Genomic DNA, 132,955 nt, shown 5'->3' with positions numbered 1-132,955 from the left:
TTTCACCCCTCGGCCATTACACTTGTGTCATGCGCTGTTCATCGTGCTGCCCTGCAGCTTGTGGAAGGAACGTCTGACGCTGCTCCTGTGACCAAACGGTTTCACACCCTCGACGTCTGTGGGATGTGGTCCACTGATGACACTGTTCTGTTTCGAGGAAAATCCAAGTCTGAATCAAGAGCTGTTGTTTCCTGCATGCTAGACTGTGCCGAGTACCGTAACTGCCTCAGTTTCTCTTTGAGTCACTGTGGTGACGATGACCTCACTCAAAGCCCTCTGCATGTTTTTGCATGACTTTAAAAGGCGATATTGTTCTTATCATAAGTAGGTCTAATATTGCTAATTACAACATTTTCTTTTTCTGAGCTACGTGTGCCTAACATTAATAATTCAAAACAACCAAAGCTTGTGGGGGGGGGGGGGGGGGGGGGGGGGGAGAGGAAGAATGTGAAAACAGGAGCACCCATTTCCCCAGGCGTTGGCAGTATTGAAGGAAGGCCTGAGGCTGTGTTCATCTTGTTGAGTTTATGAAGACAGTGGAAAAACCAAAGATTTAAATTGAAAAATAGAGATGACAACGATCCAACCGGATCTAGTTCCCACATGACAGGATATCATTATCTATGCTAGCGGTGTAGCTCTACAGATGGCTATATCGGTATGTCGGTCGGTCCGCCGCTTAATTCCAGAAATATCTCGCCATCTATTAGATGGGTTGCCATGGGATTTTTATCAGGCGTTCGTGATGCCCAGAGGGTGAAACTTCTGACTTTGTTGGAGATTACCAGCATGTTGACATTTTTTTTTTTTTTCGTGAAATGTCCTGACAACTGATATTCCAGATGCCAAGAAGATGAATCCTAATGACTTTCCATCCAGCGCCACCACCCCAGTGAAACATCTCTAAACCTTCCCGAAGTTTGTGCCGTTATTCATGGTTCTCAGATGATGCATTCGAATGACTTTTGGTGATCCCACGACTTTCCCTTTGGCACCGACATGGGGGTTTGAAGCTTTAGTTTAAGTAGCTCTTAGTCTTGTTGGAATTAAAAGGCATCAGCTCTTCCTGCGGAAATGGCTTCATTAACTACACATAAAGAAGCTGTAATGTTTTGGAGAATGGCATTTTATCACAGTACTAAGTAAACTAGTAACTACTAGTAAGTAGTATCATACTCTATTTCATTATTATTTTTTCAAATATTTGCCATCAATTAGATACCTTGGTAGGAGAATATGCAGTTTTCTATCAGTATTACTGTATTGTTTTTATGTATTCTGGTTTGGAGGACAGAGTAGAACTGTTGACGTGCACAGTGAGAATCATTCCAACAAGTCAGATCATCTGCGCGAGGAGAGTGTGTTATCTCCAATAAGCACTGGTCTGCATCTTGGTTATCTCGGTTGGAGGTGGTGGAGATGACAGCTAATGAAAAAAGAAACTCACCCAGCTATTTTTTTTTACCTTTTCCTGTTGACTACGTGTTCACTGTCATATGCTCCGGCACTTCTAACAGCGGCCAGATGTCCCAGATGACCGGCCGGGCTCACACTCTGTCAGCAGATCTGCCGACAGAGCGTGAGCTTAGCATGAAACACTGACACGGCACACCCCGGTCCTCCAGGGACGCTGCCAAGGAAACCTGCAGAGTCGCTCACTTCATAAATTCTGTAGTGTGAGTGTCTGAGGCACCTTGAAGGACCGTTAAAAGGCAAACAAACCTGTCAGCGCGTACATTTTAATATGTTGTTCGCTGGATTCGGGCTCATGAGGTATCACATATTTTTAAGTCCATCACAAAACACACAGGACCAAGCCAACAGCTTTCTGTGAAGGAGGAATTTATTTTCTCTGCGTCTATATAGATATTTTCATGATGCAACCAACATCATGAAGGTTAAAAAAAACAAACAGCAGTGCTGTCTAGAAGTGTGCCATTAAAAAGACTGCATTGTTATAACAGCCTGCCTCTGAAACACTATCCCAAAACCTAAGCCTAAAAAGACACAGCCCTCATACAAAGCACAGTACTCTTTTTATTTTTATTTCTTCTAAGCCTGCAAAACATGTAGCTTTGTAAATACAAACAGAATATATTTCTACATTTACAGTATATAAAGCTTTTTAGTAACTAGTAAAAACACAAATGACCGGAGTGGCATAATCAGAAGGCACAGCGAGACAGTGGTGACGGTGTCGGCTCCGCGGGGGGGGGGGGGGGGGGGGGGATGATTGTAAACATTTGGTCCCTGTTTGTCCACGGAGAGAGATACCAGGAAGGGCTGGAGTGTTTTTCCAGTTGCCCACTGGAGCAAGCGCTACTCCTGGAGTAAGTTCAAAGAAACAACCAAAACAGTGTTGTAAGGCTGTTAAAAACGCAGATACAAGGCTCTTAACATTGACTGGATTTAATTCCCCAAACCCGCCAGACCAAGCGGCGCACCATCATCACCATTGGTTCTCATTACATCTGTTTTTTGTGTTACAAGTTGGCCTGAATTACACGTCTTCTCTGAAACAAGAACATCCAGTGCCCTCCCACCCAAAATAATGTGAACAAACAAACAACCTGGATTTGGGTTGGAATGTCAATATTACCGGAACGTCATCCCCTTGAATGTCTCTCCCTGCGGCTGGTTTGAACGGCGTTCACCAGTATGTGGTACTGGCGGTTGTTAGCCAAAAACTCCACTGGCCGCCAGAGGGGCGGGTGCACGGCCATCCATCGATCGCCGAGGTCTAAGGAGGGCGAAAGAAGCGCTCCCTGTTACGCGTCGTCGTATTTCTGCAGGGCCTCCTCTAGCTTGCCGGTGATTTTCTGGAAGAAGGCGATCTGCTGCTGCAAGTAGTGCTGCATCTGTGCCTTGAAGTCGCGCACGCGGATCTGGTGGAAGTGCTGGATCTCGGCCAGCGTGGCGCAGGAGATGATGTTGCAGCGCTCGTCGATGCCGTCCGCCTGCGCCCGGTCCATCTTTCCCTCCTCCACGTGCTTCTGGCTCTCTTTCACCTTCGTCAGGGCTCCTGTTTTTTGGGGGGGGGGGAGAGAGGCAAAAACTATACTCAGGATTTATTTTGTTGTCGTAAGTGCTTCATGAGAGTGCATGTTCCGTTAACGGAAATGTTCAATCACATAGATACTATTCTATCGATAAAAGTCAGCCCACAAGTAGGCTACATTTAAAAAGAAACATTTAACTCGTCAAACAGACCGTCTGACTTTTTTTTAACAGGAAAGCAAATGAATCATCTCAAGATAATTTGCTATTAAGATGCAAGAGCACAGCCTGACAGTGAATGTTTAACTTCAGGGAGGCGGCTGAAAATAGTTTGATGAACAGTTTGTTCCAAACTCCCTGAGAACCGGAGCCGCATCTGTAGTTAGGGAATGTGAGGGGGCCCAACTCTTAAAAATATCTATTGCATTATGTCACTTCATAGGCCTTTTCTAAATAACCATTTATGGGAATTGTGCTGGCAGTTTGATGCATCTACAGATGATTGTTGGCAATTTCAAGGCCGTAATATGAATATGGCTAACTGCCAACTAAATGTGAGCAGGTCTAATTCTTAAGACTTAGCTCTTCTCCAATACTGATGTCACAGTAAAGCAATCCACAGATTGCTTGGAATAAAATAAGAGCCTGATCTTACATGTTTTATACTGCTATACAAGAACAATGTTGTTTCTTTATTTCCATGTCTTCTACATGACTCTTTGCCTGGAACATGCAGCTTTTGCCTCAGTCGTTTACCACGATACCATGGACGTAGCCACCAAAACAAGTCAGATGGAAACATTAAAAAGTCAGTCAGAGACGATGTTTCTATGAAGCTTAAAGGGACAGTTCACCCCAAAATGAAAACTACATATTTTTTCCCCTTACCTGTAGCGCTATTTATCAATCTAGATTGTTTTGGTGTGAGTTGCCTAGTTTTGGTGATATCGGCCTTCTCTGCAATATAATGGACTAGATCAGGGGTTCTTAACCTTTTTGACCTCGGTACAAGTACAAAGTGTCCCGGGGCCCATTCAAATATTAGCACTATTAGTTTAACTTATTGATCTCACTCTTGGTTTCATTTGTATTCAATAACTATATTAAATCCACTTACAGTTTAACAAGCAAAACCCTTGTCAAATAAATGAGATGATACAATGTGATGATCAAAAAGACATTTATTTATCATGTGTATGTAAACCTGCATACACAACAAGAAGCCCAACAGGCTTTCCCACGAGCTTTGGATGTTTTGTCACTAAGTGTCGCTTTATTTTTGAAGGCTTCAAATAAAACCAAAAAAATGTGTCTGGAGCTGCAAAAGCTATTTGATATCACAGCTTATAAAGTGTTATATATAGTTATATTATACATACAAAAACTATAGTTTGTTGTATTTATGAAAATATAGAACAAGAATAAAGACAATTCTTGACATTTTATTGCAATTTTACCTGATATAACAATATCAAACTCTTATGAAGAGGAGTTTTCTGCAGCAGCTGAGAAATCGCTCTTTTTCGCTCATCTCCAGCGTGATACTTTTCAGCACATGCTGTGTGCTTGTTGTGTAAGCATACAGGTAAGCCAGCATCGTTGGCAGTGAAAGCAAATGAAGACGTCCACGCAGAGTTAAACTCTCTATTTTCCTCCGTGACTTTTCTTTTTTTGGATTTACCCATTGATAGTTTACAGAGGGCGGGGGTCTGAAAATCATGATTAGTCACCTGCAGGGAAAAGCGCTTGACAGGTGTAGAGGATTTAACTGCTTGTGGGAACAACATATACGATTCTGTTCATTCATGCTTATAAATTATATTCTCTCTGAACACGTTTCTCTTTTTGGAGAACGTCATGCGAGATAACTTCTTCGATCGGCGCAATTTCCCTGCTCTTCTTTCTATTTCCTCGTCTCTCCGTGTGTCACGGTGTGTGTAAACCTTGCTCGAGTCAGGAAACTTGTCAGAATACTCACATTGAGCTGCATTAGCTGATGTGATTTACAAAGCATTGGTCGGTGTGTTTCCTGCATCGCCGAACAAGTGCCGTAACGGCTGGATAAGAGGCGCCGGTTAAAGTATAAACTCAGTACCTAATATGTATAATTCCAAATTATCAATTGGATTTAGGGCCTGGGTCCGGATCCGGTCCGCCTGTTGGGGACCCCTGATGTAGACTCAGGGAGCCGCAACAGACGGGCTGAAGAGCCGCAGGTTGCCGACCCCTGGGCTAGCGGCTAGCTGAGTGTCTTCTTCTGCATATTGTAGCTTGTTAAACAACTGACTGACGCATTACCGCCACCAGGTGGTGGGAAGCTACATTGTAACTGAGCGGCTCACAGTGATTTCTCTGGTGTCTTCAATTGATAACCTATGCGGTCCTGCTGCCCACAGGTGCAAAACTGAAAGTTTTTTGCGGCCCTCTAGGTGGTCAGTGGTTAAGAATCACTGGACTAGATGACACTCAGCTTGCGGTGCTCAAAGCGTCAAAAAATACATTAGAAAAACTCAACCGCAATGTCTTTTTCCAAATATATTGACCCGGTTTCTAAAGATAATTCACCTTGTGAGCAGTTATATTTTGGAACTATGGTTTTCGAGAAAATATGCCTCTTTAAGTTAGCTTAGCTTTAGCTAGCTACATTAGCTAAGGCTGACAAAACCTACAGGTGACACTTGTTATTTGTAGAAATTCAGGCTTTTGTCTTTTTGTGTCAAACTCAAATGATTAAATCTGAAAACGGCGATCAAAAATTTACACTCTTTAAATTTCCACTACTTGATATTTCCCATCACAGTCATTTGGTGGTTACTGATTTGGTTACTAATTTTAAATGTACCGTGGCGAGGTTTTAGTGAGAAAGTATAACTTGCAAGACAAGTAATTCCAGCACATCACTACTCTACCAAGAAGAAGAGCTACTTGCTGTCGTCACTGTGGTCACATTGAGGATGAAGTCGTGATGGTTTACAAACCTTTTTCACAAGCTTTTTGGCCATAATGGTGCCAAAACTAAACATTAGTCTACCAATTTGCAGACAGAAGCTTCGACGGGAGCAGAAGGCAGGGTTTAAAACACCAGGAGCAGATGACGGATGGCTCAAACTGCTGAAATTTTCTGACCCGACTCAGGGAAGAAATGTCACGAGTAATGAGTTTTGAGCTGAAAGGAAAGGGAAACGAACCGGTTGTGACCTTCTGTCTGATCTAACTACTTAGCAATATTTACATGTCACAGCTGGAATCAAAGAAAGAAACGATCCTCAGGGCTGTGACATCAATGCCGACGTATGTGTGCTTATACAGTTCCCAACCCAGCCTGCTTCTAAGCAGAAGCAGGTGGTAAAGCCAGAAGTCGCATTAGTAAAGTTGTGATTTTCGACATTTGAGAGCTACAGCCCTGAGATGTTATTTTTGCATGAAACTTGTTCTGTCCTTGTCGCCTTTATCAATGTGGCAGAAACATTGGTTTACCCGACACTTTTCACACACAGGAACTAACTCCGATTTACCGTATGCAGGTGTGATGTTACAGATTGGTAACACTGACATTGTTGTAATTGTTAAAAATGCCACTGAAAACATTTGGCACTGAATAAATGTCGTCTCCGAGCGTTTAGGGCTTCAGGGCAGCGGGTGAAGGTGCGATTTGTGCCCTTAAGGCATACAGCAGAACTTCCTGTATTGACCTATCATGGGATTTTCTCGTCATTATGTGAGGAGCTAACCCTGCACTCTTTTGGCTTCTGTCGACCCTGAAGAGTTCACAACGGCTTTCTTTCTCACACTGTGTGTGTGTGTGTGTGTGTGTGTGTGTGTGTGTGTGTGTGTGTGTGTAGGGAGTAAGGCTTTACTGTATATTACAGCACAAAGAGTAAAAACAATTGCCCCATCCCCCACAAAGTCTGCCCAGTTTGCCTTCTGGCTATAGCTCCCTCAGCTGCAGAGAGAGAGTGAGAGACAAACACAGCTGTCCAAAGACTTACATGCCAATCCCAAAGGTGTTTACCTTACAGGTCTCTGGCTTCCTGCCTTTTAAAAGCCCGCTAATGGACTAAGGAGGAATGGCTGTTACCATGGAGACTTTATGAAAAAGCTTTGCAAACCGTTACAGACACACAGCCACATCATTTTCACAGCTGCAGCGAGTCATCTTTGTAGGCCTGCTGTGAAGACAGAACCGCCAATAAGACACTGAGTCTGTGGAGCAGGGCTGCAAATGGGCCTACACATGACTTTTTCATTATCAAACAATTTCCTGAATAATCTCTTAATTAAAGAGTAACCACACATTACATTACAGTCATTTAGCAGACGCTTTTATCCAAAGCGACTTATGCTGCGTTCACACCAAACACGGCGCGAATTTGCGGTGCGAGTAGATTACATACAAAGTCTATGCACAGACGCGATGAGAGTGGCGCGGCGCGAATTTGCGATGGCGCGGGATATCTGTGACTTCCACAACACGTACTAAGCAGAAATAGGTTCTTTTTTCCATGGTTAATGGCGGACAGTTGAACGGCTTCCAGGTCGATAAACCACGCCCCTCTCCGGCGCGAATCGCGCCGCGTTTGGTGTGAACACGGCAAAATGGTCCCCGGCGAGACCAGCGGCGCGTTGGACGCGAATTTATGGCGCGTTGAATTCGCACAGCGTTTGGTGTGAACACGCCATTACAATTCAGATTATATCACATTTCTACACCATACGGGGTTAAGTGTCTTGCTCAAGGACACATCGTGGATACATGGACACATAGTGGAGCCGGAGCCAGGGATCGAACCGCCGATCCTCTGATTGAAGGACGGCCCTGCTAGCCGCAGCCTTAAACCCTTAAGCCCTAATGCCGTGTTCACACCGGTCGCGTTGATTTTTTGACGCGCGTCGAGATTACATACAAAGTCTATGCACAGACGCGATGAGACTGGCGCGCCGCGATTTTGCGATGGCGCGGCGCGTTGGACGCGTTATTGCAGTGCGGTGGATGCGGTGGACGCGTTGGACGCCGCAAAATCGCCAACGCGCGAGTTGAAATTTTTCAACTTCAGCGACATGATCGCGTGACGCTGTGGCGCGATAGCCTATCAGCGTTGAGTTGCTCCACCTGTCATCACTGGCTTTCTGCCGTTGTTGAATCAGGAAATAAATCCTGTAGCCGTCTGTGTTCACCCAGAGCTCTACGATACCTCATATCAACAGAGACCGGACCAAACTATGTGTATGCATGTGTGTGTGTAAACCATACGGTACAAACAATGAATAGACGCTGCCGGATTTACGTCTACGTGACGTTATTGAGTGCTGCTGGAGCTGCTACGATGTTAGCATAGCCTAGCACCGATCCATCAGAGCTCCATTGAGAAGACCAGTAACCTACAAATCGGTATTATTACGTAGTTATTTCGGAGTCCCTTTTTGTCGGAGAAGACAAGTACAAATCGGCATCATTACGTAGTTATTTCGGAGTCCCTTTTTGTCGGTTTATTGCCGTTGAATCACAGCCAAATCAGTTTATTTTGTGTTCCTACAGCTGTAGTAAACAGCGACCGGTGGCTTGCTAGACACAGTGAATACAGCTCGATACAATCCACGGAGCTCCTCTGAACAATATTATGAACCAGACATGACGGCGTTTGGCATTCCGATGTTTGAGGGACTTCCACACCACGTACAAAGCAGCAATTGTCCTTATTCCTTTCACGGTTGACAGCGGAAAGAAATGGCGGCCGGTGAACGGCTTCCAGGACGATAAACCACGCCCCCTCTCCGGCGCTACGAGATTTTGCGGCGTTTGGTGTGAACACGACCGGCGGCGCGTTGGACGCGATTGTGCAGTGCGTTGGACGCGATTGTGCAGTGCGTCAAAAAATCAACGCGACCGGTGTGAACGCAGCATTAGGCTTAAACTAAATGATATGACGATACTTCGATGAAGCACATCAGTGCTGGTGTTAATATTGACATTTCATGGTTGAAAATGGCTCAAAAAAGCCGTCTACTGTTTAAAATCTGCCATAATCTGTTCAAGGCCAATTCTGAGATAGAGTCGACCGTTTAGGACTAATCTAATTTATGAAATTAAAATATTTGAACGCGCTCTTATCAGACCCTCCACCTCGTGTCTCTCCACAGCATCTATTCATTTAACCTTTTCAGTAACCACTGTGTAGCATTACAATCACAGCACTTGTTCTCTCCTTTCTGTGGATTTTAAATTAAGCTCTGAGCTCATTACAAGATCTGGTAAATCACTGTTAATGCCAAGAGTGTGTGGATAAAGCATCAAGTTAGATAGATATATATATATATTTTATTCATCCGCAGGGGGAAATTTGTAAAAGTTGTTTTATCTTTCTCATTTAGCTGCTGACTAGTTAGCTAGCTAACGTTAGCTTGTTAACTCCACCATGCTTTCTTGCTAACGTTACACTGGTGGTTGGCGGCAGAGCTGGGTCTCTGCTCCCCGTCACACGGTGAAACGTAAGCAGCATTAGCTTTCATACATTTTTACTTTATGTAGTGTTTGTGTTCTGTAACGTAATGTAACAATGCTACATTTCCATTTCGTTGATTTGTGCTCGACGCAGAGCACGGTAGGCTACAAGACTGACTGTTACTCCCGCAGTCTCTTTTAAACGGTTACGGCAAATCATTTAAATGTCTTAAATTAGATTTTCAGATTTGAAGGTCATAGCTTTTCTAAAAAGTTGTTTTAAATTCTTTCATGGCGCTGTGGTTATTGATGTAGGTCTTCTGTTGAGGCTTGTGACGCTCAGTGATTTGCCAGTCAGTTTGCTGCGGGTGTCCAGCCAAAGTTACACATTAATCAACTGTTCAGTCAGTTTTTAAAAATTCAGAGTTTACGAATTAACACTCCTGTCTGTATGATGTTCTGAAGTGCCGGGACTTTGTAGTAAAAAGTGTGAAAACCACATTTCATCACAACAGCTGCAATATTGTGTTGCGTCTTGACGTCTTCCTGCACACGTCACAGCCATATTTGCGGTCCTGGGTTACTGCCACCGAAAGACTGAGCAGAAAAACACTGGACACCGCCAGTATTTGAGACACATAATGTTTCTGTGTTAATATATATTGGAGATACTACAGATCCCAGCATTACCCACGGCCCTCCTGGACTCCATTGGTAGGCAGCGGCTTCAGCTCTTATGTAATCCCCGGTTACACAACACCGAGCTACCGCAACGCCTGTGACCTGAACAGCTGGAGGCAACCCCCCCGGAGGACATTTAAATGGCCTGTGACAACACATCAGACAGACCCTGCAGCGTTTGCACAGGAGAGTCGGGCTGAGGCGGCCGACTCAGCAGGAAATCACGAGGTCTTTTGTGAATCGGTCCTTTCGCTAACTCCCCGGCCATTGTTTTATCTGATCGAACTGTGATGGGATCAGACGAAACACAGCTCACGGTGACGTTTCCTCTTTACAGTTTGATCGATGCATGCTCCTCCTTGGAAAGACTTAATCAGGCCGACGAATACTTGATATCAGAGGGTTTTTATCGACTGAACTAAACCATTGTTTGCAAGTGGGTGCGCTCTATTATTTCAGCTAAACTGATAACATGCCCTTGTCTAAAGTCAACTACATGTTTTTTTTCTATTAAGAAACACTGCAGGCAACATCAATATTATCGCTCTGAGTAAATGTTTGAACAAGAACTGGTTGCATTTCAATATTCGTTCGACAAATAGAGCCCAAAATGTATTTCCCCTCTACAGGAGGACCTCTTTTCAGAGCGCAATGTATCCGTTCGAATGCTTAAAATCTCCAGGGGCCCCCTCCTGAGCTTCAATGACCCTAAATAAGTCATGTTTAAAAGAAGAAGTACAGCTCCGCTGGTAATCGGCCAAAGTGAACTCTAACTTTGGATTGTAAACAGCAAGCTTTTACGAAACCCCCTGTCCTCCCTTCCTCTTTCTCAAGAGCCTGGACTGAGCAGAAACAACAAAACCCTGTCCTGGTCTGACAGCTGCAGCGTCACATTAGGACAACAATAAAAAAAATGTACAAACCTAAAAGACGTGAAGCTCGATAAGTTTCTAAAAAAGCAACACCAGATATGATGTCGATATCATGGGCCCCGTGCTAATGGCTAATGGTGGTCCCCGAGGAGGTGGTGATCGATGCGGTGATGTCCGGCGTCCCTCTGTGGGACGGCTCCCGTTTCACTGGTCATTTCCAATGGGAAGAATAAAGCCTTGTCTGCGGCCCTAACGAGACAGACATCGGGGGGCTAAAAATGGAATTGTTGTTGAGAAGGCCGACGAGCCATACTTTGACAGGCTCCTTCCTATAGAGAGCAACTGTGATATGACCACAAGAGATAACCTCTTTAATAGGGAGGAGACCACGCTCACGAGCCGGCACTTCTAAAGCCGCTACGGTCGCCATCGGACCTTCCCACTGACCTCAAATGTTGATTATCGCTCCAGAATATGGCACCGGTGAGTCCCGGCTGACCCACGGGGCCCGACAAGTTTCCGTGCGACCACTTCTGTGACTGTCTCTGGTCTACGACAGAGGATGTAGCCTAGCCTCCCTTCAGGTGTCAAACCGGGAGAAAAATGTCACGAGGTTCACCTCATAACAGAAGAATAATAGCACTCGTGCACGTTTCCTCCACACGGTTCAGCAGGAAAGACGTACTCGAGTGCGAGCGACGGGCGGGACAGGAAGTGCTTTATTAAATATACGAGAGATAGAAAGGAAAAAAGGGCAGACAAAGGGCCAGACAGAAGTATTGTCTTCACACAATGATACCCAAGAGAAATTCAGTGATTATGAAAAAAAACACACAAAAAAATCCCCCACTCTTACTAATTACAGTCATTTTGCATGCTGTGTTAACAGTTGTCAAGTGCCGGGTGATTCCAGATGAGACTGGAGAGTGAATGTCAAGTACCTTCTCCAACGCTCCCTGGAAACACAGAGGCAGTTTGAGTAGCAAGCAGCCACTCAGCTGTCCAGAACCACGGAACTTCAAAAAGTAATATTGAATGTGCACTTCAACTGTTCAGGGGTATCTTGCCGATACTGGCAGGTAGCAGGTTACACAAAGATTCTGCTTGTGGTTTTCATCCGTATTTTATCTCTTACTTTTCCTTAATAGAAATTGATGAAGAAGTCAGTCTTCACTCGCTAAATGATTAAGGGGAAAAAGGGGATGCACACAAAAAAAAGAAACTAAACCGGACCGGAGGAACTAAACATCCTCAGTCCACTAAAAAAAAACAAGACTAGATAAATGTTTCCACGCGGCTCCTTCAGACCTTCTTATCTGTGGCATCAGGGCTGGGGTTGTCACACCGGACTGTTTTTGCGTGTACGCCTTATTTGGGCTATGTGTGTGGTTGGGGGGCCTGACGTGTGAAACTTGATTCGAGCTGACTGGGAACTTTTTGTGTCCCAACTGCAGCCTAAATACAGTTGGTCCTGTTTCCCCGGTGTTGTCATGATGTGGACTGAATGGTCCCAGTGTTTGTAAAAGCGGGGGGGCCAAAGCGATAAACAGATGTCGACAGCAGACACATGTACCTGGTAATATACAGGTCATTGCATATCTCCATATCTATGACAGTATTCAATAAAGAAATAGTCTACAAGAAAAAAAATCACATGCTGAAAGCCTATTTATTGGAGTATTTTCTCCTTGACGTAACTATTTAAAGTATTTCCAGCGATACACTGACACAAGCACAGAGTACCGTACTCTGATTAAGATGATATATTTACTATAATGTAAAGTGAGATGTAAAAACAAAATCATACCCCCCCCCCTCAAAAAACAGTGTTACACATGAGATTTTCTGAGAAATTAGGAGTTAGTATGTGCTTGTTATTATAAATTTAGACGCCTTAAATGTGTATCACAACATATGATTCATATGTGATCATATTGAATATCGCCCAGTTTGTTTTAAATACAAGTCAGAGCATAATGTGAACATAAGGCATGGAATGAGAGGGATTAGATCACATCATCCTCTGTGCATATTGAGCCCCGTCTCCTGTACGGTGTCCCACGTGTCACAGATTCAGAAAGGCTTCTCAATTTCCAATTGGCAGTGATGGTAAAGATGTAGGTTTCATGCAATTGTAAAGAGATGTGATCTACCAAACGGAAGCACTAAGCCCCATGTAACTGTTCACAAAGTGGGGCAGGTCGACCCTACACATTGGGGAGGAGCAAGTTTCCTTTACATTATCCCGTTCTCTTTTCCCATCAGAAGATTTCCCACGCATGGTAAGAGCGCTTCCCTCCAAACACAAACACAACTACAATGCCGTGCCTCAACATTTTGCCGCACACAGTGAGCACAATCGCCGTGGTGAGGGTCATGTAGGAGGACGGCCTATATTGACAACAAAACACGAGGACAATCTTATATGAGGGATTTGATTGCAAATGAGTGTGACACTCCGTGACGTCTCCGGGGCACTAATGCCGTGTATGTGACACCCTGTAATGGAAAAGCAAACACATGGCTGAACAAACCGAGGCAGCAGCAGCATGCAATCACGGCCTATTTGTTTTGCAAAGTGCCACAAGCTTCACCTGTAACCTGACAGCTTCTTTTGCTGTTGACAACAATTAAAAACCGACTGACTCAAAAGCCTTTTCCAGGCCAGCAAACACACTTAAAAAAAAACACTGAACCTCAGCCAAACCTGTGGTGGAAAGTGAGGTTTTATAATCCCCCTTGTACTCTTTTTGTTATCATTGTGTGCACTGTGTTGTTTTGGATTTGAGTTGTATTTATCCTTTACACCTTTGGGATGTTACAGGTTTATAATGACCTTGTCTTTCGTGTAATGTTTCAACAATATTAGTCTTTAATTATATTCTAGGAAAATAATTGAACTAAACATAGAAGTGTCCTGATGTCAGTGAAGTCAAGTACACACAAAGTAATAAACCGGTGAGTCAGAGGTGTGTATGGCGGTGTTGCCGATATACCTTTCTGCACGTGGATGATGTCAGGATAGTTCGCCAGGTGTCCTTGATAGAGAGCTAACAAATCCATGATGGGGTCGAGGTCCTTGCTCGGCTGCTCGGCGAAATACTCCCCGATGGCCTCGTACGCGTCGCCGGTGAACGAGATGGCCTGGTTGAGCCCGGCGGAGTACGCCTGCTGGTCCATCTCGAAGGCTTGGCCGAGAACCTTGAACGACAGGCCCACCTTCTGGTACTCCTTCCTGAAGCCGGTGATCTGCTTGCGGGCGAACTCGTTGGCGGTGGCGCTAAGCTGCAGCGCGCTGTCGTCCATCCGCTTGGTGAAGCTCTTGAACCCATCGATCTTGCTCTCGACCTCCTGGAAGTCGAGCGGCGCCGCGGGGGTGCTGATGGTGAGGAAGAAGTTGGCCCCGACCATCTCGTCCTTCTCCGCCTTCCTCTTGCCCTGCTTCCAGGCCTTCTCGTCCACGCTGTTGCAGCTGAGGAAGTGCTGGAAGACATCGCACCGTGCCAGCACCGGGTGGCTCGTCATGTGGTTCATCCACCACGTGAGGCCCTTCCTGCGCTTGGAGATGAAGTCCTCCTCGAAGCGGCCCGTGGCCTGCTTCTCCGGGATGTGTGGCACCGAGATGACGGGGAACTTCTCCACCAGCCGCGCGTACAGCCAGTCGAAGTGCTTGTACCTCCGGTTCACCTGGGTCTGCGTGTGCGTGGGCGTCAGCTTGTAGGAGATGTAGCTCTTCATGCCCTTGAACTTGGTCTGCTTGGTGGGGTCGTCGATCGTGCATGCGAACGGGTACGGGTTCTCCTGCCACTCGGGGCCATGCTGGCCCAGCACCACGCAGATCTTGTCCCCGTCCTTCACGAAGCCAGAAGCCTCCCCGAGAACGAACGCCTCCCCTCCGGACTTCACGAAGGTCGAGAACCGGTTCAGGTTCCTGCTGACCGTGGCGGAGCTTTTCGCTTGCTGTGCGTTACCTCTCGACATGGAGGATGTTGACACCCTGTAAGTGGACGGCCCGTTGCCCTCAAAGTCATGATACCTTCCTCCCACAGTCCCCGGCTCGTCTGCAACAATCGAGCTGTCGTCCCAGTCATCGTCCCAGTCATCGTCGCTCCCTTGGCTGGGCTGCTGGTAAGTGGGCTGCTGCTGCTGCGTGGGGGCCGAGAAAGTGGCAATACTGGGCGCAGGCGGTTTGGAAAAGTTCTCGACTTTATTCTCAGGCTTGTTGGAGCTGTCAAAACCTCCCGACGGGACGTTCGCGTACCGGGAGTCCCCAGATGTGCCGCCGCCGGGGCTGCTGTTGTTGTTGAGCGCGGAGGCGACGTCGTTCCGCAGGACCTCCACGTAGGACGCGGGGAACAGCCCCCTCTCTCCTCGGCTGTTCGACCCCTCGAACCAGCCGTCGATGTCCTGCTCGCTGTACAGAGTCAGGACCTCGTTCTCCCTCACCGACACCTCCCCGGGGTTCTCCGAGTTGAAGTCGTACAACGCCCGGGCTTTGAGCGCCATAACTCCGGCCGCTGCTGGAGGAAGAGCAGGACAGCGGCGGGTAGCTTTCGGCTGGGCGGCCGGGGGCAGGAGGGAAGCGCAGCGGGCAGCTCGGTCAGCCCAGCCGAAAACTACTCTTCACAACTCCGCGTTCAAAACTTCTCGCAGTGAGAGAACACACGTACACAAACCCTGTTTATATCCCTCCTTCCTCTCGGTCAAACATGAGAGGAAACCGCGGTGGGCTTTTAAATCCAGAGGTCGCAGCGTGTGAAACTGCAGCGAAGGTATTTTATTTTCCGCTACAACAACACTAATCTGAGCTCCTCCGCTGCTCTCCCTCCGAGCCGAGTCGGACGCTTCTGCTCTCACGCGCTGCGCAGCAACCCGCACGTCGACCAGGCTGAATAATCGAGGGCGGAGCTACAATATGCTGCAATCCACCCAGACAACACAAATCAAGCGGCGGAGAGTGCTGCCAGTTTTCCAGTCCTGTTGAGTGCTTCAACACCCCCCCCCCCCCCACACACACACACACCAACAAAAAAAAACATACCACACGAGCCTTGCCACCCTGTGAGGAGCATTTGCCGCATTTTAATAAGAATTGTTCTGTGAGCAGGGAGATAACAGGGGGGCAATGCCTCATTACATTTCACGCTTCTAATGCTAACAACTTGTAACCAGGATTTAAACATGCTGTGGTCATGAGTCTTGCATGTGGAGCACAGTGCAGGATGCCTCTGCTACAAGTGAAAGTACAACAGCATGAGAATCAAAATACACTAAAAGTGCCAAAAGTAGACGGACCTATCATGCAGAATGGCCCAATTTAGAGTAATATATAGGTATTCTATAATTGGATTATAATTATTGATGCATTAATGTGTACATCACTTTAATGCTGCAGATTGTGAAGGTGGAGCTACTTTGACTGTATTTAAATAGGTCTGCTAATGGGTAGTTTAACCTATAATTATAATAATAATAATAAATAATTGATTTATATTTTGTATAAATTCTGCTAGTAACTAAAGCGATCAACAATCAAATAAATAAAGCGCAGTAAAAAAGTACATTATTGCCTCCAACATGCACCTCAAGTACTTCGAAACTGTACTTAAAGGTGCTTTGTTTGAGATTGGGAGCATTTCTGTTGTCTCTCAGCGGCTCTCAACATTGCGATGTCGCTAGAAAACTACAGAAAAAGTGCTGGCAGATCTAACAGTATTTACCTGAGGGGGTAACCGGAGGGTGGGCACTACGCTGTTGGTTGGTATGGCGTTATCAACTGAAGTTAACCATGTTATGCATGTTCCCATCCACTGACATGTTCCCATCCACCAACACGTTCCCATCCACTGACATGTTCCCATCCACTAACATGTTCCCATCCCCTGACATGTTGCCATCCACTAACCTGTTTGCATCCACTAACATGTTCCCATCCACTGACATGTTCCCATCCACTAACATGTTCCCATCCACTAACATGTTCCAATCCCCTGACATGTTCCCATCCCCTGACATGTTCCCATCCACTGACATGTTCCCATCCACTAACATGTTCCCATCCCCTGACATGTTCCCATCCCCTGACATGTTGCCATCCACTAACCTGTTTGCATCCACTAACATGTTCCCATCCACTGACATGTTCCCATCCCCTGACATGTTCCCATCCACTAACATGTTCCCATCCCCTGACATGTTCCCATCCACTAACATGTTCCCATCCACTGACATGTTCCCATCCACTAACATGTTCCCATCCACTAACATGTTCCCATCCCCTGACATGTTCCCATCCACTGACATGTTCCCATCCACTAACATGTTCCCATCCCCTGACATGTTCCCATCCCCTGACATGTTGCCATCCACTAACCTGTTTGCATCCACTAACATGTTCCCATCCACTGACATGTTCCCATCCCCTGACATGTTCCCATCCACTAACATGTTCCCATCCACTGACATGTTCCCATCCACTAACATGTTCCCATCCACTAACATGTTCCAATCCCCTGACATGTTCCCATCCACTGACATGTTCCCATCCCCTGACATTTTTCCATCCACTAACCTGTTTGCATCCACTGACATGTTCGCATCCACTGACATGTTCCCATCCACTGACATGTTCCCATCCACTAACATGTTCCCATCCCCTGACATGTTCCCATTCACTAACATGTTCCCATCCACTAACATGTTCCCATCCCCTGACATGTTCCCATTCACTAACATGTTCCCATCCACTAACATGTTCCCATCCACTAACATGTTCCCATTCACTAACATGTTCCCATCCCCTGACATGTTCCCATTCACTAACATGTTCCCATCCACTAACATGTTCGCATCCACTAACGTGTTCTCATCCACTAACATGTTCCCATCCACTAACATGTTCCCATTCACTAACATGTTCCCATCCCCTGACATGTTCCCATCCACTAACATGTTCCCATTCACTAACATGTTCCCATCCACTAACATGTTCCCATCCACTAACATGTTCCCATTCACTAACATGTTCCCATCCCCTGACATGTTCCCATCCACTAACATGTTCGCATCCACTAACGTGTTCTCATCCACTAACATGTTCGCGCTAACACTTTCAGATTTCTCAAAATATTGAAACATCTTGTGAGTGTTCTCAATGACAACTACAGCCCTGAACTTACTAGAATTAAACGAATGTGGTCACACAGGGCCACAGCAATTTTTAGATAAAAAAAAATACTGAGGCCCCTGTATGGATTTTTCATTATCCATTTCATTACATTTCCTTTAAATTATACCAATTTTCCTCCCACACAATGTCTAAATGCTATTTCTGTGGAACAAATTTTTGGCCAGGAAAATAATTAATTCCATTTATTCTGATGGAATCAGCATATGAAACCCCACCATGTCCAGGATTTTGTATGTAACTGCCCATTAAGCTGCTAAAACAACCAAAATTCCAAGAAAAGATAGAGAGGACATGACCCCAAGTGTCCTCAGTGGTGGCTCCATTCTGGTTGGGAACCACTGATCCATGCCCACTTTCGTGGCTCAAATGTGTACTGACGTATGAAAAAGCAGTCAGCTATGCTGCTGTTGTTTAACTGGCATCATATAGTGTTATTCACAAACTGAGCAGCCAATCCTAAATTCTTCTAGAAAACATATCCTTCTAGAATCTAGAAGAATGCAAAAAAGAAATTAAAAAAAGCTTTACATAAAGCTCTGTGGAATTGTACCATATTATAAAGTTGAGGCCAGTATGAAGCCCCATCTGGTTCAGCAATTAAAGATAAGAATGCAACTGATGCAGACGGTCGGTTGGATGTTAGGTTAACCCGGGATCTTCCACCAAGCTTTGTCATCTTTCTTCATCTGAAAGGAATGTCATCTAAAAAAAATAAACCACTGCCATCACTCTGACTGGCTCCCAGCACTATTAGACCAAGGCACTCACTTAAATGACTCTATTTCAGTCCACCGTTAAGTAATGAATGATATATAAATCATCAACCTGAAAATATACATACATCTATTGATCATTGAAGCCGGCAGTTACTCTGTCTGGGACGAGAACGTCTCCCCGTCTCCTTAATGACTCAACAAAGAAATACGTGTAGCTGCAAAGAACACACACACACATCAATAATCCGTGTTTGTGTGTGTGTGTTGGATGTGAGTTTGTTACACAAATACTGTTGAGATATTTATGACACTGAAGGACATTCATTATGCAGCAAGGCAGCATAGAAACATATACAAGAACAGACAGAAAACAACACAATGACAGGAGAACTCTAAACATAAAAAATATAAAATAAATTCCAGTGGGAGAGTTTATTTTGGGAGGAATGGTTTATTGATGACATGCACTCAGGTAGCCATTTGATAATCAAATCTTTAACGGTTACCAGCAACCAGGAAGTAACATAAACGTGGAAGAGGCATTTCCCTAAACCCCGCTGTTCACGTTGTATTGGTTCATTCTCTTTAAATAAGATATTGGTCCGTCCCATCAACTAACATGTGATGCCACCCAAATGCACAGCTTCAAAGAACAAAAACTGGTGATGAAGGTGACTCCGGAATTGGCTGAGATTCCTTTTAAAGGTGATTAAAGCATATTTTTATACTGAAACTAAAATAAACTGAACGTTGTTTTCTTTTAATACAGGGTGATAAAATCCAAAATGAATGACATGTTCCGCTGACATGTTCGCATCCACTAACAAAAACTGGTGATGAAGGTGACTCTGGAATTGGCTGGGATTCCTTTTAAAGGTGATTAAAGCATATTTTTATACTGAAACTAAAATAACGTGAACGTTGTTTTCTTTTAATAACGGCTGATAAAATCTGAGATACACATTCACTGAGTTTGCCCTTGTATATTATGACTAATTTTGTATTTACTGTCTCAGAGACAGACATGCACAACCTAAACCACCAGTCATTTGTCTATGTTGACATCGTGCAGCATGAACAGACCATTTCCTCTGGGAAAGCTGTATGCTGGACAACATGACCAAGGACGATGATGTTGTGTCCTTTACTCTGGTAGATACTGCCCCCTTCTGGTTGATTTCTGGAATTTCTTTTTTTGGAGGAGGAGGAGGAAAATAACATATGAATGGTAACAATAAAAATCTGTTTCTCTCAAATAATTATTGAAAATGCCAATCTAATGTTTCTGAAAGTGCTCAAAGCTTTCAAAAATGCAACCATATTGATGTCACATTCTGAAGGAGACAACACTGCTTTATTACACAAGCACACTTGGATATTGTGCACATCAGAGCAAACGTCTTCTCGCGTCTGCATCTCCACATCCTCCACACCTGTGCAGAGGACATCCAGTTACCCTTCCACTTCAGCTCATGAAATATTGAAGACAAGTGCGGCGGTCTCCGAGGAACAGGAATTACTTAAGTATGCAGCTCGCATCACATTAGCAGACTTGTGATTCATACTGTTCCTCTAATCAGGTTGATACGACATAATTGTGTTTTTTTGTGTGCCTGGGCTGCGTGTCTGCTTCCCACCTTGATAATTTGTATCCTGGTAATTTGGCTCTATCTAGTGTGTCCAAAGAGGGGTTGGTGCAGACTGTTAATGAGGTTATACCTTTTTTTCTCTTCTTTTTTTTAGTGTAAGTTCTTTTATGTGGCTCTTTTAAGAGAAAAAAAGAGCACAACACTTGCTGTTTGTATAGAGAAAGCAAATCTAGGGTGACACAAATGCCGCTCTGGCACATCACAAGGTTTTGTATTCATCCTCCCTCTATCCAGTGTCTTCTGTCTGTAACGTCTGTGCTCAGGTCTACGTGCCTCCAGAGGGACCAGCCTTTGTCTTTGAACTGTGGTTGTACGTACTGTGTCACCCCCCCCCCCCCCCCCATTCATTATGTATTGTATCATGTATTATGTCACAGGCTGTTACTTTTTGTGCAGCTTCAAACTTAACAATACTCTTGGGAAATTGCAACCGCATGGATGTGCAGGCACATGGATGGAGTCTTTAGTTTGGTGTTGGTTTACTCGATCAAAATAGAAAATAGAATAAATTGTGATTGAATACAGAGCCACCTGGTGGTGAAATACATTGTGGGATATATCCCAAATGCTGGAAATGTGATTGTTTTTTTGTGGAAATGAGGTGATATTATTTTGTAGTACCTTCTGTAAATTATTTTAGGGAACAACCTTTTAAATATGTGTTTGAAGTAGATTTGCTTTTATTCAGTGTTGCCGAAAGTTTATTTATTTTGTTAGATTATTCAAATATTTTTTAGTACTGCCCTGTTTTATTGCATTTTTACGTCTGTGCTTTTCTGAATTTTAATTTGTTTGTCCAATTTGATGTAAAGCACATTGAATGTCATTGTATGTGTGCTGTAAGTGCTATACAAATAAAGTATATTTATATGCATATATTATACACATATAAGGTGCCGAAGTTACATTATGCGAATTAACGTATGTATTCAAAAAAATATATACACATATTAAAGATGTTGCCAGTTTATCAGTCTGTCTAATTCACCTGTGAAATGTTTTATGGTTTTACCCTGTAGATCTATCGTTCACTGATAAAGGGACGTAAAAAAAGTCATCGTGATTATGTAAACATAAATCACAATAAACATATTAGACCCACCACGTGCTACTGAAATCGAAATAAAGAAATAGAAGCCCGCTGATCCCTACTCAAAATGCAGAAAAGTAGACTCCAACAGAGTGTAATGCTTTTTAGCAGCAGTTCCTCAGAATGAAAATAGCCACCATGTGTTCGGTCACGTGACCACGCTACGTGCGAAACAGAAACGACGTGCGTGACGTCGCGGCGTGGGGCTTCACTGGTTTCCTCAACCAAACCACTCTACTGATATTGTGGTGATAAAAGAAACACTGGAAGTCGACCGGCTGACGAGGGGGCTGTTTAGTGAGGAGAAAGGCACACGGACCAAGGGACCCTCGTCGCCAGAAGCAGACTCGGTCGTTTGTGCTGAAAACGTGTCTTTTTTTTAGCGAAGAAGACGGCGAGAATCCTCACTTTGAAACCCACCCAAGTCTGTTTTTTTCGGTTTTGTCTGTCTGTCGAAAGGCGGGGAATACAAAGCGACGTGTGGTAAAAACCCATTACATTTTGGACTCACTGAAGCACAAAAAACAAAAAACGGGATTAACTACAACTTCAGTTCGTGCTGCTGTGACTGGTCAGCGATAGTACATGGATTATTTGGTAAGTAAATGCCGTGTGGTTCGCGTATTTTAATCCAACACTGACCGATTTTGTTTCCTGGCCAGAGTTGGGCTCCCCTAATCAAGGGGGTGACGTCACTCAGGTGGTGTGTGTGCCCCCCCCCCCCCCCCCACAGAGAGGGGGGGGGGGGGGGCAGTAGCGGTACCGGCTGCTGTGTTATGCTAATGTATCAGGTCTAGCCTGTAGCTTGTAGGTGCTGTGTGGACGAGGTCTAACAGGTCGACCCGCAGCTCCGCTCTGTTTACATGTGAAACACGTAAACTAGCCGACCAGCTAGCTGCACCCTTAAAGTGCAGTTTAGTTTAAATTACCTAACGTTTACGTATCTGTTGTGGCACCAAGCTGCTACTTTCCACCAAACTTACGAGGACAAAAGCTGCTGCTGTTTGTTGGATTTTGGCTACTTGTGAGTCAAGAGGTCAGAGGAAGTGAGACAGCCAGTCCGTACCTTCACTGGTTTGACACCCTGCATATTTGTAATACCTGTGACTAAATAATGATTACAGTCCAGACCACTGTGCCAGCTTGAGCTAGCCTGGAGAGCCTTTATTTTTTGTGTGTGTGGGGTGGGGGGGGGGGGGGGGGGGCGAGAAGTACAACAATGGAGAGGAAGCTGTAAACTGAAGGCTTTCCCTGGGACAGAGGGACGGTGTGAAATGAACTCTCCCACTCAGTGTTATCAACTTGTTTATAAACGGGGCCTCCCAAGATGTGGGACCTGGAAGGAACTTTGAACTCCACCGGGCCACTTCTTGAGTCTATATTACAAAGTCCTACCAGCACAGCTATGCTGTAGTTAATATAAATGGACTCACGTCTAGCTCGTCATCCCGTCTTGGAGTAACAAATCTCGTTGGGCACCAAAAGTGGCTCATTCACATCTTACATGAGTTATTCCGTAATCTCGGTTCCATGCTCATGGGAAGTTGTTTGCAACAAAAGCAAACACACAGGCGTTGTGGTACAAAGGGTTCACACTCGTGACATGAAATGATCCGCTCTCTTCTTTTTCTCTTTGCAAAATACAATAAGCTACGGCCGTTAACATTGCATTTTCAAGTTTTTGAGGATCAAATATGTTCTGTGACAAACAAAGTTTTCTGTGGAAAGCACAGCTGTAACTCTGGACCGCTGGAACCGAGTGCTTGGCTGTCTTCGGAGGTCAGGCGCAGGGCCTCCTTTCCTGCTGTGCATCACTGGAGACCTGGCACAAAAACCCAGAGGCCAAAACGATGTCCCTCTCTTCCTATGAATCAATTGAAATGTATCCCTAAACCCTTTAAGGGATGCAGGACTTATGCCACGTTTATCATTCTTTATTTATTTTTATATTTTTGTAACTGGACCACAGGGCCGTACTCCTGCACGGTGTTAAACAGGACCACACAAAACGGCAGCACAGACTGAGGAATTCGGTGCTAGCCGTTGCTATGACACCGCCTCAGAAGTCACGGCGTGGTCAACACTGGGATCCTTACTTCACCAGACGGGACACGTCGAATGTGTTGTGTGTGAGGAAACCAAACGATTGGCTGTATTATCGATTTCTACAAAACCCAAGAAACATGCAGCCTTATTCTCCTGAGGCTTTACTTTGCCTCTTGCTATTATTGCTTATTACACTGTTACGCATGCTCATATTCATGATAAAGGCGATTCAATTACATTGAATGTGCTCAGCATTAGCTGGAGGCAAACGGAGTGCTGCAGGGAAGAGCTAACTGTAGGCTATGAACAAAGTACACCAGGGTGGCATCAGTGCGAGTATGACGACACGGAGGCTGTCGGTGGTGATGACATTCTGTAGTCTCATTTAGCCACTTGTTAGCAACAGCCTTTTTTTAAAGACATGTAAAAGCTTCAAAATTCATGTTGGGGTATTAATTTACATATTTCATACTGTCGTACAAAATGCTAAAATCTCTTTAGCTTGTGTTAACCACAGACCTTATTTCGAACATCTAACCAAAAGAACCGTTCAGAATACCCTCACTCATTCCTGCAGTGCTCTCTTCACCGCCTGTGGGTCATGTCTTCAATCTTACACAACATGTACAGATTACCAGCTATTTATTTCCACTACACATGAGGCACTAAACCCTCGGGTGGACTGGCATCCAGCTCATTTTTGGAGTGCCGGCCTTAAGGAAGACAGATCTGCAAAAACAAACTGTGAAAGCATTTATTACGTCTGGTGTAGAGGCAACCAGGACGCTCTTTTTTTTATGTGGAATTTATATAATGCCAGAGATTCAGTGACAGCCACTAGCAGGCATTGGCCTCAAACCATATGGTAATAATGGGTGTGACAGATAACTGAGCAGAGCCTCGTTCACTGATAGAACTGGCCCACACCTCCACTCATCCGGCCTGTGTTCAGAATAAACAGGAGGGGACTCTAGGGGAAAAGAGCTAAAGAGAAAGTGAATATTACTGTCTCTTGATTTCAAGTCGGCAATTTCTCTTGATTGACTCTGATGCATTTTTGTAGGAGTGGACCTATATTGGCGTTATACTTCAGAATGATGTCAAAAACACTAACCCATTTGGTTTTCTGTTGTGAACACATGCAAGTGACTGAATGTAGGCTGATAAAGCTTTTTCTTTTCTACGGATGATGTTTAACTTTATGATGTTTAACTTTATTTATGGTAACATTATGCTAAGACTAGACACTGCAGTTCGGCTTCCTTTTGGAAAAAGCTGATTTGACGTGCGCATTGTCAGGGGGCTCCATTTTTTTGGCGTGATGGTGAACTTTATATATACTGCTTCCCTATTTCTGAAAACATCTGGTACGTGAGATTTACCACAGGCATCAACCGAGGTGGCAGTTATTCAGCTGTCATTACTATTAATAGTGTTGTCACCTGTTTTTTAGTTGTTTTGACCCCGTTTGCTCTGTCCCTTATTTCTGCTTTGGTGGATTCGGTGTAGATTGGAGCAGCATTAAAAATGTAAAAAATGTCACCTGGTTTGGCCGATTGGAAGCTGAAAGCAACACCGCGGTTTGGTATTTATACAGTTAAACCCTTTTTTGGATCAAGTCTGAGGAGGTTAATGATGCTTGTTAACAAACAGGTGTTATTGTATCATCATCTACCCAGAACTCTTATCAGTATTAATATTATAATTATTTGTGATTTTGAGAGCTGAAGTATTCAGAACATTAAATTACAGTAAAGAAAATCTGGAAAGTTCAGCTTTCAAACCTGAAATCTGCAGCTTTGCAGGGACGAAGATGCATTCCCAACAGGAACAGGGAAGTAAATAACCTACAAATGATGCGTTTCATTGAAGAACCTTAATTTAGACCTCTGATTGCTATCATTCTGCTGAAAGCATTACAGCTCTTGATGCCAGGAGCTTAAAGGAGTTAACAGGATGTTTGTGTTGTTAGCAGCTTACAGTTTGCAGTTTCTTTGTTTTTGTCTTTATTTGATGGCTGAACAGAGGCCGACTGTTTCCTAAGAGAGAGGCATGGGAAGCAACGACGGTACCGACCCCGGGGCAGTTATGTGGTTTTGGGTTTATCCAGTCAGCACAGAGATCACACCTCCCCGTGAAAATAAGTTGTCTTAGCAGAAGCCGGCATGTGTTTTTGGCGCCGTGTATCATAGTAGATCTCCCGTCCAAGGGCACACAGCAGGCTACGGGCCACTTAGACGTCTCACCCCCGTAACGGGGGGGGGGGGGGGCTGCAGCATGTGACTACAGCTTGTTAGTCTACTATGGGATGCAAGGCGGTGTTACTTTTCCGCTCAGTTTTGCTACCCTATTGTGTGCAGATAAGGGCACCGTTTTAACAATGTCTAAACTTCCCTGACTTCAAATTGTCTGACAAAACTCTTGGTGTCTGTGATGAAGTAAAATATCTTGGTCATTTTATAACAGAACACATGAACACCATTTCTAGGCAATGTCGTAGGATGTATGCACAAGCAAACAGTCTCTCACGCAAGTTTGGTATGTGTACAGATGGAGTGAAGATGTCTCTGTTCAGAGCATATTGTACATCACTGCACACTTGTGGTCAAACTACAAAAAAAAGAGCTGACCGAGACTTCAAGTACCTTATAATGACGCTATGAGAATACTGCTAAAGAGACCGAGATGGAGTAGTGCTCGTGAAATGTTTGTGGCTGCACGAGTCAATACTTTCCAAACTGTTTTAAGAAATCTCATGAATCTATAAATTAATTTGTCGACGTAATGACTCTGAAAATGAGAGCATGGTTGTTTTAACCAACATAAGGTTACCAGTCCCAGCTGTGGCGACATTGGTACAGCTGTCTCTTTGTAAGGCATTGCTAGGCCTATGTACTTTTATTGTTTGTCATTTTATGTATTTGTCTCTCTGGACCCTGAGTCTGAAATAAAGTCTAGCTATATATCTAATGTGTGGCCTTTATTTTTTTTATATATGCGGATGGTTAATATTTGGCCAATAATTTACTGAATCCAGTGGTGAGAGCAGGTTTACTCCGTCTGAATTGATGTTTACACACCGTTCCTTAAACCTGCCCCTTTGATTTAAAGTGCATAGCCTCCAGGTGTGTTGCGTAATAGCTTTTGCGAGCTCGACAGCATTCCCGAAGCCCCCCCATATATATGTGTGTGTGTGTGTGTGTGTGTGTGTGTGTGTGTGTGTGTGTGTATATATATATAATTAGTTTTATTTCATTTCATTCCCCTTTACTTTCACTCAGGCCTTAAACCACCCTCACTGCTCTTCCTCAGTAGAAAAACAAATATGAGGGACATGGATAGGTGGAGGGCTTTGTTGTCTTTGGTTTCTTCTTCTGCTCTGATTGTATTTGGAGAGTCGTGGGATGGCTCAGTTTGGTAATCAGAGCTTTATCGCTGAGTCAAGTTTATTTTTTTGAGAGGCAGAGGGAGAGAGAGAGAGGTGATTGAAAAACTGGATTTTAAAGGCAGGGTTGGTAATCTTTTTTTCAAAAACAATGTTTATATTTTTGCAGAAACTCTTTACATGGCGACATCAATCAGAGTCAAATGCTCTGACCAAAAAAAAAAAGAGAACAATGCGGTATCTGTGGCTGTAATAAGCCCATCCAATCATTTAAATTGGCCCGGTCGTGATGATTGGACGAGCTACCTGTCCCAGGAAGTGAGACATAAAGTGGCCCCAGTGCTCAGGCTGTAAAACAAATGGAAAACAAGGACATGTTTTGAGGTTTGAATGACAGTAGATGGTAGATTTTAGCATCTTTATAATCTAAAATACATCTTTAATTCTTTAGCAGTTAATGTTGCTTTCAAACTTATTTTGCAACATCATATTAGGTGGATTAGAAACCTGAAATAGTTCACTCATAGGCACAGTAAACATGTCATTCAATGTTTTCCACAGTTTTGTCAATGTTTGCAAACAATGTCAGCAATTTGAATTCCAGGCTCCCTGTTGCTGCTGTAATTAGTACACAGAGTGTTATTACATTACAGGTCACCACCAGACAGCTGAGCTGACCCATCACAAGCCGTTAGAACGTGACTCACAGTTCTCCCCGAGCAGACAGGACCTCCGACAAAGCGCCCCACAACAGTCACCCAAATCCCCAACGACCGCCGTGAGCTCCCGCGGTCGATTCCCTTCATACACCCTCCACGCACAGGAAGCGACGGGTGTCAATACTTCATGAAGCTCGTAACCGCAGAGGCATAGTGTGTGTGTATATAATAGTGACTAATCCAATTTGTAGTCTCTTTCTGGATCCCTAGTTGTCACTGAGCCCTTAATCGCTGCGGAGAGAGATCCCCACAAACTAATCTCAAGCTCATGTTTGTCTGCTGATCCTCGCGACGATGTTGTTTCTTTTATCTTTCCATGAATGACTACGATGAGTAAACGCAAGACAGCCTTCAATCACGCTCACCCGCATGCTTGCATAACCTCTAAAAAAGGAAAAGAGAGGGCTTGTGGATATTGGCTGCTGACAGAGAGATGCTGAGAGGGGGCTGGACTCGTGGTGTTGACCTGACGATGTTGTGCTCGGCTCCTCCCGATCCTCCTCCTCCTCCGTCCATCCATTCACTCCAGAGGCTCGGCTTGTTTGTTGCCGGGGGTTACGCTCGTCACGGAGCACAATGTCGGAGCACATGCAGCTCTCCCTCGCGCTGTGCAGGATCGGGCTTTACACGGTAAGACACGGGACACACGCCGCTGCCTTGTTTGTGAGAGAACGGCCGGGATGTGGCCGGTTTATTTTGTGCGTGTGCGTGCGTGCGCTAGATTGAACTCTGCTAGTTTCACCCGTGGGTTTAATCCTTCCTCAGACACACAGACCGAGCAACAGGGGCTGCCGCTCCACTGTCGGTCGGCTCTCTGAATAGAGAGCGCGCTCAGTTTCATTCGAGTGGGTTTCGCGTGATACAGGTGGACGTCAGTACTGCCAGATGTAGATGAAACCTACAGCGATCCAGCCGCCTTTGTGTCTCCTCCCAGAGAAAACAGCCTTTTACTCAAAGATAGATTTGTTTCTGTCCCCCCCCCCCCCCCCCCCCCCCCCGCATGCAGCTCCTAGCAACGGGCCTGGTCAATGGTTGTAGTTCAGATAGTCTAAAGTACAGAGCAGTTATACCTGAAGCCATGTTTATTAGGCCAGTTACGTTAAATGTACAGTCAACATTGATCAGCATCTATCTGACTGTGCTGTAATAATTGTGAGAAATGACAAATTCACTTTTATGCAAATTGTTGCCTTTCTGATCTTGTTTTTTTTTTTTTTTCTTTTGCAGCATGTTTTAAAATAGTTGTACATTAACCACAGCTGATGACTCATGTTGCGTATTGTCAGGTCCCCTGTTACTCCCTGACCAGCTGGTGAAGCTTTCTCACTGAACATAAACAGGGAGGCTTATGTTTTAAATGAGACCGTTTTAACAGTAAGCCATTTCTTTATGCGCGTGATGCACTTTTAATGCTGCAGCTCCTCCACGACTGACGATATGAGTGTTATGTTCACTGCAATTGAAGGTAGCGGAAACTGACTTGACTATGTTGAAAGAGCCCAAGATAGTTTCTAGCCATTGTGGAAAGACAATTCTCAAGATGTTGAAGGCTGATAATAATCACTACTATTGTCCACTACTGTTGTATTCCAGTGGCAGCTTGACAAGCTCAGTGGACACGTTGTACTGAAAGGACAGTCAACATCCCCTCAACGGGGTAACACTGCATTCCAGCCGCGGAATAAAATTATAATAAATTTTAAAAATGCGTTGACGGGCGATAAAATATATATAAATATATATATATATTTATTTATTTGATAGCGCGTTAACACATTTTTTTTATTTTGAAAGTCCGTGGAGAGCAGACTACGTTGATGCAGCTTGTGAGAGACGTTTAGATAAACAAAAGCAAGACAAGCGGCGTTACAACGTGCACCAGCTGTTGCACTGCCTGGAGACTACTGGACATCGCTGCGGTAAAGTCAGCAGACACTTGCATTTTAGAGCACCTATTTGCTGAAATTCACGGTAAACTCATTCAAACGGCACAGGTCGGGAGCGAGCGAAGGACTTTGAAAGTTAGCGGAAATATTAGTGTGAGACAACATCCGGTTTCTTAAGACGAACATCCGGGTTTCAGAATAAGATGTCAACAAAGCATGAATTATATTCACATTAAGTATGAAACATGCTACCTGCATCTCGTGAACCAAATGTTATTGCCCTTTTGTTCATATAGCAGTACTTTTAAAATAAAATTGCGCAATACACTACTTTTGAATTCATTATTGAACTTTGTCATAACAATGCGATTAATTGAAAAAAAATCCATGCTATTAAATATTGTAATCGTATTGATATCTATCTATCTATCACCAGGCAACTTGCACCAAATCAAGCGAGATAGATGAATAGCATAGATTGATTTTGTGGTGACCTGTTCCTTTTAAACAAACTTCCCCCTAGATCAGCGGTTCCCAAACTTTTTAGGCCACGCACCCCCTTCTACATCCCGACCGGCTTCACGCACCCCCAACCCCCCCCCCCCCACACACACACACCTTAAAAAAAAAAAAGCAACAGAGCCGCATAAAAATCGGACGAATGAGAGAACTGTTTGCTCGCGCGTGGCGTTTGTTTTCGTGCCTTCGAAAAGGTAACGGACATAACGTTACGAAGGTAACGGACGATTGGCCAGATTGGCCACATCTGTAGGCTCGTCTACTTGCAGAGAGTAAAACTCACTCTTCTTCACGCGACCGACCAATGTAGCCAGGATGTCTTCGGACAAAGCATCGATGCGCGCGACAGTGTTGTTGGACACCGGGATCACGTCCAACTTTTTCGCTTCTCTCTCTCCAATCATACATTCCACCATCTCTTTAACATTGTTCCCTCTCCACCACCGCCTCTCCTCCCTATTACGCGGTCAGAATACTACCACAACACGCCGCCTGTCTCCGGCAGAAATGCGCTCATCCACGCACGGGAACAACACCGAGTTGTAATATATACCTCCATAACACCCCGCCACTCTCGGCTCATACCTCCGCAGCAACGAGGCACATCACCCGGTCACAATACCTCCAGAATGTCCCCCGGGTGAAATCCGGGACTTGGTTTTATGGTTCCGAGTGGCGGGCGCTCACTCGTTGGCGCTGGGACGCGAGGTCTCCAGCCGTCCCCGCCGTGAGCCACCCGATCGTCAGGTCTTCAGCCCTCGGAACAGGCCGCGGGTCAATAACTTGTGGGTGGCGGGGTAGAGGCGAGGCAGATCACAGAAAAATAATAAAGACTAGAGTACAGCAAAGATATGTTGATGAGAAACGTATTTGTACGTCAAACACAAACGTAATCAGGGAGAAAATACGTTCGTGGTAAAACGTAATTGAGAATGCATTTTAGTTTTGGGGGAACGTAATTTTTAGGAGACAGGACTGCACCGCCATTACATTTTTCCTCTCGCGCACCCCCTAGAGGCAGCTCGCGCACCCCCAGGGGTGCGCGCACCCCACTTTGGGAATCCCTGCCCTAGATGATCGCCTTTGTGTACATATCTACATAACACTTATTGCGGCATAAATCAGACTGAATATGTTTTTTACATATATGTTCACTACAGGGAAGTGAACATAACTATATAACTGTAGTCTTCGAAGACTACAGTTATATAGTTATGTTCACTTCCCTGTAACAGCAGGTGCCTATGGGACATTCGTATAAGTGCATATGTGCTGTGGGTACCATAGCTACTGCTCTGTGCACCCTGTCTCTGCAGGGTGCTTTAGCCATTAAGGGTACTAAGTGATCGTATCAGGAACTCGGTGGTCACCTCATTATGTTATTAATGGAGTGGAAAATGGCTCCTCCACTGATTTGCTGGTCCCGACGCCCAAGCCCACATCATTCAGGCAGAGGGCCTCGAGGCCGGTTCACGCTTAATTTGGAAAGAAACCCCGGTCACACGTGACCTGGAACCTGAAAGCACATGGATGCTACAGCAGCACCTCCACGCATGACTAACTAGATTGACTTGTCAGTGTGGAGAATGTGAGACCTGAAGGCTGTAGGTTTTTGTTCTCAAGTTTTGTCTCAGAAACTACATTCCATTTTTGCAATAATTGAAAGAAAAAATATTGAGGTTATGCAAATATTATTGGATGGTACATTCTAGTGGCGTAACGGATCACTGTTGATCCACACAGATCCCCCCCCTCACGTTCCGACACTCATGTGAACCGCAGATTAATTACACAGTTTAACGTTAACCATCACAGTGTGAAATAAAGTTTTATTTGCTAACTTTATCCGCCAATATTCAGTAAAAATATGAAATCAAGATTCATGCTTTTCTGCTCGATGATTATGTTACACTGTAAACAACCAGTCCGTGTTTAAATTGACAGGAGAGCTGGTAACGTTAGCAGCACCGCTAACGGCTAACATCCGTACGTTCAGTTCGGTTACATTATGATGCGTTCAGGCTCTGCTCAGTGAAAATGAGAATTAGGCGAAGGTCAATTATAACGTTATCATGATGTGTTCACATGTAATCTGTAAAATGTAGTGTTTGTGAGAAACTTAAATAAATTCAGTTTGAGGATGTTTTCACAGCAACATAAACGGATATTAGAGATGAATTATGACATGTTTACACTAACTGTAAGCAGATAATAACACATCAAAACTATTAATGACAAACTGTTTTAATCAATGAAAATACAATCTTTTATTTCCTTATTATTTGAATTGTGTTTTTATGAGGTAAAACAACATGATAGATAACTATAACAAAGTAAAGGATGACATTTAGAATGTTTGGTGCTTTACAGACTTCAGAGCGGTTGAAATGATTTTTGGGACGGTGGGCAAAAAAAAAATAGTCTGAAGTCTTGTAGACTAGCTGCTGTAATAAAACAACAATATAGATCGTCAATGAACGGCAATCAGTACCGGCAGCAAAAAAAACCTGATCAGAGATCTCTAAAAGTTATATATAGATATGTATATATTTATTTGTTTTGACTTGTGTAATGGACAAGGTTATGTGTTTATAGCTTATGATAACAGAAACATAAAGAACCACTTTGGTAACTCCTGCTTTCTGTTCACCATATGAAAAATGAAATTAACAATATCTGTACAATATATTTAGTTTCTAATGTATGGCTGCTTTGTCTGTCATAACCAGTGCAGGTGACCAGAGTCTCTGACTCACCGGTCTCTCGCTGCAGGCTGTGTCTGACACCTGAGTAGGCAGAGTGCTGCGAGGAGGGTTGATGCACTGTCTCCTGGGTTTCCGTGCCGCCACCGCAGACGGCTGATACATGTTTGTGTCCGCTCATCAGCTCCGGTTAGATATGAAATGATATTAGCTGAGTCGTGATTGCCATCATTGCCTCCTCTCTGTTTCTTCTTTTTGAACGGTTGCCTTCGGAGTTGAGACGAGACCACTGTGGTGTATAGCTAACCTTTGCTGCTTTTGACTATTCGTTCGTTGGGTAGATCTTTGCATTTCAATTATGGGATTCAGATATTCGTCGTTGTGTTTTTTTTAACATGGAAGCTCCGAACATTCGCTGTTGATTGCTACCGAAACTCTCCCCAAAAAACACAATTCGGGACCGCACTAATATCATTATTTTTCTCTTCTCAGCTGCAGCACAGTAGCAGTTGGCGTTGCGTGTGTTTTGTTCTCAGTGATTCATGCAGAAGTATCACAACAAGGATGCATTGTTTCCTGTTACCTGTCCTGACCCTCAGAGCATTTGTTTTTAAATCCCACATTCTGACTTATTTCATTTGTGTTGAGAGTAAGAAGGGTTCGGCTCAGCTTGTAACTTAATAACGGCATAACTCTGTTACCACTGTGGTCATGCCTGCGTGGCTTTGAATTGATGACCGACATCGCCAAATGGCTTCAAAGTTCAAGAAGACCCCACGGCGGGTGTATGAATTGGGCTCACACAAATGATTGAACGTGGTGCTCTTTGAGCTGCGGCGTTACATTTCTCCTTTTTATTTAAATGATTCAGGAGCATTTCCAGAGCAGTTGCCAGTTTTGTGCACTTTGTTTGTGCTACCTCATTTGAAAACAGTTTTCAGCATGGGGTGATGTACGGCTCGCGGGTCGTTATTGTAGAATGCATTATACATTTATGTATAAACAGATGTCACACTTTTCAACTTATTCACCTATAAGCACAACTTCGATATACGCTTGACAAGTCGCTCCACTGTCTGACAGCCATTCCATTCTCACTTCCTGGAGAAAGGACAAGATGGCTGCTTAACACATTGATTGGGGAGATGGTACTTCATCTTGAAGTATGTCATGGATGTATAAAGAGAACCGGGTACAGCTTCAGAGGCACCACCCTGTTCATTACTGGGAAAGCTGCTCAATGGTGCTTCAAGGAAAAAATAAAGTTTGATTTCCGATTATACAATTCAGATAAATTTACTCGTATTTTCCGGCGATCTACCACATTATGGGGCCCATAGAGCAAGAGCGTTTCCTTTAGCCCCGCCCCCCAGCTCTCGGTCCAGCCCGGTTCTTATTCACATGTACGGTGGAAGGAAAATAACTCTGGATCGGCTATCGCCGCCAATTTTTGGACCCGATGAAGCGAGTGTACTAGGAAGTTGATTCACCTGAATAAACAAAGATTGGCTGAATTACATATGTCTTTTTTCCAATGTCAGTCTATGAGAGAAAATGTTTTTGGGCCCCATGGCATCATGTCACCGACCTGAAAATTGATATTCCACCGACTGGCCACTACGCCCGGGGTTCTTCCTGGGGGGGTTCTGTCGATGTCCCTGTGACAAAGACAAAAACAATTACACTATTGCCTCCGTTCCACTGCAAGGTTCGCCTTGACCAAACTCAACTCACTGGCACCAGGTCCTTTTCTCTGTTGCATTTCCCCCTCAGTGTAGCCGGCGGTTCTCAGCTGATCGCCGCATGAAGCTGCCGTGACATCATCTTCGTGACACTCGCCGGATCATTTCATCTGCAACCGAATGAAGGAACGTCTGCACCTTGTTCATCATGAGGGGTAGCGTACGGCGCAGCTTTGCAAGCTGCCATTTTTTATAATCCGGGTCAGGTAAATGAAAACATTTTGGACGCTTTTGACGGTAGCTTTGGCTATTTCGAAATGCAAGATGTTCTTTGTCATGCTATGCTAATTGAAACCAAAAAAGAGCGAGCCGGGTGGAGTAGAGCCGTACCATGCAGTGGAGAATGTGGCATATCTCTCTTCAGCAGCAGCAAGGACTGAGAACGTGATTCACCTTTAGTGAGAAGACAAAGTTGTGATTTATGGAAACAAAAAGAGTGTCACAAAAAATAAGCAACCTCTTGCTTTATATATAATTCCAGGTAGAGACACTTCTGTAGTGGTGCCCTGCTCTCGGTGTACATTTGTAGTTTTCTAAGCGGTGAACCAAATTTGTCTTTAGAGGCTCTTCATGTTCAATGCTGGGATGAGAAAGAAACTGTCCTTTTAGAGGAAATCCCAACACCTACCTTTAGAAAACTGGGTTATTGTTGGACAAAAACAAGTCCTCCTGTTTTCAGGAAGAGGTTATTTTCAGCTCCTGTGTTGGATGCCTTGGCTGTAATCCACTCTTCTTGTTCAGACTTTATCTCACCGATCATAACGCAACATGAACCTAGAACTCTTCAAATGTTCCTTGTGAGGTTTTTCTGCTACAGTTGTGTAACCTAGTACAGTAACACTTCTGCTGAAAAAACTCACCCGCAACAGTTGCCTTTTCTTATTTCTTTGGAATTTCTCTGAACTGTGTGCAGTGACTCACAAAGCTTCCTTGAGCTCAGATTAGACCTTCACCATTCAACGCAATAATGCTTATTCTTCTAAGTCCACAGGACCCATAAATCTCAAAAGACTTATTGTTTTTTGGCGTTATGTCATAGAAAAGTTGTCGCGCAGTAAATAAAGCAGTCTTTCTTGATGCGTGTGAGCAGCATGCATTTCCGGCCCGCTTCAGTCCTTTTTTTTGAAAGGCAGGATGGGAGCAGCCGGTGCCCTATCCCGGACCATGATGTCCCACACTTCAAAACAACCACCGGGCCTGGTGGGACGACGATTGAGAGATGAGCGAGGGCAGACTATCGAGAGCCGTTTCCTAAAACCTGGCTGGAAGGTTTTGTTTTTGTCGCGTCAAGGACATTTTGGAATGTAATTTGACTCTTTGCGGAAACAAACAAAGAATAACTTCCTGTTGGAGATGTATTGGCTGACAGAGCGGGGCCTTGGTGTACAGTGTATACCAGGGACTTTTTGTCACGATCACATCCTCTCTATTGCACGTTGTATGTAGTAGTCCTGCCCATCAAGTTGTAGTACATTTTCTGGATTGTTGTCAGAGGCATCTTCGCAGCCAGACGATGGGTTGGAGTCTTCATTGGACACAAAAGTAGCAGAGCAGGTTCAGGGGAGAGCAAGCGTTCGGAGGGTAAAGTGAGCATTTTAGAACACTGTTCTCCAGACTTCTTATTTGGGGACCCACTTCTTATTAAAATGGTCCAACCACCCAGTTCACAACAGGCCGGATCTATGAATCAAGTAAGAAGAGCAAAACTATTGCATCAATGTACTTTCCATCCTGGCCATCTTTACTGCCATTTCAGCATTGATGAGTTAAACATTTGATCAATCACAACTTCATTTGTTATTGAAAACATGTAAAATACTATAAAGGAGACTAAAACAATGCATTCAGGCAGAGTTAACAGGCCATCCAGTTCTTCTCATTTCCTCTCATCTGTTAAATAATTTACATTTAGTCAGATTTAACAGGCTCTCGTTTTCATTCCACTCATCAGTGAAACAAACACACGGTGTGCTGGCCTTTTATATTATAACAATTATAAAAACAATACCAACATTCAGACTCCTATCTATCTATCTATGTTAAACTTTAGGTTATTTCTTTAGTGTCTCTTGGTGCCGGTGATTGTACAATGTTTCACTACAGCTCCCTGCATTGGTCGATTTCACCGTAATGCAGAATCAGTGATGAATATTAAACAAATTATATTGTGATATGCGATACTACATATGGTCTGGTCCTTGAGTTTGGTTATCATAATTAGAAATGTAGATTGTAGTTGACTGACGGATAATAAATACATTTGTTCCAGCTAAGGCGGGAAAGCAGATATCTCAATATGTTTGACCAAATAACTCCATATTGATATTGCAACGAGTTTGTCGTTTTAACCATTGGTGCTTTGACAAGATTTCTGATAAATAATCACCAGTAATGTTGACATAATGACTAAATAATATAATATCATAGAACATTCTGGGAAGTTCAGAAAATGGCTTCACTTTACTGTCATAATAATAATTCAGAATCCGTTGTTGCAGGACAGTCAATGGACATGAGTATGTTGCTGACCTCGGCGCAACATGGAGGTTTTGATGAAGTAGATGGAGTTGAAACAGTACGGGGTCTTTTGCTGTATGAAGTGGGTGTTTCTTCGGTATCGCCGGTATTGTCCTCTTCCATGATGTAGATTCGGTTGAAGCACTCGTCAATGTATTCTTCCAGATGATCCAGTTTGATTGATATTGTAGTCCAGTTTTGAGTGGAATAGATACTGGGTGAAGGGGAAAAGAAACCGGTTTAAGTCCGATGAGAAAGTTTGTTTCGATAGTAGTCTAGCAGCTGGGGGCCGCCATCTTGGGTCTCGCACCGTCTCGTGAGAGTTACACTCAGACACGCATCAGCTCAAGCTCTCAGCTAGCTACTTTCACTAGAAAAGAGTTGGCAACACCGGGCTGGCTTCTTTGGTTGTTTCTCAAGATTGTTAACCTTTAAAACCAGAAAAAGACAACACTTATATCATATCAAAATGTTATGATACCATGATATCTATATAATATCGATGCATTGCCCAGCCCTAGTTCCACTTTCTCAGTTTTGTAGATTTGCATTTCTTTGCATTTTTTGGTTGTTAGTTGGACAAAACAAGCAACTCAAAGATGTCCCCTTGTGTGTCAGAATGAATCGATGATGAAAATAATAGTCCTAATTTTAGTCCTAATTGTCATACTGTTGTCTGAATTTCTAATAAATGGATGGACATCCCAGAATTACTTGGCTGCATCTTGTTAGCTCTGGCAACATAGAGAATACTTGCTTTTTACTCTTCATATTTTCTATCAATAATATCTAAAACAGTGTGTGTTTCAGAGAGCGATAAGTGTGTGGTTACTATATGTTTTGCCATAGCTTTTTTCCAAACGCATCTTTGATTAATCACATTTTTTTTTTTTTAACGTTTGAACTGTACTACAGACACTGATAGCATGTTGATTCAAGGTGAGACTATTATTTTCCCCCCGGAGCTTGGGATCAGTTTCCAGTGGCAGTCGGGCCGACTGCGGGATGAGTTCCTGACGAATGTTTGTAGATGTAATTGTGTGCATGTTGTAACATGACATCTAGAGCACTTTAGGGGGAAATGTATGTCATTGTGTGATTTTGTTTTTAAAGGGTCTCTAAGACTTCTTTTTTTATTTGTATTTTTTTTAAATCAAAGCTCAGTTGTGTAACTGTTAATGATCTTAAAATGTTACTCAGTTTGTGTAGCATTATTTTCCTGAGTAACCTTTTCGGATTAAATATTTGAAAAAAGAGAGGGTGTGGTTTCCAGCTGGTAGGCGACATCGTTCATGCTTAAGAACTCCAGATAGAAGTCTTCAAATCCTAACCGATTTAGATATTGATTTGCGTCCTCTGCTGAGGAGAAACCTCACGGATGCTCTTCTCTCTAATCTCATGCACGCGCTCAAACGAATGGAAAAAGAATGGCGCCTCACACACGACTACAGGATATTATTATTAACATTATCACGCCAGAGGGAGCGACGCACCGGCTCGCGTGATCTCATTATGAAGCCGATGTAAACCAAATGGAGACCGAGGTGATGCAACAACAGATGCTTCACAGTGAAACAAAAGAGCAGAAGGCTGAGCAAGTCTGGATGAGGACATGGCTGGAGAGACTCAGTCATCGAGGGTTGTCTGGTCACAGAGAACTGTCAACAGAATGCCAGCTAACGTTAGCCTCAAGGGCTAGAGGCTGTTTACCGTTGCTTGGCAACACCATCAGCTGCTCCGGCTCGTCTCTCTCTCGTTCGTTGTTGTGGTTCAGCTCGGAAACCGCCGATGTAATCGTCCTGATTCTAGCACCTAAATACGAGACATGAAATTAATCAGGTCGGCCTCGATGAGTCCGCTAACAGCTCGGGAGATTTAGGACCACATCTGTAAACCCCATCACATCACCAGATAATCTGGGCCAGATATCGACACCGACCAAGGTCCCACAGCAGATTTTCTCCTCCAATCATCGGAAAAAGGGGGGAATTGGGGATAAAACGGCCCAAAACTGCTGTCGTTTATTGTCTCAAAATCTGTCTTCCAACCAGATAACAATTTACAGTTAAGGTTAGGTAACAACAAATCCTAATCTATGGATTGGACAGAAAGAGATTCAGTTTTATTTTTGTTGTGAGATAAAAGCTATCCATATACAGTAGATGTTCTTTCTATTTTTGGAAATATCTCTAAACCTCTGCACACTCACTTGACGTCAGATGCTTCTGGAAGACGCTTCATGTGTTCATGGAGTATTGGTCCGTCAGGGAAAATCTTACCTCGCTATTGGAATGAAACCACAAACTCCTAAAACACCAAAACCTGATACCTGACGGCTCCCTCTGCCGACCTCCTGCAGTGGGAGCTGCTGTTTTATGCAACGCCTAGAATAAAAGAAAAATAATTCAAGTTTACTTTGGGGGGGGGGGGGGTGCAGTGACCACGTGGAGTTTTCTAGAATGTTCTCTGTTTGCCCGATGGCAGTCGTTGTGATAGAGAGTTGAGATTCTCCAGCGAAGGTTTAACGGTGTCTGTCGGCTCTCAGAGGGACTCCTAATGACGACCACGGAGGCGGTGCACATCGTGCCCCTGTTACTATTTCTGACGGCTCTATTTTGCAGCAGCATATAACAGGCATCCCACTTTGTGGAGCGCAATTAGTCACCGCTATTCCATGAGAACCAAATCTGGCCTCTGGAAGACGCTTCATGTGTTCATGGAGTATTGGTCCGTCAGGGAAAATCTTACCTCGCTATTTGAATGAAACCACAAACTCCTAAAACACCAAAACCTGATACCTGACTGCTCCCTCTGCACACAAATGATTCGCCCACTGAGGCCTGTCCCCGCCCCCCAGATGTAATCCTCTTTGATACGAGAGAGAGAGACCCAATTCCATAAAAAGGGTTTCCTTTTTTCAATGACCACATATATTTTTGGCACACAAAGTGATGCAATCGCCCACATTTAATCATTTGTTTGCTTCTTGATGTATACGTAACTCAAGGCTCGGTCCTATGGGGGATTTTGGGCCAATGAGCCAAATTTGTCAGAAGCGTGGAGCTGCGAGAACTACAGAAAGTTGACATTGAATGTCAATTTTTTATTCGTTTTTATTTAGGTAATATGTATGTATGTATGTATGTATGTATATATGTGACATTTCAAAATGGAGAAGTTTGGTTGGCAGGTTTATAAAGTGTCACGTTATAAAGCAAGGTATTAAAAAAAGTCACATAGTTACTGAAACTCATGTTTCATATCAGTACTGGTATTGGAAAAATGGTGATCTGAGCCACACCAGTGACACGTAGACAGAGATGGGTAAAATACCATCAATACTACATGTAAAAGTACTGTTACTGTCCCAAAAAAAGTACTCAATTAGAAGTAAAATCTAAATATCTAGGTCAGTAAAAAACTATTCACTGAAAAAAATACTTCAGGAGCAACTTAAACAACAAAGAACCCCCCCTCCCCCCCTTGTCTTCTTTTTCAACAGAAACAAAAGTAGTTGTGATTATGTTAATAAACTTATTAGCATTAACATTACAGACACACTCACTGCTCTCTGCCAGCTCAGTGTTTGCATGATGTACTGACTTCAGACCAGCGTTCACCACCGGAGCCTTAAATGTTAGCAGCTAGCGCTATTTTAAAGCCATAGCGCTAACGTTATCAGAGTCACGTGGAGGCGTGGCTGCGGTAGGATATAACCAGCTGACCACCTGCCTATAATAAATAAATACATAAAAGTAGCGCCACGAATATATCCCAATGTAACAAAGTAAAAGTAATGATTATTCTCTCAAAATACTCAAGTACTAGTTAAAAGTATGCTGCAATAAAACTACTCTGACAAGTACAATCTAAAAAAAAAAGTACTTCCATTCCCATTACTATTTTCAAACTACATTAATGTCACACCTTTAAACCAGCGGTTCCCAAACTTTTTAGGCCGCGCACCCCCTTCTACATCCCGACTGGGTTCGCGCACCCCCCCCCCCCCCCTTAATAAAAAAAAAAAAAGAAGCAACAGAGCCTTTTAAGCCTTCATAGCCGCATAAGAATCGGACCAATGAGAGAACAGTTTGCTCGCGCGTGGCATTTGTTTACAAGATTTAGTCCGCTGTTAAATGTTGCAGTGTTACACAAACCGAACAAAGGAGCAACTGCAACATTGTATCATATTAATCCCTGAATCGGAACAAAGCAAATGAACTGAAGGTGTGAAACAAAGTTTCAATATCTTTCAGTGACACAAGGCGTCACTTTTAAAGAGCAATACGGATGCGAGCACACACGCACAGGCTCAGAGGCAGATTATCACATTTAATTTACAATTAATGAGCGACTAATGCCGCCAGGATGTCTTCGGACAAAGCATCGATGCGGCGCGACACAGTGTTGTTGGACACCGGGATCATGTCCAACTTTTTTGCTTCTTTCTCCCCAATCATACATTCCACCATCTCTCTGGCAGCTGGCAAGCTCACGTCTTCAGTGATTGTGTGCGGTAGCCCCTTTCTCGCTATTCTGTAACCAGATATGAAGTCCGTAGTGCGTCATTTATAGACCCAACACATGAATGAGACTCCATTTGTTTTGGGCTGTTTTGTAACTCCTCCAATTTCGATATAAACAATGTAAGGGGCTTTTGACTTGCACTGGCATGCTTGGTGTTCAGGTGGTGACGTAAATAAGAGCTTCAGACTGTTAGCCAGAACCTCACTGCACACCACGCACTGTGGCTTTGGGCAATCTGCGTTGCCAATCCAAGTGAAGCCCAGACACAGATACTTTTCATCATATTTCCTCTTTTTTTCCCAGTCTGATGCTCTCTCGTTTCCTCTTTTTCACCTTGACTCCGCGATGGGCCGATGTGCTCCCGATTTGTCTGTGCTGCACCTCTCCGTTCCCCTCGCCTCCGATTCCTCTCTCTCTCTCTGTCCCTCTCCTCTTTTACGACTGATAGCTTCAGATGTCCCACCTGACAGTTTTTAAATTAAAATTACATTTTTTTTAAATATTTAATATTGTTACACCATCAGACCGCCATTACACTTTTCCTCTCGCGCACCCCCTAGATGCAGCTCGCGCACCCCCAGGGGTGCGCGCACCCCACTTTGGGAATCCCTGCTTTAAACCAAAGTGTGTGAACATTTGTTTCCTAAAGTAAGCTGTGCTTCTTTCACAACAAACAGACATTTAAGGAAAGTGAAAATAAAACATGGCTAACTGGCTAATAACATACAAGATATAGCACAGCGTGAGCAATGCACATGAAGTGACATGAAACAGAAGCACAGTGGAACCATTATAGTAACGTCATCGTAGCCCCTGCTCCTGTCGTACTGGTATAAGAGAGTCTCAACAACACAGGTCAAGATCCGTTCTACCATTGCTGATGTAGGATCAGTTCCAAAAGACCATGTGGGCATCTAAACTTCCCAAACTGGTTCCATCCATCCCAGATCAGTGATTTCCTGACATGATTGAGAGGTGTGATTTGACAGAAGGGTGATGGCGCCCTCTATTGTTCTGGAACACACACTGTTGTGGTTGAGAAAAGATAATCTTTTATTCCAGAGCCCCCGAGATTGATTGTTTTTAAAGCTCACTGCATACTGTCGAGACTTAATGCGTCCCGACTGAAGCTTCACCACCAGCTGCCCGTCCGTTTTAAACTTTATTTCGACATTTAGTTGTTTGTTTAATGCAGGAAAATACAGAGCGCAGGCCAATACTGACAGCAGGACATGAAAAAGGGCTCGCCATTTTCAATTAAGAGGTACAAGAGGGTCCATCCCAGAATCCCAGCAGTTTGTGACACTAATTCTTCCAAGTCATTTCATCTTAGTCTCCAGTTTACAAAGTTAACCCTCTGAACCCCCAAAGCATGTTTTCTTTAAATGATCGCCAAAACGAACCAGTTTTCTCGAAGCCAGAAAGTGTAAAACCATTGTCATTGTGTGTGACACTGACGAATACATCCGTCAGAAAACTCAACCGAAACTTAAGCTTAAAATAGGGATATTTCATAAAACACATTTTATTCTACATGTCTCATATACAATTTTGCCCCAAATAAAGTGTTTAGTCTAAAGAAATCCTGTGAAACACATTCATTTCTGAGCTCCTCACTGCAGCCAGGAAGCCATGATTGATTCGGCTGAGACCTTAAGTCACGTGACAAACATTGCGTGAAACTTCTGAACTGCAGGCTGCTCAAAACAGCAGAGAGGAGAGACTGTAAACATGTAAGTAGCTTATTATATACAGTATATAGCACAGGGAGCCTCCATCTTTTTTCCAACATTGGTAAAACTTGTGGCAAAATGTTGGCTATGCAGATTCTGTTGTCTGCCTACTTTAAAAAAAATATATTATCAAAGAAATTCAACAGCGTTTATTTACAGTGACTTATTGAGACAAGACACACAGGTGGGGGCCTCAGTAATCCTGAGCTTTTATAGTTTTTACACAGTTACTTGGTTTGTCAATAAACTAAATTAGCATTTGCACTGAGTGTGCTAGCTAACAATGTAGGACAGGTTGATGGGATCTCAAACGTTTTGAGGGGAAGAACCCCGTCTTAATCGAGGCACCAGTCACTCTTACTACCGTTTGCACTCTTGGATGCCATCAGAGCTATTTGTGTTGTAAAAGCTTCCAACCCAAATGCTTCAGACCTGTTTCATTGTGACGAACACAAACGCACTTTCCATTTGACTCCTGTGAAGAGAAGATGTGATAATTATCTATTAATCCCACAGCAGGGAAACATACTTTTTATTATTATTACAGCAGCTGGTCTACAAGGCTCCAGATTATGTATTTTCCCAAAAATCATTTTTCTGAAGTCTGTAAAGGATAAAAAATTCTAAATGTCATCCTTTTACTTTGTTATATTTATCTGTTTTTTCCCTCATAAAAACACACAATTCAAATGATAAGGAAATAAAAGATTGTATTTTTATCGATAAAACAGATCTTGTCATTTGTAGTTTTATTATGTATTGTAAGGTGTTTTTAGCTTAGTGTTAGGAAGTTAAACAGCTCATAATTCATCTCTAATATCTATTTTATATTAATGTGAAAACATCTCCAAACACTTGTATATTAACGTTTCTCACCAAAATACATTTTACGAGATCACATGTGAACACATGACGGCGTTATAATTCACCTTCGCCCAATACTCATTTACACTGAGCAGAGCCTGAACGCATCATAATGTAACTGAACAGAGCCTGTATATGTTAGCCGTTAGCGGTGCTGCTACGGTTAGCTCTCTTTCATTCAAGTTAAACATGGACTGGTTGTTTACAATGATAATTGGTAGGACCACCCCCCCCCCCCCCCCCATTATCTTCTATTGAAGCGCCACCAGTCCAACATCAGAATGATGTCACAGTGACGTCATGACCCTCCTCCTTTTATTAGTTCTTCGATACGGGGCAGGAACTTATGAGACGCACACACGTTCTTTAGTGATATGAATAATAATACCCCCCCCCCCCCCCCCCATCTGTCAAAGGAGCTTGAGATTGTCCTTCTTGAGGAACAGGCTAGTGTCCCAGCATACACCACGTAGCACACGGAAGACAGCATGTGGACTTGATTCATTGGAGGTCCACAGTGTCGTCCTTTTTCTTTAGTTGTGTTAAACTCTGTGCTTCAGTTTCGAAAAAATGCTTAACACTTGAGAAGCTGGAAACAGCACAGCTGATACAGAGAATACAATAAAAATCAGGTTTCAGTAAACACAGTTGCGTTCAATTACTCTTGTAGCAAAAGATTATTTCTATAAACTTCCCTCCTGCGTCCTCTGGGTGGAGCCATGTAGTCATCGATGAGCTCTGTCTGTCGTAGTGGCTGAGTACTGTGTCATGTACAGTGTTAGTGAACTGCATTCTGACATCCTACACACATGAATTGAGCTTTTTGAGTCTGGATTTATGGATGACTTATGGATGCATTCAAGGGGTCGGCCGATGTTTCTCGACCTAGTGAAGGAAGTTCCTCTTATTCTTTTCATTCATATTTTGACATCACACGCTCTGCTGTAGTTTGTTTTGAAGAAGCCACGCCCATCAGAGGGATGTATGTAAAAGCTCAGGGCCAGTCGAGAGGCGGACTGACAGCTGTGAAGGTTTTCGTGGTATTTGAGGCGACGTGTAATAGCTTGTGACAACAACAAAAGAAAGCCACATCAAAAAGGTGCAAAAATGTCGTGTAGGGGTTTCGTCTGGTGTCTTCTGTCCTCTGCTTGTTTATTGTGAGCGATCGCTTTCACCCTTGTAGAGAGACTGTGAAAGGGGGCCAAACCAAATAAAACCCAGCATGTTGATAACCCACCGGAACGTATCTGACTCTAAACATATCCGCGAGTTAATGCTTTTAATATTGCCGCCTCTCTTTTTATGCATCTGTCATAAGAACTTTGTCGTGAGCCTGATTAACGTTACATGGTCATTTCACAAAGTAGTTGGAGAGAGAGAGAGAGCAGACATAACTTCTTCAGGAACATTTAAAGATGATTTAAGACCTGCAGTCTGAACTCAATGCCAACATCCACCGTCAGGTGCTTTCTCTCTCGCACTTTGTGACATGCAGATATACACATTCTCGCTCTCGCTCTCTGGAAGAGCTCTCTCTCTCTCTGGAAGAGCTCTGGCTACCTCTGAATCAGGTTGCACTGCACAGTGTCATAGGTAGGTCTGTGATTGATCATGGCACAGTTGGCCTCCGTCTGTTCTTTCCTGTCTTTGACTAAATAAACGTTTCCCTCTGTCCTCGCTCGTTTATAAAAGCTCCTTTCCGCAATACCGCCAATGTGCACATCTATCCGTCAGCCTTGGCTCTTGCACTCCTAGTGTGTGTGTGTGCGCGCGCCGCCCCCCCCCCCCCCCCCCCCCGTTTGTCTGGTGTCCATCTCCTCTTCCGGTACAGTACGATTTCTGTCCTTGTCTTCCTGCATCACAGCAGGCTGTGTTGCACATGGTGTTAATCGGCTCCATCTTTTATTCATTTTTCATTTAACCACAGCGATTGTTTTCACAGTAACGTTTTTAATGCGCAACATTAGCATATATCTGACGGAGTCGGCTATGGTAGATCTTTCATGTATTTTCAATTCTCATTTGACACTTTGTGTCACAATTTAAGTAAATGCAGTCAGAAGAGCTGCTTGTTTCACTCTGCAATGTGGCTCCCCGATGCTGCTTTAATTCTGACCTCAGCGAGGCATTGATGGTGTCTTTCCCTCCAGTAGGTGTCAGGATAATGCAGCGCAAACGTGCATTGAAGACAGACACTAGTCCCTGAATGCCGTTTCCGAAGCTGTTCATCCCTCACAGTGTGCCGGTACATCTCTGTCTTTTTATTTTTCGGGTTATTAAGACTGCTGTTGTTCTATGAGACCGTCACAAATTGAGTTTCGTCCCTGCAAAGACGGAGGAGGGGCTTGTGTGCTGCGATACGTTCTTGTCCCCCTTTGAAGTGGGGAGGACATGTGGAGTCCATTGGCCTTAGTCAAATGCTCCCTGTGTGGGATTTAGTCGTGCAGTTTGCGTAGTTGTAGCCTACGCACGCACGCGCACACACACACACACACACACAGACACACACACACGTGTCTCTGGTTCAGCCTGTAGCCTTCTCTATCGTCGCCATCTTTCACACACATGTGAGCACATCAGGACGGTGACACATGTTGTTGGCCTCTCCGTACTCCGGCACATCGTGGGTTTTTAAAACGGAAAAACGGCGACAAAGAGGTTAAAGTGGCGACTTTTGGCTTTTAATCTGAGGGTGTTTACGGGGCCCGTCAGTGAAGGGGTCATAGCCCTCTTTTTTTCATTCGTACTTCCTTCCGATTCTAGGGGGCGAGTTAATAGAAACGTAAAGTTGTCCTATTTAGTATGTGGTTACAGATCCATTTGTAGACACTTGGTATCTTCCCTGGTGATGGTGTAATGAATTCAATGGTTTTACACTACTCACCCCGTTACGACACTTAACGCTAAAGTCACCACTGTAGCCTCACAGTCGCTGCTTTATTTAATTTCCTAATGCTTTACGCACATGCAGGTCCGTTAGGTGTAGCTGACCCACACTGATGCTCAGTCCTCTCTCTGGTTGTTGCACCATACAACTCCTGTATGCTGGAGACTCACATGTCTGGCATTTATTTCGTAATTGGCCGTGTCAACGTGTGTGGATGATCTTAATGAAAACCAGCGATGCTTCGTCACTCGTTAGACTATCTGCGTACCGCGGTTTCAGGAGTAGGCCGCAGCGGGGTCACCGGGTCGCCCGCAAGAAGTTCTCGCTTGCGTTTGGAAGGTAAACGTACGACACCTGTATCGAAGGAACGGAGCCCAGCTCCCAGAGCTTCAGTACTGGGTGGGTTTGGACCAGTGGAGGCCACAATCTGGTTCTAATTTGACTATTACATAAGCGATGCGAGACTGTTGTTTTTGAGAAGTTTGCTTTGTAGGGAGGACACAAACAAAAAAGCTGAGGAATGTGATGTGTGTAAACAGTTCTCGGGGGTGCTGTGTGATTGGTTTTCACCCCTCAAACAACAACCCCATCTCTCCACACAATTAGTGTGAGGTGAACGGGTTCAGACTGAGGTCTTACTGGGGTGGGGTGTGTGTGTGTGCGTGTGTGTTATAAATTGGTGCCCACAACAGCCCCCTCTTACAATGGAGAGCCCCCTTCACCTCAAATGATAAACAACGCACCTGGACCCAACCGCAGGCAGTGATGGAGGCTTTAGCCAGGGAGGCGAGGAGAGGTAGGTGGAAGTGGATCCGAGCTTCTTTCTGAGGACGGGCCCACAAAGAATCCGCCACTCACTACGGAGGGGCCCAAAGGCGTGTGATTATTAATTACTGATGGCTTCCCAGCCTTTGAAAAAGTCCGGGGGCCGCAGACATCAGATGTGCGGTAGAGGCAGAGGAGCGAAAGGCCTGTCATTACCGTCACAGAAACAATGCATCGAATTTGGCTGTCATGCATTTTTGCCTAATTGACTGTTTTGATGCAGGTTTTCTTTCTCCATTTTGTTTTTGATGGGGCACCGATGCCCCACCCCACTAGTCTTGATGAGAACTTGGTGGGCTTTCAGCTTCACCCAGCGAGAACCTTCCGGAGGTTCTTTGATGGCAAGAAAAAGCCACTGGAGACCTCAGGGGCCTCACTGGCCTCCATTTATGTATCGGCACCACAACGCCATTTTTGATTCCTGACAAGAAGCGAGAGAGGAGGAGAAGCAATGTGTGGATGGCGTACAGTGCGTGTAACTGAATGTATGTGCTATATGTAGTGTGTGTGTGTGTGTATGTGTGTGTGGGGCTGCAGGGTGGTACTTTTGTGTGTGAGGCTGCAATGAAAAGGGGGAGGCCGGGGACCCACAAACCACTTGAGGAGTCTCCTAGTTTGCATAATTAACTGTTGACACTAACTGTGTTTAATGAAGGCCCATTGAAGTTGTGGGCCCTCTTACACAGCCAGCCCCTGGGAATGAGACAGAGGCTCCTCTGGCAAAGGTTAAAACAATGTGTCTGGTTAACTTCCGACAAACGCGGCGAAACGCCGTTACGAGGTTACGGCACGGAACCACTCAGGATTTCCCAGACCTGAATTACCCCCAGATGTTTGGCTTTGGAGTCCCTCATTATTATTATTATTATTATTATTATTATTATTATTATTATTATTATTATTATTATTATTATTATTATTATTATTATTATTATTATTATTATTATTATTATTATTATTATTATTATTATTATTATTTCTTTTGTTTCTTTCTCCAACTGAATTTGCTCAATCACCAATTTTCTGTAATACACGAGCGAATTTTGAGTTGCTCAACAGTATCAGATGACGTGATCTCAGAGCAATTTTGTGGACCCGGTTGCGTAAAAGGTTGTCAATAGCAATCGTGATTTCATCGCCTGTAATGTTTTTTGAAAAGCTGTTACTCACACGGGAAGAGGAAAGGTCTTATTCCTCTCCTGGTTTTCTTTGTGCAGGTCCGGTAAGCACACTATTTGATCGATGTTTGAAAGCAAAAATAAGCTACCCATGCCGGAGCATCTTTGACCCGCCACCATGTTATAAATTCAAGTCTACAGCACATAGCATGTACTTCTGAGATCACGCTTGCATTTCTCCATGATGCATCTTGATTGCGTGATGTATAGGTCTATTATTAGAGAAGGGTGGCACCGGTCACTTTATGGCCACTCAAATGCCAGAAATCAAGTGAAAGCCGACAGTGTGTAGGTGTGTGTGGCTTCAGAGGGCTGTGCTCTGTTACTCCGTTGTGGGAAAACACACTTTTAAAACTGACAGACCACTTGGCGTACGACTGCGATCCCGTTAATACGGGCTTGTAAATAGTCTCATTCACTGCCTAGTATTTCTGTGAAAGTAGTAAGAATCTGAAATACTTGCGCTGGATTTTGGATGATTGACGTTTTTGAGCAAAAAATTTAACGAGACTATTTGAACCCAATGAGTTTTCTGAAAGTTTTTATGTGGTTATACAGGTAATGAGAATGAGGTAGACTATGCCACTGTAACGGTTCAGACCTCACACACCTGTTCACACCAAAGCTTACCATGGACACATACTTTCTGGATGCGAGACGTCGAGAACGTCTTCCTAGAGGACGTACTGTGGCAGTTTCCCCTCACTGTAGAACGGTGTGTCTCTGTAGCACATGGCACATATTATGGAACGGATGTGCTCAATAACAAATAAACACATTTTTATCACAATTACTTGAGGGGAGATTTTACGGCACAAGCCGTTTTTGGGTTGCAATGAGGAGACATTGCCGATGTGTTATGACAAATTTCTCCTCATGCCTTAATGTCTAACAATACTCGAGGGTCGTGACGCTCTGCTTCCTGAAAGTGTCCCTCCGTTCCCTTCTCGGCGTCACCATTTGTGGCACCCCATTAATGGCTTTTCCATATTGTCGGCCTTTAAACTCCTCTGGAGGCCAATCTGCCAATCACAGTTTTGGAGTGTTCTCTCCACGTCTATGGTTTGTCACAGATTGCAAAAGAAAGCTTTCCACTCCCCCCCCCCCCCCCCTTTTTTTCTTTTTCTTTTTAAATCCGCACACTTTGACATGTTCAACAAGGTCACCGGGGATGTTGTGAATGATCGACGTGTCCGGGCCTCGTTTGTGCGACGTGATGTGAGGAATAGCTCGCGCTGTTTTAAAGAATCAAAGATTCTCCGTATCCTGTGAGAATCCTTTGAAAATGCTTTTCCAGTTTGTCGCCCCCGCTCATCAACCTAATTCTCGGCTACTGCACAATGTATAAAAACTGATTTATTGTTCGGTCGGTCCCCATCAGGTTTCCTTTTTGTCTCAAAGGGGCCTGGAAATAGTTGATGGGGAGGGGTCTTTCACATTTAATGACAATGTCCTTAAGCTGGAAACTTTCCCACACTTGTTTCAGGGAGAATGTGGCCCTAAGATCTGTTTCTTTTTATTATCAAAAATTGCTGCCAATAGATGGATGCCGTATGAAAATGCGCCATAACTGATTATAAGTGGGGGAAGTGCCCTCCCCGTCCACCCACCCTTTTTATGCCTATGTGATGGGGCACCCCCCCCCCCCCACCCCCCTTGGTTCTTGGACACTGGTTTGAGGGCCTTCAAAAGGGGGCCCCTCGAGCTTTGATCCTCTACATGGGTGCAGGAAAAAAATCTTTTTGCCCTACTCTGTGCCCAGTAAACCAAAGTTCCTCCGCCGCCGTATGCTAATGCAGCCAAGCTAATCACCCTTCCTAGTTGCAAGATTTATATACCATAATAGCACCCAGTGGCGCCCCTTCCCCCCCTTACCCCACAATTCGGTGGCCCCCTTATCTACCCTCTGGATGTCCCATGGTGCAAAGGTGTCTTGTGAATGCAGCTGCCTTGCCACCACCTCAGCCTCTTGCTTTCTTCTACAGAAAGAGGGTAGCATGAAAACAGTCCCGTGGGTGGGCCCCCTTAATGCCCCCCCTCCCATGCCCCCCCCCCCATTCTCCGCCCTAATGTACTTCTCCAAATGTCGCGACACACACAGGCGCTCCAAGGTAGGCTCCAGACAGATAAATGTGTCGGGGGTGGGGGGTCTGGAAAGCCCTGGCCCCTCGGCCCCCTTAGCATGTCTAGTAGACCTGCTGCTCAGGGTTACAATTCTCCCGTCAATATCTCACCCATCAAACCCCTTTCAACCCACCCACCTCCAGCCTGAACCACATCGACGAGGGGACGTTCACACGTTCGTAGCAACAACAGTGTAAGTTGTAAGCCGTAGGGAAACATTGCTCAACCCTCCTCTGCGCCTCTGAACAGGACAAACATGGAGCCTGTGCAGGGCTGGCCGGGCCACTCCAGAGCTCTTGGATCCGTCCCAGCTTCTCCTCAGGTGAACTCTATTCAGGCTTGTTGAGATGGAGAGTTTTGGGAGGGGGGGGGGGGGGTTGTTCTCTTCAATAAAAGGGCATTAACTCAAAGGAAAATCTGTCTTTGTTCAACTAACTGAGTTGTAGGAAGGTAGCTGTTAGCTCAGGTATGACACACTCCGATCTGTCCAACAGCATTTTTGGGGCTTTGCGTAAACGTCATTTTTATTACAAGCTTCAGAGTTATTGAAGCTGTAAAAACATTCGAAAGGGCAGATTTAGTTGTTCCGCTTCCTTTCGATGATGTAATTGTTACTCCTACAGTTTGCAGTCTTTGTGGGGCCTCTTCAGCACTAGTTTGTCCCTGAGGTAGTCTGTATGAATCAGTACACGTCCTCCTAGACACACGCTCGGAGGGTGTGGGTGGCGCACGTTTGCTTTGACCTGACGAATGGAAACTTTTGTATAAAACGGGCAGGTATCACGCCCTACCAATAATGTAAAGATCATTAAACTAGGACACATTTAGATGCTCCTAAAACCGGTACATATCTACCGGAAAATGCATTTTGTAGTGCACTTTTTACTTTTATACTTTACATCGACAATGTTGTGTATGCACATAATGGAATTAATGAAGGATGTGGAACATCCTCACTAACACATGTACACCACGGAGACAAACATGTCAATCAAGCCTGTTAAATCACACTTTCACCAAGCAACCTCCATCTTTGGTCTGATTATTTCACTCCGACATGCTATACTTAAGTGTTATGCTATTCTAATATAATCCCCTGCGTATTGCATTTGGCAATTAACGCGAACTGTAATGGGGGATTGTTGTTTATCACCCAAATACTGTGGGTAACCTGCAGTGATAGAGGACCGTACAGTCATTGCATTCCAGAAATAAGCGGATGTTATTCTCCAGGCATATAGAGGTCAAAGTCATAGGAACGGCGCACCGCGTTGACTCTACGCGTCTGTACGCGCATGTGAACCACAGCAGCGGGCACTTACTGCCACGTCCAGATGGTGCTGGAAACAAACAAGGGGCCAACACCGTAGGACCCCTCAATAGGACCGTCTAGACTGGTCCCTGACCAGACAGATACAGTCTCCCATCAAATTAGCATTTGTCAGATTTATGGTAATGGTCCGCAACAGTCTTCCTGTCAGTGACATTGAGATTTACAGCACTGACACCCCCCCCCGCAACACAAATACACCATCCTGAGCGCTTTCCTTTTAACCCACTCTCTCCTGCAAATGGGCCGTCCCCTACCCTTCAACCCCCCCCCCCTCCATCCTTCATTTCTTAGCCCTAGCGCGTTGCTACTGAACAACTCTTGCCTCGTCTAAAGGGTGTGTGTGTGCATCAGGGAGGTTTGTAAGAAGGCTGAGGCCATTGAAGTGCCCCAGTCTCCTCTAAAAAGCAAAAAAAAAAAGACCCACTCGGGGTGGCAAAACCACCCAAGCCCCCTCTGCCTCCCTAACAATGGGTCGTGTCAGGGTTTCCTGTTAATCCTCTGTGATGGCGCTTGAGTGTTTTTTCGGGGTGAAGGGTTGGGGATGAGTGTGAGGTGGTGGTTGCATAGAAGCTTGGGGGGGTTGGGGGGCGTGTTGGGTCGGCGTAGTTTGGGGAGCGACACAGAGATACTGAGTGGTCGAGAGTTGAGGAGGGTGAGAAGCAGAGGGGAAGATGGGATACATGGCGGCGGCAGAGTGCGAGGTGGAGGACAGAGAGGGAGAGAGAGAGCCCAACGCATGCGGATTAGCGTCCGTCTCCCCCCCCCCCCCCCCTTTCATGTCGTCCTTTTTTCGGGTGGTAACCCGATCCCCAGGCCCTAGCACCAGTGAGCCCAGTGGGAAAGGCCTCCAGACAGATATCCCGTCCATTCTCAGCCCAAATGTTTTTCCAAGGCCGCTCCTCCGCCTTTGATCTGGCCTCCTCCTCCTCGACCACGCGGGGTCACGAGCTGCCATTTTCGGGCCAAACGCTGGAGCTGCTCGCTGGAGAAGGGGTCGAGAAGAGGAGCGGGGGTTGTTGTTGCCCTGCAGTCTAGACCTGTCTTAGTTGTCTCTTAAAAAGTGGACTTTACGCCCCAGACGGTCAGTTGGTCACATCACCCTCAGTCAGGCAGTCGGTTGAAACTCCACCTTGCACCCCATATCTCCTAAATACCAGGCGGTGCTCAGCTGTTTTCCAGTTTGTGTTGGGAACACTGTGTTCACTGTGACGAGGCCGATTCCTGTGGAAGCGTTTCTGGATGTCCTCCTTTCTCATGTTAATGAAGAAAGGAAGACAGAATCTGATTCAGCCGACCACAAATGCAATATGTCAACAGTCATTTAGCTTGTTTTGTTTTGATTTTAATTTAGATTTTGTTTTGTTTGAAAACCATTTAATGATTTTATTTTTTGTCTCAAGTAGATCAGGAGATTCAGTTACAGTAACTTAAGTTGCCGCAATGCATTGTTTCTCCTTTTGCAAAGCATTAGATTGCAGTGCGGCCCAGCAGAAAGCTGGGGGGCGCTCTAACTTCACTCTATGGCTTTCTGCACGCGCGCGTGTGTGTGTGTGCGCGGCCATGCATGTTTGTGTGTTCCAGCATGTCTCCTTGTCCAGACACCTTAGCGTCAGGGCAACAGTGTTGGAGCTCTGAAACGGGGGCCAGACAGACAGAAGTGGGATGGATGAATTGGGTGGCGGGGGTGATCGGAGAGAGAGACGGAGAGGATGTTGCTTCAGAATAAGTGGATGATATGCCTGCAAAACAGTGCCAAGCAAATCAGCGTGAACTGGATGTGCATTGTCGAGGCACGGAATGGGAGTGAAGCGTATCCCCCAAATGTCCCATGGCTGGCTGGCTGGCTGGCTGGCTGGCTGGCTGGCTGGCTGGCTGGCTGGCTGGCTGGCTGGCTGGCTGGCTGGCTGGCTGGCTGGCTGGCTGGCTGGCTGGCTGGCTGGCTGGCTGGCTGGCTGGCTGGCTGGCTGGCTGGCTGGCTGGCTGGCTGGCTGGCTGGCTGGCTGGCTGGCTGGCTGGCTGGCTGGCTGGCTGGCTGGCTGGCTGGCTGGCTGGCTGGCTGGCTGGCTGGCTGGCTGGCTGGCTGGCTGGCTGGCTGGCTGGCTGGCTGGCTGGCTGGCTGGCTGGCTGGCTGGCTGGCTGGCTGGCTGGCTGGCTGGCTGGCTGGCTGGCTGGCTGGCTGGCTGGCTGGCTGGCTGGCTGGCTGGCTGGCTGGCTGGCTGGCTGGCTGGCTGGCTGGCTGGCTGGCTGGCTGGCTGGCTGGCTGGCTGGCTGGCTGGCTGGCTGGCTGGCTGGCTGGCTGGCTGGCTGGCTGGCTGGCTGGCTGGCTGGCTGGCTGGCTGGCTGGCTGGCTGGCTGGCTGGCTGGCTGGCTGGCTGGCTGGCTGGCTGGCTGGCTGGCTGGCTGGCTGGCTGGCTGGCTGGCTGGCTGGCTGGCTGGCTGGCTGGCTGGCTGGCTGGCTGGCTGGCTGGCTGGCTGGCTGGCTGGCTGGCTGGCTGGCTGGCTGGCTGGCTGGCTGGCTGGCTGGCTGGCTGGCTGGCTGGCTGGCTGGCTGGCTGGCTGGCTGGCTGGCTGGCTGGCTGGCTGGCTGGCTGGCTGGCTGGCTGGCTGGCTGGCTGGCTGGCTGGCTGGCTGGCTGGCTGGCTGGCTGGCTGGCTGGCTGGCTGGCTGGCTGGCTGGCTGGCTGGCTGGCTGGCTGGCTGGCTGGCTGGCTGGCTGGCTGGCTGGCTGGCTGGCTGGCTGGCTGGCTGGCTGGCTGGCTGGCTGGCTGGCTGGCTGGCTGGCTGGCTGGCTGGCTGGCTGGCTGGCTGGCTGGCTGGCTGGCTGGCTGGCTGGCTGGCTGGCTGGCTGGCTGATACTTAATGTGAATATAATTCATTTAATCTCATTTCCATTATGCAATATGTATACTTTGTTGGCATCTTATTCTGAAAACCGGATGTTCGTCTGAAGAAACCGGATGTTGTCTCACGTTAATCTTTTCTGCTAACTCCCGATCTGTGCCGTTTGAACGAGTTTACCGTGAATTTCAGCATATAGGTGCACTAACATTTAAGTGTCTGCTGACTTGACCGCAGTCACAGGTCTAATTAAGAAGCGCTCCATTTGATTCTTCACGCAACATGAGTCAAGGCGAAAATCAAAACCATTCTATGGCAACTGGACCGGGCCATATAGGCTATGATGTTTTTGACAAGTTCATTAAATTATCATTATTATTAGAGGAAATTGTGGGGGCATTTTTTGCCCCTCTCCTAGTGATATCAGGGGCAAAATTATATTTCTTCGGGGCAGTTTTGCCCTTTGCCCTCGTGTATTTCCGACGCTGGTTCCATCACCCGCGGGCGGCCATGGTTAAAAGCGCACCACACCGCCCAATCAGCATTCAGTTTGCTTCGTCTCGCAATTAAGGTTTTGAGAGATCCGGCTGACGGGCACCGCACCTCAGGTATCGCCTCGTGTGTGCCCCCCGGGGGGGATTGTGCGAGGAGAGCAGCAATGGCGGCGGTTAGGAGATTAGTGGAGTAGGCCTTGAGGTACCGGAGTTCTTGGTCCGAAATATGCATCTCGTTATGGAGCAGAAATAAAGGCTGGCGGGCGGTTTTTGGCGAGTTGTTTCGCGTAAGAAACCTCGGACCCGAAGCGCGGCGCAGAGTGCAGCTTGCGGCCTTGTGTGTCTAGCATGTCTCTCTCGCCCCTTAACGAGAATGGCATGCAGCGCGCCCACACGCACACACACTCACACACATTCACACACTGTACCGAGCCACACTGTGTCCCACCGTGCACCCCCTGCCCCCGGCTTCAAAGCGGCAAATAACAACAACTGAAGGGGGGAGGATGGAGAAGATGAATGAGGATGAATGAATGTGCCCCTTCCACCCCCACCCCCCTTCCACCCCCTTCCCTCCCTGCTCCCCATCTACCCTTCCTTCCATTCCCTGACGGGACTGCCCCCCTGCATGCCCCCCCCCCCCCCGGTTTGCAGGCACCATGTTATGACGGTGGCCCGGTGTGTATTACACACATATCTGTTAGCGCCGCTCCTCCGTCGGGACGCCCATATAAAGTACTGTCATTTTCAAAAGGTCAGGAGTGAGCCATGCACACAAGTGTTGTCCCGACACTTGGTCTGGAATTTTTTTTTAAAAAAGAGCCGCTTGCCCGTCCGTGTCCTTCTGTCTGCAGTGACGATGACTCCCAGAGCTAAGTGTCTCGGATGTCCTTTCCTTTTTTTCTCCTCCTATTTCCTTCACTAGCCCCACTGTTGCTGGGAAATCAAGATGCCCCAGCTTGTGTAAATTGGCAGCCAGGGAGGAAGTCATGTTTTTTTGGTGTGCCCAGCGATTGGAAATGCCAGGAGGCAAATGTGATACAGCCGTTTTTTAACGGGCATTATTACCCTCATTAACGCCATCGCTGGGCCGAGTGCAAACAGTTCAAGCGTATCAGTTGATGTGTAACCTACCTTTCAAGAGGAAGTGTGCCGCGCCACGGCCACGTTGAGCAAGGACACTGTCCTCTGTCCCCCCCCCCCCAGTTCATGTGTAGGCCTTATGTGCTGTTGGAGGTTTTCACTGGCAGTAATGATGCCGATGAGAGAAGTCAATCACTGATGATCACTGGGGAGTAGAAATATTTCCTTGACAACCTTTGCAGGTCAACTTTTTTCCCATAGTTTTTGAAATACACGTTGTATTCTGTCTGCTTGCTCTAGGACTCAATACTATTCCATTTATATATATATATTTTTTTTTATGGCTGCACCATTGGTTCGAATGGGAACATTCATGTCTTGTTCATAATTGTTACATTTCTCATATTTGGTATTTTTAGATGCGTTTAAATAAGTTTGGACAGTGGTGGGCCGTCAGGGCCGACAAGGCCTTCTCTGCTGGCCTAAACAGAATCACAAAGTTATAGCTATTTTATACATGTATTATAATTTATAAAAAATGTTCCCATTATCTTATTTTCTCATTGCACAGCTACTATCTTCCTCAGTTGCTCTGCTTCCAGTGCAGCTTGTTTTAAGTAGAGCTTTTATCCAATCAGATTTCACCTCTGTCTCTAGGTAAGAAGAGAGACCCAGGCCTGTAGACTCTCAAGTGAATCCCTTTGCAGTTTAAGTGAATGGGGACGATATTGTTGATTGTCATAGTCTTCAACAAATCAGATCTTTAATTTGACATGTTGGGCGTATTCTTTGACATGCCAGAGCCTGCTAGCTGGCCTACAACTACGTCAGCATTAACGGGCAGCTCAGTTTTAAGGCGCAGCACTGCAGTAAGGTACAGCGTGTGCTGTGATTGGTCAGTGGGTGAGCATGTGCCTATTGTGAAACAAAACTTAAAGTAGCCATCAGAGGCTTAGTCGGAGTAGTAAGAGTTCAAATTGAAAGATAAGGAAGAAATTATGAATTCTTTTGCATTTTGCTTGGTGTGGACTTCTTTTTTTACCGAGCTTTGTTTTTTACCACTCAATGGCTGAAGGAGGACAAACACACTAGTATTATTCAAACGTATTGTTCGGTTCGTAAGTCTCGTGCCGAACGGTTTAATACGAATACCTGTATTGTTACATCCCTAGAAACAAATAACCGTAGGTTGCGCGTCATAATGAGGTTATTAAGTGGTGTTTGAGCTGCAGGACAGCACTGAAGGCCCAGGTATAAAATGCATGGCCCGCCACTGAGTTCAGATAATCAAATACCAAAATTTGCTATACTTTGTGATGATCCCAAAAGACGGCAAACCTTTTCCGGCCAAGACATTAGATTCATCGTTTGGGGAGGCTGTGGTTAAGGAGATCCCCGGCTCATCCAGTCCGCATGTGGAAGTGTCCATGGGCAACATGCTCAACTCCCAAAAAACTCCCAAAGAACAAAGAATGTATGTGTCGAATGGGTGAATGTTCAGATGCTTTACAGCACTATTACTATTTATATATGTTCCCAAGCAAAAAAACATCAAGAAATCAAACATGCACCTTCACGCAGCATATCATTCTTCGAAACCAAAATAGTATTCAGCAGTAATATTGGTAGACCACATGCTGCATGTATCCTTTGACGTGTTTAGCAGCTATGTCACAACTGAAGCGAGGAAGAAAACCGCAGCATAGAAACTTGTGTGAGCTTGTCGGGGCACCTCAATTTGGGAGCATGCTGTCACGCCGCTGCCCATTTTCCCCTTCCCTGTGGTGTCTCTGCAGTAGCCGGGTGAGTACGGGAGTGAAACACGAACCGGCCTGCTGCTGCTGCTGCGGCTTCCCTCTAACCCACATTTATTACCTCTAAAAATACAAAGTGGTTTGCTAAAAAAGAGCCTGGCTCCAATTCAGTCCAACTACGTCAGGTGATTTGTATTTATATTTTTGCAGTAGTGATGGGTTCCGACTCAACAACAGAACAGTTTTTCTTCCAAATTGTTCAACTCCAACCGAACCCCTCAGCTTGCAGTGGCCGAAAACCTGCTTGATCTTTCTCTGTTTATGCAGCACGTCGTTCCACGGATATCATGCGTCGGTATGCAATACGGCAGTGTTGGTTAGGCCTCATGTGTTTGGTGTGACTTTAAGCATACCACACACATGCAGCCTGGGAAAAGATTGGAGAAAAAGGAACTTCTGTATTTGTTTCCCTTTACCACTAGCTTGACCTCCCCCGTCATTTACACGACGCTAAATGCTACGAAGCTGAAGTTATGGACCTGACCTGTCCTCACACAAGCACAGGTAGACCTGCAGCAGTGCCTTCAGTTTCTATTCTTGTGTGCTTGAGCTCTGGTCCTCTGCCAGGAGGCCCAGTTATATCACCCATTAAGTATCCTGATGTATTTTTTTTTTTCAAGCAGCCTGGCTGTCTTCGGCTTTATATAAATATATACATTTATACGGCACTGTTTGACATTTACATAAAGCCTAGCTAATCAACTTTCACTACAACAGTGAGGTAATGTCTCTTGGGGAAGTCGCAATTAAAACATGTCCAATCCCATAAGAGGCAATCGGGGCCAATCGATAAAGTCCAGGACTTTTTATGGACAGCCTTTTGGCGAGGATCTGCAAGGTTGTATTTGTTTAGTCTCAAATGATGTTTGAATGCACAGGTGGGCTCATAGTAGCAGTTAGATAGTAGCCTCAACAAACGAGCACGAAAAGCTGATAAGCCTCCGTGAGCACATGTTTTTGTTGTGCGACAGCACATGTGTGAATATCTTTTTAAACTTCTGGCTTTGTGATTTTGCGGCATTGGGCGAACCTGCCGCAAGTCACTCAAAACAACATTTTAGGAACAGTTGACCGCATACTTCAGAACTCAATTTCCAGTTCTAATCACAGTCGTCGGTCTGGATGCCTCTGAGATCCACGGAGGCGGTCATCACGGGCCGGTCTCGGCGACGGGAAAGGGGCGTGTCTCAAGGCGATGAAAGGCCCTCGGACCGATTCTTCTTTTTCTTTCCTGTGAGCCTTTTGACCGAGTGCTCCTCGTCAATCTCGTGCTGTCAAATCCCAGAGGTGGGGAGCTCCCGTCTCGCTCTCACGCGGGTGGGGGGGTGGATTGGGGGCCCCCACTGTGTACACAGGGACCCCAGGGGTCAGGCCCTGGATGCTCCTTTTGTGAAATCCGCACTGTACGTGGAGGGAGAGGTGGCGGCGGGAGCCGTCCCGTTTGTCTGCTCCCACAGCTTTGCGGCCTTTTTATTTTTTGTCATGTTTCCTTGGTCTCGTGATAATTCTATAAGGGAGGGTGAATAAATATATAGATACTCCGGTTCTTCCACCTACAATCCCCCGTGTGTCCTCTGATAGATCCCACCTTCAAATCTTTCTGCGCCGCTTCAGAGGGAAAGCAAGAAGGAGAATAAGAATGACCTCATCACGTGGCCCCCCTCCCCATCTGACGTGCGTGTGTTTCTGATCTTACCGGTCTCCTGGAGGAGGAGACTGTTTCCTGTTTGAGCCGACCTGGCGGGTTCACCCAGGAGTCGGGGGGGGTCGGGTTGCTCAGCCGACGTCTGGTTCTGCTGAAGGGGGTTCCCCCCACACCGCCATCAAACGGCAGCCCCGTTTCGGCATGGCTCTGAAAACTGACCCTGGTGGTCACAAACATCTGGGGGCAACGCTTGAGAAGCGCCTCCCTCGTCGCCCGCCGAGTAAAAAGGCTCGTTCATTTCGCTTCGCTACACCTCCAGACGAGACGTGGTCTTGTACTACACCTAAACCGTGAACATTTGCCAAAGATACTTGGACGTTGGTACAGAATATTTATCTACCCCCCCCCCCCCTCATTTGTTTATATCTGCTTCTTCCCGCTGAGGTACAACTTTTAATGGCGTGCCCAAGCACACCTGGTGAAATGCGGACGCGCCACAGTCTGTGTATGCTTTCTTTGGATTGAACAGAGTCTCACTGTGTCGAACAGGGTCCCCCCCGACAAGAGCAGTAACCAATCTTCCGTGTTGATGTTCTTCCACCTGAAATATGATATTGTAGATGGGAGAGAGAGAGTGTGTGTGTGTGTGTGTGTGTGTTGTGTGTGTCTGCCCTGCCTTGTCCAGACTGGTTCCTGTCTTGATAATAAAAGAGATCTCTTTTTAGTTTGGTGCACTGATCTCTCCGCACAAGTTTTTAAAGATCTCATTCACGGTTCACACCGCATTTGCCCCTTAATGTCTCACAGCAGGCTCTCAGTCCCAGGCCGTGATTCATGGAGTGACAGGTCTGTCTCCGGTCGCCACAAGGGCCCAGTTAGATGGGGTCCACACACACACACACACACACCGACACTGCAGACAAAAACATGTTGCACCAGTTGCACAATCCTATTCCCTTCGACGTCCTTTTTTTTTTTTTTTGTTGTTGTCATGTAGACTTTTAACGCATTAGAAATCGTGAAAGTAAAGCATCTTGTGGTTTTAATCTTCGTCATTCCTCCGTCCTTATTTTCTTCCTTAAAAAAAAAAAAAAAACTACTTTTCTGGTGAAATGTTGTTAAACATTTTGCTCCTCTTGCATCAATCTCGAAGTGTTTTATAAACCAGACCTGATTTGCAGTTGGGTTACCGTGGAACAAAAGGCTGATTCCTAGCCACCCTCCCACGTACACAGGTACCCTTTCTGTTCTGTTTCCCAATGAATTCACTGTTTCCGTTTTGTTTTGTTTTTTTCATCTTAGTGTTTCCGGGCACTGTGCTGTAAAGGACCGCCGCCTCCGAGACCAGAGTATGATGTGGTGTGCATCGGCCTGACGGGCGCCGGGAAGACCAGCCTGCTCTCACGGCTCTGCAGTGAGGGCAGCGACGGCATCGTTCCTACAACAGGTATTGTGGACGCAACGCGTGGATCAGCAAGAGAGACGGCATTGTTGTTTTTCCCAGAGTAAAAAACGTGCACTTAAATAGAAGCATGCGCTCTCCACACATTTCCCCCATCTACCTTCCTTCACATGTGTTTGTGACAGCTTCGAAGTGCTTTCAAGTTTCAAGAACACACTGTCCTCCCCATTGGAATCGCAGATACGTAGATAACGCTGTCGAGGTTTCGCAGTCTCTCCAACAGGGGGAAGCATGTCTTTTGGGCGCCGTCTTCCAGAGTCCCAGCGCTCACGCCCGAAACACTCTGCTGTATCTCAGCGGGCCTTTGCCTGTGCCGCTTTCTTCTAGTCAAGTGGAGGGGCCGGTGTGTTAAGTATGTCCAGAGGAAGACGCTTTAGGGTCAGCACAGCACTCGCTCTCGCTTTCCCCATCGGCAACGCACTCCCTCAAGGACACCTCCCCTGGCTTTCTCAGCTTTGAGCGGTTGCAGGAGGAGTCCCGTTTTGGATTTAATCATCGCGCACTTTTGCCAGTAGAGGCTAAAAATACTAAAGTGCTACCTGTAACCCGTCAGTGGGCCTCAGTGGTCTGCCACTGAGCAGGACTTAATGAATCAAAAACATGTTGATTACTCATCGCAGCAGAGAATTATTTTAGCCCACTTCTCTAAAATGAGATTTATCTGTCAGCACTGTCTGCGTCTGCCAACATCCACGGAGAGATGATGCACAACGAGGGGGGAAGTCTCCTGCGGCCCCCCCCCCCCTCCTTACTTCATGGTTTTGCGCTGTCGTAATGTGCTTATAAACCACATTTAGCAGATAATTCAGACGTTTTAGTCAAATCATAATCGGTTGTCTGTCCCATCTCTCCTCCTGTTTGTGAACGTTTCCAGGAAACAGATTCCCAGCGAGACAGTTTGGAGCATAATTTGTGCATCATTAAATCTCTTTCCTCCAGCGGGTTTCTTTACTATTTCCCACCGCGTGCAACCACAGAAACAAACCACGTAATACGTGGTAGCACTTTAGCTCTATCCTTCTCCAACTCCCAACGCAGAACAAAACACCTTTTGTTTTTCTGTTTTGCTAAGCCGGGACCACACAAAGCGCTCTTTTCTTTCGCTTTCACAACACAAATATGTTGTCAGTCCTCCTGCGTGTTCACCAGCTGGTGGTTTTGAAGAAGAAGAAAAAAGGTACACCAGATATCCGGGGGGAACTGCAAGTCCGATTTCTTAGAGCTATGTTTTCCACTAAAGAAAAGCAAGCCAGCCGACAAGTCTCTTCTCATGACTCTCAACATGTGCCGTCCACACACAAACACAATCTCTTTATGTCACCGCAACAACGGCTTTTCATTTGTCTCCCCTCAGGTTTCAGCATCAAAGCAGTGCCATTTCCAAACGCCATCCTGAATGTAAAAGAACTCGGAGGTAAGACACCCATGCCCAGCCTCAGCCTGCAACGCTTTCAGAATTTAATATGACGAAGTTCCTCCTTAGTCGTGTAAGTCTGTGAGGTGAAATATATATCGCCCTAACAATAGACTGAATATAAGAAGTGGACGTAGTCCTCGTTACGTCACCCATCGGTTTGTAGACTGATGATTCGAAGCCTCGAGGTCGCCGATTTGACCGTCGCCATTTTGGATTACTGCTGTTGACATCTTAGCTTTTTGGCAACCAGTGAATGGAAGTTACCATATTTGGAATGCGGAGGAGTGACGTAGAGACGCTGTATACAGCTCTGGTAGCTGCAACAACCTGTCAATCACAGTAAGCCCGCCCTAAAGCATACTCTGCTTTATGGTCTATTTAACTCTAAATGGACCATCATTTACTAAATTAACATCATGCTGTATTGAAAAAGACTTGAAACTAGAGATTGAGACCATAAACTCATGTTTACAATGTTTACTGAGGTAATAAATCAAGAGAGAAGTACCGTACTTTTCGGACTATAAGCCGCTACTTTTTACCCCACGCTTTGAGGCGTCGGCTTGGTGCACTTTATATACGGATTTTTCCTTAGCTTTTCTCCGCCACAACAACCGCAACTTCCGGTTCCGGTCTAACACAACATTTACTAGCTCCGGACACAGAACAGTTGCTACCAGCAACCCCTCTGCTACCAGCTGTTACTGACAGGGTCGCTACAATATGGATGAAGTACCTTTGACCTACCTCTCACTAGGACTGTTAACAAAAAGGTTTGAACAGCAAGATGCTTTTAACAGTACATGTCCGACTCGCTAGCTTCTAAGCTAATTTTAACATTACGGCCAATGGGGAAATGCTAACCGCGATTAGCATTAGCGAATATATAATATATCTTTGTACATCTTTTCATGCAGACATACTTGCATTACAGACTAAGGTCTCTCACGGCTACCAAACGAAAAGCAATGAGGCAATAACTGTTGTTGCTCATAGCTCTGAATAGCTGTTGTGCGAGCAGCAACTGGCCAAGCCAGTTAGCCGTAAATGCTATTCAGAGCTATGAGCAGAGAAGATCAGCTTTTTCTCAAGTCTGCCAGTGGATCCTAACAGTGTGAAAGAATCCATCATCACCAATGGGTTCTGAAAGGCTGGGATACTATGAGATTAAGGGGACAGCGCAATGAGGAGGACAACACAAGCTCATGGGCGGATTTGCCCAGGTTCATGATGTGGTGTGTTCAAGGACCCAAATGCAGACTCGTTTTTTCCAATTTTTTCCCCAGTTTTTTTTCCCAGTTGTACAAAACTTGTTCTCCAAAACTTGTTCAAGAGTTTTTTTGTGTGCGTGTTTTTGCGTGAGAGAAATAAATGTTTTGTAGAACAAGTTTTGTAGAACTGTAAAAAAAAAAAAAAAAAAACGAGTCTGCATTTGGGTCATTGAACACACCAAATCCGCCCTTGAGCTTGTGTTGTCCTCCTCATTGCGCTGTCCCCTTAATCTCATAGTATCCCAGCCTTTCAGAACCCGTTGGTGATGATGGATTCTTTCACACTGTTCCGGGCTGTTAGGATCCACTGGCAGACTTGAGAAAAAGCTGATCTTCTCTGTCATAGCTCTGAATAGCATTTACGGCTAACTGGCTTGGCCAGTTGCTGCTAGCACAACAGCTATTCAGAGCTATGAGCAACAACAGTTATTGCCTCATTGTTTTTCGTTTGGTAGCCTTGAGAGACCTTAGTCTGTAATGCAAGTATGTCTGCATATAAAGATGTACAAAGATATATTATATATTCGCTAATGCTAATCGCGGTTAGCATTTCCCCATTGGCCGTAATGTTAAAATTAGCTTAGAGGCTAGCGACATGTTATGATGTTCATAGAAGACAACTTTAGTACTGTTGAAAGCATCTTGCTGTTCAACGGGGACACCTGCGGCTTATAGACCAGTGCGGCTTATCGATGTACACATTCTTTTTTCTTTTAAAAATCAGCTGGTGCGGCCTATATACCAGTGCGCACTATAGTCGGAAAGTACGGTAGTCATTTTCTCATAGACTTCTATACAACCAGAGGAGTCAGTCGAGAGAATGCAGGTTTAAAGACACTTCTGCACTGGCTTCAGTCGGCAGAACCAGAGGTTTGCGCCTGTACCCAACCTAGACGTTAGCATATTCAACTAAAACTTAAATAAAAAAACAATGGAATAATTATTTAAAAGCAGTCGCAAGTAGAGAAGACTGAGTTGCTGTTTATTTGCAGCTTAACATATTAGGATATAAAATGAAAGTTACGAATGTAACTACGGTTCTATGAATCCTGGATGACCGCCAGAGGCAGTGCTTAACACTGGATATCTTCCGTCGCGCGCATGTGCAGGTCGAATATTTATATCAACAAAGTCACGTGTGACCTCGGATGACCCCCGTCGTCTATAAGTTCCGGTGTCATCCTGAGCTCAGTCCTATGGAATCTTCTCGCGAGTTCACGGGATTCCGAGTGACCAAGAACTCTGGCGGTCATCCAGGATTCATAGAACCGTAGTTACATTCGTAACTTTCGTTCTATTTCATCCTTACTGACCGCCAGAGGCAGTGCTTAACACTGGATGACTTATACCAAAAGAGTCACGAGGAAGCACAGTAACTACCCCTTATAGCTCCGGCAGAGAAAATTGGCCAAGAACCCTCCCCAGTGGGTGAGGGTTGGCAACGTTAACTCTGTAGTGTTTGGTGAATGTGCTCTGTGATGCCCATGAGGCCGCCGCACATATATCCCCCACAGGCACACCACTCAGGCCTACCCTCGGTGTGGAGATACTCTTGGTAGTGACCCTTCACCCCGGATGGCCGAGCGCAGCCGCTCGCCTTGTATGTATCGGCAATGGCCTCCACTATCCAGTGGGACAGGTGCTGTTTCTTCTTTTTTTTAAAAGGAGCACATCCCTTCTTAGGCTCACCATAACCGACTATGCAGGCGGTGGCTTCCACATAAGCTCTGAGGGCCCACACTGGGCACAGCAGCCTTGACCTCTCCTCTCCCGATGGGGGAGGGGGGGTCAACTTTGCCAGCTGGATAGGCCGGTTTATATGTGAACGTATCCACCCCCTTGGGAGAAACACTGCCTTAGGCCAGAAAGTGACACCCAAGCCATCTGAGTTCCACCTCAGACATGATTCTTCCACTGATAGGGCATGCAGCTCGCCCCCACATTGAGCTGAATTGACAGCAAGGAGAAAACCGTCTTGCGGATAGCCATCTCGGCTCCGCCTGTGCCAGGGGTTCAAAAGGAGACAAGCATAAGGTGTCCAGTACCAAGGGTAGGTCCCATGCAGGGGAGACCGGCCCTTATCCAGGAGGGACTGTAGAAACTCAGTACAGCAGGCACGGGGCGCTGTACTGGGACCTTGTTCTGAGCCGCACACCAGTCGGAGAACAGCTTCCACCTGTTTCTTGTACTGCAGGCAGGTAGACCGCGCACTGGCATTCAGAATAGTCCGTCAGACTGGTTCTATGCAGCCACCCAGCATCCGGTCGGGCCCTCCCGTGACCCCTAATTGAAGGCGGCAGGGATTGGAATGCCAAATCCGACCCTCTAGTTGCGACAGGAGATCCCTCCTGTCGGGGAAGAACTCTGACAAGCTCATAGCAAAAGCAGAGGGATGGTGGAAAGGCATAAGAAGATCCTCTGGCCACGTGTGAGCCAGGGCATCTTGACCCAGAGGGCTGGTCCTCTCCGTCAGGGAGACCCAGTGGGGGCAGTGGGTCGACACGTCTGGATGCAGCCGCCACTCTCACGGTGGAGGCTTGTAACGGAACAGGAAAACCACAACCGTGTTCCATTCTCCTGGTGGGTACATTGCCCCCAGGCTGGTCAGGCGAGGGGCCTCCCAAGTCAGAAGGCCACGGTGATCCCCATAGCAACTTCTGCAGATCTGGTGCCCCATCGATAGTTCATGGGAAATCACAGCAGAGGTGCTGTCCACCGGACAAGCACATGCTTCCCCTTCAAACATGGAAGGAAGTGCTCGAGCGCTAGCTCTAGAACCTGGACCTGCGGTCTTTCAGCAGACAACTGCCCCCAGGCTGTCCTGTTCTGTCACACTGCACCCCGCCTTGAGAGGCAGGTATCTGTTGTGACAATCTCCTGGTGGAATGGAACCGAGCCCCTGGGGCTCGGTTCCTGGGACACTGTTCGCCAGATATGCACTCCCTCCATGGGGATAGTGAATAGGCACTGTTTCGATAATATTATTGCCCTGTATCTGTGCCACTTGGCATCCAAGTGAAGGCTGTTCAGCCATCCGCACTGGGGCGACAGACAGGCCCTCATAGGGCCACACTAATGAAGGTTATGCTCTGAGAAGGGCTCAGGTAGCTCCTCTCCATGTTCACCTTGAGGCCCACCGGGCCACGTGAGAGAAGGCGAGCAGTGTCCTGTGGCGCCTGAAGCCGGGACGGCGCCTAGGTCAGCCAGTCGTCTAAGTACGGCAGTATGTTCACGCCCTGCGATTGCAGGGGGAAAGGACAGCACTAACACACTGTGAACACCCATGGGGAGACGGGAGAGTCCGAATGGAAGCACCCAGGACTGAAAGTTGTGGTGATGCACCATGGGAACAGGCGTCGATAGACGTGAACCACTCTCCCTTGGAAATCCGCTGATGGGAGAAAGAACCCCGACAGCCGGCCTAGAGACATCTCCTGGCACCCCTGCCGGGGGGGACGGGGATGTAAGTAGGGTTGTATAGGTAGCGGTCCGGCCTCTCAGCAGGACGCCGAGGCCTGTTGCGGCTACTAGGGTAAGCTGGAGGCTGAGAAAACGGCCTTGTGGGCCAAAAGTGGGACCCCTAGGTCTGGGGGTGCAGGCATGTCCCTGCAAAGACCAGAGAACTGCTGCCTGGTCTGGCTAGCTCTAACAGTCCGCTGAAGCGCCTGTACAGCAGCTGACTCGAACAGCTCACCAGGTTCCACTGGGACAGTATGGAGGGTCCTCCTACATGTCTCAGATAGGGGTGACTACGCCAGCCAAACCTGGCGGCGAGTCTGAACCAGGGTGGACATCATACATCCACGTTCCCTCGATATGAGCGCAAACGCCTGCAATGAAGCATCACTGAGCAGAAGCGTCGAAGTAGCCCGCTGCAGAGAATCTGCGAGGGAAAGCATGAGGTGGGAGAGGGAGTTGTCGATACGGTGCACAGCGCTGCTGTGTCATAAGCCCTGGATAGCAGGTCATCTTTGACCCGACATTGGGTCGAGGGCACCTGGCATCGGGGAAACTGGCTCAGGGGAAACTGATGGACGCCATAGTCGTCTAACTGGCTGGCATACGTGCAAGGCCAGATTTGCCACCTCCTGCATGGTCTGATGTAAGGCGGGAGAGAGCCCTGGTGTCTCCACCATGCACGCAACTCCCTCAGATATTCCTCGGAGGGAGGAACAGAAAAGGTGGTGAGGGCGGGAAGGTGCCTGAAGAAGGCACTCACAGGTGGATGTTCCAGCTGCTGTGTATGCCCGGCGTGCAAGCGCCATACAAATTACCAGGGTAGGTTGGGCTGGATTCAGCTGCCCTGACAGGGGGAGGTAGACCTCCCGCATCAGGTGTTCCACTTCAGCCAGCCTAGCAGACCTTACTGCTCAAGGCGTGATGCCGCAGGTCCTGCCTGGGTTCTCCCTGCTAGGGCAAGAGGTCAGGGCCGTCCTCCGGCTGAAGAGGAGCTATACAGGTCCTACAGCCGGGAGAGTTTAACATGGCCGCGATTCTGGTGGAACCCTTGTCCCACTAGTTTATGCGGAATTCCAAATCAGTCCGAGCGGGAGCGCTCTGCTGAATGTTGAGAGAACAGGCAGGGGGCAGTCAGTGGCGAGTGATCCTTCGGACACTCTTCCCTTGGCCAGCCGCTGCGGATATTGGTGACCCACCAGTTAGCCTGAGCGAGAGCACTCTGCTACTGTGGAAACAGGTCAGGCAAAGTCCTTATAGTGAGAGGGGCGAGGACACTCTCTAAGCTCACTCTCTTCACTAAGATAGTTGCTGCAGATATTAGTGTCCCCCCAGTTAGCTTGAGCGAGAGCACTCTGCTACCGTAAAAAACGGACAAAAAAGAACACAGTCCGTACAGTGAGAGGGGAGCGAGGACACTCTTCACTAAGATAGTTGCTGCCGATATTGGTGTCCCACCAGTTAGCTTGAGTGAGAGCACTCTGCCACTGTGGAAACAGGTCAGGCAAAGTCCTTATAGTGAGAGGGGCGAGGACACTCTTCACTAAACTAGTTGCTGCAGATATTGGTGTCCCACCAGTTAGCTTGAGCGAGAGCACTCTGCCACTGTGGAAACAGGCCAGGCAAAGTCCTTATAGTGAGAGGGGAGCGAGGACACTCTCTTCACTAAGCTAGTTGCTGCAGATATTGGTGTCCCACCAGTTAGCTTGAGCGAGAGCACTCTGCTACTGTGAAAAACTGACAAAAAGAACACAGTCCTTACAGTGAGAGGGGAGCGAGGACACTCTCTTCACTAAGCCAGCTGCTGCAGATATTGGTGTCCCACCAGTTAGCTTGAGCGAGAGCACTCTGCCACTGTGGAACAGGTCAGGAAAACAGTTCTCATAGTGAGAGGGGAGCGAGGACACTCTCTTCACTCGGATAGTTGCTGCAGATATTGGTGCCCCACCAGTTAGCTTGAGCGAGAGCACTCTGCTACTGTGAAAACGGACAAAAAAGACCACAGTCCTTACAGTGAGAGGGGAGCGAGGACACTCTTCACTTGGACAGTTGCTGTAACTCTTGGTGTGCTACCAGTTAGCCTGAGCGAGGGCACTCTGCTAACTGATATCCGCTACCGATATGTCCATAATGTTTACAACAATCAATGGACACAATCCGAGTATTAGCTTAGTCTAGTTAGCCGGAGCGAACTCGACAGCCGTAATGCGTAAAAACCATCAATGGGCACAACCTCAATGTTGATTTAGTATAACTAGCATTCACCGAGTTAGCCTGAGCGAGCACATTCTGCTAACTGTGATCGTTGTAATGCTACAAAGTTGATGGCCACAGCCCCAGTACCAGCTTTGTTTAGCTAGTTTCCCACTGAGTTAACCTGAGCGGGGACGCTCTGTTAACTGTGAAAGCTGTAAGGCTACAAAGTTGATGGCCACAGCCCCAGTATCAGCTTTGTTTAGCTAGTTTCCCACTGAGTTAACCTGAGCGAGGACGCTCTGTTAACTGTGACAGCCGTAAGGATACAAAGTTGATGGCTACAGCCCCAGTATCAGCTTTGTTTAGCTAGTTTCCCACTGAGTTAACCTGAGCGAGGACGCTCTGTTAACTGTGACAGCCGTAAGGATACAAAGTTGATGGCTACAGCCCCAGTATCAGCTTTGTTTAGCTAGTTTCCCACTGAGTTAACCTGAGCGGGGACGCTCTGTTAACTGTGACAGCCGTAAGGATACAAAGTTGATGGCCACAGCCCCAGTATCAGCTCTGTTTAGCTAGCTTCCCACTGAGTTAACCTGAGCGGAGATGCTCTGTTAACTGTGACGGCCGTAAGGTTTACAAAGTTGATGGACGCAGTCCCAGCTAGCATCCAAGTTAGCCTGAGTGAAGACACTGCTAACTGCGAATTACGTCAGATGTAAAGATTAAATCTCCATGTACACAACGCCAATGCGGATCTAGTGTCTCACAAAGTTTGCCTGAGCAGGAACACTCTGCTAACTGTGATAGCCGTAACACTGTGAAGGGCGGGCCGACAGCGTAATTCTACGCTCTCGTTAGCGCGCCACTCGATTAACTAGAGCGGAAGCGCTCTGCCAACCGTGGAACAAACAACTGTTATAGAAAACAATGTTAATCGATCTTACCGATTGCTGTCATCACGACTTAGCTGGCCCTTATCAGACTGGTGACGACCGATGATAGGGGCGTCCACCAGTCCGGGGCTCGATGTCCGAACGGCGAACACACCGTTCCCTCCGAAGAGGGACAGCTCGTCACAGCCTTTGGAGGGCGAGAGAACCGCAACTCCGACCGGTAGTCACAAGGCTACAGCGACGAGCTCTAATATGTCTTGATCGTAGACACATCCTTGTTTATGCTACCATGGTAGCTAACCTGCGTCGCGAGAAGAAAAAAAGGACTGAGCTCAGGATGACACCGGAACTTATAGACGACGGGGGTCATCCGAGGTCACACGTGACTTTGTTGATATAAATATTCGACCTGCGCATGCGCGCGACGGAAGATATCCAGTGTTAAGCACTGCCTCTGGCGGTCAGTAAGGATGAAATAGAAAGCATTTATTTCATTTTTACACAAATCAAATGTATTTATTTCTGCAGTCATGAAAGTTTCAGTACCTCTCTAGGTGAAGTAGCATTATTATACGATTTGATCTAATTTATTTCATTAGTTTGTTGCTACGTTATAGTCTGTGTTCTATCTCCGAGTATGTGGGTGGCATGTTTTGATCCTCTATTAGCAAAGCAAAATCAGGAAACCTAAATTACACAATACAGACGTGCAGCATAAAAACATGTTTTTCATTCAGAAAAACGAAGCTTGTCCTGTTATCATCTCATCTGTCGATATTAACTGTGTACACCAGGGATGCAGAAGCATGTTTGTTTTTGTTTTTTTGTTTTTTTACCTCCGGTAGCATCACACCTTTCGGTCACGGACGTCAGACCTTGTTGGTGTGTTCTGAAGTGGCCCGCTCAATCTGCACCCTGTTCTTCCTGGAAACGCACAGCACTCGAGGAAGCCGTTTAATAAGCACAGACGAGAGCGATGTCGGGGTGGACGTACGTAAACAGAGCGACTGCAGCGGGAGGCTTCCAGTCCTTTAAAGGGAGTTGTTGGAAGAGGGATTTTAAATCACCGCTGTCCCGTCTCCCCCTCCTGCAGCTCAGCGACACAAGAAAAGAAAAAAAGAAAACAGTATTGTGTTGTTGAGGGTGAAAGTAATTTATGTTGTTTTCCGCACACCATATAGGCACATGACAGGTGCGGTGCATGTTTTTGAAGGGTCACCCATCCCAGCCTCTTGAAAAGATGAAAAACACCACACACGCACACACACACACACACACACACACACAAAGAGGCACCGGGGGACCACCAACGAGGGTGCTACCAAATTTGGACAGAGCGCACTAGGGGGGGGGGGGTTTCAAAAGAGTGTTTCTTTCTGGATTGGTTCAAAGCCGGTCTGGTGGGACATTATTGTGGTTGGAAAAACACTGGTCCCACGGATGACACGTTTGATTTACCGTAGATAAGTTAGTATTGGCTGTAAACAACAGCAAAGGATGATGAAATCTGTTGGTTTTTCTTCACTGTTTGCCCCCCAACACACACACTCACACTCCCCCTGCTTGGACCATCTCTCCCCTGCTCCTTTTTTCTTGTAGATACACAGAGCAAAATAATTTGTGCGATTCGTGGTGCCGTCTGTTATGGACGGGTTTGACATGGTGAAAACAAGAACGCGATGCTTCTCCTTTTTTATTTAGAGCACGGTATCAGAGTGGGTCCCCATCTACGCTGAAGTACTGATATATTTGGTTTAGTTTGAAGCGTAAATGACGTAAATGCGGAGTCGGGAGAGTCGGTGCTCTTGCGTAATGTCCCGCCGGTCATTTTTTTTACAATCAGCTCTCTTAAATCATTTTCTGATTAAAGCAGCTGCTTTTTCTGCACCGTTTGTAACTTACTCAATGCTTCCTTCAGCATTTTTTTCTTCTCTTTTTCTTCTCTCCCCCCTTTTCCCCCTATGGCTTTAATACAAGCAAACATACCCGGTCCAGCTTTATGTTATTTTGCACTGCATCGACGATGCAGAAAAATGATACAAGATGTGACGCACAGACGTCTGTATGAATTTGTGACACCCCCACCTCCCAAAAAAATAACTTGTTTTGCACAATACTTATGTGGCTTGTTCTCTTCACTCAGCCTTGACTAAACCAAGGGAATAAGCGCTCGTTGAGAAGCTTGAAGAAGTGAAGCACTTCCCATCTACTTCCTTCCTTCCTGTCCCACCAAAAAAGCCCATTGAATGTCAATGAGCTATTCTCCCTTTACAGTCTGAGACGTCGGGTCGGATAAACCATTTAAGGCACAAAACTCTTGTAAGATGGCTATTTTCCATTCAGTTGCTCCGCTTGATGAAGCATTTAAAAGTCATGAATTGCTTCCTCACTTTTGATATGGAGTTATTCTATCCTTGCTGTTTGCTTGGCAGTGCGAGTCTGATTATTTATGTATAGTTTATATATAATTAATGATAAATAAATGCATATATAAATACAGGCTGATGTTTGTTTATCTCTGGTTCAATGACCATGTGATGGGTCATTGAAGGAGCACAGACTGAAAGTGGTCGTAGTTATCGTGATGTCACTCACTGGTTTGGTGGACTACCATTTTGAAGCCTCGACTTGGGCGATTTTGCCGTCGCCATCTTGGATTACGACCGTCGCCATGTTGTTTTTTTCACAACCAATGAACGGGCCAAGTACCATACTTGGAGTGACTAGAGATGTCTCATACGGCTCTGGTAACGGCAGCAACCTGTCAATCACAGTAAGCCCGCCCTAACGCATACTGTGCTTTATGGTCTACGTGACTCTAAATGGACCATTAAATGAACATCATGTTGTATTGAAGAAGACTTGAAACTAGAGATTGAGAACATAAACTCATGTTTTCAATATTTACTGAGGGAATATATCACGAGAGAAGTAGTCATTTTATCATAGACTTCTATACCATCAGAGGAGTCGCCCCCTGCTGGTCAGTAGAGAGAATGCAGGTTTAAAGACTGTTCCACATTGCCTTCACTTCCACCTGGGAAGGACACTCATGAGACTAAATCATAAAGCAAATGTGTGAGTGTGCGTCATTGTTTTTAAAACTCTGCCCGTCCAGACTAAAACGCAACCCGGGAGGTTTCAATCCTAAATGGCGCCAGCAACGTCTTTGTTTTAGGGGTCGTAAAGCGTTGAGGTAGTGTGGACGCTCGGCGTAAACGTAGCAAAGGTTAGTTAACGTAGCACTGGGAGTTGTCTTAAGAGCCAGGTCTTATTCTAAAGATGCAGGCTCTGAACCCACGTAAGTGTAGGTAACGGTGACTCGTGTCGTGTGGCCAGATTGTCACAAGTGCAAACTGTCATTTTTAAACCAGAGACACAAAGCAGCTTATGATGTTTGGTGCCTGCAGTGATCCAGACCAGGGCTGCATGTTTGTCTCATGCAGTCGTCATCGAGGTCCCTGCTGTCTTGTTTTCTTCTGGTTGCTGTCGTTTGTTCCTCTTCCGGATTGTGCCATTATTTGTTCTCTTTGCAATCTTCACTCCAGTCAAGCCCTCCTGCTTAATGATTTGAACACATTACATAGCCGTCTCTGCCTGACATTCGTTGCCAGGCAGGACTTGTCCCTCAGTGTTTACATGCCTGTTTATAACTGTTTCTTAGTGACGATGTAAGTGAGAAACCCAGTTCCCTTAATTCGAGTAAAGGATTAAGAAAACCCCAGTTAAAACCATTTCGATCCTTTAGTATCTCTGTGACAGCGATGTGGTAGGATGAATGTACAAAAATAATTCAAACCCAAAGTCCAACCCAAGCTTAGGCTGAAATAAATAAGTCTAAATAAATCGGTATCCACAGCTGAATGGCAGACTATTTGAGAAACAAAACAAAAACCCGACATGTGCACGCTAAAGGACAGAGTGTGTGGTCTTGCACCAGAGTCTGTCCTCTGTCAGAGAAGTCAACTCCCTGTAACACGAAAAAAACATTCACGTATCACTGATGCGTTTTAGAATAAATCAAACATGGTGGAACGTGGAGAATCATCTCGGGCTCTACCACAGCCACCTATCCTAACACGAGACGCGAGTCCTCGCCTCGTATTCCTTCGTTAGATGTGATCAGAAGATACCCAGATAGATAACTGTGTGATTTACATGTTTATTTGATCAGCATGCAGAGCTCTTTGTACTCATGTGAATAAAGTGCAATAACGTCTTTTAAGTAGGTCGACATTGAGTATTTTGCATCTGCCGATCTTAAGTCTGGCAGACGTTTGCTACCCAGCTGGTGCCAGGTACGGGGATTAGGTGGGAAGGGCTCCTCTGGGGACACGGGGGAGGAATCTATCAAGTGTGTGTGTGTGTGTGTGTGTGTGTGTGTGTGTGTGTACGTCTGTACAGTGACATGACGTCAAGTCTAGACGGGCCATTTCACAGTGTGCATTCATGCCACACAACGACAGCTGATGAAGAAGTGGTGCTAATATTCACCACTCGCTGCTGTTGAGGCTTTTTTTGAGTGGTAGATATTTGCGCATGCCGTGTCCTTCTTTAATTAATCAGTGTTTGTCACTCTCTATATCTATATATTTCAGTATTCTGGAATTCTGACAATTTATAGTGAAAGCTTTGTTTTAATTAGCCAACTTAAAGGTTTATGTGATACGACCTGTCAATCACAAGTTAGCGATGCCCTCAAGAATATATCCTGCTTTATTTTACTCCAAATGGTGGAGGTAATAAATCAAGTGAGAAGTCATGTTCTCATTTCTTCAATACAATCAGACTTCTTTTTGCAACCAGAGGAGTCTGATGGCCGTTAGGAAGAGTGCAAGTTTAAGGCACTTTATTTGTGTAAATTTTAACCCATGTGGAACCCATGTTACCATCCACTATTAATCCTCCACATACGGAGAACATCACTGAACATTTGCCAGTTGTCTGTGACCACCAACGGGCAAAGACAGCACGTGAGCACGTCCCACTACACTGCAGTCCTGGCAGACCCCAATGTGGTTCTTATTACTATCAGATAGGACCACAGTGTGTGTTGCTCTGCCCCACAGGCCTTTCCTTTGCATTGGAAAAGATTTGACCAAAAGGGCAAATCATTTTGTAGATGGTCACTGGGGATTAAAGCAGACGCGTAACTGATCTCTATTTGAGGCCTCATTTAAGAATATTACCTATTTGATGTTGGGTTGGTTGTTGATGGTGGGTGAAACGCACATTATAGATCCTATAGTAGACGCCACATAAATGTCTTGAAACCAACTTTTGAAGTCAAAATTTCAAATACGTTCAAGAACTTCAAGTATTCTATGAACTTCAAGTATTCTATTTTTAAAGATTTCAATGACGAGGACATAGGCAATGCTCTTGATATTATTATCCGGGCACAGCGGCCTATATGTGGGTTGGAACAGGTACAGAACGGCCATGATGGACGGCTAACTAGATGGAAAGGAGGAGGGGCAAAGAGCGAAAGCCCAGTTATTTGGGGGCGACCGTGGCGCACTGGGTTAAGAGGTCGTCTGGGAAGGTCAACGGTTCAATCCCCGACTGGGACGTGTCACGTGTTGAAGTGTACCTGATCAATAAACTGAACCCCCGGCTCCCCGGGCGCCTGTCATTGGCAGCCCACTGCTCCCTATTCTCTCCTGTAAATGCAGAGAAAAATTTCCCTCTTAAAGGGATAACTACACACACACAACTTATTAATCTCCGGTATTAATATGTGCCGCGATGAGACTCCGTTTGCTTTAAAAACCGACACCGCTGAGGCGGCAGGTTGATGTCTGTCTCAACAGCTGAAGTGTTTCCCACCTCGCTGCAGCTCGTTCCTCAATGAAGTAAGCAAACCTTTATTACCAGAGGCCTCCCTCACTAGTCCCAGCCCCCCATCAGCGTATTGTAGCTGTTTTGCTCAAAGTCTGTTTTTCGTTAGGAAATCTTCAAAGCGGGGTTACTCTGTGTTTCAACTTTCAAGAGTGGAAAAAAAAGCACCTGATTATTAACATGTTTGCGTTTTGTTCAAGGTAAACGGCAGAGAGCATGAACGATAGGAGGCAGAAATGTGTGAGACAGTGGTTGGAGCCGACTGTGAATGTGAAACCATACCTGCATCGATACCAAACAACAAACGGAAACAAGCCTCAACAGTAGCCTAACTCCGACCAAATGGAGATGCAGGGTAGTAGGTTTCAACTGTGTACCATCGCAAGCTGTTTGAGTTTGCGGACGACTTCAGAAAAACATTAAACCCAATCGAAAAGAAAATCTGAATCCAGAAGACTGTCTTCATCTGCTTTTCATTTGTTTTGCAATGTAGTTGGTTGCTTGTTTTACTGGCAGTTGCCTCAAAAGTTTTGTTTATTCATTCATAGTTTCACTTTCGTAAAGAAAGAGAATGAAATAAAGCAACCCGATCACTGACACATAATTGCCACTTGCTTGTGTAACCAGAAGACGTCTGCTTTTCTCTCCTTCGTGCATTAGTGGCATCATGACTTCCAGAGCGCCCTCATTTTTTTACTATGCTCTGGCCTTTCACAATATGTTTTGAGCTTCACTTTCTGTCCCTGTGCCCTGTACGGTATCCCTCAACGGAACTAAATAGAGCTAATCCAATACATAGATCTGCATATAAACTCTTCTGGGCTAGCTTCTGGCACAGTGTGTACTACTCTGCTTGCTTCTCAATTTCAGCACTTTTGAAAACTACTACAGTTGCAACAATTATTTTAATTTTCGAATAAATTTACAATTTCTTTCTATTGACTTATTGTTTTTTCTATAAAATGTCAGAGATAGTTAAAAATAGTTGTTGCAATTTCCAAGATGAGGTCTTAAAATAGCTTTTTATTTTTGGCCCAGCAACAGTCCAAGAACCACAAATGATCTGTTTACTGTCTCATAAGAATAAGAAAAACTAAAGCTGGACCCAAGTAATATTTGTAACATTTGATTGAATAATAAATCGAAGAATTATTTGATTATAAAACAGTTGCTGGTTATATTTCTGTCGATCAGCCCGTAAGAACTACAACTTAGGGTTTGACTTAGCAAAGTGCAAAACGTCAGAAAAGCTACCCGTTTGACAACCCAATAGTAAGATACAGGGAAAGAAGGCTGCAACATTAATGAGTGGTATCCCTGCTAAGTGTTTCGCACAACAGTGGCCTGTAGCAGTTGGCTGCGCAAACGCCATCAATCATCAAATGTCTATGAAGCATATCACATGCTTAAGTTAAACATTCACATGTATAAGCGATCACACTCAGTGTTGCAGGTTGACTTCATTTGCTACTGAGTGTTGAAAAAGGTCTTTCTTTGAGTTAAGCGAGGGAGGGCGGGAGGGATGGGCCGGCCGAGGTGTTTTCCTCTGATCACATTTCTGTCCATTTGATCCCAGAGAGGGTTACTGTCTGACGTCACAGATCATATAGTTGTTTTCTGTCCCGCAGTGTAATATCCTCAGAAATGTTGGGATCATTGCATTAATTCATATTTTTCTTATGTAGGGAGCATGAGAAAAATGTTTCCAGCTACTGGGGGCGCAACAAATCCTAAAACTCCCGGATCAGCACAAAAGTAACTCGCCGATACTAGTTGCCGATCATTCATGATCCATATTGGCAGATGCAGATCCCATTGTTGTTTTGTTTTGTTTAGCAGCTGGTCTACAAGACTCCAGAATATATGTTTTTGCCACCGTCCCACAGAACCCTTCTTTAGCCGTTAGCGGTGCTGCTAACGTTACTAGCTCTCCTGTTAATTTCAACACAGATTTGTTGTTCATAACGTAACATATCAGAGATCTGCGAACAGAAAGCATGAATGCCGATGTCCTGATCGCATATTTGTATTGAATTTTGGCCGATAATAATGCTCAGTCAATTTTCCGCCTTGATGGTTAAACTGTGTATTTAAACCACGGTTCACAGGCGTGCCAAACCGCAAGGGCTGGATCCCTACGGATCACAGATCGACAACTGTTCGTTACACAACTAACTGCTCCTAAATATTCAGTCTGCACTGTACCCTGTCCACGAGTGTACTGCTACTGTCTAGACGTGTAGATATCTGTCTCAGATGTCATCAGGAGAGCTGTGGTGAAGTTAAATAGGATAACCAATTAAAAATCCCCAAACACTGGTGGTAAACATTGAGTTTTAAAGCTTATTCCCTCAAACCGTAAGAGAAAATACCCCAGAGCTGAACCCCAGCAGGGATTAAATCCATTATGGAACAGCTAAATATTCTGAATTCTTTGGCCAAGGGTAGCCTCAGTAGACAATTATGTATTGCAGCCACAATAAGCAGTGAGCCACCAGAGGCAGTGATTTACAGGGATTTTAAGGGGCTAAGTGCCGTTGTTAGCTTTTATAAAATGGTTTCTACATATACCTGGCACGGTTTCACAAGAGACACACAGGGCCATAAAAAAATGCAATAATTTAGTGATAACAAATTATCATTCTTAAGCCGAGCAGTGTAGTTCTTAAACGGTTGCCAAGAAACACACAGACGCGGTGGAAGGAATGCTTAGACATTGGCGTGATTATTAAGATGTATCTGGTACCGGGATGTGTTTTTTGTCTCTGGTTGGAGTTTTAATCGTGCTGCGCCAGAAGCAAGAAGGACATTGCTCCAGCATCTTCTATCACTGTAGTTTGTATGTCATTAAGGCTTCAGTGACACCGGTTCACATCTATACCCGGTCAGTCTTGCCTCTAGGCCACCATCAGAACATTTATGTACAGTGGCGACATCCAGCCAATAAAGTTCAACCCCATGGGTTCTTTACTTTATGTTAGGAAAAAACGAGTTCTCAAGATGTTTCAGTTACGTTATAACCACAACCATTGGCAACTATTCTGCTCGCCTTCCCCTAGCTGTTGTCACTTGCCAGTATTATCATATTTGTTACAGTGTAGCTTGGTTATATCACTGGTTGTTGAACACACAACTAGAGAAAAGTGAACATAACGGGCTACAAATAAATACATGCACGTTAGCTAAAGCTACGTTGTTCACTTGCCATATATAGTTTGTGTAGTTTGTCTGCCTATAATGGAGATTTGACCGCAACACTGACAGGTATTTATCTCCCCGTATGCTCTATATGTTTCTTTAGCCGGTATCTCTGTGTTTTGATCTATGGGTGTTATAAGATGTTTCATGGTATTTTTGCCCTTCACTGGCAATAGTTGCTCTCTTGCCCTTGCTAACACAATAGATTGCTTTGTTGCTCTCTGCTACTACACATTAAACCTAAATGTATCAAGTCCCGGCGAGGGAAAAGGGTGTTGAAGGTGATTGTGGGAAATGGAAGTCGTATCGTATGCATTATAAAATCTTGAAAGCATTCTGTCGTAGATTCTTCCTTTCAGGTGCATCCAACCGTACTGTGCGATACCTTGATATCAAGGAGATCATTCATATTTCCCTGATCATGTGCTCGCATAATTACCCAAAGCTTGATGATTCGGTTGGGTAATTGATTTAGCTAGAGCCAGTCGTTATTTATTTCATACGGTCAGAAACCCGTGTAGTGAACGAATGAGGCTTCCAACGGATGAGTCTGTACTTGATCGGGTCAGTAAGCCTTTCACTGCTGCACCGTTGACCTTTTGGATAATTACGTTGTTGGGGTCTGACCATATGGCTTCAACATGTGCTGTGAACAAAGAGAATCAGGCCTTCACTTTGTCAAGCAAAGGTTTCATCCTGATTTGTAGTTTGATGAGAGCAAACCTCCTCTCGGAATTTCACACAAGGGTGTGAATTCCCCCCCCCCAAAAAACTATGGTTCCTGAAGTCACCTGAATGCACCGCTGCAATCTCATTGGCCGAAGGCCAAGAGACCCCAGGACCCCTGTGGTTCAACCACTGTTCTACAAAACTAACTGCAGTACACACCTCAATGCTTTTTCCGCGGTTGAGACAACGCTCTCTTCGCCCGGACCCCCCGTTCTGGCCACAGACGATCCAGCTTTCCCCGCCAGCGCGACGCTGGCCACGAGGAAGCAACGGCCTTCTCCCCTCCTCAAACCCTGTCAGGTCACAAGCCATTTCGCTGGTCGAAACAGCCGTGTTTTCTTTTTCTGAGTTAAGGCCCCTTACTCCGCTGGGATGAATCCGCATCCACGATTCCTTCCCGCTTTTTCTTTTGTGCACACATACCGGCAAGAGGAGGCCGACGAAGCCTCGCTCCTCTCGTGACCGATGATTCCCGGTAAGACGAGCAGCCACGTCGTCTCAGCCGAAGTTAAACGGTACTCCCTGCAGCGAGTACAGATCGGACCCGCGTGAGCTCACACGAGACACGCCACAACGTGACACTTCGACGTTGCAACGAAGCATCGACAAGTAAGATTCTTGGTATCTGGGCATAGCTTAGCTTAAATTAACTTGAGTTTAATTCAGGCCATTCATTTATATGTTGATATTCCCGTGTTTTTTGTGTGTTTAGGTTACTGTCACGTGATACGGAGGTATTGCGCAATCATTACGGAGCAGAGAAGCGCCGCTGTATTTGTGTATTAACTACTATGACTGTTTGCTTGGGATTTATTTTGAGTTATTTCAATTCGTTCTGTTTATTTCTCTCTTCATTAACTCGACTCTGTGAGTGAGCGGAGGTGCGTGGCTTATCACGGCATAAGTTACCGGCAGTTCAAAGAAGACAGCGGTATACTTATGCGTGATAGAACCAGCAAACTCAGGCTCCCTACAACATCGCACGCCGAAGTGTGATGCACGTCGAGTTCTCGCTCCTTTTTCTCTTTCCTCCTCTCACGTAACATGCACACACAGCTCCTATCTCTGCCCCTGGGGGAAACCCCGTTCAAACGATCGCCTCACAACACATGTGTGCATCGGCACACGTGATTACATACAGCAGGCTCGCCGCCATTTTGTCCGAGTCACTCGACTCCGCCATCTGGTGGTAGTTTAGCTGTAGTATCTTAAGGCCCCTCCCCTTTTGTCCGCGTCACTCGACGCCGCCATCTTTGTAGTCTTTAGCTGTACCTTAAAGACTCTCTTACACACACACACAGACATACACCCTCATCCATTTTATTCATTCTTTAGTTTAGGCATATAAAATTGTATGATAACGTTTGTTGGTTGCAATATTAATTGATTTGATCATTTATTATTTTGATTTAATAAACTCTGTTATACTTTAAGGAGCAGTCGTCTGTGATTACTTGTGCATATGTATTTGATGAACCTGTATGTAGTAGCCTGTGCTTGAACTTAAAACCTTCACTGTCACTGAATGTGTAGTCATACGCAGACTATTGACATTATGAGTGACACTAATTATGAGACTTAGTTTTATCGTTTTATCGTTTAATCATTAATAATTGTTACATACATCAATAATTCTATTGATGTCAAGAATTCAGTTTCTTAAATGCTGATAACCCAAACACGCTCCTTTACGTTCCCAACAACGTCTCAGTGAAATCTGAAAGTATAAAACATTTACATTTTTTATAATTCATTTCATCACTGGCTTTTGATAAACAAAGGTGTTCAGTGGCGGAGAAGTAGAAAGGAAAGGTGAAAAGGGAGCAGAGGAATGAGTTCTTACTCCCAGTGCACTTATTTGATTAATGATATGTAGCCGGTCTGCCAGCGTCCCCCAAGAACCATGACGTCATGTTTGGAAGTCCTCCCGTCAGGCCAATAGGTGGCAGAAGCTGCCAACGAGACATTCCACCGTTTCCAGGCAAAGATGAGAGAAACTTCCTACTCAATCTCTCAAGTGCCACTTTGTCTGATAGCTTTCCACTCCAGTGAGAGGTGTGAGTAGAATGAGTGGGGGAGGAAGGAAAGACGGGAGGGAGGGGGAGCACGAGGGAAGGGAGGTAAATGCTTCCAAGAGCACTTCGTGATGCTTTAAACATTTGCCAGCCTCACAGTTTGTCACTTGCTTGGCAGTTACCTTACCGTGAGCAACAATAACACAACAACAGTTCACCAGATTGCAAAAGAAGTAACCTCCCCAGGCGGAGAATGATCGTTTTAACCAGAGAAAGTACCGCCTTGTAAAAAGCAAATGCACGTACTTGCACATGCAATGTGACAAGACCCTTTTGTAGTTGTGTTGATGCGGTGCTGACAAGCTCGATGAGCACGTAGAACAAACATTTTGAGCAGTTAATGGAGAACATGTTGTGGAAAGGACCGCAGTAAATTAACTGATTTAACTGAGTAAATGAAGTGTTTTTAAAGTGTAAGACCAGTTGACAAGATGTGTTTTTTTATATTTTAGAAGATTTCAATCTGAAACTACAATAGCCAATACTGCGGTGTATTTGAGATGCCTTACTAATGAGGAAAATGTCCGTACTGTTTCTGAATGGGCAAATAAAATGAAAACCAGATTATTGTGATTCCATGTTGAGGATAACCTACGATACTACTTCTGCACTTTACATCTATCTATTGAGTACATTTTTTTTTACTTCTGTTGGCTTGAAATTTGTAGATTCCTCAATGAAGTAGATCAGCAGCTGTGGTCAGCTTGTGGTCAGTCAGTCACAATGGATTCCAGTTGTCACAAGAGGAGCAAGATGTCCTAAGGTGCATGAGTAACACGGAGGATGTGACTCGCGTATCATGGCTCTGTGGTGTTGAGTGAGTGTGTCAGCATCAATGCCGAGAAGGCAACAGCAGAAGCTGTCATCTGGCAGTCATTCCTAACCTTATGAAGAACCTTTTTTTTTTCTCTCTCTCTTTTCATGGACTCAATAGTAACATAATCACAGCTTTGCCATAAAAATGAGAAACTGCCCTTTTTATCACTGCTGGGTAAAGAAGGAATGGTGGGAGACGTGCTTGTAATGAGGGTGAGCAAGACGCTCAACTATAGTTTGTGTTGCAGTTCCAGTACATAACTGATTCATAACTGAGTTTTTGATTGAAAAAAATAGTATTCACTGTGAGAGTATTGCCCTGGAATTAGCCTGTTAGGAAAAGTCTCAAGCAGTGAACTGACCCCGCTAAGTGTTTTCCTTCAGGTGAGAAATGGTTTCGTGATTGGGGTTAGCATCTACCAGTCCTACGAAGCAGGTGGGATTTAGCCAGATCCTGAGCAAAGTGTCCTTACATTGTAGGCGAAAGGAGGGCCCGGCAGTGGAAGGAAAGGGAGGTGGTAGCAAACTGGACTGGACTGACTCATTCTGTGAGCACGTAGGTCTCCTCCACAATTTACTTACACTAAAAAATAACGTGTGTGAGCGGATGTTCTTGCTCCAAATTAGCGCACTAAAAGGCTCAGAAATTTCTCAGGGAAATAGGTAGTTTGACGTTCACACAACAAATCTGAGTGGTTTTGGTTTTACCTAAAACACGTGGAGCAAATAGTCTTCGTGCGACACAGTTACATAAAAAGCCAAAACAATTATTATTGTTGGGATCTAAAGGAGCGTGTTTGGGTTATCAGCATTTAAGAAACTGAATTCTTGACATCAATAGAATTATGTATGTAACAATTATTAATGATTATTAATAAAAACGGGGTACCACCCTGCGAACAGGGACCAATAACCAAACGATAAAACTAAGTCTCATAATTAGTAGTCACTCATAATGTCAATAGTCTGCGTATGACTATACATTCAGTGACAGTGAAGGTTTTAAGTTCGAGCACAGGCTACTACATACAGTCTTATCAAATACATATGCACAAGTAATCACAGACGACTGCTCCTTAAAGTATAACAGAGTTTATTAAATCAAAATAATAAATGATCAAATCAGTTAATATTGCAACCAACAAACGTTATCATACAATTTTATATGCCTAAACTAAAGAATGAATAAAATGGATGAGGGTGTATGTCTGTGTGTGTGTGTGTGTGTGTGTATGTCTGTGGGTGAAAAGGAAGGAGAGTCTTACAGCTTACCGCTAAAGACTACAAAGATGGCGGCGTCGAGTGACGCGGGCCAAAAGGGGAGGGGCCTTAAGATACTACAGCTAAAAACTACAAAGATGGCGGAGTCAAGTGACGCGGGCCAAAATGGCAGTGAGACTGCTGTATGTAATCGCATGTGCCTGGGCAGCACGTGATGTGAGGCGATCGTTTGAACGGGGTTTCCCCAGGGGCAGAGATAAGAAAGAGAGAGCAAAGGTGGGAGTCATGAATCAAACTTCTGCGTGCGGTCCGCGTTGTAGTGAGCCTGAGTTCGATGGTTCTATCACGCATAAGTATGCCGCTGTCGTCTTTGAACTGCCGGTAAGATATGCCGTGATAAGCCAAGCACCTCAGCTCACTCACAGAGTTGATTTAATGAGGAGAGAATACTACACGAAGTGTAATAAAACAAATGAAAAGAAATCAAATAAATCCCAAGCAAACAGTCATAGTTAATACACGAATACAGCGGAGCTTCTCTCGTCCGCGAGGAGTTGCGCAATATCTCGATATCACGCGACAGTAACTTAAACACAGAAAAACACGGGAATATCAACATATAACTGAATGACCTGAATTAAATTTACGTTAATTTAAGCTAAGCTATGCCCAGATGCCAAGAGTCTTACTTGTCGATGCTTCGTTGCAACGTTGAAGTGTTCGTGGCAAAGTGGTCCGTTTCCTCGGCAGGAAGGGGGGGGGGGGGGCTGCTTGCAGCGCGGCTGGTAGCGGGCGCTGTGTGTCGCACGGCTTTTGCTGGTGCGGCTTCGGTCCGTCGTGGCGTGAGCTCGTCCTGGAGCGAAACGCAGACGTGAACTATCCTCGCTGCAGGGAGGACAGTTTAACTTCGGCTGAGACGACGTGGTCGGTATGTCTCCCGGTAATCATCGGTCAGGAGAGGATTAGACGTCTTCCTGCCGGAGTGTGCGCAAAAAGAAAAAGGAGCAAAAAGCGGAGCACGGATCGCTGAAGCAGATTCGTTATCGCGGGCTGTTTCGTCCAGCGAAAGGCTTGTCAGGGTTTGAGGGTTTGAGGGGCCGTCGCTTCCTCGTGGCCTCCGTCGTGCTGGAGGGGGGGAGGAGAGGCAGATGTGTCTTCATGTATCCAGGACGAAGGTCCAGGCGAAGAGAGCGTTTGCGTGCCTCCTGCTACCCCGGAGGGAATGTTGGAAAAAGCGTAGAGGTGGGGGAAGCAGATAGTTTTGTAGAACAGGGGTTGAACCACAGGGGTCCTGGGGCCTCTTGGCTCTCGGCCAATGAGATGACTTCAGGACCCATAGTTTTTTGGGGGGGGGGGAATTTACACCCAAGTGTGAAATTCCACCCAGAGGAGGCTTGTTCTCATCAAACTACAAGTCCGGATGAGACCTTTGCTTGAAAAAGTTAAGGCCTGATTCTCTTTGTCCACAGCACATATTGAAGCCATTCGGTCAGACCCCAACATTATTATGTAGTTATATCGTCATTATGTAGTAACACAAATATTTGCTTGGCGTTTGGTGGGAACACGGCATTCTTATTATGTTTGTCAAATTTGTTTTTTTAGGCAGTGTCTTGATGTGCTTTGTTCTACATGTCTTATCATGTTCCAGAATGGATTTCTGTTTCAATATTTTCTAACGTTTAATACTTTATTCTCACATTGATTGCCGACAGTACTAATTATGAATTTAATGGAAATGTTTTTGTGTTGGAGAAAGTGTGGAGGATGAAACTCACACCACAGGGAGAAGGCCGGAGCACGTGTGTCCGGCTGCTTTGTGCAGTCGACACGCTCCAATAAGAAATCTACCAAGACTGGTTTACAATTATAAGGAATTTAATTCCACTGATGCAAGTACGATTACAGTTAAACATTGGAGTACATACTCCTATGAAATATTAAATCAATAAAACCCCATTTGCAAAAAACTCAACTCAGCTCCTCAGGTATAAAAAACACGTCCGTCGTCTGAGAGCCATCACGCGAGAGAGAAAATAAGTCTTTAAATTAAACCTCCCACATATTCGTTCGCGACTCCTCCCCTCCCGTCTATCTCAATTTCTATTGGCTAACTTCCCTACGCACTTCTGTAAACGCCTATCTCCACATCTCTCTCTCCCTGAGCAGCTAACACATTCAAATCCTGTCAGTTATGACTTACTCCCTTCTATGATAATCCTTCAGTATATAAGCTAGACTTCTGCAACTTGGCAGAAGCTTCATGTCTTATTAGCTCCTAATCTTACAACACTTTATGTTTATCTTAATTATGCATTCCCAAAACCCTTATGTTTATGACTAATTATGAATTCTTAATTATGAATTATTAAACACTTTTATTATATCTACTAACTACAGTTGTTTGCTCAAATTTCTTACAAAAGTCTATTTACAAACTGATAATTCTGAGACGATCATGTTTTGTATCATTTGTCATCAGGGGGTTTTCACATGACAACGGTAACATCATAAATGACAATGACTACAATGACACATTTAACGGAACCATATTCGTCTACAGGAGCAGACCACATCAAGAAATATTGGAGTCGTTACTACCAGGGGTCACAGGGCGTAGTCTTCGTATTGGACAGTGCCTCGTCGGATGAGGACCTTGAGGCAGCGCGTAACGAGCTCCACTCGGCCCTGCAGCATCCGCAGCTCTGCACACTGCCTTTCCTCATCCTTGCCAACCACCAGGACAAGCCTGCTGCAAGAGCGCCAAACCAGGTAACCTACTGGAGCCAGTTTACAGTGCTATTACTAATTTATTCCATCCTCTGCACCTCTAACTGAAATGAATGTACATTTTTACTCAAATAAGCACTGCAGCTTCTGCCTCAATCAGAAAAAGCAGTTTTGCTTTTTTTTTTACACAGACCTATACCCACCATGCACAACCCTACACATGGATGGCTCTTTTCATCTGCACTCTAACAACCATACCAGACCTGTTATGTACAACTGTATATAAAGAGTCAAAAGGGGGAGGTTTCAAAGCTGAGCTCTAACTACAGTGGGGATCATAAACAGTCAACATACTTTACAACTTTTTAGTAGTGGTGGTGGTGACATGGGGGGTTGTGATATAGGAACAGTGTTGTTGGAGACAACAACCTAGGTCGGGTCTCTCAAGGTAAATTCTTCCCTTTTGAGGGGCTAAGCTAAAAGTCATCAAAAGATCTCTATCAATCTGTGTTTTGGGAAAAGAGAAACCTCACCCGGAATAGGGAAACAAAGGCCTTTTCCTGCACCCAGCCATTAAGCAGGAGTTTCCAGGTAGGTCCCTTGTGGCTGGTCCCTGGTAAGTCTCAGCCCCAACAAGTGGCATGGGGCTGATGCCATGTGGGTTACCCTATCCAAGTGTTCGGTGTAGGAGACTAGTGCATTGCCAAATGGGTGATGGGCCAAGGTGGACTCCATGGCCTGCTGACCTATGGCTTTTAAAAGTGGCTTTGAGATGTGAAATGTCACCTCTTTGTTGTGGAAGGAGCCGGCGCAAGTACACTATTGCTTTAGCCAAAGCCGATGAGCCCAAATGTACTGTGAGTGTGAACTGGGAATGTCTGGCTGAGGGCCCTTTGCATTAGGTCTCCAACTCTCGCCTCTGCAAGACTTATTTTCACGACTTGTTGGAAGTTGATGATACCCAAGAGTTGTGGCCTGAAGGTCTTCGGTGTCTGTCTTGGCCTGATTACCTGTTAGTAGAACCCACTGTTGAGGGAGGCTTTCAGGTTTCTGAATGACAAGAATGTGGAATCCAGACGGATTGCAGCTTCTGTTGTTGCAGAAGCAAAAACTTGTGTGGGGAATTCATGAAGACAGACTTTTGGTTTGCCTCAACACGATTCAGCCAGTCCGGCCGAGGAGTGGGGGCTTCTCAGCAGGGGAGTAGGATTGCGTATTCCTCTACTGGGGATATTACTGGACTATGTGGAAGGAACACTTGAGCAACTTCTGAACTCGACACCACAGCCTCTGTGGAGGAGGCAAGTTGTAAGACCTGCAAGTTTTATCTTTTTGCCGAAAGTTACAGATAATCAGAAAGCTCCCCAGGGCAATGGTCCAGGGATAGAAGAGCGTCACTGTGAGATTCAAAAGGCTCTGTTGTTGGACTCGGTAGATACTGCTCTTCAGTGTTGTGACATAGTATGCTTAAGTTGTTGGGGTGTTGCACAATCTCAGAACCGGTCGGTTATCAGCCTTAAGACGATAAGGCTCTGGGGGCAATGGGCTATATTTCTGGGGTTCGCTCCTTATGTAGCCTGTGGATCCGGCCTAAGACTTCCTTTTCAGTGCGCTGCTCTTAAGATACGACACAAGAGTTGAGAGACGACTTGTGCGACCAGATTCTTTCTCAAGTAGTCGGTTTTCAAGCACATTTTAAGCTAATGAACATTTTAATTGTCAGACAATAGTCTGTGGGTTCCGAGATTGCCTTTCGTTCAATGCGTTCTGCCTCTTTTGCTCTCCACGCGACGTTTACCTGCTTGAACGTAATTGGTCGATATTACATTGACTGCAAACGGAAACCAGAACGCTTCAGATACCAACATATTGTCCCGTTGCCTACAGATTTGGCATATGAATGCAGAATCTTTTTGCAGAGATTAGGTGTCACACTGCTCATCGTCCTCGTGAAATCTTAGGACAAGGTACTAGAAAGGAGCTTTCAACCGACTGAACAGTGGATCCAGGATGATTGACGTAAGAATAAGGATACTGGGGTAGTGACGGAGAGAACAAGTTGATGGATACAAGTGGCAGAAATGTATTTCTCTTGCAGGGTGGCTTGAACATGCAGACTGAGCTTTGAGAACTCGCTGATTCTTCAAATTGAAGGGACCCAGATAAGTTTGTTTCGAGATCTTAATTCCTTTCTGGCACATCCAGCTGAGAGGAGACCCCAGAGAGAACCAATGCTGGGGGACGTTTGGATCTTCCTGGTGTGGAAACGCCCCAGGATCTGGATGACATTATAATGGACTAAGATGTTCCCGGTTACAATGATTTGGATCTGGCTGAAATGTATTAATTTGTTTTATTGTCATCGTTTGTCTTTGTAGGACTCCATTCATCATTTTTAAGAAAACACGCAGAGCATGTGCTTCCAAGATGTTTGCTTTTTATCGTTGCCGGTAAATGGTCCATGATACAGCCTTCGAGCTCTGGAACACAGTCTTCCCCCCCCCCCCCCATGTTTTTTTCCCCTCATTGAAGTTTTAGATACTGTTGTTATTTGTTACTTGTTTGGTAGATCAACTTCTGTCATTTAATCTTCACAACTAAAGACATGATTTATGATTGATTAGCTCTGAGCACAATTCTCTCAAGTTCCATCCATCTTTTTTGACTGAGCTGTCTTTAGACTTTGCTCTTCTGTATGTTGACTGAGTAGGAAGCGATGCACTTCTGACGGGGCGTCTTATCAGAACTTGCCCACACAGAACCCTCATGATCACACATCTTTTGTTCCAGTCTTATTTTACTCTTCTCTTTTGTCTTAAGTAAGTTTGCCACCAACAGACAGGATGTAATAGTTAGAATATAGTAGAAATGTCTCGTAGTAGTCATGAAGTAGTAGGTCATGTCACCACCTCCCCTCAGGACAGAATGAATCACCGCTTGTGGAGGCAGGAATGAAATACAGCGTAACTAGGGTAGTCTCTCTCGCTCTCTACCCCCCCCCCCCCCCCTTGCTAGCCTTGCTCTACCACTCTACCTCCCTCACAGAAGGAGCCTCTTGGAGTAGGATGTTATGGATAGCATTCGCTGTGTGATGCTCGCTCATATTTCAAAAACCTGGAACCTCACTTTCCTGCGCATGCACACACACACACGCACGCACGCACACAGATATATACACACACATGCATCATCTGCAGAGGCCTATTTAATGTTTCTCAAGGATAACAAAGATGGATGCCTGTAGAGAGGACCATCTGCGTTTCCTGGCCTAGACCACCGGTGTTGCTGCTCCTCTGCAGTGGGAAAGGACAGGGAGACGAGTTCTGTACCCGGTTCTGTCTTGACCCAAGAAAACCCATGACTTGACTTGAGTCAGTTTAACTAATCAGTATGGATTGGAGTCACAGAACCGCACTAATCTCATCACCACAGCTGGTCTCGTTGTTGGCCCTCATAACGCAGCCAATCAAACCAGTGTGTATGCCGCCCACACTATCCACAGGTCCTAGCGTGATGTGTCATCTGCTATACTTGACCCACCATTGCATCAGTCTCTGGAAGTATTGACTCGTCTGAACTGTTTGCAAACACAGATGACCCGTGAGACCGGCTCATGTCGCCTAAAGGCCTTTTTTCTTGCAACGCGTCGGGAGGGTCGTTCCAGTTCATAATGAGTGACTTACATAAACAGAGATGAGCGGGCCGGCAGAGGAAGCTGAGGTTAGTACTGAGGCAGTGGATTTCATACTGTGTCTATTTGTATCATTACATGTCTCGTCCATGTTGCCATTTTGTATTTGTCTGCAACGTCACACTCTTTCTTACATTCAACACATTAAAAGCAATCCATACAGCATGATTGTAGCTTTTTCTTTCAAATTGTAATACATCTATTTCAACATCTACAATCAAACAGCTATAAGTCTTAACACAAGGCTTTAAAATATGCTGTCAGTGGTGACAGACATCCTTGATTCATTCATTTGATTCTCTAATAATGCACTTTACCGAGTCTCTTGGTTGGGTTGTGGGTACAAGAGAGATACTCTTACTTGGCATAGTTTTCTAAGTGTTTGTATATTCTTTGTAATCCATTTGTGTGTTTGAAATTACACGGCCATTAAGGAGTGTCACCATGCTGGCATGTGGATATTATCATCTGACTCACGGCTGTGTCATTGACAGAGCTCAGTGTTCAGTGACTCACCAGTAATCTCTGATAAGACCAAACAACATTTTAAGAACTACAAAATAATTCACAGACTCCGCCTCTTCTCTTAAAACCTCACTTCTTTGCCGTACTGTAAACTGTGTCTTGACCTCGCTGGTTTCTGACAAATGCCTCCGGGTGATGTCGTGCTGTTGAAAATACGATAGAAACAGGAGTGGAAATAGGAAGCCCTCTCAACCACTGGGGAGTGCAATAGGGCAAAGCCTCCATATGTTAAGCAAACATTTGCTTTAACAGCCGCAGAAGTCTCGTGCTGGAGTTTATTTTCAGTTCTCCCCGGGTTCCCATGCGGTCGCTTTAAGTTCACTTACAGAGGAGCTTTCTCCTCTGTTGTAAGACTTTGCATCTTGCAAACATATATTAGAAACAAAGTATGCTCGGCATTATTTAGACAGCATACCGATGCAAACGATCAAACCCTTGAAGATAAAACAACTGACTTATTAACAGGTACTTATTCATGCAGAGTGGTGCTTAAAGAAACATAGGAAGGCTGTCTGCAGCCCACGGTGGCGTTGTGTGTTTCCATGGAGTGCTGTGGTGACGGTACATCCAGATGTCTGTGCCAGTAGCACCCTGTGGATATTTCAGAACATGAAGATTTCTCAGCTTTTTGTCACACGGGAAACTCCCCCAGAATCCACAAAATGGCAATACCAGCTTTATTATATTAATGTATTATGGTGTATATGTTTTCAAGGTATTTGACTTTGTTGCAACAATAACAGCCTCTATCTACTGTAAGAAGCCATCGCATACCTCATCACTAAAATTGTGAATTCAGGTTTGCCCGTAGTTCTCATCCTCAATAAAATGGAGATGCTCTTGCTAGTTGTGGCGACTGTTAAGGCCCTAACTTGTGTGCGGTTTGTCTCCAGGAAGTTTGGGAATATTTATGTCTTCACATTACTTATTGATAACGGTTGTCAAAATGCTCTACCGTGGAGCCCAGTTGCTTAATATTAAATGAAAGTTTTCTCTAAAAGTACCACGGTACATGTCAGAAACAGGTGGCGAACCACTTTTAGCCCCGTGGTCCGGTTGTAAGTGCAGCGCGTCTCCTCGGCTATGCCACTTCCTATTTCCTCTTTTTTTTATATATATATCGTCCTTTTGGAAGCATCGCGGCGAGACCTCTGAATGAACCCGAGAAAGTGTCAGATCATGCACAACGTGTGCAGCTGCAGCTACACTCATCACATACACTGACGCTCATTTATTTAGGTTATCTGGAGTACGTGGGCCTGCACTGTGAATTACCTCTCTGATGAATTGGTAACAGTATATTTAGTATATTTATGCACTTAAAAAAAACGTAAAATGGAGCATAAGAGATGTTTTTCTGGTACCAGAAACCTGTTTTTAAGTCCAAGTAAATTTGGCTTCACCGGGTTGATGTCCTCTGTTCCTCAGACATGTTCAGCTTGTCCCAGCTGCCACATCGATACCATCGGTACAGCCTCGTCTGTGTCCGCGGGACCCAGATATTTTCACACGCACATGTAACCTTTAAAGGTCTCTTATAAGACGCCATATATATACCTAGTATGTTATGTATCCTTTCACTATTTATTAGAATGTCCATTAGCTTTTTACTCAGTAAACAAGTCCTCCTGAGGGTCAGCACACATTGCTTTGAGATGTTTTGGGCCAGTGGAGCTACTTCACTGGAACTTTTGCTCCATAGAGGCTTTACACTCATTAGGTCATCACCAGGCTAGGAGATTAACACTGTACAAATACTGTACGTTTGAGAGGAGGTGCATGTTTCCATAAGTTTGAGCTGTCTTAAAAAGTCAATTGAAGTGGCAGATGATCATCAGAGCAATATCCCGTTGCAAATTGGAAAGAATCCTCTCTTCATGTTCTTGGCCTTTTATATATTCTGCAGATATGAAAGTCAAGTCATCTGAGAGTATGAATACTTAACTGACTATGTTTAAGATTACTGTAATCCGTAACACTTTGAAAAATAACCCTTTTTTTTTTAACCGTCGTGACCTTTGATCCGCCATAACAATTTTGCTCCGGAAAAGCTCAGCCCGGTTACGTCCTCTGTTAATCCCCCGTGAATCGTTTAAACGATTGAAGCATGTCTAAATGTTTATTGGACTGGTCAGTCTAAATTAAAACAAGAAGTCACGCGTGAGCTTTTTGTATATACCACGTGTGATGCATGGATTTAATGCTGCAGGTCTTCCAGAGTAAACCGCAGTGGAAGTTCAAATAAAGAAGTCAAATGTTAAAATACGGTGATACTTAGCACTGTTAACAACTGTCATTGAAATAGCAAACCACAAGAATGGAATATACTGTACATATAATTATTTAGATCAGGCACAAGTATATTCACTTTAACTGTTTTTATGTTTGTCAAATCTGAACCCTTTAGCCTCACTTGCTTTGCATCTTTCCTCAGCACATCTTCTTACACGTCCCACATGGAATTTAAAAGGATGCAGTTTGTAAACACGAAAGCACACATTCCCTCGGACAATTATTCAGTGGCGTATGATGTTACAACCACGGATGGAAGTCCCTAGAGAAAGCCATTGTGCCGGTCGCCGAGGGGCCCGTACGTGATCTAGATTGCAGAAATCTGATTAGGGCCCACAGATGAACGGAATTATGTATCGCTGCGGACTTTTTATTTGCACATGTATTATTGGATCTTTCAAAACAACTTTCTCCATCTGGCGGCAGCTGCGTCGCAGGTTCTTGCTTCTTGTGAAAGTTTTTTAATAAGCGGCGCCCCTGAGGTCTGAACCCGATTGCCGGCTTCCTCTGGCGATGACACTGTACACAAATGACGTCCCCGTGCTGGCCTTCTTCTCACAGCCACCGCTCTGTTGACAGAACAAGGCGGCCCGTTTCCTTTTTTTCCGGGGCACTCCTTGTTTACGGTGTCACGTTTGTGACTCTGGGTGAGAAAAGGTGGCGGCGGACGGGGGGACGCAGCTCAGCGGGCCTGTTGAGGGCCTCACTGGGGCCCTCTGTGCTGGTGCAAGTGTTTTTCAGGGGCGGGGCGGGTCTGGAGGAGGGCAGGGAGGAAATGTGGGACAAAATTCCTCGTTGACATCAATCTCCTGCCGTTGGGGGGCCCAAGGAAGCCGTGGAGGAGCGGAGGGGAGGGCACCCTGTTGATATAACACCTCAACAAAGCAGGTCTGTTTGGATGGATGGCACTAATGGACTGCGTCCACGAGGGGCTCTTGTTTTCAGTGTTAGCAGGGAGAGGTAGATGGGGTTTGTGTTATTCGAGGGAGAGATAGAAGACAGAATTAAACTGATGAAGAATGCAAAAACAAACAAACAATGGAGCCCTGGAGTGACTCACAGAGAAGGGGAGAAAGTAAAGGGGGGGGTGGGGGAACTCGTGTGAAAACGGGGAGAGAAGATGATGAAGATGGAGGAAGAAAAGACTGGAAAAGGAGGGAAAAGGGCGAGGCCGTTATAGAACGACGTAGACTGCTCCCCTCCAAGATCGAAGACAGAAGCATTGAAACATTGCGGTCAATGTCACCAAATGACTGAACAGGAAAAGCACCTCCTCATGCTCTCTTTCACACTCTCAATCCGTCACTCACACTCATATACACACACACCCACACACACAGAGTCAATCCACCCCCGTTCTGCTTTCGTCCATTGTGAGGGAAAACAGTGCCTGGTATGAATTTGAAGCACATCTGTTTCCAGTGTACCAAAGCCCAACGTGACGCCGCTTATGCATTGCGACAAAAGTCCCACCGCACAGAGCGAGCAGCCGCTCCAATGCTTCACACGCTCACAGGGACGTTTTTCTGTGTCGTGCCAGCGACAAGAGAATGAAGCCCATCGCGGAAGGTGGGCCTTAAGTAAACATCCAGCTCTCGGTCGTCTCGATTTCTGGGACGCAAATGGTCGTCAATCATCAATTCGCCATGTTTTGACAGAGATGGATGGGCAGACACACGCGCGGGCGTGTTGACGCAGACGTTATTTTGTTTCACGTGTTCCATGTTTTCTGCCTTCAGCTGATCCTAGAAGGAATCATTTCCCCTCATAAAAGAAAGACCATTTCCTCTAGGCCACTGTCAACCGGCGTTGACTCAATCACAAGCCGAGAACATCTCCTTACTTGTTCGTAAGACAAGCCTATTTCCTGCTGTGGGTCAAGGGAAAAGCCTCTCGGAGGCCGAGTTCTACTGTAAACCGCCGTGCCTTCCCACAAAGCTTAGTGTTAAACTCTAAATTATCACTACGCATGTACTTTCCTCATAAAAGCACTGGTTTACGTTCTCTCCGTTCTGACTCAATATAGTCGTTTTAAGTACAGTCGGCGAATATCTGCATGAGCTTTGGAGCGTGAAACTATATTCCGCGTTGTAACACTTACATACTGTGTATGTCTGAGTGTGTCAGAGGAACACGCACTGAGGGGGGCGGGGGGGGGCAGATAATGCAAGGAAGCATTGCATGTCTACTGAAATGCCATCTGACGATTGGTGAAGTGAGACTTTGCATCTGCACCGCACAGATGAAGTCACCATTGGGTTTAACCCTTCATTCACATGTTTCTGATTTGTACTCACTCTGCGTTTGTGGTGTGTCCTTTTACTGCTCTGTGTTTTTAGGCTGCACATAAACTCTTATTAAGATTTGTATTCAAAGTCTGTAGAGGGTTTCCAGCTATATGTCGGATCACTCTCATTGATAAAACATTAGAGACAGGAAGTTTTAAATCCCCGGCCTCTCTAACCCTCTCTCCCACCCCCTTTTCTAGTGTTTTATTTGGTATTTGCTATGAACTGTAACAGTTCGGAGAACTTTAAAAAATATGTATATATCCCTGAATGACAAATAGTACATCTCCTGTACCTTGTTTTGGTAGTGTACGCACAGCTTCATGTAAAAGATGCACCCATAGGGCAAGTCTTTCAAACCTCGACTCATCCTTCTATCCCTTCCCGTGTTCTCCTTTCCCATTCCTCACTTTTTAAACTCCCCCCACGATAAGAGTATAAAAAACGTACTCCAGCATGTGAAAACGTGTAGCCCGATTCAATGGAAGGCGTGTTTTCTGGGGGGGAACAGCCATCGCCAAACTCCACAGCTGAGTGGCTTTTTCCTCCAGCAGCCAGTTTGTGTTCTCCTGTGGTCCGCAGGAATGTGGCTCACTCAATGATGGAAAACCCACAACCAGCGAAGTGCTTCTCCCCCCCCCCCCCCCCATGCAAGAGGTCTCATTCGACCAATGCAGTGTCCCCCTTTCCTTCACAATAGAAATCAGAGAGCACTTGCACGGCAGGGGTGGGTGAAATATATCACTGTAAGACAGGTGTGAAGTTATTATTAATGGAGCCATCGTGAAGGTTTGTATTTCTGCATGCCTGATTTTTTTTAATTAGCTTTTGTGTGTATGCTTCTTTAATTTTACACATTTTGATGAAGCATATTGAAATGCACATGTTTTGTTCTATTGCTGGACCCCTATCCTATGTTCACCAGTGTCACAGTTCATTTTGGTATTTCACACCCAATTAATGAAGATGTCCCGCTCTGTGATTGGTGGGACCGCCAGTGACAGCTATAGGTGAGGCCACCGCCAGAGAATGGCTGGGTCACGCTGGAGGGAAGTAGTCGGCCAGCCTTTTCGGCTCTATTACCAGGCTTCCTGAAATAAAGTGGGAGGAGCGGGGGGGGGGGCACGGGGCCCCCCATGTTTGATCATTGATCTCCATGACCCCATGTGAGGGGTTTTAATCTCTCGGGTTTGACCTCTTCAAGGATTTTTCTTTTTCGGAAGGAGTGATGTTGACTAGGAACTATCTAGCGAGTGAGGATGCGGCGGGGAAAGTGACGGGGTGGGGGTGGGGGGGATTCCACCCGAGCGGAGATACGGGGTGGGGTGGGGGGGCTAATGAGCCAGGAAGGTGCATGGATGCTACGTGTGTACAAGTGTTTTTTCTGACAGCTTAACCACAGATACTCGCACATCAGTACATTTCTTCATCAAAGTTTATATAGGCCTAGCGCACCCACGCTTGAGCTTTTGTTGTCTCGCACAAACACGTCTCTTCTGTATGGGTTTTTTATTGAGCAATTCGTCATCTGCATCATGTTGTTTAGACAAATATGCCTCCACTCCTTTTTTTTTTTTTGTCCCCCCCACACTTTCTCTTTACTTCCTTTCAAAACCCTCGGAGCTGATACAACTTAAAGGTACAACTCTATGCACCAGTCAGGTCATTGATATTCAGCTGGTATAAAGGTGATTTTCCATTCTAACTCCACCCGCTGAACACGAGGCCTTCCTCTGAGGATGTTCTTCCATCATGCAAATTTCTATCTCTATCCCCAAAGAAGATTTAAGGCTAACTTTCCTCCAGGCTTTGGGCCTCAAGTGTCCCAAGGCACTGCTCTCCATGACAATAAGAGGATAATGCTGTCTGTGTCTTCAGGGCTTAAACCCAATGTTGTGACAAGACGGCCAGACTGCAGCCTTTCACATACATCCGCACCACGGTTGAGCCGCTCTACGCACTAAACCTTTGGCATTGCCCATATCAATGATGGGGATAATGGTCTGTGGGGAATATTACTATAATATTTTTATGTCCAGTGTTTTTAGTTTTGAGTTGTGTGTAGGTCAATAGTGATAATGCATTTCTTCAATTTAAAGCATATTTTAGACACTTTGTCACATATATGCGTCTCTTTTGGCCAGATTTCAAATCTGATTACAAACTGACAAAAACACCGGAAGAAGAATAACTTACTTTCGCTAAAACAATTAACAGTTAGCAAACCCAAACACATGAATCACTTGTATTTATGTGTGGCGAGTGAGACAAAAGTTTGATCGTCTTCACAGGCTCTAACCCATACAGATCATTCAGCGGTTGAACTGATCCCGGATCAGATGAATGCATGAAGTGTTTGCCTCATTTAACAGTACACACCAGAAATGTTGATGCAATTTCAAGGTGTATTACCGGTTTCTTCAAAGTTTGGACATTTTTGAAATAGAACCAATGTAGCACGGCCTTTAGCTTTATGTGAGACAATTATTATGCAAGTAACTACTGTTGGGGCTAAAACTCACACCCCACAGAGAGAAGGCCGGAGCACGTGTGTCCGGCTGCTTTGTGCAGTCGACACGCTGCAATAAGAAATCTACCAAGACTGGTTTACAATTATAAGGAATTTAATTCCACTGATGCAAGTACGATTACAGTTAAACATTGGAGTACATACTCCTATGAAATATTAAATCAATAAAACCCCATTTGCAAAAAACTCAACTCAGCTCCTCAGGTATAAAAAACACGTCCGTCGTCTGAGAGCCTTCACACGAGAGAGAAAAAGACTTAAATCAAACCTCCCACATATTCGTTCGCGACTCCTCCCCTTCCGTCTATCTCAATTGCTATTGGCCAATTTTCCTACGCACTCATGTAAACGCCTATCTCCACATCTCTCTCTCTCCCTGAGCAGCTAACACATTCAAATCCTGTCAGTTATGACTTACTCCCTTCTATGATAATCCTTCAGTATATAAGCTAGACTTCTGCAACCTTGGCAGAAGCTTCATGTCTTATTAGCTACTAATCTTACAACACTTTATGTTTATCTTAATTATGCATTCCCAAAACCCTTATGATTATGACTAATTATGAATTCTTAAACACTTTTATTATATCTACTAACTACAGTTTTTTGCTCAAATTTCTTACACTACGTATCATGGACCTGACCCTGTTGGGCCCATAGACTGTATATAAAAAGTGGGCATAGACATCGTAACGTCACCCATTGGGTTGTGGATCCCCGTTATGAAGCCTCGAGTTCGGTGATTTTTGCCATCTTGGAATATGGCCGTCGCCATGTTGAGTTTTTGCATCCGATAAACGGTACTTACCATATTTGGAATGTGGAGTGACGTAGAGATGCCGGATACGTCATTGGTAGCGGCAGCGGCCTGTCAAAGTTAGCCCGCCCCAAAGCATACTCCTCTGGTCTATTTGATTCTAAATTGACCATAATTTACTAAATGTTATTCTATCCTTGCTGTTTGCTTGGCAGTGCGAGTCTGATTATTTATGTATAGTTTATATATAATTAATGATAAATAAATGCATATATAAATACAGGCTGATGTTTGTTTATCTCTGGTTCAATGACCATGTGATGGGTCATTGAAGGAGCACAGACTGAAAGTGGTCGTAGTTATCGTGATGTCACTCACTGGTTTGGTGGACTACCATTTTGAAGCCTCGACTTGGGCGATTTTGCCGTCGCCATCTTGGATTACGACCGTCGCCATGTTGTTTTTTTCACAACCAATGAACGGGCCAAGTACCATACTTGGAGTGACTAGAGATGTCTCATACGGCTCTGGTAACGGCAGCAACCTGTCAATCACAGTAAGCCCGCCCTAACGCATACTCTGCTTTATGGTCTACGTGACTCTAAATGGACCATTTACTAAATGAACATCATGTTGTATTGAAGAAGACTTGACACTAGAGATTGAGACCATAAACTCATGTTTACTGAGGTAATAAATCAAGAGAGAAGTAGTCATTTTCTCATAGACTTCTATACAATCAGAGGAGTCGCCCCCTGATGGTCAGTAGAGAGAATGCAAGTTTTAAGACACTTCCACATTGGCTTCACTCGGCAGAACAGAAGGAGGCGGTTGCCTCTTGGTTGGGCCACAAGATGTTCCCATTACCTTGAGTTATTGTTGTTAGAAAAACAGCTGTAAACAGTGAGTCAAATACAACTTTGTTGTTGCAGAGCAACAGACAATCAGGCACTGGGGATCAAGAACATTTAGTACAATTCTGAACGCACTTATTCCTCTAGCAGACTCTGGATGATGTCATTGTTTGTGACTGATTTCCCAAGCAGTCCTTCATGTAAGATCTGTTCAGCTGATTAACATCCAAAACACCCAAGGGTTGGAGCAACCGACAGATTCAGGTGGTCCGTTGGATTTGATTACAGGGAATAACGCACACACACAGTTGTTTTGAAACCCGTTTTGTGCTAAATGACTTCTGAGAAAAGAATCATTTTCAGCCGTCTTTGCTTTGATTCATGTGTTGCTGACATAGATCACGGTTTTATTGAGGTCACTATGTTTTCCTCTCTTTGTACTTGCTCCCTCCCGGTGCAATTAACAACTGATGAGAAGGTGTTTTTGGTGCACTCTTTATTTTGAGGCTTTCATGTGGATCGCAGAAACATCTCCGTGTTTTGTGAGGAGAAGAAACACCACGGCAGGAAGACCGAAGCGGAGAGGAGACGGGACTGTTTTCATTTGAGCGTCTTTGGTATTCAGGCCAGATAATTAAGTCGCTCTTTTAACTCGTCTCTTCTGCGAGTCCTCCAGATGCGCCCGGGTGTTTGTCAGACAAGTGTGTCGCTCCAACACGCTCCTCCGTCCACGAGCAGCTGTGCGGATGTGCGCATTTCATGCGTGCACGCGCGGAATATCAAACGGTCATGTTTTACATCAACAAGCCTTTCCACCCGTAATCTCCCTTTCCTCGCCGTGTCACACTCCCACACACACGCCATGGTGTTTCGTGTCACACTCCCACACACACGCCATGGTGTTTTGTGGTCAATTCGCCGCTCGCCCTCAGGAATCCAGCTGCACCACGCGCCAGTACAAACACACAGACGCTGTGGTCTCCCTCTCCTTTACCGTCCTCAGCTGGAAAGGTTTAGCAAAAAACAACCAACTTGCACAAGATCCCTGGGAAGGGAAACCGTGGAGGATGGATTTGATGTGAAGAGGAAAACCGCAGCGCTGGGTGAATTGTGATAATGACAGACAGAACACTTCCTGGCTTCTTGTTTTGAGGGGAGATACTGATCTCAGGCCGGTGTTACCTAGGATGCTCAGTGTAGCCAGCCGCGGAGATTATGCTCGACGAGGCTGAGGGAAGGGCGAGAGGTCAGAGGAAACACCAAGCTGCAAATGAAAACAGTATTGTGGCAGGACGTCAGTCCAATACATCATTAGTGTCCACGTTTATGATATGAGGTGAATGAAGCGCTAAGCGCGGCAGTCTATTGGTTAACCACAAAGTGACTTTGACTGCTGTCTGTCTCTATTTGTGGATCTTAAAGAGAAAACTAAACCCCAGAGTTTTGCCTGAAGGACCTCTGCCCCCGAAGTTGTTGTTTTTTTAAAAAGTGCCTCTAGAACCATGGACTGTATCGAAGTAGTGGACGTAGTCATCATGATGTCACCCATTGGTTTGTAGACTGCCGTTTTGAATCCTCGGTCACATGCAGGTAACATTAGCGATGCCATACAGAATTTGATCATACGAACAGGCTAATACATGAAAGCTAATCGTTTAGGTCATTGTTTATCTGCGAATGTATTTTTGAAGATTTTTGAACTTTTTGTATTGCTGTTCAAGAAAGACTTTATTTACATACAAGAACAATAAAGCAATGTCGATTCTTTTCTTAATTGATTGTCTTTTTTTCTCACAAAACAATCACAATGAACCCATAAAGGCATCGATGAGGAACTTAACCCATAAGCAGCATCGATAAGAGTACTAGTATCAATAAAATCCTAATGATACCATCCCTATTAGAGGGCATATGCATATTTATACTACAGTACTTACAATCAAATTCACACAAAAATTTCAAGATTAGGGCCTGAATCCATCAACAACACTCCTAAACAGCCACATTCATTGGTTTTCAGCTGAAAAAGGTGGTTCAGGGATTCACTTACTCTTTAAGTTACAGCCCAGATTCAGGGTTGTAAATGGAGAACCTTTTGAGTGAACGCTGCTGTTGTATTAACACTTTTTCGTGAAGTCAGCAGTGCTATCTTAAACTGGTACAGGCCCTGATAATGAATCAAACATCTGAGTGGTCCGTCAGAGTTGCAAGTAGCAAGGCTATATGTGTTGGCCTCCTCCCGTGCACTGCAGTTTGTGTATCGTTTCCCAAGCTGACTTCCCATGCATGCTACACACGTATATTGCCGTAATGATGCTCTCCACTCTGCACTCTGTCCAAAGCCTCCGCGTTTTAGCGTCTGCATTCCTTCATGGCACAACCACCTCCAGATGTTATCCTCCTGTACTGTACCCATGTACACATTTCTTTTGGCTGGGAAACCCTTGGTTGGGTTGGATTTCCCTCCATGAAGCCCTTTTATTTGCCAATGTTTTCATCTCTTCAAAAAGACTTTCGACATGGGAGTCCCTTCAACAGAGCATTCTGGATAAAACATTAAGGGAACCGGGCCTCGCAAACAAACTCTCTCACTGCCCTAAAAATAAGAGTGACAGCTTGAGATATATGGCTGTGTAGTTTTATAAAAACCACGAGAAGAACTGAACAGGTCACAAGACCGGCACGCCTTCAAGCTTTTCTGCTATCGTACTATGCAGAAGGGATGTACTCTGACATGCATTAGTCACCATAAATTCTCGTAATGACTGCAATGTTCTGTTCATATTAGACCACAAACTCCACTCTTCGTCTAGAATCACCCTTTGTGATTAACTACCGCTATAACTAATATCAGGATCCACACACTTTTTCTATATTATATCCAAGAGTTACATCCTTGCTTCCCCGGTCCGTCCTGCAACCAACTTACCCCCTGTGATGAGCAGACATGACTGATCTGCGAGCTTGTCAGGTACCATCAGTGCAAATCCGGAGCCATGTGACGCCGCCGGCGGCTTGCCAAAAGCTAATTGTGCTAATTGCCGAGCGCCAATCCTGTAACGAGGCTTTGAGGGGCGACCCACCGGCAGAGATGAAAGCGCTCAGATTTGTCTTGTGTCAAGGACTTGCGGGTAATCGGCACGTCCGTTGACCTTCGGGCCAGGAGGGCAGGACCGCAGCGCCGTGGCCAGTCTGTGTGTGTGTGCGTGTGTGTGTGTGTGTGTGTGTGTGTGTGTGTGTGTGTGTGTGTGTGTGGGTGGAGAGGGGACAGGGGACAAGAACTGGAGGATCCACCCGCAGAGTCTTCCCAGACATCAGTCTCTGAAGAGTGACGATGACATTATTACAGCTTGTGTCTGAAACAAATGGTTTATCCTCAAATCCCTACACGCGCTGCAGGTTTTAATTATTTTTGGTAACACTTCCTTAAAGACTATAAAACACGGCCTGGCCATAGACCTGAGTTGTGTGTATCTGAAGCCAGTCCCATGCTTTGGTCTGTGGAAAAGAGTGGAGTATATATAATCCAGTCTCAGGACTGATAGATGAGCCCAGAAACCAGACAGAAACTCTCCCAAGGGCTTTAACAGTCACCAGGTCATTTTACTTTTGCAGCTTTAGTCGTCTGATAGCCTTAGCTTGGGGGTGGAGGGTGGGGGGGTGTTTGGTGCTGGCTGTCTACGATGGAGACTCGGTTTAAAAAAAACGATGAACATATGCCTCTGTTTACTCCTTCAGCTGTTTGTTAGTTGTCTCGAGCTCATTCTAGCTTGAGAACACATCCTATTTCCAGAAATCCTTTAGTCAATGTTCATACTGTCTGGAAACCTGTTCAGGTTTTTTTTTTTATAGCCCTCACGATGTCTTGTCTGTCTTTAAGCACAAGACAAATCTGACGAGAGAGATTCAGTTTGCCATCAAGAAATGTTACGTAATGCCCACGTTCTGTATGTCATTCTGACCTCGGTACACAACAGATTTGTGATGAACATGTGCATCCACTCTGTTAATCATCCAATCATCTCATAACATCAGAGTACATATTTAAACATATATTGTATGCCGGAAATGTGACGGTCAATGGTTTCATGACTGATAACTGCAGCTTTTGGCTTCAGGTGACCTGGGACGTGTTTTTTTTTTTACTCTTGTTAGGCAATCTGATTGCGTGTCGGCTTTGCTAGATACAGTGCCACAAAAACACACGCACACACACACACCACTTAACTTCCTGTTTGTCATCAGATATTCTGGGACGGATTACTCTCGACTTTCCCGATAGGGGGCAGCCCAGAACCCAAATAGCAAGTTACTCCACGAGCCCGGTATGACTCTTATGGAAGTCATGAAGTGTGGGTGTTGCTGGTGTTGTCGGAGTTGTTAATGAGCTCTACAATGTCTGACCTCTTCAAGTGTATTCTTTTCATGTACAACCCCTGCAATGTAGGTGGTACTATGCTCCGAGTTACTGTAACATACTGGCCCTTATCCACAGGGTTCTTGTTGTGACTCACTGTACTTTACTCACTATTTGATTGAAAACATGTTACATTTCATCACACATTAAATAAACCCCAACTGTCAGTGATCCGAAGTTTGGCTCTGGTTTTGGATGATTTAATTAAATATTGCATCTAAGTGATTGAAATGTATTTTACTAGTTCCCATTGTACTGTAATCAAGTGTGAAATACAATATTACCTAATTAGAGCAGATTTATTCTGCATACCTGAGTTGAATAATGTCTGGAACTTGATACACGCCTGTATCCACCCATCCACATAATACCGTCATTACTGTGCTGCTCTGCACTAAGACGTATGAGGCATTTCCACTCGACTGGAATGGCAGTGATTGTATTTTAAAATGTAACCAAGCAGAAAACGCAACAATAAGTCAAGCGTTTTTGGGGTTTTTGGTCTCCGTGCACTGAATTGAAAGAAAGATCAACCGCACCTCCCCCTTTGACTTTGGTACACCTGTGACAGCTCGTGTCGGAGGGGTTAAACTGTGTGCCAGAAACCCAACGCATGCACAGAATACTTGGCATGTCACCCTTCCCCAGTGCAATGTAGCTACATGAACATGTAAACTGTCTGAGTTTTAAAGACATGGCTGCAGGGCAGAGGGAATTACACTGTCACACAGAGGATATGGAGCTGCCGTGAAATCCTCTTGGTACATAGTTGAAGACCATCCAGGTGGAAATATGCTCTGCCAAGAGGGAGGTGGGGAGAATCGAGGTAGTTGCGTGGGAGGTCAGCAAGTATTCCATGTATACAGCATGTGGCTCCACCTAGGGCTGGGCAATGTATGTCGTGATGCGAGACTATAGATTCCATCATAGATTGTGGATATCGTAATGTGGCGTAAGTGTTGCCTCGTTTTAAAGGCTACATTAAAGTCATGTAACTTTCTAAACTATCCAAACCGATCTAGTTGTTATATTCATTGCCTTTTCCAAGCCTAGTGTGCATGTGTGTCCAGTTTTGCACATATTTAGGTTGTTTTTTGGGGGGAGGGGCCGGAGGTTTCGGATTTGGGATTCATGTGATTTGTGTGTTTGGGCTTGTAAGTAAAAAATGGCATTAAAAATACGGGTCACTAAAGAAGATTTGCTCTGATTATACAAATGAATGTATTCTGAAGACGTTTAAAAAGGCCCATAGAATCCCTGATTGTGGGATTTTGCAACTTTGCACACAGCTACACAACTTCTGACATACCACTAAGCTACTCAGCAGTTCAGCTCAATAGTGTTTTAGTGTCTTCAAAGCAAGTTGCTGAATGATGTCGTATTTGTATATAACATCTATGTAGAGAGTTGCAGCAACGAGTCCTAAAACCCAGAAATGGGTTAGCAATTTCTTCCTTTCCATTCCCTTGTCTCAAAGTCGATGGTTTTTTTAATGGTTTTTTGGTTAGATGCCAAAAAGGTCTATGGTTAACACAAGTTTAAACATTTCTGACATTTGTTCTACGATGTAAAATACGTCATTATTCTTGGGAATTTCGATGTTTTTAAGTGTCTTAAAAAAGGCAGTTCCTAGCAAGTGGCTAAATGAGACGACTGAACGTCATCACACAGACTAGTCCGGCTTCAGCTTAGTGGCGGTGACGTGAAGTCACATGACCGTGGTGTAGTTCGTCTGTAGCCCAACGTTAGTTGATAACTTGCCAAATCTATAATCAGCCACATTGTACTTTATGATTAAAAACAATGCAAAAATGTAGAATTTAACTGGTATATTACGTTATTTATGCGCGGTGTTGTCTGCGTGTCGTCCGCATTGCGGCCGTGTCTCAGTTTTCATGCAGAGCAAAGACAAAAGGTGAGTAGGGATGTGGTGTCGGGAACAAGAATGTGGGAACATTAGACATCTTTTCTTTTCTGTTTTTTCTGTGCGCAGACACTAATTTGACTCTCGCAGAACACAAACCGAATGAATTATTTGTTTGCCACTGCAGTAAGGTCAAATAGTGATGTGTGGTGACAGACTGGTGGTTATATGCTTGGCGGAGTCGGAGCAGGAAGGATTGTCGGCGGCCATGAAAATAACAGCATTGGACATGATTTGATAATAGTTTCAAACTTCACATTACTGCAGAACAAAATAAGCAATCTGCGCAGACCGGCGTTACTTAGAAAACGGTGCAAAGAGGAAAGTGTCCAGCCTCAAAACGTTTACATCTCAAACAAGGCTGTTCTATTAATATCCAATATTTGTTCACTTTACTTCGACTAATCTCTTCAGATGTGAACGCTAAAGAAACGTTTAGTTCCTTCAACTATTTGGAGCCAAAAAAAGGTCCAAATTTAGATACGATCTGACCAGCTGGCGAGCTGAAGTTGACCTCAGCAGTCGTCCTCTCTTCTAAACTGCGACTAAAAGTCAGCCGCCATCAATCTTTTTTCCTCCCTGAGTCACTCCCACGCACATCTCGAGGCCCAGCCGTCGGCGTTTGCGGTGCGCGCCGCGTTGGGCAGTTTCACTGTTCCAGCTCCATTCGCGTCTTAATCGCGGCAGATGACGGACGAGTTCCCTGGGCTGTCTGAGCCACATGAGACGCTCTTCCTCAGCTTTCCTGTGATCTGGATTTCCCTCCCGAAGTGCTCGGGGACCAAAAGAAGACGGAAAAAATAATATGGCATTATTACCCTAACAGATAATTAAAGGTTGAATAATGTCTTTACTTCACCACATCTTCAACTCAACTGATTCACCTAACGGAGCTCCACATTCAGAAAATATCAACAAAAAAACAACAGCTTTTGATGGCAGCTCTACTGTAAAAGTCTGGAGAAAGCAACACGTCACGGCGCTTCTTCCCATCATATTTCTGCATACTTTGATGCAAATGATATGCCTCATACACAGCTCAACATCTTCGGTATTTAAAGTGTGACTTTCACACAGTTTTAACTTAGTGTTTTTTTTTACTTTTTCTCCTCCACAAACTTTCCCCTCTGGGAAACAGTTCGATGCTGTTTGTTGGAGCTGATGTGGGTGGTGTGAGCCATGCAACCCTGCAACCCCTGCTCCAGTGTCCTCGTCTGTCCCTGCCCGGCTTGCCCACCCCTCCGCCTCCCTCTCCCGCGGTGTCCTTTCAGAGGGCCAGCTCCTCTGAACCCAAACAACAGTTCCATTTGTTTTGCCAAGGCTGGGAATGCACTCGGGACATCCTTTAGCTGTGTTTCTGCCAGCCCCGCTGGATGCCGAACCTGCGGACCTCACTCGTATGCCAGCTCTTCCCCTTCTTCTTCTTCTTTCTCTCCTTCTGCCAGAGTTTGTGACAGTGCCAATGTCCAAGTCAGCAGTGAAGGGACGGTCCGTGTGATAGTGAACCTATCACACTTTGTGCGCCACACTCAAAGTCCGTGTTATGGAACGACAGCACATGGTCTATGAGAAGAGATGCTATCACCAAAGATATGGAAGTCTTCAATCCACAATTTAGCTCCTTATAGAATGATTTTATTCAGAAATTAAATTTTTCACAATAACATTTTACATTTGTTCAGGTAATAATGAGGATTACATAACATGTAAACGTCACTTTCTAATTTGACCATTTTCTGGTTCAGTAATAACATTGTTAGTCGGTTTTCCTCATGTGGCATAGTAGAAGGTAAAAATGCATTGGTCACTTTTATGATTTAGTTTTTGCAAACATGGATTTTTTAGATATTTTACTGGTAAACGTAATGAATCCTGTGTCGGTACTTTGACCGTATAACATTTTAATGTACGTTTTTCGTCAAGTCATCATTGTCAGTGGTATTTCCTACTGGAGCGAACCGAGACACAAATAGTGAATATGTTTTTTCAGCCGGTTGCATTTGGGCACTGCTCATTGGAGACAAATAGGCCGTGGACGAGACTTGAATGCCTCATTGCCCAACACTCCTCCATCACCGTTGTGTGCGAGATGGATGAGTGATTGTATGTAAACACTGCATCGGGTCCCGCCACTGCTCACGGTGCAGAACCATTGTGGAAATCTTCAGACTGCTCTTGAAGGACTTGAAAGAAACGCAAGTCGGCGAAACATATCACTCAAGTCTCAAGAGATCCGGCTGTGACCATCACGTCAAACCTTCCCTGATGAACAACTCCAAAAATCCGTTCTATCCTGTTTTATTATTACCGTTTCTTAAACAATGGTTTAAAGTACCTGCAAAGTACAGAGTCCATTATTTTCATTGGACTAAGTTTGATCCCAGGTAAACAAATTGTAGGATCAGATGACCATATAGACTTTTTGTGACCGAAACACCACTGTATTACTTAAGTCTGAGCCTAGATTTCTAGATTTCCGCAACGTCAGATTCCAACTTTTCAGGCGAACTAGTGGCGTCCGTCGACTTGACAACCAGGACAACAGAGAAAGTGGGCGAAAAGGTCCGACCAGGGAGGGCTTCCTCGGCTGAGCGGAGAGAATGAAGAAAGGGGAGTAATCTGCTCTGTCTGGTACATTAACCATGAATGAGTCCTGAGCACGTCGGGGGACTCATAGAGGATGCACTCTGGTCTTAGGACACAAAGAAAGGGCACGGCCGGTCACTTTGTAGCACTTAAAATCCACCACCCCTGCTTCCACATATCATTCACTTCAGTCATTTCTGGGCTCCTTTTTTTTCTTTCGTTTCTTGGACCCACGGCGCATCCAAAACAAGTGCATGACCCGTGGCTGTTTAAATGCTAGCACTCGTGTGGTTACAATCAAAGACACGTCTGAGTTATTTCTTCAAAAGCGTCACGTGACTTCACCAAACCCTTCATTTTGCTCAACACTATGTTATAGAAAACCTTAAACACCATCAACAGAGAAGTAAATCAAAAATGAACCAAAATATTGGGGAGCCCACATTCTGCATCCCCCCCCCCCCCCCCCCTTATTTTCTTTTATGTCATCACGCTTTTTTTTCTCCCTTGAGTTCTTATCTATGTTAGCGGGCAAACACCTAGTAAACAACTGGCCATTTTGATCCCCCGTGTTCCACCTCTCTCCACCTTTCTCTCCCTGGCATAGGGGGGGGGGGGGTGTCCAGACTTGCCTCAGGCCCCTCTCAACAACAGGGGCCTTCCCCCGTTGAATCACGGAGACGTCTTCAAATGGATATGCTCACCTTTCAAGTAAATTGGGCTCTTCACAACAGTTACTATGTAGGAGAGCTGATTATAGCCCCATACTGGCTTGCTCATGGCGTATGTTGTGGTTATGATGTCATGATTGCAAGAGATCGCCGTGACCTTAGTGAAACATGTTTACATGGCCGCTTCAATCCGGGAGGGGGGACTGTGGGTTCTGCATTCCTCCATGTGTGCATTTCGATCTCATGTCGGACGATACGGACTTTCCGTCAAGTTTCCTCCATCTGTCCACGATGGTGGATCTTTACAGGTGATACAAATCTCTCAAACTGCTGTTCATCAGGAAAAAGAGACGGTAGTAACGATACAAAAATGACAGGAGTGGAATACAGCTAGTTGTAAATGATAATGACAGGGTGTGACAACAATCCACTACTATCAACTACTTTTGATAGCATTCCCTCTGTAATGAGTGCATGTGATGCCACAATTCAGCTGCATTATTGATAAGTGGTTTGGCACTCCATAGCCCAAAGTGCTTTGGTTCTGCATATTAGTGTATTACACACGTTATTACTGTAATAAGGCAGCAAATACACGCTTCATACTGTATTTGTACTTTCTATCAGTTTGCATGCACAGCAAGCTTCTTTTAATCTTTTTTTCTTTTTTTTATGTAAATAATAATAATCCGATTATTGTATGCTGTATGTTAATTGTTCAGGTAGGGTTCATTGTTAGGCCAGTACGGCTTCACAGGTGATTCCAGTTCTAAGGGTCTCAACAAGGTCACAATCTCCGGGCAAAATTTCTACTTTTGCAAGAGACGTATGAAGTTACACATCAGGCGCTGATACATTTTTGGCATTCAGACGAGCAGCTGTGGACTGTTTCAGCGGGTCTGATCTGATTACGCACTCAGACGTTTTAAGGTATTTGGTTCTGCACTGCAGTACAACTGCAACTCAGACATTCACTGCAGACAGTATTGTGCAAGACTTGGCAGACACCCCCCGAAGCGTCTTTCTGAAAAAGGTTACCTTTCTGAAAAAGGTTACCTTGTTTGCCCCTTGAGCTGTTTTCGCTCCGCTTCTCTGTCTGGACTCGCCAGTCTGTGAAAATACTCCTCACTAGCCTCACACACCCCCCCCCCCCCCCCCCCCCTCCTTTCCCACTCTCCCTCCCTCCCATCTCGTGTCTGTCATGAAATCACCAACATCAGGTATCCAAAGCAGACAGCAGTAAACGGGCGTTTGTTTAATAGGCATTATTAACACACCGGCTTTGCAGCACATTCCTGATTGTGGAATCCACTAATGGGACGGGCACTTCAAGTAGGATTAGTCGAGCCTGAGGGCCTACACCTGAACCTCAGCCCCGCTCTGATATGCAAACATCTTCTGAATGAAGCTGCAGTCTGGTCTATTGTAACCCAGCTCTCACGGTCTGTTTGATCCATGTGTTTACCCATGCTCACCAAAGGCTGTCTTCCACCCCATTTAACTAAAAAAATGTAACTGAAATCATTTTTACAGGATTCCAAATCTTGTCTGTATGTACCGAAAACGTTGTACCGGTAGTTGATAACTCTCATAACAATTAGTGTTCCATGTTTGTTTGGTGATGGTGAAAATGGATTGATATTTTATGGAATCACTTAATTAACATTCTGTAAGTATAATAAGCTTGTGGAAGTCAAATGGTTGTGCATTGCTAAAGCCCATACAAATCCTCTTATTTCAACCATCTCCATGGTCATTTGTAGCTCCTGCTTGCTCCAGTTATTTCTGGAAACAAAGCTGATATAGAACTGCACCACAGGAAGCTAACTTGCTAAGAAAATTTCCCTCGTGTTGTGTCTGCGTTGGTGTTTTTTAAACGGGTCACTTTAAGGTGAACTTAGGCTAATCACCCCTCGTCCCAAATGTGATCAAAGTATTGCTGAGCCACTGTAATGCGCAGCAGAGTCAGGATCCTAATGAATGTGTTTGTTTTCGGTAGCACATGTTTTGTCATGCCCAGTATGCAGTTCGTCCTTTTGCTAAGCGCAAAAATAAAATGAAAAACCGTCTCGTTCCCCACACGGAACAGAACATTTTCCAGTCCCCAAGTGGGTGGTGGTAATTGTTGTCAATTTTGCCTCTTAAGCTGTGACCACAGCTTATGATTGTCTCTGTACCACCGACATGTACCAGATTCGCAAATCCACCTATTCATCCTTTTTTGTAATGTCTGTGACATCGTGAGCGCCGATGTAAAGCATTTCCCCCGGTGTGCCACGTTGCATTAAACCATGAAGCGATTGTGGGCTGGTAGCGTGGCTTGTTTTTGGTGTCGGTTGGCGGAGTGGAGGCAATTTTGGAAGCAGGCGCTACATAAAAGTGTTACCTTTTCTTTGATGTGAAAATTTAAAGAAACAGGTTAGTGCCTACTTTCTTTTTACGTAACACCAAAATGACACAAGCAGTCTACGTTCTGTATCCCTGCATGCTTTCTCCCTGCATGCGGCCACCTTGAAGTGTCGTCACTGGCCCCTCAGGTTTGACCAGTGATTGCGAGGGAATGGACCAAATGAATGGGGTTGTGACTAAGCTTAGACCTAATGGGGGCTAATGGTGAAATGTTGAAGGTCTCTGATGTGATATGACCAGAATGACCCACCGTGGGGTTAACTTTGCCTGATGTCTGCACTCTGCGGCGTAACCGGTCCTCTTCCGCTGATTAGATTCCGGCACTTACCGTCTGGGAGTGAATCAAATGATGCGGGGTGCTTGAGAAGCAGCCGTGTCATAGTCTCTAGACGAAGGCTGCAGCTCTGCTTTCTAAGGATGTACGTGTCCTTTGCTTTTGTTCTGGGAAAAGGCCAGAAATCTTTTATTTACTAATATATGGAGCAAGGTGTTAAAAGCCTTTTTAAATTTGTATTGCTTCCTGCTTTAAATGACTCCTTTGGTGTCTGGTGTGCAGAAGGGATTTTCCACTGCGTAACATTTCTGATATTGTTTCCTCTTTTCTTTGGTAATCCTAGCCTGTGGAAAGAGACTTGTTTTATCACCTGTGGTGATGAACTGCCAGTCGTTGACAATGGAAGAGGATGGCATTCCAACTCACTATTACTGCTGAGAACTGTATACATCCGGACAATGGCATGTTTAACGGAAACGTTTATGTGTCATAATCTCTTGTAATTGAGGCCTTCTGAAGGCATGTGTGTGTTGGGGGCCATTATTGTTTACTTGACATGCACACAAAACAGTCAACGCTCACACCTCCAGCGGAGTCACTTCACCGCAAAGCATCTGTGGTGGATTAAGTGTGAGGATCTTTTACTTTAGTAAAGCGATACACCACTTCAAAAATCACTGTTACAAGTAAAACTCCTGCATTCAAAATCATCGTACTTTAATACAAGTATGTAAGTATTATCAAGAAAATGTGCTTGAAGTATAAAAGTAAAGGTACTCACTACGCAGTCACAATGGGCTCTGCCAATGTAACTCTATTATATATTATACTATTAGGTTAGTATTGACCCAGTAACATGCAAGAAACATTTAAACGTTGTAGCTATGTTCATATAGAAATCATTTTACTCATTTATTATACTATTGGGTGCAAGCGGCAACCTGCGGTTCTAAAAAAGTGAAGCCGTATACTGTATAATGGTGCTTCATATTTAATATGTTCTTAAAATCTGCAAAGTAACTACAGGTACATTATACATGTAGTGGAGGAAAAAGTACAATATTTCCCCCTGAAGTGTAGTAAAGTATAAAGTAGTACTTATTACGAGTGTTGAGAACAGTGCTAGAGTACATGTACTTTATCACCTTCCCATCGTTACAAAGCATCTCACTGAGCCTCATACATTGTCAGCAGTGTCTGTGTCTGTCACAAAGAGGCAGGTGATTCCCCTGTGGTCCAACTGGTCTGAACAGACAGACCCAACGGGTCTTAGTAAAGAGAGATGAAAGCAATATAAAGGCACTCAGTCAATGAAAATCAAAATCTCTTTGTGTGACCGAAAAAAGGCGCTGCCGAGTTTATGGAACGGGTCCAACTGCCACAACAACAACGCTCGCACAGCAAAACTAATCTCGATCCGCTTTGATTTGACTTTGATTTCGTAATTTATGTTCCTTTGACTCTCGTCCAAAATGTGCTAATTTACTCCCCGAGGTGACTGTTTCACTCAATCATTCTGAGGTAATTAACACCAGAGAAGAGCTCTCTCACCTTTTGATGCCGTGTAGGTTTTGCGTACTGTAAATGTTGCACAACAATGTACTATATACAGCTGCCTTCAGCTGATAACCTCTGCTCTCAGGGGCATTTCATTACCCCCATGAATACCTGATCACTCTGATGGGAGTCATTCGATAGTGATGAGACATTTAACGACCTGACTGAACAAAGAAAATACCATCTTAAATCATTAATGCTTCGTTTTTTTTTTTTCCCCGGCCACAGCACCAAAAACTGGTTGAACACAACTGAACAAATAATGGCGCAGTTCTTATTTCAACACATCACGTCACAGCTCCCCCGTTTTCTTTTGTTTAATACACACTCGGGACGTTTGTTTGAACAAGTTTCCAAGATCTTCGTGGTTGGCGATAATGATTTTGAGCTTCCCGGCGAAGCTCTGACCGTCGGTGACAGTTTGTGTTGCTAACGGAAATATCAATGAAGTGCTGGTGTGATGACCTCGTTCAGTTTGGACGTTTTGTTTGACTCGCTCGCTCATTAACGGAGAAGAATACAAACAGAGACGTTTCCCGCTGTCATCGCCTTTTCAGAGCATTCGCCGAGGCCTTCCTCAGAGTGCCCCCCTCCCCCCCAATGTTGACCATTCTTCAACAGTATATTGTAACACTGTTATTTCCCTAAAGAAGACACTATTTTATCATGCAATGTCAGCATAAAATACTTTAAAATGAGTGCAAGCATCATACATGAGCGAGGCCACAGAGTTCCACTGGAATAATGACATGTTATGATTGTGGGTTCTGTATACAGGTTTGCCAGCGTGTTACTGTTAATAACAGGTGATAACAATCAGGTGTTGTCATAGCACTCCTGGACAAAGCACACCACCGGCACATAAATACATTGCCAAAGTCCAGAAAATAAATGAAACGTGACGATACAGAAAGTAATGTTTTGCAGCCGTGTCTTGATTGTATTGTGTTTTTAATTTATTTATTCAGTTTAGTTGATGTTTTTTAGATATGTGGCCAGGGAAAAAAAGACCCTCAGAGGAAAAAAATGATTAGATCATGTAAACTGTAGGTGATCCTGATTCTCCCGTTGGTTCGCTCAAAACCATCTCCGTCAGACGACCGAGACTATCCGTCTCTCTCCCTGCCCGTCTGCGAGTGAGACAACTCACACACATGTCGCATGTCCTCCCTTGTACCCTCGTTAAAAAATACCACCAAAACCAGACTTGGCAGCAGTACCCGCTGCTTGTGTGCGGGCTAAAAGATATCCTCTACGCACAGAACATTGTGCTCTGTCCTCGACATGCGATCAGTTCTTTCACCTGAACAACAGCCTCAGGATATAGAAAAAGTGCTCTCACTGTAAAAGGACACGATGTGGGTTTGCAACCTATATGTGGTAACATATCAGTAATGATAGCTACTGCAGGTGGAAGTATTCATGACTAAATGGTAGATACTTTGTTGCTGAATGGATAAATAAAGTGTGAGTTTTGTTTGAAATATGACGCAGATCTTCCCTAGCCACATAACGTTCTTACTCACCCGCCACAGGTGGTAGACATGCAGATGGCTACTCGAATGTTACATCCGATAGACCACTTGCTTTTGGCCACTAACCAGTTCATAAGTTCTGTCAGTGTGGAGCACGTAGGTAGTTAAGTAATGCCCCGCATCACTTAATACGAACCCTGCTCAACTTCTGGAGTTCGGCACATGCTGAATCTTGCCTGCCCTCTTTGCACTTTTGATAGATAGTGCATTTACGTGATCCAAAATGCAATTAGGGCTCCCTAATAATTTTGTTGGCACACGATCTGGCAGTTATGATCAAAAGAGGTAATTTGTCCAAATGAAGGCCTTTTAAGAGGATTTATCTCAAGTCTCGCACAATGACAGGTGGCATATTTGTCATGTTTTGGTAGCCGTGGAATTGCATGAATTGTTCAACCTTGTTCAAACTCTTCTATGAAATCCATTAAAGCAGTTCACTTAATTTAAAGCCTACTTTAATCCACCAAGATCACTTATCCATAAACGGTTAATAACACCGTCTTATAAAATAAATGTCACAGCCTGGGGGGCCCAGAGAAATGAATCCTTACAAAATGGTCTGCTCTTTAAAGACTTTGGAAGCGAAGAGTACAGTAAATACGTATGCGTCTAACATTGGATTCCTCCTGTTAGCTGGGACAGGAACTCTATGTCTTTTGTGTCAGTCACTTGATATTGTGCAAAGATAACTTTTGATCAAAATATGTTGGGAACAGTCCAAGACGGAAGCAGCGAGTCAACCACTGTCCTCTGTCACATTTTGCACATGGTGAACTTGCAGGTCTTGGCACACATTGGGTGGTGGCTGTGCTCAGTGACTCATGTCTGAAACTTTCGTCAAACGTCTGGCACATGGTGTGTGTGTATGTGTGTGTGTGTCATTGTAGCCGGTGACGCTGGTGGCTCTAAATTCCCCAGTGGCTGCTGATTGGTTGTGCGGAAGATGAGGCACAGGTAAGGGCCAATCAATGGACCTTGAGAAGGAAACAACACAGTGTGAGCAACTCCGTTACCAACTAACTTGTTAAGATCACCCTTACAATGCCTTGCACTTGCGTCATTGCTGAGTGGAAGTGTCTTATTATTGCCAGCTCATTTAGAATAATCAACAGGATGAAGGTTGGACATCAGTCGTCTGAAAATAAGAATGTTTAATTAAGGTATATTTAGTTTTGGAAGTTTTTGAAGTATTTTTGAAAAAAAAACCTTCCGTGAATTTCACCTTTTAATTTCCTTTTGAAATTTTAGTTTATAATGTCAATACAACTTTAATTTAATCAGGGGATCTGATTGAGGTCAAGAAGAAATAAAGAGTTTAGAGACAACAAAACTCATCCACTCACACACAAGCAGCATCGATACAACAACGGGCATCAATTAAACTATCCAATATTAAAAGTTTAAAATATTTACTCATGGAGTGCAGTTAGTGAGAGTGTGGGCTCCATGGTAGCTCTGGGGGCGGGGCTTAGCGATAGGGTCAATTGCAGTAGAAGCATGTCTTGATCACTTAGCATGTTCACATTAAATGATCTCTATTAAAAGCGGAATGGGGTCTTTGCTGGTCATTTCTGAGAGGGGACCGGTCAAATAATGAGATAGAATGACTTGGTGTGAACAATGTGCAAAAAAGATAAATAAATAAAAAAAGATTGTCAGTGTCTCACCAGAATTGTTGTTTTCACACAACTCTGACAGCTACCTGTGAAATGATATCAGCACGGCCCTTTTGAAGAGGAAAATTCTGATCCAGTCATGAGTGCGTGGTGCCGTTGCGAACGACGTCATGTCAGATGTCTGCCGATTGACCGTCTTCATCACAACAAGTCGTGACGGGTGTGTTCTGCCCCCCTCCCCCTCTTCTTGTTTTTAATTGTCGCAGGCTGATTTCTTTTTTTAGGAGAGGAAGGACTGCTGAAGGCCCAGAGGGGGGCATGTTAGCCGGTCCAACACTGATGCTCACGACAATAGTGATGCTCTGCCCAACGCTGCACAGCATGTCCCTGTTGCGTTGGCTTGCCCTTTCTTTGTTTTTTTTCACATACCTCATCGCCGCAAAAAGCTCCGGTCAGTGCTTAATCATCATAAGGGCAGTCTGTGAGCTATAACCTCTCTGAGTCCTCTCATCTAGATTTAATCATCAGTAGTAAGCATCCAGACACTCGGTAACGACTTGCTGCAGCCCTGTCAAATGTTTCAGCAGATGTCCGCATCCCTCATCGCTCCCTTTCGCCTTAAGAGAGTTAAGTAATGTTGCAAAAGTAGAAGTGAGCCAATATCATCTTTCTTCTTCTCTCTGCAGAATAATAATTAAGAGAGCCAGTTTTGTAAAGATGAGATCATTGTGCACTGTCAAATATATATATTTATATCTTATTTTTCAGCAAGACTGCCAAAGATCGGGACTAATGAAAACTGCAAATTGAGTGCAGTCAGCATTTTAAACAAACGCTCTTTCTGAATTCTCCCAATTTCCCATCGAAACCTTTTATTCGGGATGCCAAATGTGGATGACTGTGCTCCAAACTGTTGAGGTCCAGCTGCTGCATACATTTTTGTGGTGCAGTGTAGACACCGCACCAGCAGAGAGACCGCTGTAGGAAATGTCAATTCATAGATTTGATGATTGAATCTATTTTATGAGAGGGGGAGGGGGGAGGCATTCAGGTATTCATATGCAGCCCGGAGGATCTTTGTGCCGATGCTGTTATCTCTCCCTCTCAAACCACGTAAAGGGAGAAACAGTTTAAAACAAAAAAAGAATGTGTGCGATCACGGATCAGATTCTCTCTCCCCTCGTGTGCTGAGTGAGCAGGGCGAGACGGATGAAAGGTACTGAGGAGGAGGACAGGGGACGAACAGCAGGAAAGCAGACAGGCGGAGAGAGAGAGAGGGTGGGGGGGGGAGGGTCAGGTGGTGTGACTTTTTACTCCACGGCTCACTGACCTTGACAATGGAGCCACAGCCAGCAACTCGGATAGCTCTCTCTCTCTCTCGCTCTCTCTACTGGCTGTGGCATCCAAAATGCACCACCACACTCTCTGCTGCAGCTCCCCCCCCCCCCCCCCACACACACATCCTCTTACCTCACGTCTGCTCTTTTTCCAGACAAGCGGGTTTAAAAAGTCAACTGTGTATTGAGCCGTCTAGACTGAAGCCGGTCAGCAACGAGCCCTCGCCAGCCCCCCTCTCCAACCCCCCCGACCCATGAATTGCCTACTGCGGTGGAAAAAAAAGAAATTGATGAGGAGCAGGTGACCTTGCTGAGCTTGGTCCCTCCTTGTTTTTATCGTTTATATCATGAGTGCTTTTGCACTCATGATATAAACAATATTGACACATCAACAGTATGAGCGGGTCATTTTCTCGGGAATATTCACTATACACTGACATGTTTAGTGTTCATCTCTGATGTGATGCGTTTAACTCCTCCTCTGAATACATTTGTTTTTAGGCACTTCTGTTGTTCCTGTGTAGTGAAGATAAAGCAGTGCAGCGCCTCTTTTTTCTTTACAAGGTGTCAAACGCGGGGGCAAACTCTCTGCGTGTGTGTATATGCACGCACGTAACGTCCTTGATTTGTGTGTAAAAAATTATGGATTGAATTGTATATGATTTATTGTATTCTTACATGTTTTTAATGTGGACCGTTGGAAGATTAGCCAATGAGCTCGAATAGATCCAACCATCCACAGAGATACTTCCCCAACACTTGACACAAACTGCAGACGGTGCGATGTAGTTCTCGGAGCGTGTTTTCTCCTCCCTCCTGTCAGCCGACGAGGTTCACTGTATGGCGCCCCGACATGTGACATTCCATGTAAAGCAAGGTGTCTCCAGTCACCCAGTGGCCTCGCCATGTGCAGCGAGACGATCCGATCTTCACAGCATTAACTGCTTCGTTTTCCAACAGAACATTAAACTGTTGAACGTTAAATTGAGCCGACTTTAAATGCCAGTCTGCCTTTCAGTCTTGTGTTTCTCTTCACCTTGTCATTGCTCTCCATCGTGGGATTTAATCGTTTGATAACGTAACCTAATGAGGAGACGTGGGAAACCCGCTTCATCCCGACACGTTTGCACTTCCGGAATCATTTCTCTAACCTCGTAATGCGTGCGGTGACTAGTATCACCAGTGCAGTATTTGTTGCCGGTGTGAAGGTAATAAGTAGGGTTAGTTCGAGCCGAGTCTGTGATCTCTGTGAAACGCGTTCTGTTTCTTAACAAGCAGGGCGACCAAAAAAAATGTCCCTCCGCGGTGGCTGGAAAGTGAGCAACACCTTTGCATTATGCATGTGGAACAAAGTGCCTGAGTGGTCGGGTTATGGTATCGTCTTACAGTCCATGGAAGGAAATTAAGTCACATGAAGGTTGTCACTTCTACTCGCTGCGGTCGCCAATTATTACACTTGAAAACAGGAGTCAAAGTGCGGAGCGACATATCTGGCAGAGAAATCTCGAACTGCGGTCCCCCGCTTGGTGGCCTCACGTCAGAATGCACCGCTATGAAAATAATTGTGAATCCAGATGTTTGAAGCTAGTAAATAGATTTGACTCTTTTGTAAATGGCAAGCCACTTTTGGAGCCTACGTGCATTATTACACGGACCCTCAGTGTCAAGAGAGATCTCACAGACTTGTACCCGACGCTTCATCCGTCCCACCTCGGGAGGCAAGGGGTGGAAAACCAGTCAAGCGGCACATATTGATTACCCTCTGGAGAATGCGCGTTTGACCTTCGAAGCGCAATATGTGAAGCTACTTAGAGACTTCTCGTTTGTTTGATGGTTTATCTCCCTCACATCTCTGTGCGGTCCCTCCCGCCCACCTTCATCTCCCTGCTTTCTTTCTCTTTTCCCACCCATGCAGCCTTTCTCATCCTGTCATCCCCCGGGGCCGGTGGTCCCGTCCCTTTGGGAGGTTAAGGGGCACCGTGGGTGAGAGGGCATTTCGGCAGGTTTCGTGGGCACCTTTTCCCACAAATGCTGCTGAACCCTGACCCCATCAGGTCCTCACCCTCAAAATTGGTGTAGAGTGCAATTCAGCCGGCCAGACCCTATTCAGGACCGGACTTTCCATTGGAGGAGAAAAGAGAATACCCCCCTCCCCCCTCCCCCCCCAAATTCCAATTGAGGTCAGTGCTCTCCCTTTGTCCGCTGGTCAAGCAGGGTCGGACGACCGGCCGCCACTAGCTGGGACAAGACTTCCGAAAAGCCTATTCAGCATGAAATTTGACCCCCAAGTTCCATTGCTGACTCACAGGGATCAAACGCTGGGAATCTCTCGGGGGTTCTCCTCCATGGAGGTTTTCATCCATTGAAACTCACCCTTTCGACAAAACTCTTAATGACTGATGATTTTTTTGAATAGCAATGTTTTACAAATGCGGGACTCCTGGAAAAGTTTGATCCAGTACTCACTTTTGAAGTACCTCCCTCCTGATTGTCGTTATTGAGTTTAAGTAAAAATCAACTGGAAAAGAAGGAGCACATGGGACATCTTTCATCCTCTACTGTTGTGGTATGGAAATGTCTGCTGGTTCTGTGGCTGGGCCAAGTCATTGGCTGTGCACTCTTGATTTCCTGGAAGTGGTTAAAAACCAGCCAGAAGCAGTTCTGTAACAGAAGGAACTCATAGTGCATAAAAATAAACACATTTCCTAAAGTACATCAAATCTCACTTTTGATGCTGAGCCCGTGGGGGTTGCAACCATGCATTTACACAGAGACACCTCTGACGTGTGGATTCAACACATTTCAGTTGGGCGGAGTGATGTGCGCCATGATTAATTAAAGTCAGAGACGGCTGCAGAGAAGGTGCTTTGGAATGTGAGTTGTGTGTTTTTTCAACAAATATGCCTTGGTTTCATTACACCCTTTGTTTTATGATGAGTCTTCAGTCCCATCTTTCTGCTTTGTTCCCCTCGACACACAAACATGTACACATGCACGTACCCCAGAAACAATGTGACGATGTGGTCATGATTACAAATAGGTGAAGGTATGCAAGACAGAGAAGGTGAGAACCCAGGAACCTTGAATTTCAGATATGATGCTGTGTGTGCGTGTGCGCAGACTCCAACTTGACGCATGGTTTCGAGGAGGAGGAGGAGGAGGAGGAGGAGGAGGAGGAGGAGGAGGAGGAGGAGGAGGAGGAGGAGGAGGAGGAGGAGGAGGAGGAGGAGGAGGAGGAGGAGGAGGAGGAGGAGGAGGAGGAGGAGGAGGAGGAGGAGGAGGAGGAGGAGGAGGAGGAGGAGGAGGAGGAGGAGGAGGAGGAGGAGGAGGAGGAGGAGGAGGAGGAGGAGGAGGAGGAGGAGGAGGAGGAGGAGGAGGAGGAGGAGGAGGAGGAGGAGGAGGAGGAGGAGGAGGAGGAGGAGGAGGAGGAGGAGGAGAGTCCGCTGTGTGGGCCGCTACAGCGCGGCGGCCCTCTTCACAAGAAGAAGAAGAAAAGAGGGAGAGCGGGCTCCAGGGGAAGGTGCAGGTCCCTGCAGCAGGGAACGTGGGCAGGACGCCAGCTCACCCGCCGAAGTCCCACATACCAGATGTTCCTTGTCGGGGAGCTCTTGGCCTTTAATAAATTGAGTTCCTGTAAATCTGTAATAAAGCAAGGCAAACATGGGCACTCCCCCCTACCCACACACATCCCAGATATTCTGATCTCACAGACTTTTCCTAGTGTCCCACAGGTCAACCCCTGGTGAAGGGGCCGTGTCCCAGCTGCCGAACCTGCCAATTATTTCCCAGCCTACACGAGGGCGGATGTTTTCCTTCCCTTTACCCCCGACCCGCACTCTTTAACTGTAGAACATGTCATTCATCCTTCTGGACTGTAACATCACCAGGTTCCTAACCTTCGGTCATTGAGCTCCTTCAGGGGCCCGACCCAAAAGACTCAATGTATTTTAAGATGTTATGGTTTAACAGAAAACCGTGGCATTGGCTTTAATAACCCTGTTCGGGCAGTCAGGTTTGCCTCATTTGATGTGACCAAAACTCTTATCACGGTAATGTTTGCCAATTTCAATATATATACAATGAAATAATCAAACTGATGTTCTAAGCAGTAAGCTGTGTTTCGCCTCATTAAAACAGAACTTCACATGTCTGAAACAATAATATGTTCTCCTTGCTCAGACTTTTTTAGATGGAAACAAACATTTTGTAGAAAGATAATATCATAGCAGTATGATGCTGCTGAAAGTAGATAATCGTTTTTGAATCATCACCCATCCCATCATCCCTTATGTTTAGGCATGTTTGAATGTGTGCTACGCAAACACGCACCGCATCTGTTGTTGCCACTACTCGACCCGAGGCACGGGTCATTCACCCAGGTAACGGCAGCCAAGTGTTTGTGGAAGTCATCTGATAAAACTAAAAAGAATAAATGCCACCGGGCTACTGACGGGGTCGGGAAGATTGTCCTCTGTGCGGTCTCTCGCTTAGATTTACAGCCCCGTGGAGGACGGCTGTGATCTGGCAGTGGTCAGTCGGCTTTGAAGAGAAGTGCACCGCAAGTGAATCACTTTGAACCTGCACCGAGCCGAGCCTGAGGGAGACCCGTGGTCCAACCTGAGTGCAACAGGACGGTAAATCAAAAGGCAGCTTGGGTTTTTTTGTACTATGACATAGGGACTTGAGTCTTCATTTGTTGCCTGCCGAATCCCCTGGTCCAACAGTTCTACATCTGTGGCCTGGTTCCTGTGGCTTTTACGCGCTGGCTCGGCCTAGATCGCTTCCACAGCAAATGAAAATACTAAAGTGAAAGTCCACATCTTTCTGTCTTTCCTCCACTCCCTCTGTCCATGCTCAGGCTTGTGGTTTAAGATCCTTGTATTCAATTTTTTTTGTCGCCGTGGGTTCTTGTAAACCTGTACATTCATTCCTTTTCTGAATTTTCCCGGCTGCATGGTTCTGCATTGGCACCCACAACCCACGGCAATTACACAATTGTGGTCAATACCGCAATTGCAAAATTTGAAACAACTGCATGCGAACAACCGTGCACCACTCCGCATTGAGGATTGGCTCGTTGATCAGAGGCGATTGATCCCTCTTCTGCCTTCCTCCGAAAACACGCCAGCCACCAGATAGACGATGCATTTTTAAAGACAAGAAGTGCGAGGAAGCAAGTAGAAAACAAGAACACATGCTGTAATGGCAACATGCAGCCATTGTGAGACTTCACGGGCAGCTTTTGATGAGCGCAGGACCAGCCTTCCTTTTGTGCTTGCTGTTGATTTGTCTACATAGCCCACTAAAGTGTTGGGAAAACAGGGATTAGAGTGCGAGTATGCACATGAATTGTTGAGGTCTTGAGATCGGCCGGGGTTCGCCACGGGGACCATGTGAAATCCTTTGCACTCGTGTCTCTGTACTGCGCCACCTGTTAGGTGTCCCAACGAAATGGAAGGCCTTACTTCATGTAATCTGGAAACAAAGGTCATGTGCCCCACCCGACTTAATACTTTCACTCAAGCCATAATCAGGTCTTTATCTACCTTTGGTAAGATACAAAACCTTGGGTCCATTGCCTAAAGTGTTTAAAGCCTTGCTTAAGGGCTTTAGGCTTTACTCTCTGGCCAGTGGGCTGTTCCATTTGACACCTCCCACAGTTTGTGGTGCAATGTTTGTTTTTTTCACAGGCTTCCCAAATGTTCCTCTCTTGGGGACCTCTGGGATTTTGCATGTCTTTAAGGCTCTTTAGCTAAGCCGGAAAAGCAAACAAAGGCATATCTATTGTATGGTAAGTGGATCTCACATTTCAGTGCAGTCGCCAGCACAGGCCACTTTCCAAGTGACTGATATTTTCACAGGGGCCAACATGTCAAGGGATGGTGTAATTGATTGTCTTGGATATTTGAGTATGCCACTTTCCCTAGTTCAGAGACCCCCCTAATGCTTCCTTCTCCAGTTATATGGCTTACCGTGTGGTGAGGCTTTGACACGTGACAGTGAAGCAGGATAGACATGTTGTCATGGTACACATAAGAACAAGGGCATTGGAGGCCATATGTTCTATTTTATGAGGCACATTTATAATACTAAATTGATAATTCCCTTCTAAGATATTAAATGCCAGAACACCTATAAAGAGGCGTCCCGTAGGTCACTTTATACACACATGCTTTTAAGCCTTTGAGCAAAGGATGTTACATTGTTGTTGAAAACGGGTCCCTGCTGAAGTTTATCCAAATAAAAACCTCAAGCCTAAGATCATTGGTTCGCCAATGAGTTTATTGAGTAAAGCTCTCTTTTTCCACGGAGGAGTTTTGAGAGTTGCCTGCAGGATAGAAGTGTTTGAAGGATCACTTATCTGTTTGAGTTGTTTGTCCTTTTTATCAGCTTCTCTTTCTGTTTTGGCTTTTTTTCTTTTTTTAATATGGCCGAAAGGCAAAATCTTCTCAAGTAAACGTTTCCTGTTCTTCCCTTTATGATGTTATTACTTAAACAGGAAGAGATTATTAGTATTATTTGATATTATTGAATTTAGTTTTGATATCTTTCTCAGACGTTTGGATCCTGAGGCAACTGCGAGAGCCAGACTCAACAAAAAAAAAACTTGCCCGAGATGAGAAATTGCGAGTTGACAGCGCAGGTCATTTCAACTTTCTTTTACGATACCGATCTGCTGTAGGAGTGTGTCCAACAAACCTACGTCTGTTACATCTGGCTTTGCTGTCAAACTCTGAAAGAATGCTACATCTGACTTTAGATTTTCCCAAATCCGTGTACATAACGCAGCACCATTGAACCACAGCAAGTCTTTTTATCAGAAAGATCCTGAACATGGCATGGAAACCGAGTGTAATCTGTTGCCTTGGCATCACACCCTTGAGAACGGCAGTTAACCTGAATTACTCGGCACAAACGCAAAGTAAGAACTGACAAACAGGACAGAGGTGGGCCAGTTACTGGTATTTGTCAGCTGACTGTGTACTGTTAGTGTCTGTGACATTGTCTGCCCAAAGGCAGTTTGGCACAAAGTTAGTTTCTCTTAAAAATGTTAGTGTATTTATTTGCTTCAAAGATATGTGTACACTGTTAAAATAGATTAGATGGTTGATGGATGGTTTGTATCTTAAACTTTACCATGAATGATTTTTACATTGTGTTCATCTAATAGCTGGATGGCCGGGCACCTTCGATAGAGAAGCACAGACTCAATCTGGACTGCCTAAAGGTGTGAGTGGGAGTATGAGCTTGTTAGATTTGGTCTGAGGGTTGCTCGAACGATGCTTTTTATCCTGGTACAACGGTTCATATAAAATAGTTAATCATTTTTCATGCGTTTTCCTATGAAAGTCCTGCAACACATTTGTTACATGCATACAGTCTTTGCAGGAAACAACTTAGTAAGGTTTAGTGGAAGATTGTGAAATACTTAGTTAGGTTTAAGCATCAAAACTACTCAGTTAGGTTTTGGAGAACATTTTGCTTTGGGTTGAATTAACTATGGAAGTACTGAAGTTATGGGACAAATAAATCAACATTGACTTTTCGTTTCACACGGTGGTATGAACAGCGGTCTTCTGGCTGAAAATCATGGTGTTTTTTTTACCCATCCACCTGTGGCTTTTTGCGGTCTTTATACTTTCTGGTTCATGATTACATGGATTACATACAACTTGATTAAGTGGGATTATGTACAAATTACAGCGTATTCATTTTCGTAGGATTAGCTATGAACGCAGCATGAGATCAGCCTGAACTATGAGTGTGGATAGAAGTGAAGTGGCAGTTCATTTTAGCTTGATTTGCTATTGTACTGATTTAAAGCAGATTTTTCTCACTTTTGTTTTTTCTTCAGTGCATCCTATAATTTAATAAGAAGCGTTTGAGAACAATACCTCCTGCTTTCTAGTTTGAATGCTCAGTTTTATTTTCAAAGCAAACACCACTGCAGATTACATTTTTGCGTTACATTTTTTGGGCACATCAATTTGTCAGGGGGGTCTCTCACTTAGATTCCCAGCAGCTGACATTATGCACCTCCACGACTAGAAGTTGGCCTCATGCATCTTTCTCTTCTCTCTAGTCCAGTCAGCCAGTCTCTTATTTTTTTCTTTAGCCTCCCTGGTGTGTTTAGTTGGTCAGGAGGCCAGAGCAGGGCTCTGCTGCCAGTAGACAGCCGCCAAAGCTCTTTTTATTCTGTCAGGATATCCTCTTGACATGACACGGTGCCAACAGTGACCATCACAGGTAGTAATCTTGGCAGGGCTCAGGGAGCAGCTGGAATGCACGTGCCGTGCATGCCCATCCGCTGCCTTAAGGAGCCTGAAGTAGGGTTACCAGGGTAGGAGCTTACGTTTAGCTGACGAGCCGTTCAGCCAACTTGTCCCTCACCTCTCCCTCATTCACTCCTTAAAGCAGTTGCATACTTGAACACTGATTTATGTTTTCCATCATCATCAATTTGTCATCCAATCTTACTTGCATATTTCTGAATGTAATAAATGTTGAAAACAACCGAAGCCATTATTTGTGAATTTGTCAGATGTTGGTGCAGCCGAACAGTGTTCATATAAAAAAAAATTGATTACCATAATTTGAGTTGCAAATATAAATTAGCCCCTTATACAGACACTTTTTTTTTTTAATTGGCCAATTTGAAGGCCTTTAAACACGATACAGTGTGCTTTGTAGGAAGAATTGACAACTCTACCACCTTGCAAAAATTGGATACAAATTTCATGTTAATCTGTTATTCTTGATGCTGAATACAACTGACTGTATCATCAATCATGTCATGAGAATTCAAAATAAAATCCAGCCCAATGCGTTGTCCGTTCTCAACTACAGGCTCAGAGGTCACTGTAACAATTCAGGCCTGTTGCGAAAGAGTTTCACAACAGAATACCCAGGTGGCTAACCCGGCTGCAGCAGGAATACAGTCGAAACAGACACAGGTGATTACAGTTGGTTTTTTTGACACCCTTATAAATGCGTAAGCCGCTTTCTCCTGTGCACAAGGCGAGGCCCCCGCTCTGTATGACCTAGAAGAAGCTAGACTAGATGACCCAGTGGTCAATTTAGGCAACCGGCGTCTTGTGTGGCTTACCCTTCCCAATGCCTCACGCAATTCCTGAAGCAAGCATAAGTGCGCTTAGGAGGACTTAATCTCAGGGAAACTGGTTTGGGCCACACTGTTTGACTGCCAGTGTGGGTGTGCCCGGCTGTAAGGTCACGGGGTTCCTTCAGCAGTGTAACACTGAGACAGCACTTTCTTTTTGCCGACGTGTCCCGTCCGCCTGTTGTGGGATTAAAATCTCCGGGCTGGATGTGTCCTTTCAATGACATGTGCCCCCCCCCCCCCCCCCCCGTGCAAAGGTGTTCATACCAACTGGACAGGGGGATTCTTTCGGTATCTCAGAATACTCGTGTTTTTATGAAGGCACAACTGTAAAGCTGCACTCAAAGCACAATGAGCCATCTGGTCAGATCAGTTGTCCGATCATACCAAGGATAGAAGGCATTTGTCGCGCTGCGAGATGCTTCCCCGGGTGTGTTCTGTTGGCCTTCGAGGCAAGAAGGGAAAGTGAGAGAAGCTTGAGCCTGTCTGCACTTGCACAGAGGTCACTGCTGGCCTTTTGACAGTCTGCCAGTGCAGGGGCCAGAGTCTTCCAGAAGAGGGCCTTGGCTACAGTCGGACAAGCGAGCCAGCCAGACAGGCAGCCAGCCGCATCGTCTGCAGTCTAGGTCTGAGGCTAGGGCCCCGGACTAGGGCGGCTCAAGTTACCCAGACAGATTTGTTAACACTGTTTGGGTCCGCTCGGCTTTCTAGCAGGCCTCCGAGCCAAACGCGGTTGAGGTGACTTAATCTGTCATTAAACTCACATTACACCCGGACAGAGATTCTGCTCAGGGGCATGGACAGCGCTCCCTCTCCCACTCACTGGCATGGCTGGCTGGATTTGAGCAGACACAAAGAATACCCTCCCCCTTCGCCCTCTCCTCCTCCTCCTCCTCCTCCTCCTCCTCCTCCTCCTCCTCCTCCTCCTCCTCCTCCCTATCCTCTTCATGCCACACACCATGGCACAGCTAGACAGCCCAGCACGGTCTAGACAAAAGCAATTTCACTTGAAGTTGAAAAGTAATTTGACTGTGTGACGGGCACCTGCATGGATTGGGTGCAGTCTACAGGGTGCAAAAGCGCATTTGTCTTCTGGTATTGGAAAAAAAAGACCAATTGAGAACACTGAGGTTATCTGCTCTTTAATAAATTGATCAATAATCAATCTTTGTTTTTATATTTGCAGAAATATGTAGAAATACTATCTGAGCACTCAACATATCGCGATTAAAGACATAACGGACATGTAATGTTTTAAATGGCTTCACGGAATAAATATTCTTGCAATGATTGATGAAGCCTGTGTGCTTTAATTATGTGAATACCAGATTACAATAATTAGTACAAGAAACCAACAAAAAGAGTCTACTTCATAGTATGTGTGTAGTCACGCTCTTCATATTTAAACTATTAAAGATAACTGATGAAAAACACCCACACAATTTGAATGAAGTTCATCCCCACACTGTGCTGGACAACACATGACTATTCCAGCATTTGTTCATGTTGTAACTTGATCAGTATGAGAGACGCATCTTTTAAACCTTTACAGATGAACAAAAAACTGTCCAGCTGAACATGAAACTGACCAGATAAGTAAACACGGGGAGAAGATGTAGTGTCATCGCATCGGCGACATGTTTTTCTCAGAGCTGCAGACGGCACACATTTGTCTTTGTACTTCCTCGACTGGCGATCAGACAAACGGGAGGAGATGGCTGAACTTGGTTCTCATCGGGCAAACAAAATTGCTTCCATTACTCTACGCTTGGAAATGTCAGAAACTCTAACAACCTGCAGTATCTCGAGTGGAGGTCTAAGGCATCGTTTCCCTCTGCTAAGATTTGTTTTTACGTAGCAGCTGGTTCTGGTTCTTTTTCTCCCCCCCCCCCCCCCCCACATTGTCATGAGCAGCCAAAAGCCAACATATGAACTTTATAACCAACTGTTCCAAAGAGCAGTGCCAAAGCCAACAAGCCACACATTTCCCAGAGAGGAGCAAATGTTTATTTCATTTCATTTCATGTTGTTTTGTTATGTTATAGTTTTTATTCCATTTATTTGTCTGCTTTGGTTGCATTGTGGACGCAGAGTCGTGTTCGGCCGGTTTCATGGCGGCGGCGCCGCGTAGTTGTGAGCGATCGTGAGAAGAAAACACACATGTGCATGGGAAACTAATTGAACCATGGACAGGAATGATACAAAGAGCTCCATGCTGTTATCCTTTTTAATGTTCTTGGCCATTAATACAACAGTGAAATCATGGCTCTTTTTAACACTGTGGTCAAAATAGAATGAAAAATAAAAAAGATAATCCTGGTCCTCACTTCCACACACTTAAAACAATCCCAAATCTTTACCATGGAGGGTTTCAGTCTCCACTAAAGCATCACATTGGCTACTTTCCTCCAACGTGTTTGAATGTGTTTGAACGTGTTTGAATGTGTTTGTTTGGTTTCAGGCTAGTAGCTGTTCATTTAAACATTCATAAAATGATCACAATTCATTCCAATTTGCATGAAGAATTGACATACAGGACTCCCACTGAATGTCTTGACTGACCACATTCTCCGCTTTTCCGCCGGCAGGTCAAGAAGTACTTTGAGCTGGAGCCGCTGGCCAGAGGGAAGCGCTGGATCCTGGAGGGAAGCACCGCCGACAACCCGGAGGCCGTGAAGGAGAGCTTCAGTCAGTTCATTGGCCTGCTGGAGGACAAAGACACGGAGCCCGCGAGGATATGACGCTAGCACCGCGAATGCTAAGAGACATCAGCGGCCAATGCCGAAGAAACATCCCGCCGATGCACACACGAGCTCTCATGCACAAACACAAACAAACACAAACATGCACACACGAGTAAAATCACGGCGGATGTCGGCCACTCCCCCTGAGAAGTGTATTGTGTGTCATCCTCCCGTCACTGAGCTCTCGTTTTTGTACAAATTGGAAGAGTGTGTGTATGTGTGTGCACGCACAAGTCAGCCGCTGCAACCCGACAGAGGAGAGCTGCCATTAAACCCGATGTATCGCAGTTTTGTCAAGAAGAGTCATTGAACTTTGGCAGAAATCGTGTCTACTACTGTCTGTGCCCTTGTGATTAAACCAATGGCATGTGGGACACAGTCATCTGTGACACTAATGCACACATCACTCACTCTGACACACACACACACACACACCAAGCGGAGCCCAGGTTGTCTGTAGATATGTTCAACATCTCCAGTGATTGCGTTACAGGATGTTTGGCTGGGGCTCGGCCATGTTCCCTCCACTGAGAAGTGCTGTATGGCTGTCCAGCGTGCTTCTCCTCCTCTTTCACTCGGTAACATCCGATGTCGTCGTGCGATCGGAGCCAGTAGCCTGGTGTTATGTACGGTAGCTACATATCGATATCGGTGCGCCGCACCGCGTCTGAATATCTAATCTGAATAGCGTAGTCCGAGTATCTCATGGAGTATTATGTACATGCAAACGAGCGTACTGCTGCGCAGCCATACGCAAGTACTGCTAATGTGAAGGAGTGCTAGGTGACTCTACGGGGACCATTTAGAGGAAGGGCAAACAAGTCTGAATGCTTTTTTTTATAAATGTGCAACTTAGGATATATTTTATAGCTCCGTATGTTAACCATGTAGAGCTACGTTCAGATTTTTTATATCTCACACCACACTTATGAATTCTTTAAAATCGAAGACCAAAAAAAACAGAAGAATAACCACCAATGCTGATTGACGCGGGTTGGAAGTAGCCACAAGATTGAGAAATGTGATTGTTTCTTTTCAGTGTTCAGCAAAATGTCATGTTTGTCTTTCTCAAATTTGACTGTAATGTTTTTTTGTTTGTTATTTTGTAAGTTGACATAACCCCGCTCAACACAGGCGAGCGACTCCGGTCTCCCATCAGGGTGGAATACAAACTCTATCAATCAGCCACAGCAACAGCTGCATCTGACAAGTCCCTGTCCGACACCCTAATGCCTTCCAACTGTCCACGAAGACCCCTCCCTGTCTGCTGGTTTTTATTTTGTCCCAGATGCCATCGTTCAGCCCTCGTGTGGACTCCACACCTCTGAAATGAGTCTTAGTCATTGTGCCACAGGTGTGCGTGCTCGTCCCAGAGAGGCGCTTCAGTAATGGATAACATTCACGCCTGCTTCATGTTTCTGTCGTTGTTGTTCTGTTCAGTATTTGTCAGGTTTTAGAGAGATCGAATCACTTTTTGTACCTGACGCAAGGTAGTTGTTGTTTTTTTACTGTCTGGATGGATCGGTGCATTTGATTGCTTGAATGCAAAATAAATCATTGACCTTTGCATATCATCTGCCCACAAATACACTAAACACTCACTGCAGTCTTTTTTTTTTGTATTTTTCTTCAATAATCATGTTTTTGTCAAAAAAGGCAATTAAAGTTTTAAAAATGGAATCATTGTCCTTGTTATTAACATTTACATTACTTCTGCTTGTTGAAATATTGTAGAATCAATATATTTGATATTTTCTGTCTGAGTGCCACATGGAATGCCGTAATGGATGTGTGATCTTATTATGGGAGCACGAATGACAGTTTCTCAGTTTGATGAACACTAAAAGATATTTTATAGAATAATTGCTGAACTGTGTAGCTCGTGTTTGTAGCATTTTATCTGTTTGAATTCATAGACTGGATTCTTACTTTTAGTAGATATTACATACAATGTAACGTTCATACTTCATGTATCGGGAGGAAATGTGTGATGAGCATTTTCTTCACAATGTCTCTGATTTGTGATTTAAGG

General features: G+C 45.1%; 2 protein-coding genes across 2 annotated transcripts; one reads left to right on the top strand and one right to left on the bottom strand.

Annotated features, from left to right (window-relative positions):
• Nucleotides 1-2,024: 2,024 nt before the first annotated feature.
• Nucleotides 2,025-15,803, bottom strand: snx18a (sorting nexin 18a). Its single transcript, XM_079269435.1, has 2 exons — nucleotides 13,986-15,803; nucleotides 2,025-3,022 (listed from the first exon to the last, which is right to left on the bottom strand). The coding sequence occupies exons 1-2, from the start codon at nucleotides 15,493-15,495 to the stop codon at nucleotides 2,769-2,771; spliced, it is 1,764 nt and encodes a 587-aa protein (XP_079125561.1). The 5' UTR covers nucleotides 15,496-15,803; the 3' UTR covers nucleotides 2,025-2,768.
• A 6,148-nt stretch (nucleotides 15,804-21,951) lies between these two features.
• On the top strand, nucleotides 21,952-132,524 carry arl15a (ADP-ribosylation factor-like 15a). The gene is made up of 5 exons (XM_079270904.1): nucleotides 21,952-22,230; nucleotides 61,796-61,940; nucleotides 63,310-63,369; nucleotides 87,632-87,840; nucleotides 130,768-132,524. Exons 1-5 carry the CDS (start codon nucleotides 22,219-22,221, stop codon nucleotides 130,918-130,920), a joined length of 579 nt encoding a protein of 192 aa, XP_079127030.1. The 5' UTR covers nucleotides 21,952-22,218; the 3' UTR covers nucleotides 130,921-132,524.
• Nucleotides 132,525-132,955: the final 431 nt, after the last annotated feature.

The sequence above is a fragment of the Melanostigma gelatinosum genome (genome assembly GCF_949748355.1).
Source record: "Melanostigma gelatinosum genome assembly, chromosome: 6".
NCBI lineage: Eukaryota > Metazoa > Chordata > Actinopteri > Perciformes > Zoarcidae > Melanostigma > Melanostigma gelatinosum.
Note: the sequence above shows the minus strand (reverse complement) of the source record. Positions and strands in the feature narration are given on the sequence as shown.

Coding starts and splice junctions, on each gene's coding strand:
- snx18a (XM_079269435.1), bottom strand. CDS start 15,495: ATGGCGCTCAAAGCCCGGGCGTTGTACGACTTCAACTCGGAGAACCCC. Junction 3,023..13,985: donor CATCATCCACGTGCAGAAAG/GTATATCGGCAA, acceptor CCCAAAAAACAG/GAGCCCTGACGAAGGTGAAA.
- arl15a (XM_079270904.1), top strand. Junction 61,941..63,309: donor CGGCATCGTTCCTACAACAG/GTATTGTGGACG, acceptor GTCTCCCCTCAG/GTTTCAGCATCAAAGCAGTG. Junction 87,841..130,767: donor CTGCAAGAGCGCCAAACCAG/GTAACCTACTGG, acceptor TTCCGCCGGCAG/GTCAAGAAGTACTTTGAGCT.